Here is a 144179-nt window from a genome sequence, read left to right as displayed (position 1 = left end):
TATACGTGGAAATAACCATTCATCTGATTCATTTATAAAGAAAATCCACAAAAAATAATCTTTCTTGATATCCTTAACATAAGCAATCACATGATATTTCCATGTCATCTAAATCCAAAATTTAATGGTCTTGGTCAAAACCAGCTTTTTTCCTTCAAGATACAAAAACGAAAAGTTGTCCCCCCATACTTTTTACAAACGTTGGTGTAAAGGCTTTTAAGCTAGGTAGAGCTTTTCGCTATTGGAGCCTAGCCAAAATAGGTAACCTTTTTAGAAAAGCTGATCTATAGCTTTGAAGTTCTAAGCTTAGCCAAACACCCTCTAATTTATATTCATTCATGCACTCAAATTCCTTGATGCTATCACTTATGTACATTCACATGCTCAAATTCCATGAATTTGCATGCCTAAATGCACATAAGTTCAATGCATAAAACCATAAAATTCAGATACAAGTAGAAGTGGAAATCTAAGCAAGTGACCAAGGTGGTCAGTTTTTTTTGTAGAAGCTTGTCCTGTTAATAAGTGCATGTCACTTTCAGTTGACAATATATTTTGTTTTGAATTTGAATCATTCTATAAATGTTTTCTTTGTTCAACAAAAGGCCTAGTTTTCTAAATTTGTCATGTATTTCCTTAAGGTTGCGTATGGATAGGTTCATGACTTCATTATTTGGAATTTGAAAAATTCCAAATACATTTTTGGTTATATAATTGTTGGAAGCATTTGTATTTGGGTCCAAATCCAGGATTTGAAATGCAAGTATTTCAAAATGACAGAATCAAACATGGTCATTTGAAATTTCTCAATCCAAATGCAACATGGTCAAAATGTTTAGTGTTTATATATTCAAATAGTATTTGGATATATATATGAACCAACATTTTTCTTTCTGCTTCCTAATGCAGCAGCTAAGCATTTCATTTCATTGATTGATTGATTAACCAAAACGAATGGTATCTTTTATGGGAATGACTACTCAAAGATCAGGGCATTCAATCTTTAATCTAATTTCAAGTATTTTTATTTTACATTTTTATATACTAGTCATGGGCAAGTAATGAAATATTAAGCTATAGTTGCTGTCCATCAACAAAGAAAGGTAGTCACCAATCCTTTTTAAAATTTGAGAGCACATACATCAGTAAATATCAGATATATGCAAACAACAATTGTGAGTAATTGAGGGGATTTGGATTTGGATTGACGAACAGATTCAGGGGCTCTGTTCGTCAATCCAAATCAAAGCAGAAGCTTCGAGGCTAACCTTTTTTGAGGGCGAAGGCGAAAGCAAGCGAGGGCGAGAGCGATTGAGGGCGAGCGACAGAGACAGAGACGAAGAGGGCGAGAGCGAGCAGAGAGGGCGAGAGCGCGCGACTGAGAGTGGGCGAGCGAGAGCGAGGGCGAGGGAGAGAGAGGCAGCGACTCAGCGGCGAGAGCGAGGGCGAGTGAGCGAGCGAGAGAGACACGGCGAGGCCCGAGCGAGAGAGACACGGCGAGGCCCGAGCGAGAGAGGGTTCTAGGGTTTGCAGGGGGGGATTTTAGAAGATAAGGGGATGAGAGGAAGATTTGGGCGAGGGCGCGAGGGAGGGGTTAATTTTGGCGGTGCTATATTAAATCATATCCCCGGCGGTTTCAAAAACCCCCGGGGATAGTCAACATCACCGGCGGTTTATAAAAATTGCCGGGGATGTGTAATCATTACCGACGGTTCATAAAAACCGTCGGGGATGTTGACTATCCCCGGCGGTTTTGAAACCGCCGGGGATTTTGGTGTATTCCCGACACTTCTTTAAACCGCCGAGAAAAATTCGCCGACAATACCCCATTTTCCTGTAGTGGGAAATGTAATCTTGACATTTAATCTGATTAAAAGTAGTGGATCCTCCTTCCTCGATTAATACTTGTGTTTTGTTGTTGTAATCTATTTAAAAGTGAATTCATTGATCTCTATTGAGACTGAACATTCATTCAGCTACCAAGCAAAGGGAGTCTAGGTTTAAAAATTACTTATTTGATATATAAGTGTCTTTCATAGTTATTATATATAGAGCATAATTTCATGATTAGTTATCAAATATTATATTTAATATTACACAACACACCACGACATAACATAATATAATAGTACTTTGGATATTTCTATTGCCACTATTGTATATATATACATATACTACTGTGTATACATATATACATATACATCCTTTAGAGTGAATCCTAAACCTTCTCAAATTCCCTTCCAATAATATATATATATATATATAATTATGATTTTGTTTTTATTTATCATAGACTTAAATCAAATTTATTCTCAATTCAAACTTCCTGGAAAATTAAAATCTCTCATGATAATCTATTGTCTCTATTGATTTATGTGATTCAAAATGTTTTATCATTTTTATGATGATTATGAAATTGGTGAGCTGCTGCATTTGTTATTCTTTATATTGAATTTAAATACTATTATCATTCTGTTTATATGGTCTCTTGGGCTATTGATATTTGTGGGCTGTTGTGTTTATATGGGTTGAGCCCATATTATTCCGTGTTGCTCCTTGCGTTGCTGGCCGAGCCCATTTGTTAGTCCATGTTGGTGTTGCTATAAAAGGGCAAAACGATGCCCTAATCTCCAGAGTGTTCTACTATTTCGCTTTTGCTCTCTCTTTCTGAAACCCTAAGTTAGTGATTCTTGAAGTGAGACACATTCTGTGAATCCTTCGTTCTGATCTCTGTTTCGATCTGTTGGTTGGTTGCTTCCATGGTAAGGTCAGTCGATAAGATAGTTTATTGATTAATCTCTATGTTGTTTTAAACGCCTAAGGGGTGAGAGGTTGTTGGCTGATAGAACAGATCCTTAGCCTTGATTGTGAGATCAGTATAAAACAGATCTATCTTGATTTTGTTGTTTTAGTTTCTGTTTTTCAATTGTATTGCAATACTATTTTTACTTTCGTTTGATGATCTTGTAATCGATTGTAAACTTGAGATCTAGTGGATTGACTAGAGGCGGAGCCTTTGCCATGAGTAGGATCTATTGATCCGAACACGTATATCGCTGTGTCTTGTGTGTGTGAGTTGTGGTTTAAAGCTTTCGGTTTACTGTTTATTAGGCTTGATCTATGTTTGGCCAAGGAAATAGGTTGTGAAAAACCTACAGTCTCAATCTCCATTTAGAAACTCAATTCCTATTTCTTTTGAAATTTAAATTTTCCTAATCTACAAATGTTTTAGAGCCTTTATTTCTTTTTAGATTTTATTTTCTATAACAGCCCGCCTCCTGAAGCCCCTGCTATAGCATTGAGTGAGGATTCATGAGAGGGTCATTATTTGGATGATATAGAACAATTTCTGCCAAACATCTAAGAAGAGAAACTACACCATGTGACATTTCATAGCCATCCTTACATAGACAACCACATACATCATAAGATAACCCAGAACTGTATAACACCTATTGTTATTCTCAAAAAAAAAACTTTATCAACAGTACAAAGCAAAAACTACACCTAGGACCCTATCTTCGGGAGAGCTCTGCACATGATACTATGACTTGAAAGATAGATCCCAACACCACCAACCAAACCTGCCAACTTAGGCGTCCCTATTACCTGGAATGATGGAAAGTAAAAAGTGAGTCGCAAGACTCAGTAAGTATATTCAAGAATTGAGGCTGGTAAAGCTTAAGGAGAATCTCCCGGTACAACTCGTACATGACGTGCCCAAGACATACACATGCACAGCATGAACCACAAGACAAAGAACAACTGCATAAATAGACATGGACATAATAGTCCTTGGGGCCCACATAAAAGACACTCACACCCACATAATAGTCCTTGCGGCCCACATAAAAGACACTCGCACCCAAGTCCTTAACAAACTTGCCGCTGCCTTGAACTAAGCGTAAATACTCAATGCTCTAGCGCTAAATCCAAAGCTTCCCTTGGTCGATCCCTCCGCCCATGAATCAAGGATGCAAATCTTCATATCCAATCAGGTCTTCCCTCGAGACCTTCTCAACCTAATCTAAAGTCTTCCCTCGAGTTAATCTAAAATGCTCCAACATTGAATCCAAAAGTTTCCCTGAGTCGGATTTTAGCTGTGATTTTTTTTTTTTTTTTTTTTTTTTTTTTGCCATTTAAAACTATCGCAAAGTGATTTGCAGATTCAACCGTCACAAAGCATTTAGCGATGATTTTTAGCAACCGTTGGAGTAACCCCCACAAAGTTACATTTTTGCGGCGGTTGGTAACATTTAGTGACGGTTTTGAAACTGCTACTACTTCTAACGCGCTCACACATATGGCTTTCAACGCGCACACGACTACTTACCTCGCCGCCCTACACGCCACGTGGCAATGCTGAAATTTTATTCCAATTGCTGCCTTCCCTAGTTTTGATCTCAAGATCTCTCGTACGTGCATACATGCACTAAGCCAGTCAATCTACAAAGCCTCCTTGTTATATACCCGTGCATATTAATTATATACAAATCCAACAACTATTTTTCAGAATTACATTTTTTATTTTTTTAATATAAATTAAAAAAAATTAATTAATTGAATAAATTAAAAATATATTTTTAAAATAATAATGGAATAAATTAATTGAATTAAATGAAATAAATTAATTGATTAAAAAATAAAAAGAAGAGTTAACATTTTTTTAAAATTTCTTTTTATTAATTATCAAAGTTTTATGTATTTTTAATATAAATATTAGATTATTTTCTAAAATTTTGCGGTAGTTCTTTAAAACTGCAGGAAATGATAATTTTATTTTATTTTTTTAGTTATTAAATTATTATCTAAATTTTGAGACAATTTTTCACAAAGCCCCACATAATTTATTAATTTAATAAAGTTTGCAGCGGTTCTTCAAAATTGTCGCAAATATTATTTTTATTTTACTTTAGTTATTAAATTATTATCTAAATTTTGCTGCAATTTTTGAAAAACTGCAGTGCAAAATTTATTATTTTAAATAAATTTTGCAACCATTATGTTAATTTTATTTTATTTTTTAATTATTATATTATTTTCTAAATTTTGTAGCAATTCTTAACCGCCACAAATGTTTATTTTATTTTATTTTTTAATTATTAAATTATTTTCTAAATTTAACAACAATTTTCTAAAATCGCCACAAAATTTAATTTTAAAATTTAAATTTTTTAAATTTTTCAACAATTTTTTAATGCCCCCGTAAAATGTTGAAGAAACCATTGCAAATACCATATTTTGCGACAGTTTTAAAACTGCCGCAAAATATCAATTTTTTTGTAGTGACTCCCATCACACGACTCGACAGGGTACTCCCACCCAGCATAATAGTAACAATAGTAATAATAGCAACCGCACGTAATAGGACAATGCAATGCACAAATAGGAATGCAATGACGTAGTAAGCATAAACATAATACAAGGCCCCCATAAGCCATGCATTAGTCCATGCTTCACCCACGTAGTAAAACACACTTAATGCAGTGCTCGTGTAAGACACTCTAGACACCCTAAGATGCCCGTGCCCAAGCGCTCACAGGATATGCCCCCCTCCCATTGATGCAATTCCCAAATCCTGTCAACATAAGATTGTAATTAAATAAATATTAAATTTACATACCAAGACCCACAACTGTCACACACACACCCATCTGAAACCTAACCCAACTAGGTGCAGCATCATTCCCAAGAAATTGGGGCGATACAAATTTCCGTGTCGGTTAGCAAGAAATAACGCACAAATCTTAAAATAATTGTCACGTGTAGTTACATAATTAATGCGTGAAACCGAGTCACGGTAAGGGAGAAAATAAAATATATATAAAACGGTAGGGACTTGCATAAGGATTGAAGAGCACGAAGAGAGGGTTCGAAACTTTCCTTTAAATGGTCAATTCTAATCTTTCTCACTCCCACTACAAAGTAATACATTGATAGAAAATAATGAAACTACAACTCCAAAATAATTAAATTTAACCGTATAAAACTTATAATTTAATCGTATAGAACTCCTAACAATTTATCCCACTTACCTGGCTATTTAAACTCCAAATATACCAAATTCCTCTCCAGTTTTCCTTCAATTTCTCACCAATTTCTTGTTGTTTCTCAAGCTTCCTTCTTCCTATTTCTTCTCCTGCTTTTGCTACTTGATTTTTGCCTGAAATGGACTTTTTAAGAGGCAAAACAAAAGGTTGAGGCGCGACCACGTGGCAATCGCTGGGCTACACTCACAGCCTCCCTCAGCGTTGAACCCCAATTGGCCCCCCACACGCGCGACCACCTGTGCTACATGCCACATTCAACATATATACACACCTAATTAATTTTAAGATGATTCCTAGCCCACTCCCGGCTCACCTAGACCCCAAAATTTCTAAAACCTAGCACATGCACCCCACTTAATAATTACACTTATACCCCGATTTTATCAATTTTTTGCCCCTTCCTCAAAACAATATAAATTAATATTTTTCTTAAATCCTCAAGTATTCAATAATCACCACAAATATCAAAATTAATAATTATTATTTATCTCCCAAAATTTCAAGATGTTTCATTTTCCCTCCTACCTATCTCTTTTAAAAATTTTGGGTCATACACAAAACATCTTTAACCATAAGAAAGTGTCCATGTAAATTATAATAAAAATAACATTGTCACTTCTTTTCTTTTCTTTTTTTATTTTTACAATTTCAACAAAGGAGGTAGAATTAAGGATGGAAGAAAAGGAAAAAAAGAATTGGTGGTGTTCTTTTTTTTTATATAATTTACATACACATTATCTAGAAATATTATGGATAATGATCCATATAAAGTTAATTCATATTAAAATTAATAAAGTTTATTCTCAATTCAAACTTCCAACCAAATCAAAATCTCTCTAGAACTATGATAACTCATTATCTCAATCTCCCTTTAGAATTTAAACTCAAGTTCCTATTTCTTTGAAACTTTAAATTTTCCTAAACTACAAATGCTTTGGAGCTTTTATTTCCTTTTGGATTTTGTTTTCCCTCTTACTTGTCTCTTTTAAAAATTTGGGTGATACAAAAAGCATCTATTAGCATAAGAAATAATGTCCATATAAATTATAATAAAAAAAAACATTGTCACTTCTTTTTCTCTTTCTTTTTTTTATGAAAAGAACACCATAATTTTAGCAAGTTCAACAAAGGAAAGGGAATTATGAAAGGAAGAAAAGGAAAAAAAAAAGAATTGATGGTGTTCTTTTATGATAATTTTATGCACACTATTTAGAAATATTATGGATAATGATACTTATAAAGTTAATTCATATTAAAATTAATGAAATGGTATATTAAGATTTTTAAAATATTTTATGTCATATTATTTTAGACAATAGCATTATCATAATTTGTTCATGTCGCGCTTTGTTTCCTTTTTCTATTTCTATTTCTGTCATTTCTATTATAATTTCATTTCTATATCCACGCTATGCATACATACATACAAACATACATATGTGTGTGTGTATAGAGTTAGAAACTACTTAAACAAATTGAGATTTCTCTTTATTATATGGACACATGTAATCGAGGTGAATTAACACCCCATGCTTTCTATTCCTTTTTCTTGATGAAAAAGAAAAAGATGCATAGAATATCTTTAAAGTATCATTTTAAGGAAGGCTAATAAAAAAAATTAGATTTTTAAGGGAATTTAGAATTATAACAACAAAATTATCATGATAGCTCATGAAAATTATTAATAAAAAAAATTATCTTCTTATTACTTAATTTCAGTTTAATGGCATTTTAAATGTGGGTCTATATATTTTAATATTTAATGATAAATTGCTTTGATGGCATAGAAATAATTTTGGATTGTATAATTTTATGGTTCATACGATCGTGAAAATAAGTGTATGGGTCTAATTTTTAAGAAATTAGAAATAATGTAATAGGCCACAATTAATTAGTAATGAGTTCATGGGTTTGGCCCAAGTGGGAAATTAAGTCTAGTGGGCTTGGAATATATATATGGGGTATACGTGATTTGAGCTTAGGCCCATGGTGATAAATAATTTGAAAATAATGGAATTGGTAGTGTAATAAAAAAAAATGGAAAAAAAATAAATTAAATTAGTATTTGTCAATAGAGCCCCTAAATATTTATGTTTATAACATAAAGGGAAAGGCATTTTGGTAATCGCTAGAGTTGGCGTGCAAATTTATATGCACTCCCTTTTTTCACCAACCGCTGTGTGCAAATCTTCTATTTCAGTGCGTATCCCCTCTTTTTCTTACTGTTCCATCCCTCCTTCATTCCTCTTCGTGTTCTTCTTCTACTTCATCTTCTTCTTCTTTTCCCATTTTTTGTTAGTGACTGGAGCTTCAAAGGAAGAGTCTCAGCTATTCTTTTGTTGGGACATCTCCTCAGGCAAGTTCTCTTATACATTCTTTATATCTTATATTCTCGGGCAAGCTAGCCTATATCTTCTTTCATCTGATGCGATTACTATGTTCATTTTAGCTCATTGTGTTCAATTTATGTTTCTGTTTCTGTATCTCTTTATGAGTCTCCTTGTGGTCTCAAAATGCGGTTTGTTCTCACCCCAAGATTCCTTCAACAAATGGTATTTTATTGGCCTAGACGTAGATACAAAGCCCTTGTCCACTTTTGTATCTCCTTGAGCATAGTCATGCATCCATGGTGGAAATGTTCAACATGGATCCGAATGGCACTCACAATATTTTTTGACACCATTTGAATGTCCCCATAATTGATTCGAATAGCCCTATTTGTAAGGGCTCACTCCCGAATATTCCCGCTAGCATAGGATATTCGAAAGGAGGTCATCACATAGATGATAAAGAACAAACCACAATTAAACAAACAACTCATTTTATTCATTAGCAGCGGAAACTATGTTTAAGTTCAATTACACTTCCAATAGCTCAAGAGTTCGGGCTCAACGGCCATACAAAATAGATAAGAGACTCTAATGTTAACTAACAAAATAAGACTCATTTCATCTCAAGTCTCACCAAAATGCTAACAAGATCTTCAAGTTTGGACGCGTCCCCGTACACCACTATCCTTAGGCCTTAGTCCCACTGGACTCACCCCCAACAATAGCTTTCCCTTTACCTGGAATGGCAAAGAAGATCAAGTGAGCCACAAGGCTCAGCAAGTTCTAGGATAATAAACAATGATCGTGAACCAAGAATAAGGTGACATCAAAGAGAGTACTCCAGAACCTGACTGATGTATACAAGTATCACAATTTAAGACTTGATCAATTCCAAGTTAAATGTATCATGCCACCATGTACTATTATGCAAATGTGCATATAAATTTAATATCAGAATCAAATCTCATAGGCTCACAAGCCATAAATCAACACATGCCAAAGTGCATCACATGGACAAAACCTCACAATAAATATGGAGCCAACCTGTCGGGCTATGGCCACCTCATCCCGTGCCAGGTGCTCTAGGGTACCCTTTCTCCCTCCGTGCAAAATAATAGGAGCGCAACACATATATATATATATGTAACATGTACATGTATGCATCGTGTATGCATTTTCCAACCACATGTATTTAAATTCTTGTTCCCGCGATATTCATACTTTCAACATTACTTACCCATACCAGGTATTTTTCCATCATCAGATAAATTCAACATATCTTACTTCATAACGTTGACCACATTCAAGATGTAATTTATGACACATAAATGCTTGATATAATTTACAACACTAATACTTCTTTGAGAGATGTCATTTAATATTAAATATCGATTCACCTGATGAGTATTATAAACTTAATAACTACTTTTCCCACCATATGATTGTTGTGATTTTATTTAACTAGTGATAGTGTGCATTTACTTGCATTCGTGCTCGTAGCTCAAATTCATGATTAGTCCACATACAATCAAATGACCACACCACACGAAATTGCTGACCAAACATAAACTTGAAATTTTTCTAAGGCAATGGACCAAATAGAACATATTTTGAGAATGTCTTCATTTTGAAAAACTAATTCCCGGTAATTTGATAACTAGCATTCATTGTTGTAAAAATGATTTTTAATGAATTTTTCAAGAAACGAAAACTATATATTTCAATGGTGGTAAAATTGCAAATTCGTAGATTTGTACTAAAATCAAAATTCTAACTTTTTATTTTTATGGATTTTGATTTTTTTGATATTTTTATTGAATCCAAATAGAGGGTACTTTCTTATTTACATTTATGTATTAAAGTAAATGAAAGTAAAATATAAATTAAAGAAAATGCAAACATTCAAAGGCATATGGGACGAGCTCAGGAACAGCTCGAGGTCTTGAGGTCGCAGCTTACGGAGAGAGCTCAAGAGAGCTCGCGGGAAGGACAAGCGAACGAGCTCGAGGTCATGAGGTGAACGATCTCGCGATCAAGGGGTTGAGCAAGAGCTCGCTGAACGAGCTTCAGGTCAGGCGCGCGGCAAGAGCTCGCGGCCATGAGCTTCAGAAATGAGCTCGCTGGACGAGCTCGTGATTAAGCTTATGGTCAGGGAGCATATAGGTGTGAGCTAGCGGCAAAGAGTTGGAACGAGCTCGCGGAAAGAACCGGAACGAGCTCGCTAGAACATCAATGAAGCTGAACGTGAATATATATATATATATATATAACTGAGTTTGCATAATAGAGTAGGGGCATTCGAACAACTGTTAAGCATAAGTATATGGTGGATTAGCTAGGCAGGGCATGTTCTAATAAGCTTTACAAATCTCTGAGGGGTATCAGCTCATTACGCATGTTGTATATATGTATTTACAAGTGGGTCTCATATATAGGCGAACAGTATATATATATATATATATTCAGTTGAGGCTTTTGTTGTTACTCCAAATACCTTAATGAAATCATTTAATGGTGACTTAACATTTTACATTTAGCTATGGGTGAGAGCTTCCAAAAGTGATGCAACATGTACATATATAAATGCCTGAACAGGGAGCAACGAGCTAAACAAAACCCAGTTGTAAGTAAGAAGAAAAGCCATTCACTGAACAAATATTAGGGTGAATTAAACCCCGCTTGAGACATCAAATGGACTTCACAGCAACTAGGGACTTTATACACAAAATAGACACAGTGGAAAACACTAACAGCGAGGTGACACAATAAGCAACAGTTTGCAAATCAAGGAAGCTTGCATTGCAATATAGAGTATATCTAAGAGAGAGCTCGCACTGAAAGATAATGTGGAAGTGCAGAAGAACTTGCATTGGAGTAAAAATGGGTAAGAGAACTTGCCTGTTGAGAATGCAATCAGAGAGAAGTTCCACCCGCGCACATGAAGCAAACAACAGCAGCAAACAGAAGTGATGGAATAGGATGGAGAGGGTGAAGAAGAAGAAGAGCATGGAGATGGACTAAAGAAGCAATGGAACAGTGCATTCAAAAAGAAGCAATACACCTTGCACTGAAATAGGATATTTGTGCACAGAGGCTGCTGGGAAAAAGGAGCGCGTACAGGTCTGCACGCCAGCTCCAGAATTTATTGAAATGACCCTTTTTTCATATTACAAACAAAAATATCTAGGGGCTTGAGTGACAAATGCTACTTAATTTATTTTCTTTTTCCCATTTTCTTATTACACCATCCAGCCCATTATTTCCAAATAATTTCTCACCATGGGCCTCAGCCCAAATCACATATATCCCATATACATATATTCCAAGCCCACCAGGCTTAATTTTCTACTTGGGTTAGACATCTCATTAACTATTTAATTGAGGCCCTTTCACTTAAATTTCTAATTCCATGCACCATAAAATAAAATTATGTAATCTAAATTATTTTTGTGCCACCAAGAAAATTAACATTAAGCATAAAAAAAAATATTTTGTCCAACATTTTAATTGCGAAAACACTGATGTCAAGTATTAAAACACCTAGACCCACTTTAGGGTCGTTACACTATATATATATATATATATACACACACTACAAGTAAAACGACATTTAGCGACGAATATTTCCATCACTAAAACATCAAAATCCATCGCTAATCTTTTAGCGATGGATTTAGTGACGGGTAGCTTCCAGTCGCTAAAGATGGCGTCACTAAAATTTAGCGACAGAAATTTTCATCGCTGATTAAAAAATAAAAAATTATTTAAAAAATTAAAAAATATTTTAGCGACAGAAAATCGGAAAGTTTTCCGTCGCTAATACAAAATAAAATCAGCGACAGGCGTTTCGGTCACTGACTTTTATTTTTAAAAAATTAAAATGTTGTGGTACGTGCCAAGCGGACACGTGCGCGCGCCCCTACCTTGCGGGCAGCAGGTGGCTTCGCCTCTACGCGCCAAGCAGCTCCCCCTTAAGCCGCCACATGTAGCGCTAGGAAATTAATCCCAGCCCACTCCTTTTCTTCACCTCAGTTTCAATCCCTAGTCCTCCGTGTGCGTGTACATGATTGTCCGAGCTGCGAGCCTCCTTAATACATACACTGCACATATTAATCATATACTATATTTAGCTGCCAGCCGTTTTAATTTTATTTTAAATTAAGATTTTAAATTTTAAATCTTTTAAATTCATAAATTAATACTTAAAAAAATAAATGTTCTAAATTTTTAACTCAACTAATGTAGAACTTAAATGTTGTAATTAATTAATCTCTAAAATATTTAAGTTTTATTTGATTAAAAATTAATTTAATACATATTTTTCATTATAAATTTTACAATATCATATCAATTTCCATATTTTAGTTTGTAAATAAAATACATAAAATATGCATTTAATACTAAAGAATTTTAATTTTTTTAATTTTTTTGCGATGGGGTGCCTCCCGTCGCTAATAAATTTTAATATCTATTTAATCTTTATTTAATACATAATTAATAATTTTTTTTTAATTTATTTTCTTTAGCAACAGATTTGTACCATCGATGATTTTTTAATTTATTTTCTTTAGAAACAGATTTGTACCGTTTCTAATTATTTATTTAATTTTTTTATTATTTAGCAAAGGATTATTCCGTCGCTAAATAATTTTAATTTAATTTTTTTAATAATTTAGCCATGAAATATTCCATCGCTAAATAATCTTAATTTAATTTAAATTTTTTAATTATTTAGCGATGGAATATTCCATTACTAAATAATTATAATCTTAATTTAATTTTTTTAATTAGTTAGCGACAGAATATTCCGTCACTAATTTTTTTTTTTATTTAATTTTTTCATTATTTAGCGACAGAATATTCTATCACTAAATAATTTTAATTTAATTTTTTTAATAATTTAGCGACAGAATATTTCGTTACTAAATAATTTATTTTAATTTTAATTTTTAATTATTTAACGACAAACTATTCTGTCGCTAAATAATTTTAATTTTAATTTATTTTTTTAATTATTTAGCTACAGAATATTCCGTCGCTAAATCCGTCACTAAATTACCGATTTTTTGTAGTGACATAATTGATTCGAATAGCCCTTATATATATACCCCTTGTCTGATTCGAATAACGTTATATATATGCATGACTAATTCGAATAGCCCTTATATATACCTCTTGTCTGATTCGAATAAGCCTTTATATATACCCCTTGTCTTATTCGAATAGCCATTTATATATACCCCATGACTGATTTGAATCAGTCATATGCCTATTCAAATGCCTTTGGCCCTATTCGAATCACCCACATATATATACATATACACCATTCAAATGCCCCTGGCCCTATTCGAATCACTCACTAGATATGCATATGCCTCATTCAAATGGCCCTAACTGGTTCGAATCACACACTCATATATACAATCCTTATTCGAATTGCACTACAACAAAAACGGGTTTTAACGACGGGAAAAATCAGTCATTAAAAGTTGATTTTCAATCATTAAAAAGTTATAACGACGGGAATTTTCCTGTCGTCAGTCGTCGTTATTGCCTCCGAGGATAAAAGTCCTTAACGACGGGAATGATAAACCCGTCGTTAATTGTATTAGCGACCGTATGATTCCCGTCGTTAAAAATAATTATTAACTACCAAATTATAACCCAATAACAACAATATTTTCCGTCGTTAATAGTCTAAACAATTAACGACCGTATAATTCCTGTCGTTAAAAATAACTTTTAGTTATCAAAGCACAAACCAATAACGACAATATTTCCTCTCGTTAATAATATGAACAATTAGCGACGATATGATTCCTATCGTTAAAAAAATATTTTTTTTTTAATTTTTAAAATTTTAATTTTTTTTATTTTTTTTAATAGTATATGAAAACAATTACTAGTCATCAATGACAAAAAGATCATGTTTTGATATAAACCACCAAACCTATATATCATTATTCATATCAAATTGAAATAAAACTCATAAAATTAAACATGTCATTCAAATAACACAAAATAATCATTATCCATTACCATTTACACACCAAAAGTAGTATATATAAGTGTTAATTGCCAATAAATTACACCAAAGAATATGTTCAACTAAAAATAACACTTTGACAATTGTATATACTATTCAAAAATTTACACCAAAAAAGATATTCAATTAAAAGTAACATTTTAACAATCATATATACTATTCAAAAATGTACAACAAAACACTATATATAGTCATAAAACTGTTCATGTACTCCAAAATAGCAGTTGTTTCCTTTAGAGTCTTGTTGCCTCATTGACCTACAAAAACAAGAAATAAAGCATTAAATTAGAATCAAATAAGTGTTCATGTTTTCTTTATAAAATGTTAGAAATAGAATTAACAAATCTCAAAATGTCTCCATCACAAACTATATAACATACAATCACTAAAATGTACCAAAATATAGAAACCCTTAAATATAGAGTAGATTGAAATGTAAATTAACAAAAACACCAAACCTTAGTTCTATAGAATGGAGCCACCTATATGAATTCTAATTTGTGAATTATCTTTATCCATCACCATATCTTCTCACATCTCTTTATCTACTAAAATGTAGTCCTATGACCCAACATAAAATAATAAAAAATAAATATAATATATATTATGATACATATGTATTCAACACATATTCTGGCAAATTAAGAAAAATTATTATAGTCCTATATTCCACAATCAACAGAACCAGTGCAAAGCTTGTTCAATCCAGCAGCAATACAACACAAAATCAATTAATAAATGTGTCGTACATTGTGAGAACGGAGCACTTTATTTCATACAAACCCACCACCCTTCGAAAGACAAAATGAAAGGCAACTTATCTGTGTGTGTGTGTGTGAGAGAGAGAGAGAGAGAGATACTTTACAAATAAATAAAATTAAAGGGGGAGGCATTCCCATTTCACCATGCACGCTCCTCATTTTGCAAGAGTCATTAATTTTCACACAACTTTTTTTTTAATGCTATTTCCACAACTTGAACCAATGACTTTCTAGTAAAAAAGGAGTAACAACACCATAGCTATCGTGGCTCATTGTCTTTTTGAAATAATTTACATATGCATAAAAAGGTTCCAAACAGGATGCATCCGGCAAAGAAAAGATCAATAAAATAGGCCACAGCCAGCAAAGTAAATAAGAGCAATTTTCTTTAAAATCAAACCTAAACTTTTGTGATTGTTTTAATTTTAGATTGAATTTTTAATTTTTTTTTAACTAATAGCATCTAATTTTAATTTTGAACCATAGTTAACTAAAAATCGTTAAATACAAATAGGTCCTATTTAGAGTGCTTAATTTGGCTGCCAACTTTAATAAAAAAAAAAATGTACTTTATATAAATGAAATATATAAAAAAAAAAACAAACTCTACCACAACATGCATACCTAGAGTGTATGTATCCTTGCATATAGAAACTATAGACAAAAACAAAAGTAATTCTGAAAAGAAGGCAGTGGGGGCATTCCCACTGCCCACTGGCCACGCAATGAGAAGAGGGTTAAATTCAATGGACCTGTTGCCAAAAACAAATGGGCAATTAACGAACGCCCACCTGGTTTCAGGCTTACCCAAAACGGGCATTTCACACACGCATGTAGTGACAAAACAAAACCCAGTCCCCGACAAATCTGGTTTCAGAGAGCAAATATGATGTTTACTCCTACCAGCAATATTGAATCTTACTAAGCAAAAAATAAATCCAATCACAATCCTACAAGAAAAAAAAAATCAAATTTATTAAGAGAAGCAAATTTAATGTGTTTTTGCTTGATGCCTACTTCTACAAGCTAGAGATGACCAATAAATTTTATTATGTCAATAAACTAAGCTTATAATATAATGCATCCCCAGTTCTTGAATATGTGCTCACACTCTCTCCCATCCTCTTCTAAATTGGATTAGGGTAGAGAAATCGTAATTCTCCTTTATATTGGACTGGATCATTAATGCCCCCAATCCACAAATTCAAGATAAACTCAACAATGTCAATTTGACACATAATACACCTAGTAAACTTGGCCATGCACGTCAAAAATCACAATTTGCAATTTGAAACATATTTCATTCAATGGTTTACTACTCCAAAATAATTTGGAACATGCAATAGCAAAATCTATAGCTACCAACCTCAAAGAACACACTGTGAACAATATTATGTACTTCTTTCCCTGAACCAAATCGAGCTTATGAGCATCTAAAATTCCATGATGGTGAGCCATTCCAATATGTCTTATCGTCTTTGAATTCTACAAGTGAAGCCTTCTTCATGAAGATGGCATTTTCCTATTCTCTGTGTGAATAACTATATGTATGTCAAATGTGCAATTCTGTTGTCTTTACGCTGCTTTTGGTTTTTCTACTTTATGCATATAGTTCCCATCTACTTTATGCATATGTCAATCACTGTAAATTTGTTGAGGTGGAGAGCTCTAAAATTGGAGCATGATTAGGCTTGGGAGAATAAATAAATCATTTGGGTGATTTCATGTCTCCTAATGGACTAATAGTAACACCCCTCCCGCCCCCATAATAATGCCTACTGATAAAGTAATTACTTACACCAATTAAAATTAAAAATGTGCTTTTTAATTAAAGCATCAATTTTACAACCCTAAAAGATAACTAGGACTCCACATCCACAAATAAACCAACATTTTTTTTATTTTCTATCTATTTTTTTCTGTTTTGGATAATAAGAGTGTTTTCCTAAAAATCTCAAATTTAAGAAGAAAGAGATTAATAATATTGACATTAATTGTTTAAGGATATTCTGGAATTCATATACTAGTTGAACAATAATAAAAAGTCATAAATTGACCTTCCCTAATATAACCTAATTGGTGAGTAATGGCGCTTACTCATTTTACAAATAAATGTTTTTTTCAACATTCAAAAATATCCTTTCAAGTGACTATTTTTGTCTTACTAAAATGAAAAGTAAGGACATCTGGGTCAATTAACACTCAATACTACCATACGTGTATCTTTTACATACTACTATAAAGTAGTATGTAAAATGAGAGGCGTAATTGAAATATATACTAACAAAAATATATATATATGAAAATATATATATACTAACAAAAATGTTCATATATGAAAATATATATTCAATTTTGCCCTCTGCGAATTAGTTAAAATGTTCATATATGTTCATAAATATATATGAACAACATTTTATGTCTCTATCCTATTAAATTAAACACCCATCCACCTATAAAGCACCTTATTATTATTGTAATACATAAACAATCTACTTATGATTATGACAATCTTAACGCTTTTAAGCATTATTGTTCAATGAATTCATGTTCATTATTGATAAAAGGCTAGGCTAGGTTATATAATGACCCAAATATAAGCCCATTTTGAAGGAAACTTAATCCATAAGAAGCCCAATAAAGAGTACTCATAAAGTCTTTTTGTCAATTTTTATTTATTTGTTAAAATATAAAACTAGATATTACTTTCGATAACCATATTGTTTTTTTAACATTTTGAAAATAAAAACTGAAAATTATATTTAACAAAAAAAAAAGATAAATTAATTGTATATACCTCATGTATTTTGGTCATTTGACCAGAACACCTTTTATAATTTATTTTTTCTTTAGTTAATTCTTATATTTCACACTCAAATTATAGACACCATTCATTAATAATGACATTAATAAAACTAAAATTAAGAACAAATTAAGGTTAATTTTTGTTTAATTTAGATGCTGTGGCTTGCTTTTTTCTTCTTTTGGTTTCATAAGTACGTTGTAACAATTAACATTAGAAGCAAGTGAATCTTTTGATTTTATAACAATACATTCTTCTGTTTTTTTAACATCAGAAGCTTGCTCTAAATAGTCAAATTAGGAAGGAAAGCAGGATCGAGCATATGCAATCACTGTAATATATATACATACACACATTATACAAGATTATATAGCTTTAGAGCCACACGATCAGTCGAATCGAAGTTTCAAAGTATCAAATAAATATATATATATACACACATAATCCATAGACATACACAGAAAACATATATACATATATACACACATAATACATATACACACACAGAATATATATACACGCAGACTACATATACACACACACAATATATATATATACCTTCTTTGAGGCAGCGAAGGCGGAGGCGGATTTGGCAGCGGTGGCAACCGGAGGCGGAGGCGGAGGCAGCGGCAGCGACAGCGACAGTGGCTACGACAGGAAGCGCGGCGAATCGATCGATAGGCAGTGGGAGTACTTCACAGAGAGAGAGAGAGAGAGAGAGAGAGAGAGAGAGAGAGAGAGAAAGGGAGAGAGGGGAGTTAGGGATTTGATGATTTGGGGAAGAAGGGGAAAGGGAGAGGGAGAGAAAAGAGACGGAGAGATATACACGGCGGGAGTAATCCCGCCCACATTTTTTTCTCTTTTTTTTATTTTTAAAATATTAATTTGTTAAATAAAAATCAAATCATTTATACAAATAATATTATTAATTATTTAATTGATAAAAATAAAATAATTTATGATTATAATAACTAATAAAATAATAATTTAAATTATTGTATCAAATTAATATTTATTTAAAAATATAATTATATTATAAATCTAATAATTATAATAAATTAATTAGTTTGATATATTGTATTATTATAATAATTATAATAAATTAATTATTATAAGTAGTACTTAAATTTTAATATTTTTTTTATTTTATAGTTAGAATTAAAAAATTTAGCCAATAACAACGAGAAAATGATTGATTAACGACGACTTATTTTGCCTGTCGTTAAAAGTTATCTTATAACGACAGGATTTATATTTAGTCGTTAATAGTACTACATTAACGACCAAAACTAATGTTGTCGCTAATTTTTGGTCGTTAATGTCAGTTTTTGTTGTAGTGTTGCCTTGCTATTTCATTCGAGACCCCTTGCATATATATATACATTCAACAATTCGAATACCCCCATCCATATCCAAATATTTATATATGTATAACTGAATATATTATATCTGGATACTAATGCCCTAATTTGAATAACTCAAATTATATGTACAAAAATATATATATATATAAACACTTGGTACGTATTCAAATAAATTGTAAAGAATTCGAGCCACTCGGAATTCGATTAAAATCAATTCTTGAATAACTCACTGTATCTCGTGTGCATACTTGATATGAGTGGAACTATCTAGTATTGTGAGATGGCAAAAAATATATATGACATCAGCTTGTGAGATAAAATTTCATGATGTATATATGTATATGTGGAAGTGAATGCATGACACAGCATTAAGAATTTGACATCTTTTCACACATGCGATATGATAATATCATGATGCTTTATATTATTAATCTTTCCGCACCTATTATTTTGCGCGGAGGAAAAGGTACCCTAGAGTATTTGGCATGGGACGAGGTGGTCATAGCCCAATAAGTTGGCTCCATATTTATTTGTGAGATTTTATTCACACGATACACTTTTACATTGTTCATTAATGGCTTGCGAGCCTACGAGATTTGATACTGATATTGAATTTATATGCACATTTGCATAGTGTTACATGGTGGCATGATACATTAAAATTGAAATTAATAAAGTCATAAACTATGAATCTTGTACATCATTGTTGAGTCATTGATTACTCTTTTTAGTGTCACCATATTCTTGGATCTTATTCATTATTCATTATTTCTCGAACTTGCTGAGCCTTGTGGCTCACTTGATTTTCCTTACCATTCTAGGTAAAGAAAATGTCGTTATTAGGGGCGAGTCCAGTGGGACTAAGGATCAAGGATAGTGGTGTATAGAGACGCGTTCTAACTTAAAGATCCTTAATAGTATTTTGGTAAGGCTTGTAATGAAATGATTTTTATTTTGCTAATTCACACTCAAGCCTCTTATTTATTTTATATGGCCTTCGAGCCTAAACTCATGAGATATTGAAAATGTAACTGAATTTTAATTTAATTTTTGCTATTAGTAATAAAATGAGTTGTTTGTTTTAATATGATTTATTCTATATCATCACTGTAATAATCTCCTTTCGAATATTCTATACTAGCCGGAATATTCGAGAGTGGGCCCTTACAAAAATAATATTCATTTTCATTTTATTACATCTTCATTTATGTATTTATCATACATGGATGAAGTATTATAAATAATTTAGGCTCATTCAACATAAAATAATTTTTTTTGTTTAGTTATTTTTAGGTATATATTTTTTCATGCTGATATTTATTTTATTTTTTTTTCTTAAAAGTATTTCATTGAAACATAGGGAGTCTTACTTTAAAAATTTTAAAAGTCCTTTTATATATAAAGCACAATGTCATACTTAGTTATCAAATATTATTTTTAATACTGCACAACAACCCTACCATGACGTAAAAGTATTGCATGGCTCTCTCCCAAGCGAACACCTAGACATGGTGGGTTCTCTGAGACCATCCATGACGCATGACGTCACAATTATTTGTAATTAAACACTACTCTTTTTAACAGCACGAGAAAAATGGGTACAACAATACCCTTTTTTAGGCTTCCTAAAAAAATACTATATATTTCTATCAATATTATTTTTATAATATTATATAATAATTACAACACAACATATAAAATAATACCAATCAAATCTTTAGTAAGGTAGTCCTGAGGCCATAAGTCGAGCGGTCGGATAAGTAATATACTAGTATCAATTTAGTAGGTTGTGAATTCGATTCTCGCTCTGCGCAAAGGTCAAAGACCCAACTTGCGATTTAGCTCCCCTGACATAATCAAGGGCACAAGTATCAGGGCCGCACAAGGGTGGTTATCCCAAGTCCTTAGTAGGGTAAGGAATATATTTATTCATTATATACAGGGCTAAACAAATAGAAATCTCCATTTCTTTAAGGGTCGATTTAATTGACCATCTTTTTCATGGAAAATGATCATTTTCCACTCAAATTTTAGCTTTTGAGATATTTGATTGACCAAATTTTTCATAAAAAATATTTTCCAACTTATGGTTACGTAATGTTCTTTTCCCACGTTTACTGGAATTGATTTTCTCATGGGGGGGTTAGAATCAATTTTCCATGGAAATGGAAAACCTTCGCTAGCCTTTCCCTTCCACCACTGTCCATCAATAGAGAAGAGAAGGATCAGCCAAATCTGGTGATTTGCAATGGTGGCAACTTGTTGTGGCGACTGCCTATCAACGGAGAAGAGACGGGTTAGCCAGATCCTACAACTTGCAGCGGTGGCTTGTAGCAGTTGTGGTTGGGCAGTGGCTATCGGTGACTTGTAGCGATTGTGGTTGGGTAGCAACAGCACGCAACCATCGACGACTTGCAATGGTTGTGGCTGGGCGGCAACAATGGCTATCGACGACTTGTAGTAGCTGTGGCTGATCTTACTGTGTAAGAATTATCTTGTGGCTCACATGATAATTAAGTAAATATCTTAACAGATATTATAGTGTTTATCTGATGAGATAATCAAGTTCATTATCAGATATAATTGTATTAATCTGATAAGATAAATATAAGGATTTAATAAGATAATAGTCAATCCTAATTCTATTTAGTTTAGAAGATCAATCCTAATTCTATTTAGTTTAGAAGATGTTAATGATAACTCCTAAGAGTCTTGATGGGAGACTACTTCTACTCTTATAAATAGGAGTCTGGTCCTCTCCCTACCCAACACAATCAAAAACATTACAGTTATTTATTCCATCATTACGGTTGAGGTTAAGGGGGAGAAATCAGATTCCTGCATTTCGTCACCAGTTGGTATTTCTCATTACGGTATATTCTATTATGAATTCAGGTACGCATTTAATTACAGTTTATGTGATTTACAGAGCTTTACGATTATGAGCATTAATGATTAATTGTATATCATGTTTATTATACAATATTATAATTTAACTTACATGTGGTATCAGAGTCTCGTTTAAAAACTCATGTATTTTCCATTTAAAAATAATTTTCTATATTTACGTACATCATATTGTATGTAAAGAATTAATGAAATTATACCGATGGCGAGCCGTTTCTCTGATTGTGGGTTTCTGATCACATCACGTGAGTTTTCTCTGATTGTGAGTTAATTCTTTCTATGTTGAGTGGCTGGCAATAATGGGCTTTGTGGCTGTGGGTTTCTGTCATGACTTACAGTCATTATTTTTTTTTTGCCGTCGGTTTCCTCATCATTCAGAACGATGCATGGCCGGTGAAGAAGATCGATCGATCGCGGCCATGGGTTGTTTTGCTAACGCCGATCGATGCTTCACCATGGGCGACCTAAAGTGGGTTGTTTTCGCCATAATAGAGACTGATCAATCGATCATCGGCTATGGGATGCCTTGCTCCCTGTTCGCAAAGATCGATCGGCATTAAATGTTAATCGATCGGTCGAAGACCGCTGTTTCTTCATCATCGCAATCGATTCAAGCTTCTTGCCATAACAGCGGCCGGTAAGAAGCTTGCTGCTCGCCACAACTGTGGGCGACAAAGCTTGCTGCTCGCCATAACTGTGGGCGACAGAGCTTGCAACGCCATAGCCGCGACCATCTGCCCCATCGCCATAACAGCCATGGCCGAAAGCTTCAGTCATGTCCGTTCGTTCCTTCTTCTCGCATAACAATGGTCGCGCATGCCCATAAGGCTCTGCGCTTGCTGGAGACGCAAGATTAAATTCAAAGAAGTTCTGCCTCATTCTCCATAATTGGATTCATTCAATATAATATATATATATATATATTGGATCCATAATTCTGGGATCCATAATTCTCGTATATACATGGTGGAAGGAAGTCCATATATGTATATATATATGTATATATATATAAATATATAATTATGGTGTATATATATTAAATGAAATAAAATATTTATAATTTGAAATTTATATTAAGAAAAAATTTGTTAGTCACCAAAGTGACCAAATTTTGTAAAGTAAATAAATTTCAAATTATAAATTAATAGATCCATAATTGAATTTATTTATGTATATACAATTATGGTGTGTGTATATATATAATAAATGAAATAAATATTTATAGCTTAAATTTATATTAAGAAAAATTTGTTAGTCACCAAAGTGGCCAAATTTTGCAAAGTAAATAAATTTTGAGCTATAAATTATTTTCAATTTTTTCATAAATATTATAGTTGATGACATTAAAGTTTTGTTTGATATTTGTTTATGGGTAAATTGAAGTTTGCATTATAAGGCTATTCGGGATTAACCCAAAGGTTAATTATTTGTCCTTATAATTGTCAAACATAAATGTGATAATTATTAGGTTCTGTTAATTTTATTTTGCATATCCAAATATAGCAAATAGATTTAATTGGTGCATATTTAATTATCAATTATTGTTTTATTTTGTTCATCTTAGTATCGCCCAAAGGAGAACTATGATGTGTCTTATGATTAATATCTGAATCTGAAATTACGTAAAAAAATTTATGCATTAATGTTGAGTATTTAAATTTCTTTTGCTGTATCTGTGCCTGTTTCAATGCATTCGCAAGCATCATCTGTACCATTTTTCAACGGATTAAATTTCTCCGATTGGAGTGAACAAGTTCAATTTTACTTAGGTGTTCTGAATCTTGATTTAGCACTCAGAATCGAGAAACCCGCTGATCTCATCGATAAAAGCACCGATGAGCAGAGGGAATTCTATAAAGTATGGGAGAGATCGAACAGATTGTGCCTTATGTTTATGCGAAAGACTATTGCAAACAACATTAAGTCAGCATTTCCCAAAACTGAAAATGCTAAGGAACTTATGAAGTTCGTGGAAGGACAATCTCAGACTGCTGATAAGTCTCTGGCTGGTACATTAATGAGTTCTTTCACCATCATAAAATATGATGGTTCTCGTACCATGCATGAGCACATTCTGGAAATGACCACCTTAGCAGCGCAATTAAAAACCCTGGGAATGACCGTGGATGAGTATTTCTTGGTACAATTTATTCTCAATTCCTTGCCTCTAGAGCAATACGGGCCATTTCAAATGAACTATAATACTATAAAGGATAAGTGGAACGTCAATAAATTGACCAGTATGTTCATTCAAGAGGAGACGAGGCTAAAGAACCAAAGAGCTCATTCCGTTCATTTTCTGAAGCATCAAGAAGCTGGTAACAATTACAAGAAGAGAAGTGGCAAGAGCAAGAAGAAAGGTCCTAGTAACCTAAAAGATTCTTCAAAAGGTGCCCATAAAGAACCTATGGCTGTTAAGTGTCATTTTTTGTAAGAAAAGTGGACACGTGAAAAAAGACTATCTGAAACGTAAAGCTTCGTTCAAAAAGAAATGTAAGCGTTGTGCTTTAGTATGTTATGAATCAAACTTTACTGAAGTTCCACATAATACTTGGTGGATTGATTCTGGTTCCACTACTCATATTTCTAATACGATGCAGGGGTTCCTTACGATCCGAACCACAAGGCCAAATGAAAATTTCGTGTTCATGGGGAATAAAAATAAAGCTCCCATTGAAGGCGTTGGCACTTATCGTTTAATTCCGGATACCAGACATTATTTAGATTTATTAGAAACTCTTTATGTTCCTACATTTAGTCGAAACTTAGTTTCATTATAGAAACTTGATGTAGCTGGTTTTTCTTTAAAATTTGGTTCTAGATCCTTTAGTTTTTTCAAACATAATAGTTTTATTGGTTCCGATATATTATGTAATGGTCTCTACAAGTTTAAATTTGATAATGTGTTTGCTGAGACTCTGATAACCTTGCATCATAATGTTGGTACTAAACGTAGTTTAGTTAATGAAAATTCAGCTTACTTGTGGCATAAACATTTGGGTCATATATCTAAAGAAAGGATGGAAATATTAGTAAAGCATGAAATCCTTCCATATTTAGATTTTACTGACCTTGAAGTGTGTATTGATTGTATTAAAGACAAACAAACAAAACACACTAAGAAATGAGCCACAAGAAGCACATAGCTTCTTGAAATTATACACACTGATATTTGTGGGCCTTTTGATGCTCCATCTTTTGGTGGAGAAAAATATTTTATCATCTTTATTGATGATTTTTCACTTTATGGTTATGTTTATCTATTGCATGATAAGTCTCAATCTATCAATGCACTTGAGGTGTATATTAAAGAGGTTGAAAGGCAATTAGATAAAAAGGTGAAAATTGTAAGGTCAGATAGAGGTGGTGAATATTATGGAAAATTTGATGAATCAAGTCAATGTCCAGGACCGTTTGCAAAATTCCTTGAAAGACATGCTATTTGTGCTCAATACACAATGCCAGGTACACCACAACAAAATAGTGTTTCTGAAAGGCGTAATCGTACCCTAATGGAAATGGTTAGGAGTATGATGAGTCACTCATCTTTACCCTTATCATTGTGGATGTATGCATTAAAGACTGCTATGTATTTGCTTAATAGGGTTCCTAGTAAGGCAGTTCCAAAAACTCCTTTTGAACTGTGGACGGGTAGGAAACCCAGTTTAAGGCACTTACATGTTTGGGGTTGCCCAACAGAAGTAAGGTTTACAATCCACACAAAAAGAAATTGGACTTTAGAACTATCAATGGTCATTTCATTGGATATCCAGAAAAGTCCAAAGGGTATAGATTTTATTGTCCTAATCACAGTACTAGGATTGTTGAAACTGGAAATGCCAGGTTCATTGAAAATGGTAAAATTAGTGGGAGTGATAGAATGCATAATGTCAGCATTCAAGAAGTCAGGGTTGAAGTTCCTATGCCCAAGACTGATAAAGTTGTTGTTCATCAAATTTCAATCCAACCAAATAACAGTCAAGAACAACAAACACTCCATGATGAACCGGCAACAATTGAACCACAAGCAATGGCATTAAGGAGATCTCAAAGAGACAGAAAATCTGTTATTTCTGATGAATATGTGATTTATCTACAAGAGTCTAAATTTGACTTAGGAATTGATAACGATCCAGTTTCATTTAAGCAAGCCATAGAATGTGATGATTCTACTAAATGGTTAGATGCCATGAAAGAAGAGTTAAAATCTATGGATCAAAATCAAGTCTGAGATCTCGTTGAATTGCCTGAAGGGTATAAAAGAGTTGGATGTAAATGGGTCTTTAAGACCAAACGTGACTTTAAAGGTAATATTGAACGACATAAAGCCAGACTTGTTGCCAAAGGTTTTACTCAGAAAGGCGACATCGATTATAAAGAGACTTTCTCACCAGTCTCTAAGAAAGATTCTCTTAGAATCATCTTGGCTTTAGTGGTTCATTATGATTTAGAATTACATCAAATGGACGTAAAAACAGTCTTTCTTAATGGGGATTTAGAGGAAGATGTCTATATGGATCAACCTGAGGGTTTTTCAGTTGAAGGAAAGGAACACATGGTGTGTAAATTAAAGAAATCAATATACAGACTTAAGCAAGCCTCCCACCAATGGTATCTAAAGTTTAATAATACCATTACGTATTTTGGCTTTCAAGAAAACGCCGTTGATCGATGTATATATATGAAGGTCAGTGGGAGCAAATTTATTTTTCTAATCCTGTATATTGATGACATTCTGCTTGCTGCTAATGATCTTGGTTTATTACATGAAACCAATAAGTATCTCTTTGAGAATTTTGAAATGAAAGATATGGAAGAGGTAACTTATGTGATAGGAATAGAAATATTCCGTGATAGATCACAATGATTGTTAGGGTTGTCTCAGAAAGCATATATTAATAAAATTCTAGAAAGATTCAATATGGATAAATACTCATCAGGGGTAGTTCCAATTCAGAAGGGGGATAAATTTAACCTTATGCAATGCCCGAAAATTGAATTGGAACGAGAGCAAATGCGAAATATTCCTTATGCATCTATAGTTGGGAGCCTAATGTATGCTCAAACTTGCACCAGACCAGACATAAGCTTCATTGTCGGGGTTCTGGGAAGATATCAAAGTAATCCAGGCCTTGATCACTGGAAAGCTGCAAAGAAGATTTTCAGATACCTACAAGGAACTAAAGATCACATGTTCACTTACAGAAGATCCGATCATTTTAAGGTGATTGGCTATTCAGATTCAAATTTTGCCGGATGTGTTGATACCAGAAAATCAACATTCGGCTACTTGTTCCTATTAGCCGGAGGAGCAATCTCATGGAAAAGTGCGAAGCAGTATGTCATCATTGCATCCACTATGGAAGCTGAGTTCGTGGCTTGCTTTGAGGCCGCCGTTCATAGTTTATGGCTACAGAATTTTATTTCAGGGCTTCGGATTGTTGACAGTATTGCCAAGTCGCTGAAAATTCATTGTGATAACTCCACAGCAGTATTCTTCTCTAAAAACGACAAGTATTCTAAGGTGTTAAGCATATGGAAATCAAATACTTGGCCGTTAAAGAAAAAATTCAGAAACATACAGTGTCAATAAAGTATATTAGCACCAACCTTATGATAGCAGATCCTATGACAAAAGGACTGTCACCCAAAATATTTAATGAACATGTTGAAAGGATGGGTATTTTGAGTATTATGTAATTTGACTCTATTAAAGTTTATGCATTTGACACTTTGATTTCATATGTTTCTGATATTCTTGTTTTCTATTTGTATACATAATTGTTTAGAATAAAGTTGACATGAATAATTAAAGTTGGACCGTCATGATCATCTTCATTAAAGGTCATGTTAAGTTGGAAGTTAGTGTTATGGTACATGGAATGGACTGGGTCAGAAAGAATTAACTCACAATCGCCATGACCCGCATTAATATTTTAACTTAATAATGATATTATGGTAACCAAAATAAAGAGAATTAAAGGATGATCATTTGTGCACATTATGTTATTTCATATTAAATCATAAATGTAATATCATATGAGCCAAGTAGGAGAATGTAAGAATTATCTTGTGGCTCAAATGATAATTAAGTAAATATCTCAACAGATATTATAGTGTTTATCTGATGAGATAATCAAGTTTATTATTAGATATAATTGTATTAATCTGATAAGATAAATATAAGAATTTAATAAGATAATGGTCAATCCTAATTCTATTTGGTTTAGAAGATGTTAATGATAACTCTTAAGAGTCTTGATGGGAGACTACTTCTACTCTTATAAATAGGAGTCTAGTTCTCTCCCTACCCAACACAATCAAAAGCATTACAATTATTTATTCCATCATTACGGTTGAGGTTAAGGGGGAGAAATCAGATTCCGGCATTTCGTCACCAACTGATATTTCTCATTACGGTATATCCTATTATGGATTCAGGTACGCATTTAATTACAGTTTATGTGATTTACATGAGTTTTACGATTATGGGCATTAATGATTAATTGTATATCATGTTTATTATACAATATTATGATTTAACTTACAACTGTGGCTGATCTTGCTGTGTATATATATTTGATTTATTTTTTCAATATTTTGTGTTTGTATATTTGATTTATTTTTTGAATATTTTGTGTATGTATATTTGATTTATTTTTTGAATATGCATATATTTGATTATTTTATATAATTGATTATTGATTGTGTATTTAGTTATTGATTATCTATATGTGTATATAATTATTTTCATAAAAAATAAAAGCAATCAAACACCAAAAGTTGAAAAAATATTACAATTTTTAGATAAAAAATTAAGCTAATCAAACACCTTCAATTGACATTTTCTCTAGAATTTAATTCTAAACAATTGAATTACCTAGAAAATATTTTATTTCCATGCAAATTCAATGCTTGCAATCAAATGCACCCTAAGTAATTTATGATCATTTGTGTCTATATGCATGGAAATCGAAACAAAATGAAATGAAATGTCGTGAAAAAATAAAATAAATAAATAAAAAGAAATGTAACATGAAATGAATTGTCAATATATATGTTATTGTCTAAGATAAGATAATACGAAATATTCAAAAATATTATATTATTTTAGCATGAATTAACTTTACAAATATCATTAACTATAATATTTCTAAATAATGTTCGTAAAAATCATAATAAAAAGAACATGCCATCAATTTCTTTTTTTTTTTTTTTTTTGGAAAGAACACCATCACTTAGTCATTAGTTTTTAAACCTTTCATAGAGTTTCATTTTTTATTTAAGTAGATGCATTTTCATCTCTTTTGATTTGAATCATTTGTATAAAAATGTCTCTAGAGCTTCTTTTGATTTCATTTTTTTTTTTTCACAGGCACTTCTTCTATCAATTTAAAAATGTCTTTGGGTAAATTAGAAGCAAAAAGATTAAGTCACGAGGACTGCTAGAGATATTTTTAAATAACAAAAATTTATAAATGTCTCTGAATTAGGTGTTTAAATAAAAATCGTAAGCCATAAAGACTCCAAAAATATTTTTGAACAACAAGGAATCTCTTTATAAATGACCCACGCCATAAAGAGTCTGAGTATTTTTTTTTTTTTTTTTGAAAAGTACAAAGAAAAACTAAAAAATTTCTGAATATTTTATAAAATAATAAGAAACTTTTAGGGACTATTTTGTCCTGAAAAACAACCTTGAGGTCTCTAAAATTAAACTCAATTTAAAAACTCCTAAAATGAGTTTTCTATTTTTCCAAACTAATTTGGAGATTTGGAGAGTGTGATTATGATCCTCTAATTTGGAGAGCCCAAACCCCCACCCCCCTGACGCAGTGTGTAGCGTGTGTGTGAAAAAAACACACCAAAATAAACCCTTGAAAGAGCAAACTTCAATGGCCAAAGTTTGGCTTTCAAGAAGACGCAAAAACAAGACTGTTTTGCTAAGAAAACCTAAATAAAGTTGCTGAAATTTGATTAAGAAAAACTTGATTACAAACTCTAGATCTTAGGCATATTTATAGTATTTGACTAATCCAAATCCATCTAATATTTGTAAACAAAATCCAACTAGAATTCTAATAAAAATAAATCCTAAATAAAAATCAACTAGAATCCTAATAAAAATAAAACCCTAATCAAACATGAAGTAGAATCCTAAATCAAGTAGAAACATGAAATAGAATCCTAAATCAAGTAGAAATATAAAGTAGAATCTTAAATCAAGTAGAATTCTAAAACTTAAGAAGTATTAAAATAACATTATGGCACTACTATTTTGGTGATATTGTTCCAGTTTGGTTGGGTCGGCCTTGGGCCGAGTCTTGATTGGTGACCACATCATTCACCTTCACTTGAGAAAAAATTTGACCTCGAATTTTGATCATGTTTGGACAAACCCACATCCGATAAGTACGAAGAAAGATTAGCCACTTTGAATGTTTAGAAATACACATATGATTAGGCAAATCCACAACATAAGCATTATCATTGGTCTTCTTTGAAATCTTGTAAGGACCATACTTCTTTAGATTGAACTTGTTCTGCTTTCCTACTGGAATTCGTTCCTTCTTCAGGAATATCATGACTTCATCTCCAACCTCAAATACCATGTGCTTCCTATGCTTGTCAGTTGTCGCCTTGCACTTCTTATTTGTGCAACTTTTGTTTGACATCTTCTTGAACTACTTGAACTTTTCTGCTAAGGGAACATAAGCAAAGACATTCCTTCCCCTCTTAGCCCTATCTTCGTTGGCATGGGTCCAACCATCACCATGTTTGTTGCCCTCCGCCTCTATTGTATTATTACTATTAGATTGAGGACGTTGAACCTTCCATCTCGAGCGCTTCTCTAATCTGGTAGATCTTATCATAGGTCATTCTCCTCTCATCAGCTTTCTTGATTTTGACTCCTCAACAACTTCCAAATTCATCCATAAATTTTTATTGCCTGGAGAAGCATTCTTTTGCAACTGTTTCGAATAAAGGCTTATTCCATAACTACCAGCAGTCTCTCCATCACTTAAAATATTGATGCTTGTATCATCCTTTGGTCCAGGCACTTGATCAACTATAGTGGTAGCTCCTACAACATTCTTAGTTTCAAAATCTAATTTCAGATTAATATCGAAAGCAATTGCGCTACCCGAGTTAACTAGCTTGGGGGGATCCAACACCCCTATTCACAAAAAGACCCATGTGATCATCTTGCTTTTGTAATAGCGAAGGTGAATATGTTCCTATTGCCTTTGATTCAACCATGTCAGAGCTTGAATAAACTATAGAAGGATTTGCTACCATGACCTCTATCTCCTTTACAGTCGCAAGTTGATCAGAAGAAATGCCACCATCCTTAGGTTGCGAAGCAATGCTTGAGCCATTGGGACTGGAAAATACCCCAGTATGAGTCAATAACCTTGGAGTTTCTGTCATGTTAGCAGCATAAATCATACTTGAGTTTGCAAACGTTGAGATTGTTGGGACAACATAATCTTCAAAATCAAGCTCCAAACCCATCGAAAAGCCATTCTTTAGTTTATACTCATTGTTTCCCCAATGGTTGTATTGCTGCGCATTCCTCCTAACCCTTTTACTACTAGGGTTGGCTATCATACGACCAAGATCATCCTCATCGTCGCTATCATCCATCATTGGTCTTCTAGTATTAATGAGGATAGGATTAATGGCTGGTCTTCCCGGTTTGACATAGCCGACTTGATTCACGTCATTAGTCTGGTTCTGATTATCCTTAACTCGTTGTAAAACGCCCAATTGGTTGCGGATTCTCTCCAATTGCTGCTCCATTGTACAAGTTATTTCCCGTTATTCTTCGATTGCTCTCCAAATCGCGGGCAGCCCCCGATCACCGTTACCTTCAAGATTGACCATCTGATTGGTTGATTAACCGCTCTAATACCACCTGACACAGCGTGTAGCACGTGTGTGAAGGAAACACACCAAAATAAACTCTTGAAAGAGCAAACTTCAATGGCCAAAGCTTGGCTTTCAAGAAGACGCAAAAACAAGATTGTTTTGCTAAGAAAACTCAAATAGGTTGCTGAAATTTAATTAAGAAAAACTTGATTACAAACTCTAGATCCTAGGCATATTTATAGTATTTGGCTAATTCAAATCCATCTAATATTTGTAAATAAAATTCAACTAGAATTCTAATAGAAATAAATCCTAAATAAAAGTCAACTAGAATCCTAATAAAAATAAAACCCTAATCAAACATGAAGTAAAATCCTAAATCAAGTAGAAATATAAAGTAGAATTCTAAATCAAGTAGAATTCAAAAACTTAAAAAGTATTAAAATAACATTATAGCACTACTATTTTAGTGATACTGTTCCAATTTGGTTGGGTCGGCCTTGAGCCGAGTCTTGATTGGTGACCGCATCACCCCCCCCCCCCCAAAAAAAAAAAAAACTCTCTTTCGAACATATATTTTAATTTTTAAAATTAAAATTAATTTTCCTTACTTCTAAATTTTTCTATAATTAAACAACCCCAAAAGTTTTTCGAAACATTTTTTAGAGGTTAGAAAAGAGTTTCCTTGCCTAAAATAGGAACAAAAAGGCATCGTGATTGGTGGTATATATAGGGCCATACACCAATTAAAGTGAAGGAAATAAAATAGAGTAAGATAATTACTCTTTGCTAACATTACTGTAATACTCGGGAATGATTTGAGGCTATAAATAGTATTTGATGAACGGTAGAAGTGGAATTTTCGAAAGAAAGAGGCTGTAGAGTACACTATCGTAGTTTTAAGAGGCCAAATTATCGGAAGGAGTACCCCAGACCCTAGATGATTAAGGAAAATGGTATATCAAGGACAAGTGATTCGAGATATGATTTTAGGTGATAAAAGAAATGGGATCGGGAATAATTTTCGGTACAACTGTCGATCAGGCTGAGAAAATCGAATCAACGTAGGGATCATCCAAAAAGTCAATAGAGTATGTTAACGACTAATATTTTATGTGTAGAACAACCCTTAAGTGATATCGGGTTGAAACTAATGGATTTAAGGTCAAATCGAACAATTAGGCCTAAGTACAATTTTCTAATTTTGCCCAAGGGAGGTCAAAATGATAGATTTTTGAAAGTTTTGAGGGTGAAATGAAGAGTACAAGACTTTTGGGCCTTAATGGTGGTATTGGAAAGATCAGGGGTGATATGCAAAGGGCATAAATGACATTGGAATAATCTAAGGGGTGAAAATGCAATTAAGCAAAAATGGGTAGTGTAAAGGCGAAGGAAGACGGCCGCCACAATCCATCGCACTTGGAGGCCGATCTCAGCGATGGGACAATCGGGGAGGAGCTGGGGGAGGTCATATACGACGTGGGCTAACTTGAGGGCCAAGGAATGGCCGGTGATTGGCTGAGATGTGGCAGGATTTTGCTATAAAAGAAGGCAAGGGTTTGGCCGAAACTTTACTCACAAATTGCTCGCAATTTTGGATGTTTTTGAGAGAGTGGATAGAGGGCTTTTAATCCTTGCATCAAGAGGAAGAGATCTGGAGCATTTGGTGCATTTTCGTGTGCGATTTGAAGCTGTTCGAGGTGTGACTGGAAAACCCAAAGCGGTCTGCCTCTGCCGCCTGCAACTGGACTTCCGGTGGATTTTTCGATGGCTCTTCGACCTGGGAGTTGTTCCATCGTGATCGAATTTGAGTGGGCTTCAAGGGGGTATCCTTTTCGTGGCCATCAGAGCCGTCATCGACGATCGAAAAATCAGAGAAAAAGGTGGCGCGTGAGCTACACGCGTCACACATCACTTGTACCCACGCTCTAGGTGCGTGAGGGCACATGAGAAGGGATTTTCTACTATTTCTTCTTTCAGTATTTTTCTTGATTTATTTTAAGATTTATCATGTTGAAATATTTGAAAAAATGGTTGAGAAAATAATTATTTTAGAATTATTGGAGTGAAAATTGGGAGAAAAATATGGAAAATTTGAGGAAAATGGATTTTGATGTTTCCTTAATTAAATATGATGTTTAGGGTGTATCTTGGCTTGAGGTTGAGAATAAGTGCAAGTATTTGTGATTTGGCACGCAAATCAAGGCAGTGCACAAGGATCGAGGCGATCCGAATACATTCGAGGTGAGTTGTTCGCTATCAAAACTTGATTTACTGTGTGTGTTTCTACCCTAAAAACTTGGTATTCATTCTATCTAAACGTGTTGAGAATTCATGCAAATGGTTTTGTTGCATGCAAACGGTAACCGGTAACGATTGGTTTTATAAGGGAGGTTCGTCCTTAAATGTTTCGAACTTGTGCATTACATTTTATAAATTGTTGTTTATTTGATGCATGGAACTGTGAAATGTGGCATTGTCTTGCATTTTGTGTGTTCATATGGAATGTCAGCCTAAGATGTTGTCTGGATAGTATAGCCATAATTCTCCAAGGGCGTGACAGAATAATAGGGGTATCTGATGTTGTTGTGCATGTCAGGATAGCCGCCTTGGTTTTCATGCCGGACCATTTGGTCAGGGAAGTTGCACTAGCTAGGATGACTAGGTGGTCCATATTTTATTGTTCATGTGGGATGTCAGCCTAGGATGTTGTCTAAATAGTGTAGCCATAATTCTCCAAGGGCGTGACGGAATATTAGGGGTATCTTGTGCTAGTGATTATGTTGGGATTACCGCCTTAGTTTCCGTGCCAGACCATTTGGCCAGGGAAGTTACACTAGGATGACTAGGTGGTCCATGTGAAATTTTGGAGTTGGGATTATATGGTGCTTCCTGGATGCTTAGAGTAGGAACGTAATCTCCGACGTAAATGTGGTGAGCCGGGTTCCTGCGTTGATGTGACCCTCCTAGGCCGAGAGTTGATAACGATTGTTCCCGAGATGTTGGAGAGATGCGTTGGCTTGCCTCTCTTAAGCTAGAATTGCGTCGTGTTGATGTGTCGGTATGGTAGCATAGCTTTTAGAGAGATTGCTCTTTTCTCGTGGTAGGGTTAAGCGCTTGAGATTCTCTTGGACTAGGGCTTACCGGGTGTGTTGGTATTTCATATCTTACATTCATTCATGAAAAATGTGTTTTTGAATTCTCATTTAGATGATTCATCATCTAATTTGGACTATGTCCTTGGAATATTCAAATGTTCCAAGTGAAGGTAGCGGTGCGAAGGGAAAGAGAATTGCTGAGGAGTGACGGCGATTAGAGGATGTTTGTATATTATGTCATTTTGGTTATGTTGTTTATTTTGAGGACGTCATGTAAACGTTGGTTCGACTTTATATTATGAATAAAGTGGTTTCAATTGTGTCTATTGAGATTCCGATCTAGTTTCCGCAATTGAGATGATGTACACGTTTTAGTTTATTGATGGTTCATAGTTGATATACTGAGAAGGTGTAACGGTATCTTCGGGGATCGGTTTTGTGTTGAGATTTCGTTGATTGAAAAAAAATATCCCCAGAATCTTACGTTACGTATCACCCCGGGAAGACAGGGTGTTACAATTACATGCAATGTACAAACATGTATATACGTGTGTGTAACAGTGTAAAAGATACATACAACAAGAACACAAAACAAAAAAGAAAACATATGTTATATGACATCCCACCCTTTAATTGAAACTACAAAAACTCCTCTGCTGCCACTAACTCGACAACATATTTAACAAAATGGTGAGTTTGAGGCTTAAACTCAGCCTTTCTCTAGTTAGTTTCCTGCATGCTTAAGCTATTGGAAAAAATTGATCTTGCGCCAAACACATAAATTACTAAGTTCAGCTCTAAACTCTCCCCGACTTGACTTAAGACACAAAGCAGCTAACTAGGACCCATGAAGGATGAATTGCTACTCATTACACCCAAATCTCTAGCGCTAAACAATAACGCAACCACCCTCTAAACCAACACTCGGCCACAAGAAGCATATATAAACAGAGCAGAAACTGTTGAACTGATGATCATAATTAAACTCAGGCTGTTGGAACCAAATAGTTAATAACTTGATGTAATTTTTCCCCAAGTAAACTTCATTGGAGAAGCAAAAATCAAACTTAGATCCAGGTTTTGAAAAGGCACGCGGATCCACAAAAACTACTTGTTTTTTGACTTTCATTGCGAACAAAATCACTTTATGTTCATCCATCCCCAAAATTATTGCTTGCACCAGCCCTTCTTTCTTCCTTCCTCAATTCCCTTTCTTTCGTTGAATTTGCTGAAGAAGGCTAGCAGCCAACTGCAATGCAGCTTGCAAGAGTGTGTGAGGATCATTCTCTTGAGCTCCAGAAGTTTGAGGCACAATAGATCCCTGCTGTTGCTGCACTTGATCAAACTGAAACGACGACGAAAGCCCGGAATTTAACTGGTAATCATTCTGCAGATCATAGATCTGAGGGTGTGCCAATTGAGCGAGCTGTTCAGATTGAAGGGCTGCCGCTGCACCCGGCATGGATGAAGAAGGCCCTGCAACAGATGCTACATTCTGAAAAGAGTAGGTCGGCAGAACAGCAGGGTTTTGTTGACTGAGCATCATATAATCCTGCATGTTCTCATTGGTGGTCTCGGCGGCCGTGCTTGCAACAGCATGAGCGGAGCCTGGAATTGGTGCCGGTGGAGGTGCTGCAGACAAGTTTCCTGGGAAAGAAAAATCCACCAGAAAATTTCCCGACGATGATATTGGTGGTGGATATGGGATATTGCCACGGGGATGGGGAAGAGAAGAGGGCCCGGCATCGGTGCCTCGGTGCCCGAACCTTATAATCACACCAGAAATCCTAGAGGTTCCTGGAACTTTCAGGACTTTCTCTGAGAATTCTGAAGGGGGTACAAGAAACAAGGCGGTTTCTTCATCCAGTTCAGCCACTGCTGCTCGCTGCTTCCCCTCAAGACCATGAATAAAATCATTGTAAAGTCCAATATCCGCCTCACTTTCTGGAGCAAAGAATACCACCCAGGCACCAGCAGCTTGGTAGTACTGCTCTGCAACCGTCTCCAAGCCAGTCCTTGCCACAATATTTAAGACTTCCGGCCTGCAGCATAAATTAAAATAGATCGGCAAACTTCACTATCCAAGATCAAAAAACTTCTTTCTTTCATGTCCGACTATAAATTCAGATATCCGTGAACTCTTATGTAACTTAAAATATCACCCTAGCCAGTGATAACGGAATGGATTTTAGTTGCTTATCATGTTTGCAAGGATTAGTTTGAACTTACAACTTGATGTCCGTCACAATCCCCACGGGAAAACAGCAAGCTCGACAGATGGGAATGCCTTTCTTTGCTATTGTTCCTTCCCATCTCCACTCTCTACTCAAAGGAGGAGGCTGATGTGATGGACCACTCAAAGAGTGTTCTGGATGCTCATCATCTGAGGACAAAAAGAAAGTTTTCTGCTTCTTAGTTTGATGAGAGATGAGCAGGTCGTCGTCGTCATGCTCAGGCAATTCCCAGAAATCATCATAAACTGATGGTGCATTTGTGAAATCATCAAACAACTGTGCAGTAACATCTCCCGGTGTCATTTTGATCCAGCTTTCTGGACCCTGATACACATTCCATAGGAACAACTGAAGTTCACGACTACTGAATTTTTAGTAGTGTTGTGAAACATTTTCTAGTGTCCTAATTAAGCCAATCAAGATATAATAATATTTACACCAAAAACTTACAACATTTTCAGAGCCTTGGTTGTTTCCATAACCAAAATTTGCTCCTGGGGCTCCTGAAAGATTTCCCTCAACGTATCCTGATCTGCAAGGAAGAAAAAGAGAAGAAATAGAGAAAATGTTAGAAATGAAGAGATTTACATGTAATCCAAGCTACAAATTAAGAAGACGGATTAATTTCTTACTCATTCAAAGTAGATGATGCTTGACCAATAGATGTTGTTGTTGCTTGTGAGATCCGTCTAACTGAAAGAGCTAACCACCTTCAGCATGAATGATCGAGCAGGTTCCACAACAAAATTTATATACTGAATAGATATTGTTTCTCTTTTCCTTCTCTTTTTTTTATCAAGTAAAAGTTTCAAAAATCGAATTTGTTAACTGAGGCAACCATTTAATCCTATAAGTGCTACGAGCAATGCCATCACCAGCACAAGAACCCTGTGGACCAACTCTGGGTCAATTTCTAGGTAGCCAAAACCAGGCTAGGGCCATCTCCCAGGGACTAGCAATATTAAACCCAACAATCCCCCCCTCCCCCAGAATTGTGTCAACGTAGACTCAAACCCGTGACCTGCTCTGATACCAATAGAACCCCAAGACCCAAGCACTTTCCACTCGAGCTAAAAGCTATAACTATTAACCAAGGTAGTCACTTAATCCTATAAGCGTTATGGGCAGCGCCATCACTAGCACACGAGCCCCGTGGACCAATTCTGGGTCAATTTCCGGGTAGCCAAACCAAGCCAAGGCCATCTTCCAAGGACTGCCAATATTAAACCCAACACTAACTTCTTTCTTGGTATCAAAATCACTTCTATAAATAGAGATAAAGCAGGCAAAAGAGTAGCAATGAAAAAGCAATCATGAATCTTTATTTTCAAAGTGTAAAGCAATGGGATTGAGAGAAAAAGAGAGCTATGAGTGCTAAGTGCTCAAGGTTAATTGAGCTTGTATTCAGTGAGTTATTGGAGAGATTGTGAGGCTTTTTTGTGTGATTGTACTCTGTAATTCTCCCTATTGTTTTAGTGGATTGGCTAGGGAAAGATATTCTATCACAAGTAGGATTCATTTAAGAATTCGAACATGTAATCGCTTGTGTTCTTCTTATGTGAGTGTGTCGTTTGTTGTTCTGTGTTTTTCTTTTCTTTTCTTCTTTGTATATCTTGCATCTGTTCATGGAGCCATCACTCAATAGATCCCTAACTACAAGTCAACAGCAACTCAACAATTGGCATCAGAGCCTTTAAGAACCAAAGATTCAAAGTTGTTTCTGCAAAGGTTCAAACTAAAGACCAAAAGAACAAAAAGGAGATGGGATCAACAAGAATGGAGATAGAGAAATTCGATGGCTGTGGTGACTTCAATATGTGACGCAAGAAGATGAGAGCCATACTTGTCCAACAAAAATGTGCCAAATCCCTTACCCCTCAAGAAAAATAAGATACACTCGAGATAGCCTACAACTTGTTGATTTTGAATTTGACCGACAATGTTCTTCGCCAAATTGATAAAGAAGACACTACTGCTAAGGTTTGGCTCAAATTGAATCTCTTTATATAACTAAGACATTGTCAAACAAGATCTACTTAAAAGAACTGTTATTTGGATTCAAAATGGACCCCTCAAAATCACCAGAAGACGACCTAGATGACTTTAAGGTTATCACGATAAGTTTGGCTAATATAGATGAGATGATCTCTGATGAAAACCAAGCCATTCTTCTCATAAACCCTCTGCTAGAATCACATAAATATTTAAAAACTGCTATTAAGTATGGCAAGGAGTCCCTTACCCTAGAGAATGTCCTAATAGCCTTAAGATCAAGAGATTTTGAGATTAAGAAATATAAGAAGGCAACCCCAGCAGAAGGTCTTCAAGTTCAGGGGAAGCTTGAAATGAGATCTCAGTTTAGAGGTAAGAGTACTTCAAGATCTCAATCTAGAAGTAGGGGAAATTCAAGAACCTTAACATGCTAGTTCTATAAGAAAAAAGGTCACCTAAGAAAGAACTACCTACAAGAAAGAAGGGATATGAGAACTGAATGGATAAGCTAGATATAGTAAACATCTCTGATGGCTATGAGAGTGGAGAAGGTTTAACCATCTTAGAACAAAGTTCTGGAGATGAATGGATAATGGATTCTGGTTGTACCTTTTACATGACACCTAGGCGAGATTGGCTATTGAATTTTAAACAAATTGAGGGAGGAAAAGTTTTAATGGGAAATGACCAATCCTGCAGCATAGTTGGTATAGGATCAGTTAGGTTTAAAATATGGGATGGCACTTACAGAATACTAGAAAATGTGAGACTTGTACGTACCTGATTTAAGAAGAAATCTAATTTCCTCAAGAATGCTAAATCTAAATGGAGGGTCTTGTAAATCAGAAAATGGTATCCTAAGGGTAATTAAAGGGTCTATGGTAGTCTTAAAAGGAATCCTAAAGCAAGGATTATATATCCTACAAGGGGAGGTCATCTCTAGTGATGCTATAGTCTCATCCTTTGTAAAGGATGAGACTGAAATTTGGCATAAGAGATTGGACCATATTGGTATGAAAAGGCTACAAGAGCTTGGTAAGCAGGGTATATTAGATTCTAAAAGCATCAGTAACTTATTTTTGTGAGACTTGTGTTATGGGAAAGTCACACAGGTTATAGTTTGATCTCCCTCAATGCATAAGACCAAAGATATACTAGAGTATATTCGCTCTAACCTATGGGGCTCTCCTTAAGTACCTTTTTCCCTCTCTGGTGCTCAATACTTCATTTCTTTTGTTGATGATTTCTCTCGAAAGGTTTGGGTTTATTTTTGTAAATAGAAAAGTGAAGCTTTTGGAAAATTTAAGGAATGAAAGACCTCAATAGAGTATCAAACAAGAAAGAAAAATAAAATTTAAGAACAGACATGGCCTAGAGTTTCATAACTATGAGTTCTCAAATTTCTGTAATCAAATAGGCATTGCTAGGCATAGGACTTGTAGTGAAACCCCTCAACAAAACGGTATTGCTAAAAGAATGAATAGAACTATCATAGATAAAGTAAGGTGTATGTTAAAAGATTCAAGTTTGTCTAAAAGATTCTAGGCTAAACCACCCAAGTTAGATCATCCATTCAAATTAAACCACCCAAGTTAGATCATCTAAAAACCTTTTGGGTCTGTAGGGTATGTCCATAAGAAATAAGGGAAACTAGATCCCACAACCAAGAAAGGTATATTTTTAGGATGCCCTAAAGGAGTTAAGGGCTATAAACTTTGGTTAATTGAGGATAAGAAAGTGGTCATTAGTAGAGATGTAGTATTTAATGAATTTGAATACTCTAAACCTAATCTATTGGAAATAGATAAGCACAAGCAAACTAATCATTTTCATTTTGAGGTGGAAATAAAAAAGAATAATTTCCCTTAAGGTGGAAATTTAAAAGGTCCAAACTGCCAAAATTATCACTATAATGGTGGTCTTGAGCCTACTAGAACCTCAACTAAGAATACTGGAAATTCTAATGACCACACCATTTTAGCTGATAGTTCTAATACTCTCCCTAATACTGAAATGCATATAAAGGACCAGGAGCTAAAGGATTATGTGTTATCTAGGGATAAGGTCATGAGAGAAATTAGACCCCCAGCAAAGTATGCTCATGCTAATATTATAGCCTATGCCCTAAACATAGAAGACTCAATTGAGTTAAATCAACATGTTAGTTACTATGATGATTGTGAAAGCAAGGATATGACTCATTGGTTTAATGAAATGCAACAAGAGATGGACTCTTTTAATAAGAATAAGACTTGGACCCGTGTTAAAAGAACTATTGATCAAAAGGTAATAGGCTGCAAGTTGATTTTTAAAAGAAAATGAAGTATACCAAGGGTAGAACCAGCTAGATTTAAAGCAAGGGTAGTTGCCAAAGGTTACTTTCAAATTAAGGGAACTAATTACCATGAGGTATTCCTCCCCATGGTAAAACATACCTCAATTAGATTAGTCTTGGTTATGGTAGCTCTATATGATTTAGAGCTGGAACAATTAGATGTTAAGACTGTTTTCTTTCATGGCAACTTAGAAGAGAAAATCTATATGAGGCTTGATGAATTCATGCTTAGTCATTATATGGCCTTAAACAATCCCTAAGACAATAGTATAAGAGGCTTGATGAATTCATGCTTAGGAAAAGTTACAGAAGATGTAATTTTGATCATTGTGTGTGCTTCAAATAGCTAAGGAGAAATCAATATATATATATATATATCTCCTAATCTATGTAGGTGATATTCTTATTGCAATAAGGATAAAGGAGAAATAAATAAACTGACTATTGCCCTTAAATCTAAATTTGAAATGAAAAACCTAAGGGCAACCAGGTGAATTCTTGGGATTGATATCTTAAGAGATAGAAAGAAAGGTATTTCAACTTTGTCTCAATCTGGTTACCTTAAGAATGTTGTGGAATTATTTGAAATTGTAAGCATGTTTCCACTCCTATACCTCCTCATTTTAAGTTATGTGCTATTAAAGGAGACTTACCTAAGGATAGGCATACATGAAAAAGGTTCCCTACTCAAATGCTAGAGGAAGCCTCATGTATGCAGTGATAGAAACAAGACCAGACATTGCATATGGAGTTAGTTTGGTTAGTAGGTTTATGAGTAAGCCTTCTAAGAAGCATTGGAATATTGTCAAATGGTTGCTAAGGTATCTCAAAGGATCAATGAACAAGGGATTGGTTTATAGTTCAAATACAAAAGGTATAAGCTACATAGAGGGATTTTGTGACTCAAATTATACAGCAGATCTCAATAAGAGATCATTAACAGGATATGCTTTCACTATAGATGAAAATCTAGTAAGCTTGAAATCAAATCTCCAGCATATTGTAGCTCTTTCCACAATTGAGGCAGAGTATGTGGCTCTTACTAAAGTCATTAAGGAAGTCATTTAGTTGCAAGGGAGCACTCATGAACTGGGAATGGTAGAGTAGGTTCCCAAAGTGTATTGGGACTCACAAAGTGTTATTTATTTCTTTAAAAATGGTGCATTTCATGAGAGAACTAAACATATAGATGTTAAACTTCACTTTGTGAGGGATATTATTGCTCAAGAGCAAGTTAGAGTTGAGAAAATCTCAACTTAAGTTAACCCTACATACATTCTTACTAAATCTATTCAGTAGCTAAATTTGAGCAGGCTTTGGCCTTGCTCAACATTCTCCCTATATAGCTTATGAGTGATGAAAGTCCTCTAGTCATATCCAATATTCATTTTTTATTTAAGGTGGAATTTGTTAGTTGGTGACTCAAAATTGAGTTTTTCATTTAAATAAATTAGTTTTGGCAATTGGAGACTGCAACTCCAACAACTAGTCCCTAACTGTAACTAACTTCTTTCTTGGTATCATCGATTGTCTCTATAAATAGAGACAGAGATTGCAAAAGAGTAGCAATGAAAAAGTAATTGTGAATCTTTATTCTCAAAGTGTAAAGCATTAGGATTGAGAGTAAAAGAGAGCTATGAGTGATGGGACCTCGAGGCTAATTGAGCTTTACTCAGTGAGTTCTTGGAGAGATTGTGAGGCTTTTTCATGTGATTATACTCTGTAATTCTCCCTATTGTTCTAGTGGATTGACTAGGCGAAGATCCTCTGTCGTGAGTAGGATTCATTTAAGAATCCGAACACGTAATCGCTTATGTTCTTCGTGTGTGAGTGTGTCGTTTGTTGTTCTATGTTTTTCTTTTCTTTTCTTCTTTGTATATCTTGCATCTGTTCTTGGAGATCAACATATTCCTATCTACAAGTCGATAGAAACTCAACAGTGGGATCACATGAAATGGTAACATATATCGTAGCCTAGCTCATTTGCATCTGCAGCCCATTCATCAACACAAATCCACAAGCACACAACAAGCGGACTAGGTAGTCATTTCCATTTTCGTTCAGTTGTATTGGTTAATTTATCTATATTATTTAACTTTATGTGAACATACCCCAAACCCACAAGAAAGAAACAATGCAATGAAATTAACATTATATCAATGAATAACCGATGCAGAGTAATTAACCAAATTAAATCAAAGAATTCAAAATCCTCCTATTCGCAAAGAAGGTCTAAGAAAAACACTACCATTGCTAGCCAACTTCTCAAGTCTCTTTATTTTTCCCAACCTTGTATTCTGCAACAAGCCAATGAAATTAATGAAGAAAGAATAGACCACCAGTTTTCCTTTACTTTGAACTCCTAAACATATAATCTAGATAGAAAAAAGAATTTAATTTCCTCAAATACCTGAAGATGACTTTTTACTTGCTGCCGAGTCAATCCTTCTATTTTCATCACCTTCAGTATGTTTTTTGGAGTAGCACCTGCAATTATAACCAAAAATATTGTTCCAAAATTTGCCACAAAGATATCATTTTCTAATAAGTAATTTTATGTAGTCTTATAACATCTTGGCCTACAACAAAAAAAATTGTATTTAATTAATATGTAGTATGGAGCTAAAACATGTTTTTAAGGAGGAGAGTTTTGTTGGGCTGGGTTTCCTCCTTTGTGGAGATGGCCCGTTAGTTTCTATTTAATCATTAATTGAGTAAAGTAAGGTCCATATGATTTAAGCTTGTATGGAAGACTTAAGGGCATTTTTGTCTTAAAAAGTATCTAGTATTAAAGGGTTTTAATCCTTTCTAATGTAGCAACTGTACACACTAAGAAAAAAATTAGAAGAAAAGTGCAAAATTTGAGAAAATATGTGTAGTCCAGTTTCAATCTATGGTCTGATTTAGCTAAAATTTGATCGGCGTGTTCATAACACACTGCTCTACATTTTGAACAAGAGAACTCACTCCCCCCCCCCCTCCCCCCAAACAATGCTAATTGTAAAGCTAGATGTTTTTACTAGTTTTGTAATCCCAACAGGTACAGCCCATCACACCAAGTCCTTTCCCATCTTAATAACCTAGTGGTTGCCAATCTTACTCCTATTATAGCAGCCATGGTCTATGCCTTTGAGAGTGTTGGAAAAAATGGGTCGTAGATGGATCGCAACTAAAGTTGAAGTGAGAAAAATTAAAGATGAAATGAACACAAAAATTTTATGTGGCTCACCCAATATAGGTTACATTCACGAGCAAGTGAAAGAATGGTCTCACTATAAACAATAAGGAAATTACAACTACTCTCAGATTATAATTAGGAGAGAACAATTATTGCTCTTTCTAACAATAGTAGTAAAACACCTCTCACAATTTAATGAGGATACTGGAAGAATGAGATTTAAGAATGGATAAATGGGATGCTTAAATCTTATGGAGAATGGGGCATTTATACTTAAAGCTCACCCCTTTTCTTCTTCTATTTTTCTTTAAAATATTCACCATTTTCAAACGGTGCCTTACTTTTATTGTCAAAAGTTGAAACAACTTTTGACTTTCTATTGTCAAAATTACAATCTAATTTCGACTACAATCTCCCACTTAAAGATTTGATTGAGGATCAATCAATCTTCACACCATTATTTCTTCCTTGATTGTATTGATTATCTTAGTCAACATATCTACTAGGTTTTCTTTGGTGTATATCTTTAGCATGCCTACACATACATCCTCCACTACTTCTCGAACGAAATGATACTAAACTCCAATGTGCTTTGCTCTTGAATGAAAGGCTAGATTCCTTGCGATATGCAAGGCGCTTTGATGGTCACAAAATAAGGAAATTTTCTCTTGTTTGTGCCCAAGCTCCTCCAATAACCTTTGAATCCAAATTGCTTCCTTTCAAGCTTGTATAGCTACCATGTATTCTCCCTCTATTGTAGATAATGCCATAACTATTTGTAGTTTCAAAACCCAACTTACAACTCCTCCTGCAAGTGTAAACACATAGCCTGTAGTGAATTTTCTTTTATCAAGATCACCAGCAAAATCTAAATCCATATAACCTCTAACAATAAACTCTAATCCTAACATAATACACCATCTAAGGTTCCTTTGATGTATCTCAGAATCCTCTTCACAGCATTCCAATGTTCTTTTCTAGGATTCGCCATATACCGGCTAACCGATCCCACTGCTTGTACAATATCTAGTCTTGTGCAGATCATAGCGAATATCAGGCTTCCCACTATTGATGCATACGATACTCGAGATATTTCCTTCCTTTCTGCTTCATTCCTATAACACATACTTGAGGATAACTTGAAATTAACAGGAAGTAGGGTAGAAATTAGCTTACAATTTTGCATGTTAAAGCCCACCAAGATTTTCCTTAGGTAGTTTTTTTTTTGAGAAATCCAAATCTTCCTACTATTTCTATCTCAGTGAATTTGCATCCCTAGAATATTGTTTATTGGTCCCAAGTCCTTCATGTCAAATTCCCTAGCTAACTGTGCCTTTAACTCTTGGACTTGATCTTTGTTGGGGCCTACAACCATCATGTCGTCCACGTACAATAGCAAAACGATGAAATCTTCATCACCAAACCTCTTGAAATAAGCACAAGGGTCTAAATTGAGTCTGTTGTACTCAAGGCTCATAATATAGGAATCAAATCTCTTGTACCAACATCTCAATGCCTATTTAAGACTACATAGAGATTTGTTCAACCTGCAAACCAAGTTCTTTTTTCTTTTTTCTTCAAAACCTTCTGGCTGGAGCATATAAATTTCTTCTTCAATCTCTCCATGAAGAAATGCAGTTTTCACATCTAGTTTTTCTGGATGTAGGTCAAATGTAGCATGCATTGTCAAGACTACTCTGACTGTTGTAAGTCATAACACTGGAGAAAATATTTCATTGAAGCCAATATCTTCTTTCTGGGCATATCCTTTTACCACCAGTCCTGCATAATACTGTTCCACTTGTCATTTCCATCACGCTTGATCTTGTAAACCCATTTATTTTTTATGGCTTTTCTTCCTTATTGTAGTGGAACAAGATCCCATGTCTTGTTCTTATGTAGGGGTTCTATCTCTGCTTGCATTATTGTCATCTATAGGGATACATCTGAGCTCTTGGTAGCCTCATGGAAAGTTGATGGCTCTCCATCCTCTGTTAAAAGACAGTATGCAATGTTTATCTCAGTAACATATTTTGAATGCAAGTCAGGGGCCTTCACTCACGAGTTAACTTTTGAACCTTAAAAGCCTCAGGTTGAATTAGTTCTTGAACATCGTGTTCTTGTATTACTTCAGAAAAATCTGCATCTTCTTTCTCTTATCTATTTTCTATTTGAACTATAGTAGTCTCTGATTTCTCCTTTGTAGTGCTATCATTTTCTTTTCCTTGTAGTTTATCTTTTGCAAATATCACATCTCCACTTATGACAACTTTGTGGGCACTGGGATCCAACATGCGATACCCCTTAACTCCATCAACATATCCTATGAAGATACACTTTCTGGATTTTGAATCTTCCTTCATTGTTTCTTGGGCATTGTACATCACGCACACAAGACGTCCAAATGTATGGTGGTGAGAATAGTCAACTGGCTTACTAGTCCACATTTCTATCGGTGTTTTCAGATCAATCGCAATTGATGGAGATTGATTGATCACATAATAGGTAGTTTTAACTGCTTATGCCCAAAACGACTTAACTAGATTTACAATCTTCAACATTACTCATGTTCTCTCCAACAAGGTTCTATTCATCCGCTCTGCCACTCCATTTTCTTGTGGAGTGTATGTTGTAGTGAATTTTCTCTTGATGCCTTCCTTTTGATAGAATTCATTAAACTCATCTCTAGTAAATTCTCCTCCATTGTCAGTCCTCAGGTACTTAATCTTCTTTCCCGATTCAAGTTCTACTCGCGCTTTGAAAACTGGGAATACATCCACCTTCCTTTTGATTGGGTACACCTAATATCTCCTGGAGTAATCATCAAAGAAAGATACGAAGTATCTTGCACCTCCTAGGGATAAAATCGGTGCTCGCCAAACATCGAAATGGACTAGTTCCAATATAACTTTACTTCCAGTAATGGAACTGCTGAATTTTAATCTATGATACTTACTCATGACACAATGCTCACAAAAGGGTAATGATACCTTATTGAGCCCTATGAGAAGCTTTTGTTCTGAGATTTTTCAAACCTCGTTCTGACATGTGGCCGAGTTTGCGGTGCCACATCATCGTTGATTCTTCTACAAAACTTGCTAAAGAAACATTCATTTCTCCTTCTTGTAGTGTATCCCCTTTAAGCATGTATAGATTTGTAGCTATATTTTCCACTTTCATCACCCCAAGCACGCCTTTGACTATCCTTATGGTCTCATTCTCAATGCGGGTTTTACACTAAACATCATCCAGTTGTCATAAAGAAAATAGATTTTTCTTCAGGCCTTTAACATGTTGTACTTCTTGGAAAGAACGAACCATACCATTATGCATCTTTATTTTGATAGTACCAATACCAGCGATCTCCAAGGCATGATTGTTTCCCATAAACACAGATCCTCCCAAGATAGGTTCATATTTATGGAACCATTCTTTTTGAAGAGTCATATGCCAAAAAATTTCTAAATGCACTATCCAAACATTAGTGAGTTTCTTTCTGCCTTCAGTAATCGTTGTTGCCTAGTTGTATAGAACTTCACCATCATCTAAAGTACTTGCTACATTCCCCTAAGCATTTGGTGACTCAGGACCTTTTCCACCCTTCTAAAGATAACAACACTCCTTGATGTGCCATTTCTTGCCACAATGGTGGCATTTATATTTTTCTTACTTCTTGACTTCAATCTACCATGATTATGGCTCCCACTAGGACCACGTTCTATTAACCTCCCTCTCATCATTGATAATGCCTATGTTTGTTGTAAACTTGCCAACCTTACCTCTTTACTTTTGTACCTTTGTTCCTCTTCCAAAACTATAGCTGCAAAGTCCTCAAAGACTAAATAGTCAATGAGAATATTATTGGTCAGGTTGATGATGAGTTGGTCATATGAATCTAACAGACTTTGAAGTAGAAGTTCTGCACGCTCATTAATTTACATCTATTTTGTAACCCAACTTTGAGAGTTTAGAAAATAGTGTATTGACAATGTTGATATGATATGTTACTGAAATAGATTCCAACATCTAAAGAATGTAAAGTCTTCTTTTTAAGAAGATTTTGTTGTATAGTGACTTGGCCTCTCGTACAACTTTGTGAGAGTATCCCAAATCTCCTTTGTAGTTTTCTTCTCTTTTAGACTTGACAAGACTTCATCGACTAGACTCAAGTGTAGATTGGCGACAGTAGTGTCATTCATTTTCTTCCACTTGCTATCGTCGGTGATCTCCGCCAGTCTTTCTCCAATCCCCTCTATGCAATCTCCTTTTGTTAAGATTGCTTATATCTTCATTTTCCATAACAAGAAATTATTTCCGTTAAATTTATCTATTTCAAACTTTGTTGCCATTTTGTTACCTTGATTTGACAACACAACTATTTCACTATGAGCTATGAAAAGTACCGTATATGTGAACAGTGCGTATACGTAATATGTACCCAATACCCTAAAAAGAGCAAATAATAATTTAACTTATTTTCTAATGTGGAGGATCCACCTTTTAGGGGCAACCACAAAGCATACAAGAAGTAGATATCAACACCCAAGTTAGGCTCTAACACCACTTGTTGGAAAAAAATGGGTCGTAGATGGATCGCAACTAAAATTGAAATGAGAAAAATTTAAGATAAAATGAACACAAAGATTTTACGTGGTTCACCCAATATAAGCTACATCTACGGGCAAGTGAAAGAAGGATCTCACTAGAAAGAATAAGGAAATTACAACTACTCTCAAATTATAATTAAGAGATAACAATTATCACTCTGTCTAACAATAGGAGTAAAACACCTCTCACAATTTAATGAGGATACTGGACGAATGAGATTTGAGAATGGGATGCTTAAACCTTATGGAGAGGGGGGTATCTATAATTGAAGCTCCCCCCCCCCCCCCCCCTCTCTCTGCTTCTATTTTTCTCTAAAATATTCTTTATTATCAAAAGTTGCAACAATTTTTTACTTTTTATTATCAAAAGTTGCAATCTAATTTCGGCTATAGACAGTGCAATGAATTTTTTAGTCATCATCTTCACCCTTATTTTGGGAGTTAATAGCTAATTTACATAACCCTATTCACAAACTATTGTTCTGGTCATTGAATTACAAATAGCATTGCAGATTCAAACACATGGAGTTTTCTTATTAAGATAATATTGTCTTCACTTTTGGTTGGTTGCATTTGGAGCTTCCCTACATATGGTTGGACTATTAAGGTGTTCATTTCCATGGTTGAGTCAATTCCACACCCTTTAGATCCTTTGGTTTATAGTCTCAAGAATTTTGTTTTTGTAAAGTCACTGGCGAGCTACCTGATTTAATGTTTTTTACTCATAAAAAAAGGTTAAAAACGAGGCTAACTTAGCTATGAATATATACTAAAAGGAAGGTGTACATGGAAGTTTTCACATGTATAAACAAACAGAGAAAACATTTAAAAGTTAGAAAGGAAATTATACATAATCCATCAAGAAAATATTGGTTGTCTATTAACTGAACATGCTCAATAAAAAAGCAGTCATAAACTATAATTAACGAAAAAGAGAAAAAACAGAGTGAAATATATTTGATGGTAGGGAACATTTCGTTAGATATCCTCAAAAGTTAACGAGTAAATTCCCACAATGTAGTTGAATTAGATGCATGAGTACATGAATTAGTTAAAACACAACAATTTAGATATCTCAAAAGCTTTTCCTAAATTCTTGGGATAAGGAATCTAACAAACATTTCCTAAATACAAAACAAAGAATTTCTAATATGATATTTCCCATCAAGAGGAATGCAATCAAGAGGATGAATTGCTATTGTTTCTTTATGATATTTCCCATCAAGTTAGGTTATGACCTACTGTGTTTGATGATATATGAGTATGGTTGATGATTTATTCCTTGTTCCTTTGGAGCAAAATTCTAATGTCTTGGATTCAATTTTGAAAAGGTCACTAAAGTTCTTGGATCTAGTTGCATGCTTGACAAAAGAGAATCAAACTCAAGCTAAAGCGACATCCTTTATATATCTTCTACAAGATGAGAGCTTCTCTAGCTATAATTGCCTCTATTTCTTTTTGTTTTTTCTTGGTGTCGAAATCAAGCAACTAATTTGCCACAAATAAGGCTGTGCACTAAACATGCACTTAGGTGAAGGCTCCAAAAGAGGCATAAATTATGAGACAGCTCACCACATATTGGAAAACAAAGTTTGGCAACCTAAGATCCTAATACTATCATAAAACATCAAATTGACAAGAAGGAACTAGTAAGAAATCTATATACATGTTACCAAACCCAAAGCTAACATAAAGATGTAGGATCGAAGCTGAGAAAATTCATCAAAGCACACTTGGAGGTGACTACATCGAAGCCAAAAATCAACTACAACAATCACAGACAAGTGGCCTTTTTATAGGAAAACATCTGCTTCACACTTGGCCATATGTGTAAAATCTGACAAAACCAACAAGAAGGTTAATGACCAAACTCAACAAGAAGGAAAGAAGGAAAAATCAGCAAATGTGGGGACTCATGGGAAGGTTAGAGCCAGGGAAAGTAAGAGGGTATGACAATTTTGGGTCTAGAAGAAAAAACAAAGCAACAAAGATGAGGTGTTAGACAGTTGATTATTTCAAAAGCGATTAGAGGTAGAAGGGAGGTAAGATTGAAGGGAAATAGAGACTCATAATTATAATAAGAGTAAGGGTTGAAGGAAGTAGGGGATGATCATCAAGATGGAAGAGGCGGGAAAAATGCTAACCAAGGTGGTCGATAAGGCTCTATTGAGGAGTAGTAAGATTTCAAGCACCAGGGTTTCTCTCACTAGAATAATTGGCTATGTTATTTATCTTTTTGATATAGGTGATTGCCCATAGATCTCCACCTTCCTACATTGATTTCACTAGATCCCTTTTTTTTAGGGAGGCAGTTATATATGGTGGTTGATAATTTGCAATTTTGGAGGTCTTTGTTACCCTCTACAGCTACTAGAAAAATGTCCTTCCATCAATCTTATATTAATTTTCTAGTAAGGGGTGAACTTCACATTCCTCTTAGAACCCCAACTATCTAGTTAATTAGGTAGTTGATCAAGCTAAGCAAAGTAGTCAACATCCTTACAATTTGTCAAACCATTGGCCATATAGTTTCCTTTTTTGGCATTGTGTTGAATTGGACCTTTTGAAATATTTTCCAACTTCCAAGCACTAACTTCCAAAGCCCGTTTCATCAATGGTGAACAAAATGATAATGTTTGCATAGTCAAATTCTACCATCATATTACAAGCACAAACCTTAGGATTTTTTAAGCTAATCTCTAGGGTTTTTTAAACAAGCTAAAACCTCTACTACACTTCTTAATCATGCACTCCATTGGATATGAGAAAATACATTAATGAAAACAATTAAACTATCACAATGTACTCTGCCAACTCTTATAAGTCCTATCATATGTTCAAGAGTCAACATTTCAATTCCTAGTGTCAACAGATATTCTTGTGTCGACATGATGGGTTTAACCAAGCCATACTATTTATGTTGTGTCTTGTCGTCACTCCAACTCCCCAAATGGATTGTCTTAGATTGACCATAGTCTTGGGCAAGCCTTCCTTTCTAAATTTTTAAAAAAAATTAATGTATTGTTGCGTATATATGACAATTCTAAATGCCCAAATTCTTTATATATTGCAAGGGCAATGGATATAGGGGGTTGGGTTAGGCCTCAAAGCCCTTAGCACAACACAATCCACATGGTGGCAAGTTGCGTTATGTGTGACCCGGTCAAAGATGTCACTTTTTATACCTTCCACACGAGTCCTTACTCAAACCCTGCTTGAATCAAAGCTAGTAATTTTCTCCAATCAATTTGGGTTTACGATCAGGTTTGACAAAAATCAAAGTACAAAGAGGTGGCTTGGGTAAAGTGAGAATAGTACTTCTCATCCCAAACCCATGATTGAGTTTATAAAGGATCAAAAGAAATTGAAAATGTACTATTTTGACTTAAAATTTTAATATCTGCAATTTTTTTTTTTTGTCATATGTTTTAATATTAATTTTAGATATCTTAATTTAAATGTTGCATTTTTTTCTTATTTTAATATGATATTTTAATTTTTATCATATAATTGGATGAGATTTGGGGAAGGATAAAGGCTAAGTTTGAATTTGTTCAATATGATTTAGGTAGGTGATTCGAAGAATAGATTTCGAACGAGGATCCCCAAATCCCATGAGAACAAGATTGGGATATATAGTTTTCCCTTTCTAAATGAGTTTCGATTCAAGTGTGGGTTCGAAGACGAGGATGGCGCTCCCCTACTTGAACTCGCACATTGCCATTTCCAGGTCCAATTCACATCTTTAGCTATAAGAGAGTTTAACTTCCCTGATCTTATTCCTAGAGATGTTCTGAAGAAGAGAGCTGATTTGACCATGTTAACCACCTGCTTTATATTATTAAATGAAGTGAAGAAGTATAGCCTATACAACCTAGCCCTACATATAACACTATTATATACAAGAAGATATATTAAAAAGAGAATAAAGAGTTAAATGTAAAAATTAAATATAGGGAACAAACCAAAAAGGAAAAAAGTGTAAGCCAAAAATTATTTTCCAAGAAAGCAAAGAATGGGGAACTAAGAACATAATAAAAAAATGAGGAACTAACAATTTGGTCCACCAAGTTGATCAACGGCATCAAGAAAGCTTGCATGTAACTGAGGTGTCCAAAGAAGTCGCGGTTTAGGCACTTCATGATGATGATGATGATGACGACACTGATGACTCGGGAATTGTTGAATGACCCTTTCTTGCTCGTTGGATTGGCCAGCCATGTCACTTCCTTGATAATGAATTTCAATTAGAATTGTAAACAGCAAGACCACAACTTGAAAGCTAATCAAAGATCAAACTGATGAGATAGCTAGAAAGAGGAAATCTCATGAAACATTGAATTGAAATTGCAAAAACTTGAGATGTCAATAAAGAGAAGAGCCAAAGGTGAACAAATAATAGCATGGTAATTATAGAAAAGTAAATTTAAGATAACAAATTACTAACCCAAAAGTGAATTATTGATAAATGGAAGGGGAAAAGTTATAGCACATATATTTGAGTTGCTTAAATAATATTTAATACGCCTTTAAATTATGCAAAAAAATAAGCTAGTTTTGGGTAATAATACAAATTTGGTTAATAACATTTGACATAATATATGAGTAGTCAGTGTAATAAAATTTGAGCCCCAATCTCTTTACTTTTCTAATGACGGGTCAATGTGATACACCTCAATTAATTAGGCTAGAACACATCATTGATATGTATTGAACATACATTTATTAAATTTATATATTTCAATTATATATCCTCATCTGATTGGTCAAAATGTATTAATTAAAATATATTTAAAACATATCATTAGGTGTTTAAAGCAAAATATTAGAGAAACACTTAAAAATATGCAAATAAGTAAGTTGAAAATGTCATACTATTAGAAGTATAATTTTAAGATGACCCACTCATGGGTATTTTGCAAATAAAGAAGGCAGATTTTAGGAAATAAATAAATAAAAATTTGATGGCATCTAATAATCATAAATCATTATATCAATGTAATGCAGCCTTAACAACCCAACCCCTTGCCATTTTCAGGGATGATATTTCCAACAAAAGCACTGCACGAATGCAATTGAAAGTAACAATTTTATGACCAAAAGCAACAATTTTCTTTTGCAAATAAGGAATGTATGTTTTAGGAAATAAATAAAACATTAACTCATAGCATCTAATATGAAATCATATCAATGTAATATTACAAACCCAACCCCTTGTGATATTTCTAACAAAGACATTGCAAGGAGAATGCCAAATTACAAGAACAATTTTACGGCCTGTTGGTGGATCTTAATTTTATCTGGGGATCTTCCTTAAGACCATCTTCATTTTAGGTACATTCCCAAGACAAGCCCCCCGAAAACATCTCCCCACACAAGTTTGCGAAGTTAATTTGTCTAGACAAGAAGACAGTAAATGGAGGGAAGAGGAACACTCCCTATGTACACATATATACAGATATAATATATATATATATATACCCCACGATGAGTTACAAAAAAAAAAAAAAGTTGAAACCAGCATAAATGGACTTACAAAGGAATCAGCTTCTGGGATAATTATCCAATTGCCCTAATGAAAGAAGATAGAAAATGGTTAGAATCTGATGAAAAAGATCAAAGAAAAAGTGAGAAAACGGATCCTTGTAGTTGATTCGACCGCCTAATCAAAATGGTAATGATCATACAAGTGATTGAGGGCATAAATAATTACAGATACCAAGTTTGATGCTATATGTTTAAGCAAAAAATTAATTGATGATATATTATATCCAGTACTAAGATGAACTTACCCCAGTAATTAAGGATCGATGGAAAAAAATTTCAAGCCAAAAAGGATGGAGGGATCCCACCGCAAAAGTTTTATCGACTATCTACTCTTTAAACAAATTCCTTTTCGTACTCTGGCCTCTTACTCTGATTTGTCTCTCGAGGTATCAAAAAGAAGTTGAAATCTCTCTCTCTCTCTCTCTCTCTCTCTCTCTCTCTCTCTCTCTCTCCCTGCTACTCCAATCTATCTCTCTCGCACTATAAATCTCTTTCTTCACCGCTCCCTCTCTCTCTATATCACTAGATCTCCATTTCTCTCTCTCCTCTCCTCTCCTTTCCTCTCCTCTCCTCTATTTATCTCCTCCTCTCTCTCTAGACAGCTGATTCATGGACAAAAAATAAGGATATTTCATCGATATATGGAATGAAATTCCAAAATATGGCCCACACATAGTAAAAAGGTGCAAACATGCCCATATCTTGTTGTTTGGTGAAGGTAAGTTGTTAAGTTTTTAACATAATAATAATAATAATAATAATAATAATAATAATAATAATAATAATATAGGGATGAGCTTGTGATTGTTTAGCGTCGCCTTGTGGATTTCCTTAATGATACTCTTCTTAGGCTCCAAAAGCAAGAAGTGAGTAGGATATGTTGAGGCCTGTTCCCAAGAAGCGAACTTTTATCGGGTAAGGGCTCACATAAGATGGGTTGCTAAGAGGAATTGTTGTATGCATTTCTTCTTCTAGACTATGAAGGTTCATCAAAATTAACCTTCATAACATTCAGAGCCTCAAGCGTGTAGATGGATTGTTCACTGAGACCAAGGAAGAGCAATCAAATTTGATTGTCTAATATTATCAGCAGTTTTTAAGGCCCAAGCAACATATTATTCCCTTGATTATGGAAAAGGTAGAGATGTATGTAAATCGATCTATCTCTTATGATCTGTAACGACCCATTATCGAGGTTCGAGATTTTACAGTATTTAAGTATATTTGGTTTATGTTTGTAGGGTGTAAGAAGGAGATGTGGTTGTAAGCAGCAATTGTCGACAGATTGCCGAAAACTATTGACCGATTGAGGAAGTTGTCAACAGATTGAATTGAATCTATCAATCGATTGAAGAAACTATCGACAGATTGCTTAAGATTATCGACTAATTGTTATCGGGATCAGCTTTTGAGGCCACTTTCAGGTCGGTTAGGTAATGGTAGAGCTCGGTGGGTGCCTTTTAGAGAGAAAAGAAAAAGAAGGAATAATCAGTCAAGAGGAAACAGAAGAGAATGAAGGAAAAGAAGAGGGAAAGGAAGAAGAAGCTTGCATCCGGGCATTTCTTACCCCTCTCCTTCACTTACAGGTTTCTTAAGGCAAGTTCCTTTTCCTTCTTGTCTTTTCTATAGTTTGAATTCTCTATTTTCAAGTCTCTTTAGGTCTCTTGAGTTGTGAGCTCCTTAAAGGGGAAATCTTGTTGTATTTCTTCCAAGAGCTTGAATAAGGCTTGGCTCTCCCTATAATTCTTCATGGAATGATGCCTAACCATGTTGGGGTAGGCTCTAGTTGGGTGTATGCATGCCAGTTTGTGTGATTTTGGTCATTTGTTTTGTTGGTCGGGTTGCTAGATGCATGGGTTGTCAACCAATTAGGCAAGGTTGTCGACTGTTTGATGTTGTGGGAGGAAATTGTCGACTGACTCAAGAAAGTTGTTGATCATTTTTCCCTAAAACACAAACTATCGATCGATGCTCGGGACTCTATCGATCGATGCTCGAGGAATTGTTAATGTGATGTTAGGGTTCGAATTTGCATCACATGGGGGACATGAACTATGAATGCTTGGGCACAAGCATGTTAGAATGACTAGGGTTGTGCATGAGCATTGTATTGCATGTGTATTACTATGTGGGCGAAGCATGACTTGATGTTTGGTTTTATGGGGGCCTTATATCATCTTTATGCTTACTACGCCATTGCATTTCTTATATGTTGTGTTACATGGTTACTGATGTGCATGGCGGATTTATTCGCAATATGTACATCCACGAGCTCAGGTGACGGGAGGACTGTCCCGAGGGAGCTTCGGCTTAATATATTGGTGTGGGAGCTTGGACTCGGTTTGTTGTTGGGGGAGCTTTGGCTTGGTTTGTTGGTATGAGGATTGGAGCACTTGGTGTGGATTTTGGAGTAACAGTGCATGTTGATTTACTTTCCAATTCATGGCAGCGACAAGTTTGGATTTAGGGACTTGGGTGTCGATGTGTCTTATATGGGCCCCAATGACCATTATGTGCATGTTTATTTATGTGTATACTACATAGTTTGAGAATTCATGGTGTGGATGTGTATATGTATGTGCACATGATGTGCAGGTGGTTTGGGTTATTCCCTCAACTTTATTACCTTTTTGTTCTTTATGCTTGCTGAGTCTTGTGACTCACTCGTATTTTACATCATTCCAGGTAAAGGGATGTCTAAGATCGAGGACAAGGATAGCAGTATTTGAGTTATCAAGTAGCAGGGTGTACAAAGTGGTCCCAGCCATTGAGTCTTGGGGGGAGTCTTGCAACTTTTGCATGTCTAAAGGGTGTATGTTACCCCTTGGTGTTGTGTCGTATATATATCCTTGTGTTATGTTGAGGGTTATGTTGTGATGTTAACACCTCCACGTCTCTTTAGCTATGTATATATCATGTTTCTGTTGTGCTAGGTTGTTATCCTAAGAATGTGCATGGTAGAATTATGCTTCTTTTTTATTCCCTCGAGGGACTTCCTTCCGGTTTCCTGTGTTGAAGGGATATCTAGTTGGGGTCTCTTACATTATTAGTAGAAGGGTCTTCTTACTTTGGTCATAGAGATTAAGAAGGCTCTATTCAGTATGGGGGATGATAAGGCCTCGGGGTCTGATGGATTTATGGTTAAATTCTTTAGGTAATCATGAGATATTGTGGCTTCTAATGTTATTTCTACTCATAGCTTTTTTAGAATTGGTGAGCTCTTGGGGCAGTCAACACCACCATTATCAATCTCATCCCTAAGGTGGCCCACTTGGAGACGATTAACCAATATCATCTAATCTTGTGTCAGTTACAAGGTTATCTCTAAGGTTAATTAGCCAACAAACTTAAGACCATTCTCCCAATCCTAGTAAATGCTTCGCAAACAGCTTTTGTCCTGAGTTGTTTTATAGGGGATAATATTCTTCTAGTCCAAGAACTTGTTCATGGCTATCATCTTCACAAAGGCCCTCTTAGATGAGCCTTAAAAGTTGACCTAGCAAATACCTATGATTCGATTGATTAGGACTTTCTAATGCTTGTTCTCCATTATATAAATATATATCCCCCTTCCCCCCCCCCCCCTAGTTTTGTGCATGGACTAGGGCTTATATCACCTCTCCAAATTAAATATTCAATTAAGATTAATGGTGATCTCCATGGTTTCTTTGCTGGTGGTAAGGACCTTTGCTAGGGAGACCCTTTGTCGCCTTATCTGTTTGTTTTAGTGATACAAGTATTGCAGGGGATCGTGATGTATCATGCTCAGGTAGATGATTTTCAATTTCACTAGCATTATGAGATGACCCAAACCGTCATGTTGATGATTATTGATGACTTCTTACTCTTCACTCGTGGGGTCAAGGCTTCTATGTGCACCTTGAAATCCTATTTGGACATGTTCTTGCATCTTTCTAGCCTTGTGGCCAACTCAGACAAAAGTAATTGCTTTGTCTATTGCCCAGATGAGACCTTGAGGGCAGAGTTATACTCAGAGGTGGGTTTCCGATGTGGTTCACTTCCCATCCAATATTTGGGCATTTTACTTCTAATAACAAAGTTATCCTACAATGATTGTCAGCCTATCCTTGACAAAGTTAATAAGCTTGTGCATGGAGAAGTAGGTTGTTTTACTTCGATGGGCTCCTCCAACTAGTCAAGTTTGGTCTCTCAAACCATTCATGTTTATTAGGTATCTTTCTTTATTTTACTTAAGCAGGTGATCAAAGAGATGGAGCAGATGATTCGAACTTTCCTATGGAGTAGAGCTAAGCTTAATTCGTACAAAGCTAAAGTGGCCTAGAAGGACATATGTTGCCCCAAGGAGCATGACTCTTAAGCCCATCTATATTTGGAATTAGGCTTTGGTGGCCAAGCTTATTTAATTAGCGAGTGCTTCAAGATACTCAGGAATCCCTCTAAATTCGGTGGGTACATTCTTACCGACTTAGGGGGAAGTGTTTTTGGCTTTTCCATCTTGTGTCCTTGGTATTGGAGAAAACTAATTTCATTACGCAATATGGCTCAAAGACATTTCAAATGGAAAATCCACAATAGGTAGAGGGTTTTCCTATGGCATGATTATTAGCATCCATTGGGCATTCTGGTGGACAAGTTTTCGCATTATAACTTCCTCAGCAAGTGGCGATGACAACTAAAGCTCGGGTATCTGTGATTATTGATAATGGAAGTTGGAGCTAGTCATTTATTATCAATGCCTCCTTAGATGCTATTCAAGACTCCATGCTTGTGTTGTCTTTGGTCGATTAGCCTGATCACCTTCAATGGCTTCCTGCTAAAAATAGTATATTTTCAATCCTAAAGGCTTTTAAGGCCTTGTCTCCTAAGAGGGACAAGGTACCTTGGTGCATTCTTATCTGGCATAGCTCAGGGATCCTAACCTTTGCCTTTATTCTTTAAATGGCTATTAAGAAAGCAATTGTTAACTCTTAATCGCCTCAATATGTACCTATCTTTTCCAAACTGGTATTTTTTATGTCACGCAGCTGTAGAAATGCATAGTCACTTGTTCTTTGAGTGCCTTTATTCAAAGCAGATTGTCATCTTCTTCCGACAACGAGCTAAATTTGGATGGCCCTAGTATCGATGGGATTGAGGGGTGTGTTAGGCCTCTAGAAGATGGAGTGGTAGGCATCCTTGATAGGTGGGAAAATTGCTTGTTCTTTAAGGGATGGTCTACTGTATATGGCATGAGCACAACAACTATTGTTTTTGTGGCCAGGACCATTAGACTGACTAGTTGGCTCATCTAATCCGGAACACTGTTTGGATACTCCTATCTATTCCTCATTTTCCTCAATCTCTGCTAGGGTTAGCCTTTGTCCACTTATGGCACCTCCCATGGAGTTATCTTAGATAGTATGTAGCTTTCTTAGGGCTCTACCCTTAGAATCCTTGTATTCTCCATTAGTGCTATTAGATTTTCCTGTACTTTTGTTTTTGCTAGGGGTATGCCCTAGAGATGTTTGTGTATAATTTCTCTTTTATGTTTTATAAATTTCTCAAAAAATAATAATAATAATAATTGGGTTGTCCACACTAAAGAAGCAACTATTAATCTATTATTTCTTGAAATTAAAAAATGCTTCTAATATAGGGTTAAGGGATCATCCCTATTTTTTACCAAAGTATTCCATATTATAATTTATTCGTATAAGGTTTAGGATTTATGTAGCCAACTCTACTATCCCTATCAATAATAGGGGCTTATGAATATGATTGTTGTTGTTTGCTACACATTGTACATTGTCCCTTTCATTTGTTAATATTTTGAGGTATTAATTATTAAGTATATAATATTATTTTAATATATTATATTGAGATACCATTTTAAAATTTTAAATTAGAAAAAAGATAATTATTATCATCTTCCAACCCTGAAAAGCCAACCCACGAGGGCACACAACCCCAAAAATATGACGTGTCTTTAATCTGGTCGACTATCTAGAACGCTTCAGTGGAATTGATTCATTAGCTAGCTCTCTCTCTCTCTCTCTCTCTCTCTCTCTCATGAATACAAATCAAATAGATGTCCCATTTATACTAAAACTTTTTTTTTTTTAGTGAAGATAAGTAAAAATTGAAGTTGTCCATCATCATGTCTTTCTTTTTCTTTTCTTTTCTTTTTTTTTATTATTTCTTGAGAAATGCTTCTATTTATACTCCTAGATTACGTTCTCTTTGTCATTTTCAAGTCATTTTTAGTTTTTTATTTTCTAAATTAATGAAAACGTGTTCCCTTTGTTATTTTTAAAAATATATTTTTTAAAAAAAATTAAAATAAAACTCAAAACAATAAAAAGTTATTTTGAGTGTTTTCATACAAAACAAACTCCCATCTCAAAACACAAAAAATAGGGTGCATTTTTCGTGTTTTGATATTCTCTTCCCCTTTTCCCCTCTTTCTCTCTTCTTTCTCTTCACGCCAACACCGCTGGCCACCGTTTCCTCCCTTCTCTTCCTCTCTTCAAGCTAGATTTGCCATTACAGCCTGCCACTGCTTCCTTTTCTTGAAGCCAATGAGGACCAACCCCTCTCAGCCACGACTCTATCCGTGGGCGTCAACCCACTAGCTTCTCTGCTTGCCTCTCTGTCGCCGGATTCAAGTCACAAGAGATATGAAGGCCAAGAAAGGAAGAAGAGAAGAAGTGGGTGGGTTTCTTGGGGGAGGGACTGGGTCTCTCAGGCAAAAAGAAGATTACAGATAGGAGAGAAATGTGGGGGGTTGGGGGAGGAACGGATTAATAATAATACATATAATAAATAATTTAATAAATAATAATAATAATAGGTATATATGTGTATATATATTAAATAATATGTTTATTTTATTATTTTAATTTTCAAACTATGTTTATTTTTAATATTTGTATTGAGGATTGTAATCGTATCTCACTTGTTATTAAATTGTTTGATGCATTCTTATCATTTATAATCACATTATATAATATCAGTTTACATTTTTTATTTTTATTTTAATGTTTCTTATTTATAATTACATTATGATCCCACTTGTTATTTTTTTCTAAGTCAATTTATTTATTTATTTAAATCTAAATAGTTTTAATTTTTTTGAATAATTAAATTTATTTAATAAAATATCATTTTTAAATTATTTTTAAAATTTCAAAGACAACGCATTTTCTAGTTTTAATTAGTTTACTTTTTAATTTTTTGAAAACAAACTACTAAAACAAAAAAATAAAAATGAATTCAAAATTCAAAACTAAAAAATAAAAAGTAAAGAGAACACAGCTTAGATTTTTAAAATAATTCAAAATATGTTACCCAAAATGATTTTTAAAATATCATGTCTTTCAATCGTGCCCAATGATTTTCTTGAAATTTGGTCACAAGTCTGCCCTAGTTAGACTCATCTAATTTCCCTGCTAATTAATATATAAAATTGGTTATTTATTAGTAGTATTTATGGAAATAATAATAATGATTAATGCTGCTGCAACAACTTTTATAGTCAGAATAAGAATCTTTAATAACACAAAATATAGAGAAATCTTATTAGAATCTTATATTAAACAGTCTTTGTTTTTCTATTATCGTCATTGGGGTACCCGATAAGGTAATAAATTTTTATATTTACTCCACTTTATTCTCAAGATTTCGACAATCACCATTAATTGCTTTATCACCAACAACAAAAGTGTTAAGGTCCTAAAAATAAGATTTGAAAAACATATTTTGCTTGAAAATAAGGCATATTATAACACCTTGTGCCCTTACAAATAATGTAAGGGCACAAGTTGTTCTAATACACCTTGAGGCTTTTACAAATAATGGGCAACTTTCCTACCAGAATTATAGCGTACATTATATTACTTGTGACCATTTATTTGTCAACATTATTTTAAAAAGATAAAAATGTTCAGAAGTATTACTTAGTATATAACATTATTTTTGTATATTTTCAGTATATATTATTTCAAAATTTTAGATTTAAAAGCATCTCTACTGTCCATAATAATATATTAGGTGGTATTATCTTTTTTGTTTTAGTTTTCAATTTTGAGTTTTGAATTTATTTTTAATTTTAACTTTTTGAATTCATTTTTAATTTTGTGTTTTGAGTATCTGTTTTGGAATTACTAAAAACGCGTTCTTTTTATCATTATGAAAAAGTGTTTCTCAAAATCGAAAACTGAAAAATGCGTTCACTTTGAAATTTTGAGAAAAATTATTTTATGATATTTAATTTAATAAATTTGATTATTCATTAAATTGAAACATTTTAATGGTAGTATATTATTAAATAATATATACATTTTAAAGTTGATGAATTTGCAATATTTTTTTTCTATTAGAAAAAACTAACGAGAAATAAATTAACTTTGGCCAAAAAAAATAGAAAATATAAAAATAAAAAATAAATATTAGCTCAATGAGGGAGAGACCTAGTCGGATCTGGAAGAGAAAATGAGTCAGATGGCGGTGACAGGCTCGGTCCACGATAGCGAGCAACGCTGATGGGTGTGGCAGGCGTGTCGCCTATCAATAAGGAAGAGACCTGTCGGATCTGGAAGAGAGAAGGAAGAGAGAAAGTCATATGGTGGTGACAAGTATAGTCCACGACAGCGAGCGACAGTGATGGCTATGGCAAGCACGTCGCTAGCCAACAAGGAAGAAACCCAGCCAAATTTGGAAGAGAGGAAGTTTGATGGCGGTGACAGGCGCAATCCACAATGGCGAGTGGCGGTGATGGCCGTGGCAGACACATCACCGGCCAACAAGGAAAAGACCTAGTCGATCTGGAAGAGAAAAGAAAAAAGGGGAGACCAGAGCCGGTCTAATGAAGCTGGAGGCCTTAAGCGAAAAGATTTGTTTAGGCTTTCGAGTATTATTTTTTTTATAAAAAAAATAAATAATACATTTTTTTACACAAATATTTCATCATTTTATTAAAAAAAAGTAAAAAAAATTAAAATTCAATTAAGTACAAAATATAATAACTTCTTAAGGATAATAAATTTTTAATTAAAATATAATGTCTCAGAGATTAAAAAAAAAAGTCAAATAATTTACTACAATAAATAAAAAAAACAGAATTAATTTTTCTTAAAACTCTAAGAAGGTCTGTGCAATGATGAAAAATTGAAAAATGGTGAAGGGAAATTAAAAAATTTATAATGTTTTGTATTTAATTTTTTAATAAAATATTTATTATTAAAAAATAAAAAATATATACATTACAAATTTTTAAAATTTGAGGCCTTCCAATTTTGGGGGCCTTATGCCATGGCATATATGACTTTATAGTTGGGTCGGCCCTAAGGGAGACTCAGATTTGGGAGAGAAAAGAGACAGTAGTGAGTGTTTTGCACGTTTTGATTTTTGGGTCATGTTTTGACTAAAAACAGTCAAAATAATTTTTTATTGTTTTGGATTGTCTTTACAAAAAAAAAAAAATTGTTATCAAAAATGCGTTTTTGAAAATAACAAAGAGAACACATTTTCACTATTTTGAAAATTAAAAACTGAAAACAGCAAAAAGAACAAATTCCTAGTTTTTCAGTAAAATCTTCATGTTGGAAACCAAAATTAATTGTTTTGTGGTTCTAAAAACAAACAAACAAACGTAACAAAACAAAACAAAAACGAAAAGGAAAAGCGCCGTAACAAACCAAGTTCAAAATATTCATTTATTTTGTTGTTTATAAACAAGAAAGAAAAAACAGGGATTTAAAAAGAACATTTTTTAATTCTGACTGTTATTGCATACCTGGAAAGGGTATCATTGTGAGTGGGCATCCACTTGCCAAAAGTTTCTTTATTCTTTTCTTTAGTTTGTTAATGTGTGCTTTGGCCACATCTACTGGGACTAAGGCTAGTGATTGCTTATCATTCTGTGTGCTTTGGAAGCTTAAATTGTATGTATGAGTTCATCTGAGAACAAAAGTTTAACATTGTTGATCTAAAACTGTGTTGAAAATTACATTTAAAGCAATAATATCCTCCATAGTCAATTATTCCTGAAACTAATTAGATGCAAGTTTGTGTTAATATGTCCATGATCACCACTTGTGACAGTTGTAATGTAAGAATGTGCAATTGGCAGTACTCTATAAAGAAAGTTTCTTTAAGATTAATCAAATTCAGCAAATTTATACACCAAAATGCCACCCCTCTTCACAAAAGAGCTACAAAATTATCAACAATTCCTTTTTATGACAGCATAGATGGTTAAAACTTATAGATTAATCACTAGGCAATTCCAGCAACTAAGTGGTGGCAATTCCAGCCATTAGGGCTTTTACCTTCAAACATGTAAAGCTCACACGCCAAATAAAACCAGAAGCATGACTAATGATTGTGGTACAAAGTGCAACTACTAGATATCAATTAATGGAAGAAATACTTACTATCAGAAAGAAAAATTATATTCAAATAACGGAAGAAGAGAAATAATGTTGTTGTGTTAGAACTTAGTTGCGGATGCACTTTCTATGTCTTTTACCTTCATTTCCTTCCGGATATCATTTGCAAGAGCACTATTATCTCCACGTAAAACCTACAACAAAAAAAAATTGAACAGGTAAGTAGAACTCCATGGATTAAAGATTTGAACCAGCTCATCCATGATGCACACGATGAATATGAGGATAGGGCTCAAGTTTTATGTTACATGCTAGATTAGGAAGTGGAAGTTTAGTATCTATGTTAAGAAATGGTTTTATGTCTTGCTTTGTTATCATTCTCATGGATACTCATGATATTATATACTAAGTAATTTTTATTATTTTGTATGATATAACAGATTAGTGAATTTGTTCACTTGATGAATGGATGAATACCTCGCCATATTGTTGCTGAGGCAATCATTGTATCCATTGATCCGACCAAATCTCTAGGGGGAGTAGAGCTAGGTAATGAATTTGTTGAAATTAGTATTCAGAAAGTGCTGAAACCTTTATATCCATTGCCTCGACAATTTTCTGGGATGCGTGTCTTGAGGGATGCTAATAACAGTAAAACTACAATACCATGGAGGGTCTCAGATGTAAGTGTTTTTGTATATAGTTATGCAATTTTGAACATGTTTTATGTAATTTCATAGTTAATGCACATACTTATAGATCTATTGTTTTTCAATGCAGATCGAAAAAATATAATATGCAATTTTGGTTGGAGCAATATGGTGGTGTAGTCAAGGGTTATTTGAGGTCACTCGGACATGTTTTAGTTTAAGGGTTGATTTGTATGTACAAAAATGGTATTGTGTAATGAGATGTGACAAGATTGATCTTTTAAAATTGTAATGGTATTTAAATAGATTTATTATACAATTGTTATACTAGTTGTGTGTAGTGGGTGAATTTTTTAAAATTGTTGGTGATTTTTTGTTATACAGGATTGCATTTGATTAATGTTATATAGGCACACAGGTTGTAAAAAAATTTTTTTTTGGTATTGTTGGTGCGTTTTTGTTTTTCGCCGTGAATACCTTTGCCGACGGTTTTGAACCGTCGGCAAATTTTTTTTAAATAGCCGGCTTTTACCGGCGGTTCTAAACCGCCGGTATAAAACCTTTGCCAGCGGTTTTAAACCGCCAGTAATTATGTTTTACCGGCGGTTCTAAACCGCCGGTATAAAACCTTTGCCGACGGTTTTAAACCGCCGGTAATGATGTTTTACCGGCGGTTTTAAACCGCCGGTAAAGAAAAAACTTTGCCGGCAAATTTTAGTAACTGTCGGGAATTCTTATTTTTACCGACGGTTTGAAGAAACCGTCGGTAATTTTTTTTTCCCGGCGGTTGAAAACCGCCGGTAATATTTTCCGACGGACGTATTTCCGACAGATGAAATTACCGCCGGTAAAAATTTTTACCGGCGGTTTTTTACTTTTTCCGGCAGTTTTTTAACTGCCGAAAAAAATCAAACCTCTTGTAGTGCCCCTATTACACATGGAAAAATATTATATTATATTAATTATTAAGTATATAATATACATTTAAAAATATTATAAATAATTTAAACACTATTTGTTTCAACGTAAAATAATTTTATTGTTGAGTTATTATTAGAATTTTTTTTTTTTCATTCGATATAAAAACATGGAGTCTTAGTTTAAAATACTTAGTTCAATATATTCGTGTCATTTTTAATATTTTACGTACCTACACTAACAAAAGTTATAAACATTTTGAGCTTTGAGATATGTCTTATCATAGAGTTATAGGCGTTTTTAGTTTTTGTTCTATGAAATACTTATAGAAAAAGCATTTATAATTAAGTAAAACATAACACTTAGTTATTAAACACTATTTTTATCAACTTTACTTTTATAACACAATATAGCACAATAATACCAAACATAAACTTATCTTATCTTTAAAAAAAAATTAAGCACTTGTAAAGTAATTCCAATTAATAATGAAAGATAATTTTAGAAAAAAAAACACCCAACAGACCAAAAAAGAATTGAGAGAGCAAAAGCCTTCACGAGCATAATTTAACGATAAAGCATGTGAAGTTTCACAGAAATTATCAGGGATCAAATTCTTGTGGTGGTATTTGTCTCATGTCGAAGTGTGAACTAAATGCCATGCTTTATGTGTGTATAGATTGTGACTATATCTAAGTTTACCTAATAGACGAATTAGGGGAAATGTCGTCCATCCTCAAGGCTAGTCAGGGCGAAACTCGAAACATGAGTTATCAAAAAAGAAAAAAAAAGGAAAAAAAAAAGAACGAGGGAGCAAAAATGCAGGCACTCTCATCTGTCTGCAGCCACGGCGGAGTCCATCAAAACGGATAATAAAGAATTCATATGCTAAAACTAGGGGAAGATCTGATGGCTTCAAGAAGGTGAGGGGGGGGGGGGGGGGGGGGGGATGTGAATGGTTGCCAATTAACTCCATTTACATATAAATTTTTTAATAAAGTCAAACCTATACTTCATTTTTATATTCATTTTACTTGCAAACGAGAATAATTGAGATTCATTGAAAAGCCACTTACATCCCTAAAATGCTTATAGCGAGATCTTTTATCTTTACTGTTGCTAACAACTCCTTTTATGACGACTCCTGTGAGTCTCCGTCAAAACAGTATAACAAAATATAATGTTTGATTGTGTGTCACATCAATACAAATTAAGTTGTAAAGAGATTGCATGGAGAAAAGCTGACCCTGTAATCTTAACATATAGAAATTGCATCGCAACTGAAAAATGAAACATGTGATCACTTGGAGAGATTAGAAATAAGGCCAAATATACCCATATGGTAACCAACAACATGCGAAAGAACAGCAGGAAGGAATGAAAGAAAGACTTTGGTCGGTCTATTCTAGCGACAGCAATCTCTAAAACCAAATGGGAAACTTGGTGCTTCAGATTAAGATAAAAAATAGGTCACTAAAACAAAGCAAATTAAGTTTTATAAGTGTATTTAAGGACCCTTTGAAAACATTTTATGATTGCAACAAGTTAATAAGTTCAATTAATGAATTGTAAAATTTAAAAATTCTTGTAACAACAAACCTAAAAGTTCAGTTCGTGACAAATTAAAAAAATTAAAAATTCATTTTAAAATTGTAACAAATGTAAATGCTCATTTCTTTTGTAATTTACCCCAAGAAATTATATTATTATAGACACTTAAAAAAGTTTAACCGCACGATAAGTAAACATGACCATTACATATCTGGTAGTTTTCATTAAACTTCAAATGTGACCATTAATGAAAATAATAATGTTTTTATCTCCCTTAAAAAGAGTTTTTTTTTAAGTTAACATGTGACCATTATTTCGTGAAGAAAATTCAGAAAGTATATTTTTCGTGTTAAAGTATAAAGTTAGAAAATTGGGTTGTTTAGTTGTAAAAGTAATCTTAATTTTTTTGAAAAGCTTTCCTTGGGTTTCAAGGTAAATGTAAAAATAAACATTTTCCTCCTCCCCTATCATTTGCAACCACCAGTACCAGCAGTTCATTCCTGTCTTAATTAACAATCACGGAGTATACAGAATACATCATTCAGTTGTGCGTCAAGTCAATAGAAATTAAGCTGTAAAGAGATGGCTTCACAGACATGACAATATATATAGCCAGATATGGTAATGAAGAACATGCAAGAGAACAGCAGGAAGGAAGGAAGGAAGGAAGGACTTGCGTCTCTGTTCTATAAACAGCGATCTCTAAATCCAAATGGTAAAACTTGGTGTTTCAGATAACAGGTCACTAAAATAAAACAAACCAAGTTACATTTCATAATCATATTTCATCACCTTTCTAGCTTTTCCTTAATTCCCTTTCCCCTGTTGGATTTGCTGAAGCAGAGCCGCGGCCAGCTGTAGCGTTGCCTGCAGGCGTTTCTGGGGATCCGCCTCGTCATCTTGCGCGCCAGAGCTTTGAAGCTGCGTGTTCCCCTGAGGAGCTGTCTGAAACTCTCTTTGAGGCACATTATTAGATCCCGGCTGCTGCAGCTGCACTTGACCAAACTGAGGTGACGGAGGCTCAGAATGCACCTGGTTATTCGGGAAACCATAGTTCTGAGCAGCAGCCCTGTAAGAGCTTTCAGAATGATTCGTGGTGCTCGGTGGCCTAAAATCTTTCCCTGTCTGCGCCGCGTGCCCAAGAAGCGACGATGCCAATTGTGCAAGCTGTTCCGATTGAAGGGCTGAGACAGGCATAGATGAAGGACCTGGAGGCTTGGGCTCCTGATGGGGTAACTTGCTGCTCCCAGCTAACGGGAAACCTGATACTCCAGTACTGTAGCTACTCGTTTCATGCAGAGTCCTAGGCATGCCCGCGTTATATCCCTCCACCACAGCAGGATCAGCGGCTGCATTGGACGCTTGTAGTGCCATATTTCTAGCACCGGAATTTGAGTTCTGCAGATGCTGAGGAATCCAGTTTGGTGCAACACCCTGGTTTCGCTGATTAAGCATATAATCGAACCTGTTCTCATTGCTGGTCTCAGGCATGCCTGCAGAAGCATGAGCAGAGCCTGAAAGGGATGCAGGTGATGCCGCTGCCAAATTTCCTTGATAAGATAAATTCACCGCAGACTTTCCCAGATTGGGGAAAGACGGCACTGAGGGATAAGGTCCCGAAGGTGAAGCTGGTTTTGGATATGACGTATCGCCGTGATAGGGCATGACCTTAGTATCGTTTATGTCGTGGGGATGGGGAAAAGAAGAATCCACATTGGCACCAGGATTATCTAACCTTAGAATGACACCGGAAATGCTCAACTTCCCTGGAACCTTAAGTACTTTCTCTGAGAATTCTGAAGGGGGTACAAGAAACAAGGTAGTTCTTTCATCCAACTTAGCGACTGCTGCTCGCTGCTTTTCCTCCAGATAATGCATAAATTCATTGTAAAATGCCATGTCAGCATCACTTTCTGGAACAAAGAACACCACCCAGGCACCAGAAGCTTGATAGTAATGCTTCGCAAGCATGTCTAAACCAGTCCTCGCAGTGCAATCTATGAATTCAGGCCTGCAGCACAAAAGTAGATCTGTAAGTTTCAATATCCAAGATGAACAAAATTCTTTCACATGTGAATGAAATCAGATATTCAATGATATTTTACTTCTCATGTTTTCTAGACATTTCAAAAAGGCCTGAAGTGAATTTCTGTTTGAAGTTTTATTTCGTACCCTCATATGCCAAAAAGTGAATGTAATTGTAGTGGGTTGGTATTAGCATACGATGATTTACGCTAAGTGCCCCTATGATGAGAGAGATTATATTTTAATAGGCAAAAATAAATTATAAATCAACATAGCCATGGGAAGATTTTAAGGTTAATCTAATATGTAGGTCCCACGGATAGACAGAAGCAGGTTAATCTAATATCACTCATGTAATTAGCTTTTATGTTAAATCTTGAAGGGGACACATAGCACTAATCCTGTCCTTCCTGAAGGTCACATTTAAAGATGAGTTTTAAACTTACAACAACATGTCGATTACTTTGCCCACAGGAAAACAGCGAGCTCGACAGATGGGAGTGCCTCCCTTTGCTATTGTCCCTTCCCATTTCCACTCTTTACTTAAAGAAGGCTGTTGTGATTCGGGAGTTAATCTTTTCCAATCAACAGGATTTGGAGGCAATGAACCAGTTGATCCGGCCTGGAAGCTATCATGAGATGCATTCCATTGTTCACTCCGTTCCCTATATGGTTGGATTAAATTCATTGCATGATCAGGAATTTGTTTGTACCCATAAGGTCCAGACTCAAAACTTTTATCAGGAGCCTCAGACTGAGGAAAATCAGAGAACATCCTAGGGAAAACATGTTTTCCTTGATCTGGACCAGACAAAGGATATTCTGGAAGTTCATCATCAGGGGGTAAGGAGCCAGTTTTTAGCTTCTTAGCTCCATGAAAGAGCAAGGCTTCTTCTGGCAAATCCCAAGAATCATCATAAAATGGTCCTTTTCGGGGGAACTGCTGAGGAGAGAAATCACGGAAGTGAGCACTTCTGTCTCTTGTAGGACTACTGCAACGTTCATACATATGGTCAGGTAGCCCTAGCTCAGGCTCAAGATCCTGGAACCTCCTCTGTTCAAATGCACCACCCACACTTGTCCTCAAACTGCCCTTCCGGCCAAAATTCACATCAGGATCCCCAGACTCCATATCAGATATAAAATGAGACTTCATGGCTGGTTCTCCAGCAAAGCTCCCATAATCTCGCTCCTGCCGTAAGTTCTCAGATGATCGAGCATGGCCATATGACTTGTAACGTGGGGAGGAAGGGGCATTCAGTGAGTTTCTTCCACTGTTGGATGAGCCAGAATCACTCTTTGCAAAACAAATATGTACTCGAGGATTACCAAATAATTTCCCTTGGAGGGTTTCTTTTGCCCTGCAGGCTGCCCCCAAATTTTTGAAGCGAACAAATGCATAACTACGACCCGGGAAGGAAGTAATCTTCTCAATATCACCAAATGGTGAAAAGGCCTTCCTTAAAATTACTTCATCTACCTTCAACAATGCTGGAAACCCAACCCATAAGACCTCACTTGGCCGTTCTGCATTTTTGTCACTCATCTTGGAATTTTCAGGATAATAAGGGTCCGGACTAGGTTGACGCATTCTAGGATCTCTATGTGAGAAAGGAGATCCTCTTACCGCAGAACGCTCATCCCGGTGATGCAAGTAATCATCATCACGTGAAGGTGTTGATGACTTTTCCTGTGATATAAAATCAGATTGAAATACAACAATTTATCAGCTTTGGTGAAAGAGGAAAAAATATTCTTCCAAGGTTGCAAGTTTTGATTCCTCAATAATATAAAACACAATTGAACCTCAACCAAAGAAAATAAGCTTGATTGTCAACAAAAGATTAAGGCGACCATCCCAGACAGGAAGTAGAAGAGTATGATATGATTACATTCAGAATGGAGAAAGAAACAGAAGCAACATGAAAATTTCTCACAGAAGCCATCATTTTAACATTATACTCATCAACAAGAGAAGTTACCAGACCATTAGAAAAGGCCCCACGAGAAGGTGAAAGGGGGAAGAACACATGACTTAGGTTAAATTCATGAATTTCACTAAAAGTCAAAAAAAATTCCCTTAAATTGTTTTCTACCCTAAATTTATGCCAATTTCCATTGTTGGGAAAAGCTCGGGTGGGAATATCTCTAGTAAAGCTAGATTTCACTAAAAGTCAAAAAAAAATTCCCTTAAATTGTTTTCTACCCTAAATTTATGCCAATTTCCATTGTTGGGAAAAGCTCGGGTGGGAATATCTCTAGTAAAGCTAGAAAAAAACCTACCATTTACCAAACAATATCTGGTAGCTACTCCAAAACTCATAACAAGGTGTGTGTACACAATCTCAGACAAGACTAAGTTTTAGCGCTTAGCTCCTCTTTTGTACAGGGTATCCGGTCTTAAGGCATCTCTCTTTTATAAATCACTTTCTCATGGACAAACAACAACAACAATCCCAAACCTTAATCCCACTAGGTGGGATTGATGACGTGGCTTGAGAAAAACAAAGCAAAAAATAAAAAATAATAATAAGAGAGAAAGAAACTGGATCTCAAATGTCACAAAAGCCAGTAACCAGCAGTATGCACAAACTTGACTTCATTCATCGCTCTCTGTTCAGCCCCCCCCCCCTCCTCTTTTTCTTCCCTTTCTTCTGGGAAACAGCAAAGCTAAAATCTTTCTGCTATTAAGAATTATGGCACATATCAACAAAATACAACAAACAGTAAGAGCGTACAAGTCCAATTGAATTCTGAGAAAAAGTCAAACAGGGATCAAAGAGATAAAATGGATCACCTGTTGAATGCAACGGCCAAAAATGCTTTCATCAGTTCAAAAAGGAACTATTTCCATATAGTAATCTGCCTTCATTTCTAAAAGAGGGCCACCAAATTGCCTTTATTATATTTCTCAAACATATTCTCGAAGTATTGTTGTTGAAGAACATGAGCGGAAGCCACACAACTCTCAGATCACTGATCTGACGCCAAACTTCCCTCCGATCAGTATGATCAGATAGAATTTAGTAAGGGAATTGAGAGAACAGAGAGAGAGCAAGATGAGAGAGAGAATTGAGGGACAAATTCAGATTGAATTAGGATTCAATTTCTTGATGCCTCAAGCAGATGGGATTGGGTCCCCTTATATATTGGATCCCGCACTTTCATCCCGCCAAAACTGAGATCACAATTTACATATGGTCCCCTTCTAGAATCAGCTAACCACTTCTATAACTACTTGCACATGTGGGCTAACCACTTGCACATGTAGGCCTCCCCCCCTAAGTATTTAGAGCGTGACAAATTTCCCCCCGCTTGAAAATTTTCTTGTCCTCGAGAAATGTTGAGTAGGTGGCCACTTGAGGAAATTGTCTGAGTAAATTAGGCAAATACTCTCAAGTATTATTGTCATGGCAAAGGTCAGACCATTTTACCAATACTTGTATGATAGGGGCTCCATGTTTGTATATATGACTCTCCGGTCTAATACAACACTTGGCTCCGCAGTGACATCAACTTCCTTAGAGAGTTGTGATAACATAGAATTCACTGGTTGTGCTCCCACTGATCTCTTGAGCAAAGAGACATGGAAGACAGGGTGAATTCACGAATCTTCTAGCAACGATAGTTTATACGCCACATTCCCAATTTTAGTCACTATAGGATATGGCCCGTAATACCTTGGACCCAACTTGGTCACTAGATGAGTTAGTCTGAGCTTCAGGTACACTTCCTCCCCTACATTGAAATCTATTTCGCTTCTCCTTCTATCCGCAAATTGTTTCATGCGATTTTGAGCCATTGCCAGCTCTTCCTTAAGTTGTTGTAGGACCCCTTGCCTCTTTTCCAAGTTAGCCTCCTGCTCCCCCACTACAGGAAGTAGTGGGGTTTGTAGCCAAACAAAGTCTCTAACAGGGACCTTTTGAGCGAGCTATGGTGACTGGAATTGTACCACCACTGTGCAAGTGATATCCACTTGTGCTAGCCTTTTGGGTGTAGGAAGCATAGGTAGCATAGGTAACTCTCCAAACACTGATTCACTCTCTCGGTTTGGCCATTTGTTTGAAGATGGTAGGTCGTAGACATTTTGACTGTATTAACTCCTACCAAAACAAACTGGTAAATATTTTATCCTTGTCTAAGATTATTGATTTGGGAACCCTATGCAATTTCACCACTTAATCCAAAAAATTTCTTGACACTTCCTGCGTGGTATAGAGGTGAGTAAGGCCTAAAAAATATGCAAACTTTGTGAACCGATCCACCACCACCACAATGCAGTCTTTTCCTTCAGATTTAGGCAACCCCTCTATAAAGTCCATTGTCACACTCTCCCACGCCTATGCAAGTATAGGCAAAGGTTGTAACAAGCCTGGTTGAGCCACTATCTCATACTTGCATCTTTTGCACGTGTCACAAGCCATCACAAATTCTATTACAAACCTCTTGAGCTAGGGCTAATAGAAAAGTTGTTTCACCTTATAATGTTTTGGATTCCCAAGTGTCCCCCAAAGGGGGATTCATGGAGTGAGTGTAGTATCTCCTTCTTGAGTGCCTCACAGTTCTCGATCATCAACCTCCCATTATATCGGATCACCCCTCGATTAAGTGAATACCCGAGCTTCCCATTGGAGTCCAACACTAGTTGCTCCAATAACTCTTTAATCTTCTCATCTCATTCATAGCTGGCTACTACCTCCTGATACCAATTAGGAGTTATGACTGTAATAGCAATTGAGAACCCCTCCTCATGGCACCTAGGCAATGCATTAGCCGCTACATTCTTTTTTCCCTTCCTATATTGTATGACGTAATCTAAACCCATTAGTTTAACCATTCATTTCCTTTGGAGGTGCATATGGAGTCTTTGTTATAGAAAGAACTTTAGGCTCTCCTGATCTGTCCTAATTATGAATTGACTCCCTTCCAAGTAGTGTCTCCATTTCTCTACCACCATCAAAACTGCCAATAACTCTTTTTCATAGATACTTAACCCCAAATGTCTAGGGGACAAGGCTTGGTTGAGATATGCCAAGGGCCTCCTTTCTTGCATCAACAATACTCCTACCCAAGTGTTGCAAGCATCGATTTCCAATACGAAGGGTTTACCAAAATCTGGTAATCCCATTACTAGTGCCCTGCTCATAGCCTCCTTCAGCTATACAAAAGCCTTCTCTGCTTCTGAACCCCACTTAAACTCCTCTTTCTTCAACAATTCTATCAGAGGCCTACTTATGATCCCATAATATTTCACAAACCTTCTGTAGTACTCGGTCAACTCCAAAAAACCTCTCAAGGCCTTAATGTTAGTAGGCCTCGACCATGCCCCCATGGCTGCCACCTTCCTTGGGTCGATACTCACCCCTGCATTAGAAATTACATGCCCAAGATATTCCACTGGTCTTTGACCGAAAGCACATTTTGACCTCTTAACATACAATTGATTAGACCTAAGAATCTCAAATGCAGTCCTTAGCTGGTCTAGAGGCTGGCTAAAAGTTTGGTTGTATGCCAATATGTCATCAAAGAAAACCACAATGAATTGGCGTAGGAAGGGTTCAAAGACTTAGTTCATTAGGGATTGAAAGGTGGCTGGGGCATTAGTGAGCTTGAATAGCATCACCAAGAACTCATAGTGGCCATGATGGGTTTTGAAAGTTGTTTTGGGAATATCATAAGGTTTCATGCAAATTTGATGATACCCTAAACATAGGTCTAGTTTAGAAAAGATTGTGGCATTCATCTAGCAAATCTTCAATGATAGGTACAGGAAACTTGTCCTTAACAGTCAGGGCATTGAGTTGACGATAATCAACACAAAAACGCCATGATCCATCCTTTTTCTTGACAAGTAGGATAGGGGATGCATAAGGGCTTTGGCTTGATTAAGAATTTGTGCAACATCTTCTTAACCATCTTTTCAATCTCTGTTTTCTGGCTTAAGGGGTATCTATAGGATCTAACATTGATGGGTTCTAAGTTGGGTTTGAGATTGATGGAATGATCAAAGGATTGCTTAGGTGGTAGGCAATTAGTATCTACAAAGAGATCCTCAAATTCAGCCAAAAGCATATTAAGTAGGTGTAAGTGATGTACCTCCAATTTACTCTGATCTAGGGTGTTGATGGCTAGTTTGGATGGAAAATAGCTGGGCAACTAGGGCCCATTTTCTGTTGAACATCTTGTGAAGCTTCTTCCCCATAATCATCTTACAAGTCCCTGTTTCCTTACTACCTGTAAGCATCAACTTCTTACCCTCCTTCTCCAAAGTCACTTCCATTCAATTGAAATCAAAGCTTATGGGGCTCCCCTTTTTCATCTAATTCACCCTTAGCGCCACATCATAGCCCCCCAACTTAAGAAGCCTTAGGTCGGCCTCAAACAATTCCCCTTGCATCTCCCAGCAAAACCCTGCACAAGTTGATTTACTCAACACTTTATTGCCATTGGCAATAGTGACTATCAATGGCTGGGTCCCCGTGAGTCTACAATTGAGCTTCTTAGCCGTATTTTCATCCAAGAAACTATGGATACTTCCACTATCAATTAAAATCATAATGCTACACTCATGCACCTTACACTCAACTTTTATAATCTTATTATTGGCTAGCCCCTTGAGGGCATGTAATGAGATCTCCCTATTGTCCTCTCCCTCCAATTCCACCGGTTCCTCCGTTACCTCCTCTTCTACCATAATTCCATCCTCCCTTTCGAGCAAGAGCAGTTGCCTCTAGCATTGGTGTCCCGGAAAATACTAGCCACCACATTTGAAGCACAATCCTACCCTCCTCCTTTGCTCAATCATTCTCCCACCCTATACTGTTGTAGAGTTAGCAGAGGCAGGAATCATCACCCCTTTTGGTCCTTGGTTCACCCTAACCAATTCCTTGCCATACCCCTTACTCGCTTGTGACATAGTTCCAGTGACAATTCCCCTCGATTGCTACGTTTATTTCTTCATTATGGCTTCCACCATTATCTCCTATAGCCTAGCACTCTCAACTGCTTGTTCCACCATTCCCGGGTGTAACATCTTCACCATAGGTCTAAGCTCCTCACTCAACCCACTCATGAAGCTTGAAACAAAGTATGCTTCAGAGAGGTGTGGGTTGAGATTGAGCATGAGGGACTTCAATTCTTCAAACTGAGCCTGGTATGACTGCACTCCTCCTTCTTGCTTAAGTTTGTTGAACTCTTCTACCACATCCATTCTAATTCTATCACCGAACCTCTCACATAACTTGTCCGCAAATTCTTCCATGGACACTTCCCACTTACCTTCGACCACCCTTGATACCAAGCATCCCCAACATCATTGAGATAGGCAACTACCAAAGCCACCTTGTGCCCCTCCGATACATTATACCAGTTGAACATCCGTTCACATCTCCTCATCCACCAACGTGGGTTAACCCCATCAAACAGAGGTATCTCCAATTTAAGCATCGGGAACCCCAGCTAGTTTAGAACAAACGATCCCTTTCACCGTCGCTCCATCACAGTCTCCTCTACCTCTGTTGGAGCCACCTGAATTTCTTAGGGCCCTACATTCATATTTCCTACTATCGATTAGGACCAGTTCCATCCTTTCTCTAGGAGGAAAATCGATGGAGATTCTTACCTGATTCTACCGGGTAAACATCACCATGAAACTTTGAAGCTGATCTCATATATGAGTTCCCACTTCCTCTCTAATCTGTGAGATCGCTCCATCCAACTACCTCTCCAGTCCTCCCATAGAATTATCCATCTTCCTATCCATTGCCATGATCGCTTCATGGTTCCTAGTTGATCCAATCTCCAACAATTCCACCCAGGCTTGCAGATCAAAAACAATCGAATTGAATTGTTATAATTGTGACTCCAAATTCTTCATATGCGTCCCCTCTGCCATCCAAACTCCTCCAAATTATCACCAACCCAATCGTACTCCAATACCAAATTGTCAAATCACTAATATGACGCCAAACTTCCCTTTGATCAATATGATCAAAAAGAATTCAGTAAGGGAATTGAGAGAACAGAGAAAGAGAGAGATGAAAGAATTGAGAGAGAAAGAATGAGGGAGAAATTCATATTGAATTTGGATTCAATTTCTCGATGCCTCAAGCGGATGGGATTGGGTCCTTATATATTGGATCCTACACCTTCATCCCACTAAAATTGAGATCACAATTTACATATGGCCCCCTTTAAGAATCAACTAACCACTTCTATAAGACTATAACTACTTGCACATGTAGGATAACCACTTGCACATGTAGGCCACCCCCCCCCCCCCCCAAGTATTTAGAGCATGACAACAACCTCCAGGTTAAGGATCCCTTCCATGGTAGACCCAATAAAAGAAAGAGGGCCGAGAGAGAGAGAGAGAGTACATACTATGGTTCCAATGATGCTTATTTTTACCATAACAACAAATGGTAAAATAGAATAGGCATGGACAAGAAAATAAGCCCAGATAAGCATTTTACTTTTTGTGCTTTGCAAAGCTCTTTGAACCAATGCACACACAAAACAACAATGCACTATCATATGGTTTTTAAGTAATGGTAGTAATAAGGTAAGGCCAAAAGATTGTATAGAGAGTATAAAATAAATTTTGTAAAATTGATATTAGACTAACCAGTTTAAACAAATCCCATGAACATTTACTCTATTAGAGTGTGTTTCCATCCAACAGGGACTAGTATGTTTCCTGATTAAACGTTTTGCCATATCCCAAACTAGGTGTTTTACAAAAGAAAATTTCTGATCTAACATTGCTGACACAGGCTAAACAACAACAGCACTAAAGATACTATTATCAACAGAATGTAGGTTCACTTGAGCAAATTCCCTTGTCGATTGTACATGCTTCTGTTGATCAGCCTGACCCACATCAACGCAACAAACTAGATGTACTTGCAAATATGAAGAGATTTGTTAAAATAGTTCTCAAGAAACTAATGCCTGATCTCACAGCCACCATAGGAGATTTATCTTCATGATTCCAAGAAGCTGAAAGCACAAGCATCTAATGGTCAAAACACCGAACTTTCAAAGAATTCCAATGCGATGCAGATATTAAAAAGATTTCACAGCATGTGGATTCAGGAAATGGGATCACCGTCTCTGTGATTTAACAAGATAAACAGCTTTGGACAGACACAACAGAACTCAAATAACACCAGCAACACAGATCTGGCAGAAAAACATGTGTGAACTTCAACACAAACAGGGCAGACTATTGTTTTTAACTTGTCTAAAACTTAAGTGAACTCATGAAATCAAAACTCTAATAGTTGGATGTTTGACATAGAACACAACTTCATACTTCCAATGATCAGTTTTACATGAATATGTTGGATACATTTTCTATCTGCACGAAAGCGATTTGCGATATCACATATTACAATATTTCCAACAATCCTCTCTTTCTAAATTAATGTGTATTTAAAGGAAGAAATATATATATTATACACACACACACACACAAAAAGGCAAGCAGATTCCTGAACAGGTATACTGCTATCTATAAACAGTGTTTAGAAATCTCAAATTAAAAATTAGAACAACTTACTAATGCAAAATAAAAAACTAGAAAGGAGGGGGATTGTATAGCATCCCATGATGATCCCACTTCTACTAAGGAAATCACGTGCATGATTTCAATACAAAAAAGCAAGCAATTACTAATGGACTACTTTAAAATAAAACAAAGAGGCATCATTCATTTGTACTGGTTTGGTCAACTTTCCATAGAAAGTTTCACATTCAATATTAGCTTTTGCCTTACCTACAATTCCAATAGATCAACAGCCCGCAATTAGATTAATGGTTAGTGGATTAAGATGCCAAAAAACATCACGTGGAAGAAAGACATCTGATTTCAAAGGTCACTTCCAGCCATCTATAACTCCATCTAAACCCAAAAGATGTCCATGAGACCTAGAAGACTATCACTTCACCAAGTGTATTCAACTCACCCTAACATCAACAGAACAGTAGCACATGAACATGGACATCCCTGCATTTTTTCCCCCAGCCCCACAACACACCACCCCAAAAAAAGAAAAAAAATAACAAAGATACACTGAAATCAATAAAACAATTCCAATTATCTTCAAAAAGATGAAGGTCAAAATAAGAGAATTGACAGGGAATGCCCCAATTAGTTTCAACCAATCACAACTTAGTCAGGAAATGAAGTGAACATAAGACAAACTTCCTGTTCTGTTCTCCATGAGTGTCAAAAGTTATGCACTTTATATTGATTGATTTCTGCACTTAAGGCCTTTACTTTAATTGAATTTAAGAACCAGATTGCTAAATGAGATAACACGAAAATGAAACCCCTGTTTGGAAAAAATGAATTCCACAAATTTTTGTAGAGTTCATTACCAATTCCAACTTTTTATGCTTGGAATGAAACCCTGTCATGACCCAAGGATCCATAAAAGGGCAATATAGTAATAGGTTGATAATAGTTGTTAGAAAATATTTTAGCATTTGGTTAGAAGCATATAGGTGTTGTTATGCAGTTAGTTAGGAGCAAATATGCCTATATAAGGCTATGTAAACAAATGGGATTTTCATACTTGAATTAATGAAATGATATTTTCAATTTCTCTCTCTACAATTCTCCCCATTCTCCCTCTCGTTTCTTCTCTGCATCTCACCCTCATTTCTCTCTAAATTACTCCCCCATTTTTGTCCAATTTCCCCCTAATTCCTTCTGTTCTTGATTCTATTCAATCGGATCTTTCTGATTGCCAATTGTACCCTAGGCTAAACCCTAGCTACATGACAAACCCCTGTTTGGAAAAAATGGATTCCACAAAACTTTTGTGGAACTCATTACCAATTCCATGGAATTCAACCATACCAACCCATATTCCACCAAAATAGGTGGAATTTGGAAACGAATTCCACAACTTGAGGATAAAATTTGTTTGTGGACAAAAATACCCTCCCTCTCTCTGCCACTTTGAGTTGTCACCGCCAATCTCCGACAATGTTGCCAGTCCTCACCACTCCCACATCACTGTCGAAGATTGCAAGCCACTCCCTCCCTCCCTCTACCACTTCAAACTCCTCCCACCAATCTCCCTCTTCATAACTGACCCTCAGCACTCGGACGTCACCACCAGAGATTGCAAGCCACTCCCTCCCCCCTTCCTCTGCCACTTCAAACTGCAACCACCAATCTCCGTCTTCATTGCCATCCCCGTCATTGGCCCTCACCACTCCGGCATCACTGCTGGGGCTTGCAAGCCAAAGCCTTTTGGGTATAATTTTATTCAACTCTTTATTTTATTTCTATTTAGTTTTATTTAAATTATTGAATATAATATATTTAGTTAATTCCTAATTACAGAATTAATTTTGAAATTTAATATATATGTGTACATTGTAGAATATAAAAATATGTATATATGTTTTTTTCCTTTTTTATAACAATTATTTTTTTTCTTTACTTTAACAATATCATTATATTAAGGGTATCTCAGGAAGTAAGAGCAAATGAATTCAATTCTAGATTCATTCCAAACATAAATTTGTGAAATTCAATTGAATTCAATATTTTAATTTGTCATTCTAAACATAAGAATTCATTTACATATAAATTCTATGTACTAAATTTCAAGTTCATTCATTGCAAATGGAGCATTGCAGCCTAAAAGTACTTTCCTGTAGAAAGTACTAAGGTGGCTGGCATCCATTTAAGTTAGGAGATGTGAGAGCAGATATTTTTGAACACTAAAGCCAAGTTGCATGATCTAGCTCGACAGTTAAAAAGAGTTGCATGATGACACATTGAGGCCATTTGAAAGATTAACACTCAATAAAGTAGGGTAATATGCTTTCTAGCATCAGGATACTTTTTAGAAAGGGGACAAAGAAACAAAAATAGATAGAAGCTGGGTTATGCTCCAATTATTCCTTACAAAGAGCATATGGAAATGATAAACATATAAAAACTAAATCATCATCAATTGCACCTTCTCCTAACGATTTAGGTTTGGTGGCATGGCATTCTCAATGTCAATTGACTTATAAAAGTCACATTGATAATACAAATCCATGCAAAAGTCATTGTGGCAAAATCTTATGCCAGATGCCCTTCCTAGTGCAACCCTCTAGCAAGGGAATATAGAAAGCCAACATCAGTAGGTTTTTGATTGCTAAAACTTTTGCCAAATTCATAACAATGGTTTCTGAATGATGCAGCACAGGAAGGGCAACAACAAAAGAAACAGTTACTAGTCCTTCAGGCTCAAAAGAGCAGATGATAAGAGGTTAGAACCGAATGAAGTTCCAAAAACTTAAACAGACATAATTAGGCTCTGCAATCTGGATTTCAGAGAATATAAATAGATCTCAACACGGTTTTTCAAGGAGTTTTTGCACTTAGTGATGGAGGATATGGAAATAAATATTTTGGCAAATATAAATCTAGGCATAAAATTAGGAATTAGTATCATTTATTTCCTAGTTTTTATCTCTCTCCTTATTTATTTTGTTTATCTATTAGTTAAACTTAATTCTTTAGTTATTAGGTTTCACTAGAATACTAGTTAGAGTGGGATTAGTTGCCTATATATATCTGTTTCCGATAAAATTGAAGGCAGCCCTGACTATTAATTTAGATATTGAGTTGACCTTTTGATTGAGTTTTTGGTTTGTTCTTGTTTTCTTTTGGGTATCTGCATGAATTGGTATCAAGGTCTTTATGATACACGGCCTTAGTCAGTCCTGACCAACATTCTGCCAATTTTTTTAATCAGTTTCACAGTAACAACTAGCACAAGTCACCACCATCATCCTTCAAAACTATTCACAACCTTCATCCACAACAAAAGAAATAAAATATATAATGCTACTTCCTATTTTAACACCTAGAGTAATATTTGCCAAAATATTTGTTTCACGACCCCATGGATCCCCGAGACTATAATTGTCATTATAATAGTAGTTAGTTTACATGCATTACTATATTGTACTCTAAGTTGCTGAGAATAATTGTACTTCTCAGTTAGATAGGTTGGAACAGCAAGGTAGTTAGAGAATGTATGTTTTTGAATTGATAATTGAATTTCAGACTTTCCCTCTCATCAAGTCTCTCAAATTCCCTCTCGTTTCCCTCTGATTTCTCTCTCATCTCTCCTTTTCTCTGTTCTGTCTGCAACTCTTCCTCATTTCTGTCTATTATCTCCCCCTTTCTGTCCAATTCTCCCTCCAATCTTTCTGTTCTTGGTCCTAATTCCCTTGGATTCTTCTGATTTCCAATCCAAACCCTGGTCTATTATCTTCCCCCTTTTTGTACATAACAATTTGTTCCCAAAAGGAGTTTCTAACCAAAATAACTTAATTTTAGAAAAATGTCCCAAGCTAGATGGATTTGTCCCTGTTACTATTCTCTCCATTCCTCAGTCACACAGCAGAATGTGATCTCTCAACATTTCTCCTTCTCTCCCCCTCACCATATATACACACATACCTGTGTGTGTGGAATTAGGTTCTCTCTTCCACAAAAATGTAAAAGAATGCAACTTTAATTGAATTAAGACAGAAATACAACCACAAGGCAGCATTGATCAATGGAAAATTTTAATTTACATATGTAAATAAGACTCTTGTTAGGTTCTATAACAATGTCTATGAGCACACTGATATTAACATGATTATCCACACAGTAATGCTAACACAAGCCAAATCTTTTTCATAATCCATTTATTAAAAGCAAAAATCTGATCAGATAAACTCATTATTGCAAAAACATTACTACCATATCATTTCATTGACATTTTATGCATAAAAGTACTATAATAGTATATCTTTCTATATCTACAAGATTGTCCTATTCTAAAGAGGTAACTGGGTAACAGAAAAAATCCTCCACAGACCATGATGGCTGCATTTTAAATTGTATGAAAATTGAGGCAGGCAGAAGAAGATGACTTAAGAAACAATTTAAGAAGACTATTAAGTTAATATGTTTAACTCATCAATTGGCAAGCTAAATCAGCAAGCTCCACATCATGCTCTTTACATGAGAGAGAGAGAGAGAAGAATATGTAAGGAAAAATGAATGAACAATCACTCCACCGAGAACTAGCTGCACTCTGATATAAGCTTAAAGCATAGGAGAAAAAATTAACAGTCAACGGTCTCTTCTAAAAAAAAAATATGTGTTAAGGTTCAACAATGTTGCACAATGAATGGGTATGATTATTAATGCAAATTTAAATAAGATAGCGGAGGCAAACTAAAAGAAAACTTCACCGTGATGGGTGGAATCACTATGTTCTTACTATGATATCAAACTCTGCCAGTTATTACCCATGGATGTCAGCATGGATTTAACAATTTCTGTATCGCAGTTTGATAAAACGTATTACTGTGCGGAGACATCATGCTTTACCATAGAAGATATTACCCGTTTAAGTAATTAATAATAGCAAACGGAAAATGTGTCATCATAGAAAATAAAACATGCAAAGGTCCTCTGTTTAACCCAATAGGAACAGATTTAGGAGAAATTATTGTATTTGCCCCTTCATCTTGTGCTCTTATTTTCCCAGGCATATGCTACTTGTGTATGACTCATTCATTCTGTTTGTCAAAAGAATCCCATTGAGATGATTGAAATGAAGCAACTTTCTCTGCTCCAAATAGAATTGAATTCACAGTTTGTTTACCAAGAAAGTATAGGTTATTGGCCAAAGTTCTGATAAGGAAACAGAGACTGACAGAGGATATAGGAACAATATTCAGAAGCAAGCTCGAGAGAGGTGGTTCATACATTTCCAGAAGCATGCGGACCACACAAGTTAGATTGAAAGAGAATTAGGTAGCATTAACAAATTCATAAACTTCCTGGCTTTGTGATGGGAATGGAATGGAATGAGTATAATTCAGGAATAACATTGTATGGGTAGAGATTGCTTCAAGAAACAGTTATCTTCCCAGTAGCTGTAATTAAGTGGCGGTTCAGAGAAATCCACTGCAAAGAAGTCAACCATCATTTTTGAAAGACTTATCTAGGCAGTTGCATTCCACTAATTCAAAGTTCAGATCTTGATGGCTACTGGTAGAGACCTGAAAATGTTTTCCAGCATGGCCTCTCTCTGGTGCAGACAACAGCTTGGCTGAAGCCAACTACAGCAGAACTCAAGCATCCTAAAAATTACTTCCAAGGTTTGTATGTGCAAGAGAGCAGAAGAAACAGACAAATCGCCTCTACTCCATTGTTTTTTTAGTTAATTTTTTTAGTCAAAAAGTATCCTCCACCATGTTGTCTGCAATGGCTCAAAATCTTTGGAATATCCCTCTTCAAGATTTTAAGGATGCATACAGGAAATATGAGATGCCCCAGCCCTCATGATTGCCCTAATGGTATGAGGTTACAACAAGCTCCTCTGTTAGCAGGGACCAAACTTCTTTGGGCAAGCCCCCGCACAAAAATTCCATGTGATGCACCATTTACTTTATTTGCATGTACTCCAGATTTTGCTCTCACTAATGGAATTCTTTCCTAATAGATTTTGCTTGATGAGAAACAGAAACACATATTTTCCAGTGGAACACTTCCCTAACAAAAATGAAACACATGCGGGAAAATTATAGTGTGGGGAAGAGAGAGAAAACATGGAAAAAGTGAATCCATGGTCATGTTTCACGAAGAGCCATACTCCAAACTAGCTGACAGCTAGTCCCATAAAATGTTTCATAAAGCGCCTGATCAGGAATTAGGACTATTAAATTTTAATGTTCAATATCAGAATTTAGGTTTGATTTGAATTTTGGCCTTAGATTAAGATTTAGATTTTATCTTTTATTTCTTTTCTTGAGATATCATAGTTAGGTTAATTATGTTTAATTTAAAATTGGATTTTAGCCTATAAATGGGCTTAAAATCTATTCAGAAGTTTACACTTTTGATCGATATTGAACTGATATGATGATTTCCTTGCCTAGATATCTCCCTCACTCTCTGCCTTTGCTTCTTCTGCTCTTCTTTTCTCTTTAATTTCTTTCTGATGTTCCGCATCAGTGCCTTAGTCATTCCTATGAGAAGGTGGAGGACAATGGAACTGGAATTGAATGAATTTGAACCTTTCAAAGAGCAAAGTTCTGCTTACTTGATCAGTTACCACTAGACCTAGAACATGAAATTTTGCTATCATTACTGCCCAGCTTGTTGCCCTCTTAGTGAGATAAAGGCTTTGTATATGTTGTTGTTTAAAGACAAAATGATCTGCAGAAGAGAGAATGTTCCAAATAATTTTTGATTTCATCTTCCTGATATTAATCCTGTTCTAGCATATACATGTTTCACTTGATGATCCATCCAATTCATTAATTGAAGAACCTCCCAGCTACCCAACATCTGACACAAAATTAGCCACCTTGCTCTTACAGCTCATACACACGCATGTGAGGCTAAGGACTTGTTTCTGTATGGAGTTCGTAACAGTATTGACAATGGTATCTCAAGTACCATACACTAGGGCTCTAGCTATCCAAAAATAATGAAGAGATCTAGTTCTAATACTTATATCAACATGACATATTTTAGCTACCAAGCAGTGCTAAGGATTTGCTTCACTCTAGAACTTATCGGGCCTTAATCCCACTGTGTGGAGTCAGCTTGATATGTTGTCTCAGGTTGTTTGATCTGACAAGTTTTACGCTAATTGCCAGCTATCTAATGCAACTGTCCTCTGCAAATAGAAATCCACAGGCAGCTTTAAGGATTTGTTTGACTTTTATGCACATAAACAGAAAAGATAAAAGTGGGCTAGTTAATTCGTCAACTTAGTTTCATGTGAAAGAAGAAAAGGAAGAACACATTGATGGGAGAACAGCTAATCTCTAAATTCTCCATTTAAAAATGGGTTACATGCTTCACACAGATATTTTATAACAGTTCACTCATTGCTCAGAGCTCTAGCAAGAGACATCAAACAATTTCATTTTCTGAATGAGAGTAATTACATTCTAGCTGTGGTTGGGAATTCACATTTTTCCCATCTCCCTATTACTTTGGAGAACTATTAATTCTTTCTATGGCATATTAACTATGTAATCAAGATTAATCAATCACTAATGGTCTCTCTGAAAAACAATAGAACATAATATATCACTCGGAAAATTATGACTTTTAGAAGTCAATTGACATAATAAATATCGTGCACCGTCCCTAACTTGATTAAGAAAAGGTGCAGTCGATGTATGTATACGATGATGTACTGTCGCAAGTCACAATCAATATGGATTTATCTGTAGACAACTAAGTAGGTGTTATTAATCAAATTCCACAAGTTGATGGCACTCAAAGTGCTTAAATTATATTTCTTTAGATGAAAAACCACATGCTAAAAATTTCCAGACTTCTTGTCAGAATCAGTTGGCAATTATCTTTGACAAGCTGGTGTTAATTGAGTTCAAAGATCTGTGAAAGTGGATATATGGAAAAATCACTTAATTTTTTGATAAGTTCTTTGCTTTTTCACAAGGCATATTTTCCATAACACACCGACTTTGGTTTGCTCAGTGCCAAGACAAACTTTCATGAAGCATCAACACCAAGATTGAATTGCTGAGCACTCAGGAGACATGAACACCAGAAACTAACCACTAAAATATTCTCCGTCAGTTTTGAACCAATACCTAGTGGATATGTTTGCTTTTAAAAACCAGAGCTCATTGCCTACATAAGTGGGATGGGATGGTTGACATAGTGAGACCATGGTAACTTTTTATGCTTCTGAGCTTGGCATGAGACGGTTCTCACATTAGACAAGTTTTATATGTTCCAAATTGTTTGCTGCTGGAAATGCAGAATCACTGGTTCAACAGAGAATGTATAATTCAGAATTTCAAATAAGCCATATAATGCCCAAAAAAGAAAAGATATTATGCCTTTATGCTTATCCTGCATTTTATGCAGCAATCAAACATTTTGCTAAAAAGCCAAGCTACAAATAGGAAGATAAAAGACTAAAAAAGTCCTGACCATGCATCAAATTGTCCAAAAATCTAGCTAACATAAGCCACCTGAAACTTTATTTCGTATCAACTCAGAATATAAAAAATAGAAATATATTCCTCCATAGAAACAATAAACTGACCACGTTTTGCTTCTTTTCTTCATTCTGGAAACAAAGACCACTAAACTCTCATGTAAATCATGGTTCTAGAAAAATATTAATTACAATACATCTTTCATAAGTAAAAACCAAACAATATGAAAAATGTCTGTAGGACCTAAAGAAATTTATATCCAATAAACATCCTAAGAAGAGTCTCTTTAAAACTCCTGATACCACAGCTTTCCAGTATGTGTCACACAAGACAAGGATCTAGGAAAATAAGAAGTGACAAGGCCACAATGACAATGACAACAATGACACCAACAAAATTTGATGATAGCAAAATGATCTCCTCCCTCCCCCGGTGGCAACATAAGGTTGCAACCACAATTATCAATAACAAGATTCAAAATAAACAAAAATTCAAGTATATTATAGGTTTTGGTTTGGTTTGAGCTTTGATTACGGATGATTTAATACCAGAACAACAAAATAAAGTTGGCATCCTACTGATAAAGAGATCCTTTGAAATATGAAACCTTGCTCCACAATTCCTTGACTCAATAAAATTTTGCGGAGAATAGAAGTGGTTGAAGCTGAAAAGTGATGCCCGTTTTTCATTCCATTTAGATACATTAAAACTGTTCCCGCATGAAACGAGTGAACTTTATTTCTAGGACCAAGAAGATGATTTATACTTCTCTCTCATGACAAAGGCAGTCGGCCACTGAGATGCAAGTATATTGACTAGTCAATATATGACTGTCAAGTCATTGCATAGAAGAAGAAGAAGAAGAAGAGAGCTTAGAGAGTGGCCCCCCCAATAATAATTATGGAAACAAATAATAGACAGCCTTAGAAAATGATGACCTGCAGTTGCATAAATTATAGAGTTGTCGAGTGCATATTTCTCATTTATTGCCTAAAGGTTTTTTTATTCAAATACTCAGTGTCTCTTGTTTATTATGCATTTATTTATTTTCATATAAGTATTCTGTCTTGTTGATTTGATCTCTAGCTGATTTTCTATTTGGTCTCTACTTGATTTGTTTATTCTGTTGAAGAACTCAATTTCTGAATTGAGCTACATAGGGTTTGTATTTACGCATTTGTATAAAAAGAATCCAAGCTTCTATCCAAGATGAGAGAACATACTTAGAGTTGAGTAAATAGAACAAAGGCATCTAAAAAAGGAAAGAGATGTCTATTCCATAAATTACACTTCTTTTTTTTTTTTTAGAACACATAAATTACACTGTTTAAAAGCCATTGTTGTGCATATCATCCCCTTTTCTGATACTAACAAACAACATAACAGAGACCATATATAAATTCTAGTTTAATACTAGCAAACAACATAACAGAGAGGCCATCTAGAATTCTAATTTACATGTGCTTTTATATGTAAAATTCTTAGTGCCATTAAGTCCGAAGAAAGTTTCCAAGACAACCAAGATCTAGATCCTGTAAGTATTTGGGCAAATGAGAGGGCCTGCTGAGTGAACATGAAATATGAATGTCTACACTTCAAATATCAGATTATTGACAATTTCCCTTCTATTGATGGTGATGGTAAGCACAATATTCAAGAGAAGAACAGAGTACAAAGTACTCTTTTAACTGTAGGATAATCAACTTCTTGCGCTGTAAGCATTGGTCTAAATTGAAAGTCATCAGTTTCACTAGCTAAGAAAAAGTTGGATGCATTCCATGGAAATTGGAAGAAAAGAGCTATCCTCCAATCACACCGTATGTTCTTCATTCCTTGATTGTCTTGTTAAGCAGAACAGATAAGCAACTTAAGAGAGTTGCAAATAGGACAGCCCACTACCTTGTTTATGGACCTTGTTTCTAATTATTTGTCGCATTCAATTGGTAATGCCAGCCTGTATCCTCCAGTTGTTGGAGTGCTAAGCAGCAGGCCAGCAGAATGGGGAGAATGAAGTTGGATGTTATGCTTACGCCCTTATATTTCATCTGATGCTTCTGGAAGGAGAAGAATTGGTGCAAATTTGAAGATTGCCAGTGGTGCAAAAGTAGAAGATTTGCTTATTTACAGCTTCCATTTTCTATGAAGAAAAATCATGTGAAAAAATGCTTTATCGTTGCAGATTTAGGTGAGCTCAACCTCCAGAATGAGCTTTCCTGATCCTGTGTAGTTCTTGTACCAAAGGGTCTATAGATTAAGTTCTTATGGGCAATGAGGGACTTATTTGAGTATATAGTTACAAATTTATTTGGGTTGCAGAAATTCTGCCAAACTTGGTTGTCAACTCACCTGCTAGGTAGAACACATACTAAAGCTTGCAAATGGAAAATGGAAAAGACCTGAATAACTGTTCTTTGCATCAGAAGTTAAGTTCCCCGTGAATGATAGTTACACTTGTAAGGGCTAAGAACTTTCTCCCATGATAGTTATTCAGACTAAATGTTTCTTCTTTTTTGCTGCTTTAAAGTGCTTTATAGCTGGTATTGCATTCAAATAAGAAACCTCATAATTAATGGGCAATATACAAACAGAATAAACAAATGCAAGACTGCTACATATTAAAAACAGACAAAGGTGGACAAAACTAACCGCCTTTGCAAACTCAATTCTAAGTGGATTCCCAGAGATGGCAAAACCTTGAAGTTCTCTCATTGCTGCAAAAGCCCCTTCCTCATTTTTAAAATTAATGAAGGCATAGCTGCGGCCTGGTTGACAAGCAAGGCTCTCAAGCTCCCCAAATTGTGAGAAGTGATCTTCTAATGTGCTCTCAGATATACTGTGAGGCAGATTTCCAACCCAAATATGCCTTGAAGGGGGAGCATTGTTTCGCCCATGGCGGCTCTTCTCTTCAGATCTTGAAGGGTAATCTCGGCGATATCTGTCCCTTGAATCCCTTGACTCCCTTGACTCCCTTCCTCCTCTGCCAGACTACAAAACATACCAGTCCGAAGCAATAAATGCAAATGTAATTAACTACGTCTAACATTGAAAACAGGCACCGAAAGCAGGTATCAGAAGAAACACACTAGGATGAATGGACAAATAAAGGGAAACTCAGTGTAAGAGAATCCCACCAATGTGGAGTATGGGACAGGTCATACGTTTACAACCCCCTCTCCAATCTCCAGTATGCTGGGTGCGAATATCAGATGGAAAGGATAAATAACTTATTTGATTTAACAAAGTCTGAACAGGGAGGGATGGTTAGAACACGCAAAATGCCCCTCTTCTGACTTCTAATTGGACTAGGCATTAGCTAAAGGAGGAGCCATATCCAATCACTTCAAAGCCTAAATAGAGATATCCATATGAGATTATAACCACACGCGTAACAAACAGAAAATCTCACACAAAATTTATGTGGATAAACACCGAGGAAGAAGCACATCAACACCACGATAATGGACTGAGGGCATCTAAACAAGAAAAGAAGGAAGAACAAAATTCTTAACTGTAAACCTTAGCAAATGATGAAACACGAATAGTAATCATCATAAATAGAGTAAATTTGCAACTTCGTGAAGAACCGAAAAGGATCGAAGTGGGAAGATGACGAACCATTGTCGTTTGCCTTGAGTTGAACCGTATCCCAAGAACTCACACTTCACCGAAAGAAAAACAAGCTATGCTGTATCTGCTACTGTCGATAACACAGATGTGTCCATCAATTCGTTCAACGAAAGATCGATGAAGAAAGATCGAGCGACAGAGAGAGAGAGAGAGAGAGAGATTGGCGTTAGGGTTTTGAGGCTTTGAGCAGTGTAGAAGTTAACGGCACCAGAGAAAGCAAGATAGATGGCGATTATGTGCTTACATGGCAACTTATACTGCCACGTTTGCACACGTAAGTTTCCATCAACGATGCACGGAAATGTCTAGAGGGAAAAAGTCGAAATATAAAAAATTATTTTTAAACCTTTTTAATAATTTAAGACCATTTTATAATATTAAAAAAAATCAAAAACCGTCTAAGAATTAATCAAGTTTATTTTTAGATTGGATAATTATTTTAATAATATTTTATATTAAAATTTTTATTTAAAAAAATTTATTTTTTATTTATGTATTTTTCCTTATTTTCATTTTCTACTTTTTTTTAGAATATTATTTCTCTTTTTTCATATTTTTTTATTTCTATTTATATGCAACTTAAGTTTTCATATTTCTTACTTTTTATAAATAATTTTCTATATTTATTTCTCTTAAAGTTTTTCACTTAGTAGCAAGGCAGAGATGTTAAAATGATTTTTTTAATTTGATATTAATTTTTTTAATTTATAATTGATATAAATCAATTATTCATAATTTTTGATTTTATTAATCATCTATACTATTATATAAACAACAAAGAATTCTAGTGTTACAAAATTATATTAATAAAATGAATTCTCAAAATACTCTTTATATTTTTTTACTTTAAAAAATAAAGATAAAACTTAATTATTGAGATTTAATCTTATAACCTTACAAGTATAAAGTATTTTATTTTATCACTTTATTAACTTTAATTTTAGTTTAAATTTTACCTTTAAAAAACATAAAAATTAGACCACAACTATTAATTGTCATTTAATAAATTTTTATTTAAAATATTTTATTTTTTATTTACACGAGCCATCCTTCCAGTATATTTAGTGAACTCTTGATCGATTTAGAATATATTTGTACCATCAAAACAAAATTAGATAAAGAGTTATTGCTCTTTTGTGAATTTTAAATTATTTTTTTATTAAGCTTTGGGTAATATAATTTTACTTAACAAGAAAAATTACACAATGAGTTATTAAATTATATCTTTTTAACCTTTTTTTGAATTTTTATAAGAAAAATAAATATTATTATAAGCAAAATAAAAAAACACATTTTGTAGCTATAACAAATTAATATAGAAGCCTTCGGGGCAAAGGCCACGTGGCAAAGGGCATGCTTGTAGGATGCTTGCCGGCTTGTCTAGTGTCACCCGAGTTTGATTCCTAACCACGCGGAGCACATCTCGCGATTTATATTCTTAGCGATGCACTAGGGGCAAGGCAGCTAGAGCTCTCATGATGGAACATTATAAAAATAAATAAATTAATATAGAAATTTGTGTTTTATGTAATAATCTTGATTTTAGACAAATGGACAAATCATTGAGACATAAAATAATAGACAAATTAGAAAGTTAATCCCATATTATCTAGGCTTAATATGTTATTACATATAATAAATCAATCATAATGGGTTGTTCGGAATTTGGGATTCACGTCAAATTATATTTAATTTGAAATTCAAATTAGATAAGGTTAGAAAAGTTAGAGATACTCGAAAGTCTAGCTCAAAACTACCTAAACAAATATTATAAGGAGGGTCCAAGCTGAAACTCCGTGCTCATAACTGGCTTATCTAATCTATTTAGAGGATTAATTTTAACCATCCACGTGACCTCATTTTGGTCCCTATTAATCTTTCAGTCTGCCTATAAAGGCACGATATATTGGGATCCAAATACGTCATTTATTTCGCATTTAATGTATCACTATTAAATTATTTCTAAACATAATAATTGTTGAGCCAACTTGTTCATATTAGTTAAATTTTGATAATTAATAAAAATATTTTTATGATATAAATATTTTCTCTTACTCATGCAAAAAGTAAATTTATTTTGAATTAAAAAATATATTTTTAAACATATTTTTTTGTTTTAATTATTTATGTTTAAAAAACTTATATTTGAATTTTTAAATTTTGAATTAAAAAATAATTATTTTTAGACATATTTTCTCTTACTCATACAAAAAGTAATTTATTTTAAATTAAAAAAGATTATTTTTAAACATATTTTATTATTTTAATCATTTATGTCTCAAAAGCTTATATTTGAATTTTTAAATCTTGATTTCTCACGTAAAAAATAAATTTATTTTGAATTAAATGTGAGACAAGTTTTCTTATATTGTTTGAGAAAGCTTAAACATTTTTTTTTAAATTTCAGATTTCAATTAACCCTTTCTTTAATGACTAGTGTGTTTGGAAGATGTATATATAAGGTAAGTATAGAAGCTCAAGGAAGAACAAACTTGATAAAGTATTCAAACAAGAGTCAGAAGGTTCGAAGTGCTAGAAGTGTGCTGACTGGTGGAATTCTCAACCGTTGATGACTTGTTTGCAATTGTCTCTGGTTGTAAATTTGTTATTTTTATTCACTTGTGCGAGGGGATTATATTTGCTAGTAGTATGCTAGTGATTTTTACTTAAGCAATGGATTATATGTTGATTCCAACTCCAATTAAAAGTTAGTATTGAGTTTTTAGAGCCTCAAGCTAAGTCTTGAGAGAGAGAATTAGACTCTTTAGAGTCGAACCTCTATAAATTTTTCTTGTTCCTTATGGTTATGTGATTTTATTGTTATTAATTCTACTGGAATCACCACATATTAAAATCATAAATTTAAAAGTTTTTAAAAGAGTTAAAATTATTAATTAATTTTTAAAAATTCAATTCACCCAATTCTTAGATATTTTTCTAAACAATAATAACTAACTCGAGTGTCAAATAAAGATTCATTAAGGAATTAGACCCTGCCCTCATTTTTCACAAGAATAGCCCGTTTAGACAAGTTTTGGTTTGAGAATTATTTTGAGCAAGTCTAACTTGAAATTAAAATTAACCCGAATAAAATAAATGGCAATAACCTGTTATCCTCATCAACTATGTTATAAATTTTAAGCGATGGTTTAAAAGACAATTCGATCTGATATCTATTATGTCAACAATAGAATGTATTTTAGGCTTACTAGAAAGATTTATTGATGAACAATATATATATGTGTGAGTAAAAGACATTTTAGGTTGAAAAAATCATATGAGATTAAGTTTTTTTAAGTAAGTCTTTATGGGGTTTTTCAGAAAAGAACAAATGTAATTTTTTGTGTGTATGTCACACAAAAAATATGAATGACATATAGTAAAAAAAAATTATTTATAAAAAAAAAAGATATACGGTAAAATGTGTGATACTGCAACTTTTTTCAATTATAATCTCTTCTATTAAATTTATAAATATTAGATTTTGTATGTAAAGTGCTATCAAACTTTATTTATTCTTAAAATTGTTTAATATTTTTTGTTTTAAAAAATAAATCTAACTCTATTAACAAGATTCCAATTCATAATCTTTAATTTAAAATATTTTTTTTATCAATACACTAAATCTTATTTATATCTAAAGTTTGCCTAAAGATCGAAAAACTAAATTACAAGTTAAGTTGCACGCAACTTTAATAAGGTGGCAAATGATGCATTCAAGTTTAGCATCTTAGTCTATGTAACTTAATTAATAGATTCTAACATCTTCTCATGTTCTCAAGTGAGTCACCTCCCCGAGCCCAAGGTGGTGATTCAATCCTAAACTCTACTATTTAGGTACTCATGTAGTCTCAGATGTCGAGCTAGAAAACATCAAGTGCCACCATATTGGAATTGTGTCATATATCATATCATTTTCTATTTTTGATATTAGAGTAATTATAAATTTTATATAAAGATAATATTTTTTTTAACATAAGAATCAAAGAACCTTGATACATAAGCCTTCAGCAGAGACTGATCATTTCCCTTATAACCTACGGATAACTTACTAAATTGGGCAATCCAGTCGGGCCAAGGAAATTTAGGTCGAAGACCTGTGCTTATGACCCAATGCAGCAGTAAAATGTCGCACTCCTAGGGATCAAACACATAATCTGGCAGTACCCAACACCTAGACGAATGCTCAAATTACCCCGAGAGATTAAGATAATATTGAACTCCATAATTCCTACAACTTCCTAAAATTATATTTAAGTGGAGAGTACAAAGATCAAGAAGATAGGACAAAAGAAGAAGAGAGGTTAATTTCCTACTTTGAATAAGAGTTTCACAATAAATTGGAAGGGGAATTTTTCATGAAAGGAAAGGAAAATATTTACTAATACATTTTTAATATTTTTTCTAGGTTACCCTAATTATTAAATTTAATATTTTAGACTTCTTTATTTATTTTGAAAGTAAATAGTATTATTGTAACTTTATTATTTTTTTTATCATTCTTTCTCCTTTTATTTTTCATCCAAACAAAATAAAAATATATTACATTGATTTATCTTTCATTCTTCCCGAATAATTGAAGAGTATTAAATTTTATATTGCTTCATTTACTCTTATGATGTCATGTTTCATTATATATCATCTCGTTGTTTACTTCACTTATTTCTCAAATAGATAAGTGAAGAAACCCTAGAGATGATGTTAGGAAAAATAGATGAATTCACGTTAACAGGAATGTCGGTCAAAAGTATATATCTAATTAACTTTCAATTTAACCTTGAGTAGATAGCAATCTATGACAAACAACCATAAGAGGTAGGACTTTGGAAGAAACACATTTTCAAGCAATTCAAAATATGCAAAACAAGGAAACCAAATGGAAATAGAAGATGAAGTCCTAAAGATACTCCAAGAAGGATAAGTGCAAATATTATTTGCTCAATACTACAATTACATTCTAAACCAGAGAAGTCCTTGAAGACCAATTTGCTCAGCCTTTAACTCAAGGCAATTTGTATCATTTAAGGATAAATAAATCCAATCATAGCTGAAAGAATTAGGGAATTGACATCTCAAAACTCTATTAATGTCACGTGCCCTAATCTCCACCACCCTAGGATAAGATCAATAACATCGACTCAAGCAAACATAGTTCAACTCAATGTTGAACTCGTGAAATAAGGGAGAATTAATTAATCTTTTACAATATAGACAAGGTTGATCATCCTCATCACAAAACTCATTCTAAAAACTATAAAAAAAAAAAATTTCATCGGGTAAACTAAAAGCATGACATTCATTGTAGTTCTCATTATTCTCAATTCTTAGAATTTCCTTCTAACTTCAACATCAAAATGGTATCATCTTAGCTATATTATTTTAGGATTCCAATCCCTCTCATTTGCTCATGTGGTCAAAGTCTTACTCAAATCATGTACAAATTTAATTGATAGTTGATTCTTGCATCATCACCTAGAGAGAGAAAGAGAGTGACTCTCAATGAGGTCAAAATAATAATTTATATTATTTATAAATGATGTTATCTTAATAAACGAGACAAAATAATATATGAATTCTAAATTCATTATGAGACCAAAGATTACTTTTTATAGACTTAATATAAAGATTTTAAATTGAACAAGCCTAAACTCAACTATATAGAAAGTAAGTTTGGTGAAAATATAAGGGTTAATTATGAAAATAATTCTATTCTTTTTGCAAATTTAGAATTTTATCCAATTAGTTCAAATTTGGTAATTAGATTCAAATTGATTCAATTTGGTGTAATTTTATCCAATATATAAAATCAATTTAGAAGAAGTGAGTTCATATTGATTTGACATATCATGCGTAATATAATAATAATATTTATGGGACCCATGTATAAATAAGAAAAAAAATATAAGTTGTAAAAAGAAAAAATAATCATATTATTAGCAACAATTTTTTTTTTTTACTTATGTATATATGTGAGTCTTTTAAATATTATTATTATATGACATCTAGCATATCAAGTTAGTATGAATATATTTTCTTTAAATCAATTAATAAAATTGTACCTAATTAAGTAAATTTGGACATAATTGTTAAAATTGAAAGAATTGAATAAAATTATAAATTCAAAAAAAATATTGAATTATTTTAGTTCAAAATATAAATATAAATAGTTTTCATAGTAAGGCTCAAAATCAAAATATTTCCCCCAAAAAGCCCTATTCAAATATCTATCCTTCAACTCAATTTAAAAAAAAAAAAGAAAAGAAAATCATCGATAATGATTTACACCTAATTAAAGTAAAAAAGTGTTCTTAATTTTTCATAATTATAAAATTCTTTTAAGACTACAAGGAGAGTTTTATCATATTATTACAAAATAAACTTTAGCATGTGATATGGAACATATTGACAATTAGATACAAACATCTACTAATTAATATAAGTTTAATTTAGAGTCCAAGACAAATTAAGATATCTTAGCCTATGGATTTAAATTTAATTTCTTATTTGGTAACCACAGATTATCAAACCCATACTTTTGTCCTGAACTTAATTTAAGGAATTCAACATTTATAGAGTACAAAAATACAAAATCAAATAGCAAAGACATGTATATGTACAGATCTTTGAAGCCCAAACTCATATTTTTATTTTTGTATTTTTATATTTTTTTATGATTATTTAAATTTTTTATTATTTCGATTATATTCTTGTACTTATATTTTTTTTAATCAATTTAACCCATATATTTTGATATTTTTTCGTAATAATTCAAATTTTTTGTTATTTTGATTACACCTTTGTATCTGTATTTTTTAATTAATTTAATTATTGTACTTTGACATATAAAAAATAAAGAGAAGTAGAGTTAAAAGTGTTGACTCATATCACTTTCTTTTTTTTATACATCAAAATACATAGGTTAAATTGATTCAAAAATATAGATACAAAGAATGTAACAGAAAAATTTAAATTATCGAACGAAAAAATATTAAAGTATAATAATTAAATTAATTAAAAAATATAAATATAAGAATAAAATTGAACCAATAAAAATTCGAGTGATTATAAAAAAAAAAGAAAAGAAAAAAGAAAGTAGGAACTCGAAGACCTACTACATCCACATGTCAACATCCGCCTCCGCTGCTTGTGGTCGCTGTCGACGCCGCTGCCCCAGCCGCTGCCGCTGCCGCCCCCGACGTCCCCGGCGCCCGGCCACGACGGCCCTTTGTGGGTGATTCTTCAAAGCAGATACCACAAGACAAGATGACCATAGACATGATTGATGCGGATAAGACGATCAAGCAAAGATAAAACGTAAGACCCGGCTCAACCCCATCGTCGGAGCTAGACACAATATCAAAGTACCTTGCCATGACTGAGTAACCCTTGTATGATATGATCCATATCCGAAGCTGCCGTTAGGATTTATACCGTGGATTGCTTTGTCATTACTGTGGATTGTTTTGATAGTGATCTTCCTGCAAAATTTCCTGGAAACTTCCCTTTCCCTTACTTTCAAGGGTACTTAGTTAAATTTCTAATCCTTATCTTCAACAAGCAAATGCTGTCGCTTATTTGACACGCCTTCTCATTAGTCTTTGTTAGGCGTGACTTACGCTTAATTTGGCTACGTGTTTTTTCGGTAGCTGAAAAATTAGGTAGTATTTAAGTTGTGTAATATCATTTAAATTGATAACGTGTTTGGATAATTATATTTTTAAATTATTAGTAAAAAATTATGTATTTGGTTTATAAGTTGTTATAACTTGACAAAATGACTAAAATACACACGATATTAAATAATATAAATAAAATTTAAAAAATATAATTTTTAAGCTTTATGCATAAATTTAGATTTAATTCATAAAAATTTAAATATATATTATATTAGATTCTTAAAAATATATTTTATTAAAATTAATATATATTATATGTTATATATAAAATTATTATATATATTATATATAATATAACATATATATTATTCTATGTATGTTATATGCAAACTAAATATATATTATTACATATTATATATATATACATACACAGTGAAGAAGAAGAAGGCCGGCAATGGAGAAGGAGATGGGCGACCGCGCAAGTGGGGATGGTGATGGCGCAGGAGGCGATCGCAAGAGGAGGCTATGAGATGGTGCTGGTCGAATTGCGGCCGCAGATCTGGAAGCAGAGGCGACAATGACGGTAGCGGGATTGAGGCAACTTGCGACGGTCGATTTGGGCGACAACGACTAGAAAGAGCTAGAGGCGACGGTGGGAGCGATGGCTAGGTGGATGGCGACGGACGATAGTGGCAGTGTGGAAAATTGGTTGGTGAAAGTTGAAGAAGGAGGACATGGGTTGAAAATTGATGTTTTGGTTGAGGATGGATTGGTAATTTTTATGGTCAACACAACTTTTTCTCCACTAACAATTTGCAAAAGCTGAGGGGAATGAGCTTTTGAAAAAGCTATTCAAATAGCATTTAAGTTATAAAACGTTTAAGCTATTTGGGTTTATCAAACACTTAATTTAAAAAATTGGATAGCTGAAAAGTTACACTAATAGCTTATAAGCGGTCAAATCGCTTTGTCAAACGGACCCTTATAGTGGAGCTTAACTTAGAATACTGTATAATTCTAAGTTTAAAGTCGACTACGTAAAAAGTTGTGTTTTAAAAAACATAGAAGGTAGAAGTCTAATCAGGGTGGCTGACGGGTGGGTGGGGACTAGCCAATAATTAATTTAGTAGTCTTATAAAAAATAATAAAATTTTATTTTTCTTATATAAAATCAGAAAATAAATATTTTTTAATTAATAATATAAACATGAGAAAAAGATCTCAAAACATACAAATTAGTAAAAAATATGAGGAGTTTACAGTCAAGTCTTTAAATTAAAAATTTATTAATTTATTTTTATTATTTTTTTCTAATGTCTAGATCAGTACAGATTTCCCTACAAAAGTTTCATCATTCAAATAATTATTTTATTAAATTATCCTTCTAAAATAATACCACTTCTTGCTTCTTTTTTTTTGTTATGTCATTAGTTTACACCACATTATTCATTATATAACACTAAAAAATGATATATAAACTTAGAAAGTTGGGGCTCTCTTTATCTAAACGACACCTCATTATATATTATCTAATATTAAAAAATAATCCATAGACTTGAAGAGTTAAGAGATCTTCTCGTTTAAATGAAATAATAAAATAAACAAAGTATGAATTTAAAGAAAATCATTATAAAATAAAATAAGTAATTTTACATATCAAAATATAAAAAAAATAAATTTTAATTAATTATTAATTTGGGGCCGCATAGGCTTTAGTGGCCTATGCCTTCAGCCGCTGTAAGTCTAGTAAAAAATATCATTGAAAACTAAAAAAAAATCATACCAAACAAAGCCTTAATTTGTTCGAACCTATACAATAGATAATTGTTATTGTTGTCAGTATTCATCAAGAGAATGATCTTCCTAATTCCAAGAATTAAGATTCCTAGTCTTAATTATTGATTCTCCTATTGTTAGAATAATCGTGTATTGATTCTCCTATATGAATAACTCACACTCAACTAAGAGTTCACATTGGGGAAGGCTTGACAAAACGACATACACCATTTTGGTCATGCCGATGTCAACCGGTCGTGTTAAATTTAAAAAGCAAACGACACCGTTTTGCGTTTTACCAGAACTTGAAACACAGTACTGCAATGAGCACTACTTAACAGTGTAGGGAAAATGATAAAAGCTTCCATCTCAATTTGCCAATATCCACATATATATATATCACCTATTCTGCAGTTTGATGAAAGCTTCTGTATCTTTTGCAAGAAGAGAACTGTAATTGACACTGATCCTATCGTTAATACTAATCTAATATGAACGCTAGAGAGTATGTACAATCATCATCTTTGTTCAGGCCAATAAACCAAACGACAGCTGCGTATAAAAGAGAAAAATGAAGCACTGGCAGTGACACTTTTCAAGTCAATAGGGCATCAGCATGGATCTATTTTTTGACTTTGTGCAGTGACATACCAGGAGCTTTTGAGCTTGAGCTTTAGCAGATCAACTTCATGAATTCTTCATGCTGCCAATTCAACTAGTTCACTGAGTGATCAACTTCCTGTGCGCTTTAGTCATTTAAGTTTAGGCTCATCCACTGAAAGGTAGACATTTCCAGTGTGTCAACTTTCAAACATTAAGCGTAAGAGAAATGGTAGAAGATCATCAGACAAAAATATGCATATGAATGAGAACAGTTAACTTCAGAACTTGTAGACCATTAAGGAAAAACAGGTTTTCAGTACATGATCAGATATTCTTTATTTGGCACCATCCAAATTCTTATGTTCATGACTATGAAGTGGCACCCGGTAAATTTATGCAGGCAGGAGGTGATGACATTCAAACGCCATAGAATGCAACTTACAAGACTATATCTCTATGTGGCATCACAAGTGCTCCTCCCTATCTAACAGGAAACTGAATTGCTGATAAAAACAAAAATGTTCAGCACAAATACCAGAGCTCCCATTGCGGGTCTTATCTCTAAGATATACCCTGCTATTACTATAAACATTCAGAAAATTTCAACAAACTTGAGAAGGAAATATGTAAACACAAGCAATCAGAAGTGTGCGCACACACAGAGGCAAAGGCCAAAGTTAAAAAAGTAAATCCAACATTCACCCTCTCACTTGTTCACTGGATGGGGAAAAGGGATGGTAACTCACATGTTGATTCAGGATCTACGTGTACGAAGAAGCTTGCAGAAACTATCAAATAGCAGAGGAGGAGCATTAGTCCCTTAAAGTAATTAGAAGTCCCTTCCTGCAAATACAGTGCACAATTGCTAATTGAATAAACCACAAGAAAGAAGAGATGTCCAAATGCTTTAGAAAAACTGATTGTAGGAAGTGTTCTTCAGGTTCATATTATTTAAAGCAGAAATAGGAACTAGTTCTTAATTAACGTATATAATAGCAACAACAATGTCCTAAGCATTTAACTGCTACCAGCTAGAACCATCTGAGCAGCTACGTCTTGCTGGGTACACCGCACTTATGTGTGAGGATGGAGAGCGACCGGGCCAGAGTCAAAAAGAACAATAAACAGAGGAAAGGAAAATAAGAAAAATACTACTTCCTTAATATATAGACAAACCTGCAGCATGAAGGTCACGACTAGAACCGTCATGAAAAGAGTGGCTGTTTCAAAAAGTTGGAAGTTTAAGTCCATAGGTATACCTAAGACCCATCCGTAAACCACACAAAAAGGAATCTGTTTCCACAGCAACAAAAAAGAGGTGTTTAGCCAAAAAAGGAAGAAGTGGTATTTAGGGGAAAATCACCCAAAGTACAAAAACCATAAACAGTGTCATTATATGAACTTAATATGCATGTACGTGTGCTTGTGTTTCTGTTGATATATTACTGAAAATATTCCATCAGACATGCAATCTATATGGTATTACATAGCGGATTTTTTTGGATTTAAGAAATCAATGATGTTTCAATCGTGAATACTAGTCTATCAGAAATGTGATTCGCTAGAAGCTATAATTCTCAATAACTATGACAATTAATCAAAATAAACAACAGTATTTCAAATTAATAAAATTAGGTTAAAAATTAAAATTACAGCAACCCTCAAATGTCAAAATTTAACCTTTGTTGCATTGCAAAAATACCAATCATCCAAAATGTAACTACGTCCTTTACTTGGCAAAAAGTTGAGATATAGGTAGTAGTTAGCCTGATCATCTTTTTATTGGTAGGAATTAAGTAATATTCACACCAAGAGAACTGTTCTAATGTCTAAAAGATACAGCTAGAAGCTGCTGGCATAACCAGGCTCAAAGAGCACACACATAGGTATGCGCCTTCAAATAAGAGCAAGAGGCTGGTATGGAGATATAAAATGTATAATTCCTACCCCAAACATGGAAATCTGTGTTGCTGATCCTATTGCCACTCCCAAAGATATGTCCTGCATACAGATTCAGCACAACTAAGTACAATTTCTAACTGTACTTAGAGTTATAAGAAGCTCAACAGAAGAAACTTACAAGCTTGTCTTTCATAGCAAACATTATAGCACTTGCATGCTCTGCTGCATTCCCAACAATTGGGAGCAAGACAACACTGATAAATGCGACCGGAATATTCAGTGCAACAGACGCCATCTAAAAACAAAACCATGCTTGGTATAAAGAATGCTGACTGCAATGAAAATACACATAATAGATCCTCTTTATCATGCAGAAATGTGTGCTGTTTCAACACACAGAAGAGATTCATACAAGGGAAGGAAGGATGCAAGTTGGACACATAAAATCTATTGCTCAAATATACAGCCACCCTTAATGCGAACAAGGCAAAATTTAGAATGTAGACTATACAAGAAAGATTTCAACCAAGCAAGGAGTGAACTATGCATCTCTTCTGAGAGGATTACCTTCAAAATATTCCTGAAAATGTTAAAAATAGGCATACGAAAAAATGGGAACATAAAAAGGATAGACTCGGATTAAAAAACAACAAATTATACCTCTATGGCATTAACCAAGTATTCTGACAGGTACGAGATCCATGCAGTCAAGATAGAGAGCCATATCATTGATTCCCACTTGGAGATGTCAGGGGCTGCTTGATCATCCAAGCTCACGTCAGTCTGACTCTCTTCCTGATTTTAAGCCCTTTATCAGACTAAATTATCTATGAAATGACACGGGAAGATATTTCCTTATGTTACACAATATACACCATTCATTTTCTGATGAGCAGATATCCATAGATAAAGAAATGAATAAGGTAAAAGTAGGGTCTAGAAGTATCAATAAAGTCAGGTCACTAAGAAGCACAATGACGAAATGGGAAGTAGGATGAAAGGTCTCAAATAATGGGGCAAACTTTGGAAGGCAAAAGCAACTAAAAGAAGCAACCTTTTGCTAACACTATAGTGAGGAAAATTTCCTGCCTCTACACCTTAAGAAACATTCTCAATAATCTTCATAAAAAAAACATGTATCCTGTGGTTGCAACATTTAATTATTGATATACAACCAAAATCATGACTATACATGATGCCATGGAGTATTATTAGATGTCTCGAGAACAAGCATTGTGTTTCGGCAAACCATAAAGGTGTACAACCTCACTAACAGGGAGATAGAGATTTGTCTGGCCCTTTAGCTGAAGAAATATATAGATAGCATATGCCAAAATCATAAGGCAGCTGCTGAATCTTGAAAGGGCCAACACAGACTTTCCAAAATGCAACTCAGAGTGTGTAACTTGGAGCACTGCAGGGAACAACAGGCCCATAACGGCCATCAAGAGCAATCCCAAATTCATCTCTGCATTTGCCTGCCAAAGAGGATTTGAAAAGATTCTACTATTTGGTCAATCATATAAGAGTTGCAAGAGAGAATGCACATTAATCTATATACAAGCCCCCTTGAAAAAGCAGACAAAACAGGAATGGGAACTAACCTACCTTGCTAAACACTTGTTCCTTATCAGAATGGGCAATACCACCACTGAAAAAAGCAGATCCAAGCACCAGCAGCATGTTGGACAGAATTGAGCCCAATAATGACTGCTGAACAACATGTATCATTCCACTTCTCATCGCATGAATTGATATAATAAGCTCTGTGGCATTTCCAAAAGTAGCATTTAGAAGGCCTCCAACTGTAAGTTCAAATCAATGCCATTAGATATTGCCCCAGAAGTAACAATAACCAAGATCCTAAATTATGAAATGAACAAACTGAATCCTGGTCGTCCCACAGTTTTGAACTTCTAAAAACTAAATTATATGCTTCTACCATAGATGAACACATAAATAATACAATTCAAGACCTTAAGAGGCTTCCATAAGATATTAAAACCTCCTCAAGTCCACTGAATCACATTACAATGAGGCACTGGAAAATTTTAATCATCCAAAGGACAAAAGAACTAACAATTTTTAAGTCCAATCAAGCATATCAACGGAACCATAGGATGTAGTGTAACTTGTTGCCATTGTAAGACAATTATATGGTGTCGATTCATATTATTGAGATACAAAAACATATTTCAAATCAGATGAAGCGATAGCATACTTCACGCAGAAACTTCTTAGTTGGATGCCTTCGTCATTTTGCTTTCACATTTGCAAGAGTGCATAATTTAAGAGTGCTTAACAGAGAGAACATACAACAAATGAATAATAATCAAAATTAAGGGGGGAAAAAGAAAGCAAATACCAGTAGGTCCAGTGAAGAAAGCAAGCTGCCTGTATCAAGAAGCAAATTTTGTCAGATCACATCAACCTCCATTATTACAGGAGTTATAAAAGTCCATCTCACCAATTTAATGTTGTCCAACGTGGGTCAGTACTAAGTGATTTATCCATGTGATCTCATGTAGCTGTACACAAGGATGTACATTTTACTAGTTCATAAAGATTCCACTTATCCTTTAAAAGTATACAAATCAAATGAGAAGGATGCCAGGAACTCTCTATCAAGGAATGCTCTTCCCTTTTTAGGCAAACTAGGTAATCATATCTAAGAAAGTAGAAAAATTAGATATGTTCCTTGATATTCAATCCATGTTTTTATGTGCAACATAGGTATAGATGAAATGCATACTCTGTAACCCAACCCAACCGCTCTGCCAAAGGAATGGTGCCCAACAAGCTTAGCAAGAAGACTGAACCCTGAAATCAATTTAAGGACATGGAAGAGAACAATAAGGATATAATTATGTAGGGATCATGTAAAAATTTCACTGCAAAAAGGTGAAACTCACCTGATGACCAGTCAAGAAATCGACCATTACTGCTAAAGGCCCACAAGGCACCAGCAAATTTATTTTGCTTGAGAAGAATACAACCTTGGTTCTGCTCAACACCATATTCCATATATCTTTCCATCCACAGTCCTCCAAACATAAATCAACAGTGTCATATCTGTAACGAGCTGCTCCAAGATATTGCGACCTCCTATCAGTAGACCCATGATTGATCAAGCATTCATCATCAATATCAATCACTGAGGATTCCTCTAGTGATTCCATCTGTGAAACCAATGTCATTATCACCAAAAGCCTATGCATTTTTGGCTGAAAACCATGTGGCAGGCTCAGAAGTGAAATTCAATTGAAATTTTGAATCTAACATTATTTTCCATTGCAAATACACAGCTTGAATTCTGTACTCCCAAACACTCACCAGTTAAAACTGATACAGGTGATTCACAAAACCAAGCTTAGCTTCGAAAAACAGCATCAATTATATCCTCAATACATCTACCAGAAATGAGTACCGTGCATTAATGCGTATGATACAGAGGAAATTAACTCACTTCAATATGAGATTTGATTCCCGCCATTTGTGAATTGCCATTACCCATCCGATGCGGCGGCAAATAGATGAAAGTAGCAAAACGATGAAATTAATCCTCGAAGCGGGGAGAGATCCATCTCACCAGAAACAGCGAATTGCAGAAAATTCACGGGAAACCAAGAAGCAGAATCGGGCAACAAGAAGAAGAAACCTTTAGTTGCGAACCCGATATTTTCTATGGAAAATCGAGCAAGGAAACGGCGAAAAATCAAGCAATCGCAATATTAACAAGCCAGTAGCAAAGTGTAGATGATGAGTATGCGTGAATTGATGTTAACGATAGCCACAGAAACGGTTTCTTGCCCATCGCTTTCGGCGGTGGCAGTTGGTCTGCTTCTGATTTTCATTTTGCCCAGACACAGACTTAAGCCCTGTTTGGCACAGTGTCTTTGCTTCGGTTTTACAAGTTCAAAAGATTGGAAACAAAAATGCATTTTTTCTAAATTCTAACACACCTCTTGATGACATCTAGATCTAGAAAAAAAAATACCAACCAATCTACTTGAATGTTCTTTAATACTTAATTCAATATCTCATTAAAAAAAATAGTTATTACAGTCTGAACATGACACAACAATAAAGCATAAAAAAATAATAAAGGCATTAGATATTCAAATCCTTGTAACACCTTAAAAAATAGAATTATTACTATAAAACAACATTAGTCAAAAGACAATAGTAAGGTTGAAAGACGAATCGTTCACATAGAGGTAGGGTCATGGTGCACCTTGTCGCCCTCTGCATAATGTAAATGTGGAGTCTACGAGAAAGGTAACTATTTTCTGAATGTCTACTTCAAGTGTATATATCTTATGATCGTATTTGGATTTATTTGGAGAGTGAAAATGCCACTATTCCTAAAATTATTAAGACGAAACTCAAACACTTAAATCATAAAAAAAAAAAAAATTATTATATACAAAAAATTGTTAAGATTATTCAATTACAATTGTTCATATATTATTTATAAGCTTATCACGAGATACTATTTTGGGCATAGATTATAATTCTTAGATTACATTGTCCATGACGTGGACATATCACTTCTTTTATTTTATTTAAGTCATTATTATTAATGAAAACATTGATACAATTATTGGTTATAGTAATTTTTTTATTATTAAAAATACTTAATTTTTTTATTTATTATTAAAAGAATCGAAATTATGAGAAGTGTTTTAGGAGAAACACCTTTAATTGATAGTAATCTCGTCTTTTAAAATTTTATTTTTTGTTTTGAGAAATTTAAAAGTATATTTTAATTTATTAAAATAAATGTTAATTATTTATTTAAAAATAAAAAAGTATATATTTCAAAGATATAAATATAAAGTATAAATAAAGGAGATCGCCATGTCTAGCCTCCTCCAGTTTCCTTTCCCCGGAGCATTTAAAAACCCTAAATTTCGAAATTCAAATCAGTTTCCTTTCGCATCTGAAGGGAATTGAAGTCACAGAGTCGGGCGTTCGCTGAGATGAGAAGAAAAAGCGCCAGCGGAGGAAGGCGGAGGCCCTCAAAGCGCTCCAAGCTTTCTCTCCGATCTTCCACCAATAATTCGAGCTCTGTTGGCCAGGTGTGTACATGGATACATGTCTATGTGTGGCGTGAAAGGCCGTTTCGGTTTTGATTTTGTTTCTTGTTCTTGTTTCTTGAATTCATGTGTTTCTGTAGCTGTATTATGAAATTATTGGAGCGAAGTTTGGCTTTAGTTGTTTGGTTTGTCAGCTTTCAGCCCCTAAAGGGAACATTTTTCTTTTTTCGGTGGGGGGAGGGTTAGAGAAAATGAAGGAAGAATGATAACAAAAGAAAATGGAGGAATTGTGGCTAGATTCTGAATAGTGGATAGTTTTGATAAAGAATAATTTTTTTGGGTATGGTTATCCATGAAAATGGTCATGTCCTTTTGAGATGTTTTATTTTTGTATCATTGCGAGAGGACTAGTTTCCAGATGTAGCTTAAAGAAATACTACGGATTTGTGTCTTTAGACTCAGTGGAAGTTCCATTTTAGAATAGGAAACCGTTTTATTTGAACTTTGATGTGTTTTGTCGATGGGGCATGGAACAGCTTTGCCAATCCCATATAAGTGCTACTGAAATGCCCATGTCCAAGCGTGACTGGTAAAATTCATTGTGCTTCTGCATGTTCATGTGCGTGTGCACTTTTTGTGCATATTTGTTATTATTTGTGTAAGATAAGTTGATAAACTCATAAATCTTCATCCTGCATTTTTTAACAGGACTGTGGTGTTGAACCTAACAATGATGGTGAAGTACTTGTAACTTCTAGGCCATATGATAACTTGGCCGATCCCTGTAGAAATGGTGAGCCTGTTGCTGTCACTGAGGAGGCTTGTGGATTGGAGCCTCAGGATGTATCTGGGCCAGAAGATATTTTGGAAAAGGATTGGACAGAGAAGGAAGTTTGTATAAAATGTAACAGAAGTGGTAAGGTATTGGCTTGTAGTGATAATTTCTGCCCATTAGTTATTCATGAAGAGTGTATGAGGTGTTCAGCTCGGTTTGATAGTATGGGGAAATTCTACTGCCCTTATTGTTTATATAAGCAAGCTTCATTGGACACCCGTAAAGCAAGACAAAAGGCTATGATGGCAAAGAAAGATTTGTCAGTTTTCCTGGATAAAAGAATGTTGGATGGTGAACCACAGAGCTGTAAGGCAGTGGAAGTTGGGCAAACAAACTCAAATCCATCAGCAGCTGTAAGGGACATAGAACATGACAATATGAAGATTAGGCTGAATGGAAATGAACCCGACAAACATTCTGTTCAAATGGAAAAGGGTCAACAAGAAGAAAGATTCAACTCCCAGTGCACTACAGGCACTTTACCTTCTGGAGGTGCTAAAGCATTAGGGACAAGTGTGCTAAATGATATTGTGCCTGGCAGGTCTAGGGACCATGCAAAACCTGAGGATGGTAGTCAGCGTAAGATAGCTATTGGAAAAAAGATGCATTCAAGGCCTACAATTGGTTATGGTGATGGTGATAGTGGTGCTTGCTATAGGGAAGAAGGCATAGGATGCCAATCTGAATTAGAGGTTGGCGAAGGCGCTCAAGTAGGGCATTCAGGACTAGTTGGCAACGACCAAAATGAAAGAATTGTACAGGATGGGCAAGCGGGGCCTCTGGAAGTTTCTTCCACTGTGAAAGAGACAGCTGCATATGGTGTACTTCACATATCAGCCAGAGGAGAATTAAGCAACTCAGAGATTGTGAAGGAGGACAAAATCAGGAAACCAGAAGCAGAAGAAGAGATGCAGGAACAAGGACAAGGAAATGCTGTATCTTCTTGTGAAAGAGACTCCATTCAGCATGATCATGGACGAGAAAATGATTCATCACGTGGAGACGATGTGGCTGTTTCACCACAGAGGAGGTCCCGTAAAAGGAAAAATATAAATGTTGTGCAGTCTCCAATTGTTGATCGCCCACGGCGATTTGGAAACAAATTATCTATTCAACCATATAACAATGTGGCTCCCAAAGAGAAAACTGAGGTGACCAGAAAATCTAAAGAAAAGCTGTGAGTGACATATATTCTACAATTTGTTTAGGTCTTTCTTTTAAGGATTCATGATGAAAACTAAAATTATATGACCAGATAGTGACTAATGCATTTCTCTATCTAAATTCTTATCTGCAGCAAAAGCCCCCCCATGCTTCTTTACATGAAGCGCAAAAGAGTGCCATGGACAGCTGAAGAGGAAGAAATGTTAAAGGTAAAAGGATACTGTACCCTTCTTCTCCTTACTAAAACAAGTGGAAGGTTGAAGAACTCATTCTATTTTGAGTTGAAGTAATTTAAAGAAGAAGAAAGTTCAGCTAATTCTTATGAAAGTGCTTTTTGTGAAAGCTTGTGTTTCCACCAATAATATCTATGAAGTTTCTTACTGCACTTTTGCCTTTGACATGCTTTCATATGACTGATTGATGTATCACCTTATCATTGTTGAAGATGAATTTTGGGAGATTTAATTGAAAGAACACCAATCAAGCAGAAAGTGAATCAGATCTAACCTAATCACTGCCAAATGAAGTTGGCATCCAAATATCTTCTCCACCATCTTTGGCAGTTCTATGTTATAAAGGACTGATCAATGTTTTTATTTCCAACACAAACCAAAAGCAAATGCTTGGCATGAGTTTGGAAAACTTTTTCCCTTTACTAACTCTGCTTTTGAGAATTGAGGACCATAGCACAAGTTAACCGTGAATTTGAAAAATCATGACCAGATCAGTTGAGCTTGCCTTCTCATCTGTTGGCCCAAGTCATTAGTGGAAGATCATTCAGAAATTTAAATTAATGGAATACACAAGATCTACACACTCAAGTTATAAAAGAAAATGCTAAACATGTTTTCACAAATTAGGCTGTCCAACCAAATATAAGAAAAGAAAATTGCCAAAACATTTATAATGGATTTCATGAAAAGTTAAACTCACAAGGAATAAGATTTTGTGGAGTATCTGAACTACAATTCTAGTGTTGCAGTTCTGAAGTTCTCTAATCCAACAGGAATTGATTCTAAAGGAAACAGAACATGATGGAGTCACATTTTGAGGATATGTAATGAGCTGGCAAAGGCAAATTGATTTCTAAAACAAAGTATACTTTGGGCAGTTGTCATCAAACGTGTGTAACTCTCTATCTTCATCTAAAAGTTTCTCCCATCTTTGTGTTTACCTGCTGCAGTGCTAATTTGTTGGTTTGTATGCTTTTTCTTTGTTAAGATATGTAATGTTGAAACGTATCAAAATAGATATGTTCCTTCTTTTAATTGCTTGTTTTCTTTTCCTTGCCTCTTCTTGAGAAATGTTATGCCTCACAGGCTGTGCAGTTTATCATTAGCATATCACCTTCTAAAGAACCTATTGGAAGCACTGGAAGTGTTTGAAATGTCAGTGCTTTTGTTTTTCTCTTGATTCACACTTCCCAGCCTTCTGACTTAAGGGAATGGTATGCTGCAGGAAGGAGTGCTGAAATTCTCAACCACGGTCAACAAAAATCTGCCATGGAGGAAAATTTTGGAATTTGGTCGTCATGTTTTTGAAAGGACTCGAACCCCAGTTGACCTCAAGGATAAATGGAGGAAAATTTTAGCAAAGAATCCTCAGCAAAGTGATTAGAAGTTATTTTAGTTATGACTGACTCAAAAAGCAGGAGGTAACTTTATGATTATGTAAAAGATTCAAATGTCTTGTTGGTCCTTTGTTCTTCTCAGGGCTTCTTTCAGTGCAATGAAGTATTTGGAATGATGGAGAGGATGTGTGACTGGGATAGATAGTTTTGTCTCCTAATATAATTTTCATCAAGTTTTAACTGATCAAATTGTGATAATGAGAGTAGATATGTTTTGGAAATATTAGCAAATAGTTTCACTTATAACCCCTGAAATATGACCTGAAAACAAGTTCACTTTGTCAATATAAAATTCTAGAATTAATTTTTGATGTAATCTATCTTGTGATTTTTTATGAAGGATGACCTGGAAAGTAATTTTTGATGCTTTGTTATGATGTAATATAAAGGATGAAGAAATAGACATGAACATGTAAATTATTTATTATCTATTAATTTGTTGTTTAATATATCACTCCCTTATCTTGTCCGAACATTTTTTGTAATTGTTAATATTATGTCATTTTTTGTGCCTTTGTAGCCTGTAGGAACAGAGCTGTCTGTTCTTTGTTTCTAACTAATGCCTGATTGGTTGCTATTAAGTTCATGGTGAACTAATAATATTTAGTATTTGATATGCAAGGTGCAGAATTTTTGCATCATTGCCTTTCCAAATCTGTCGTCGTTCGGGCACGTTTCAATTTCATGATTTGATCAATAATGGTAGCTCACTCTCTCGTAAATTAGCTTTTCTAACAATAACGATCCTTGTATCTTTGTCCTCGTTCGAACAAGATTTTGCAAGAAAAATAGGTTGAATGTTGCCAGACTGGTTTGAGAAGTATAAGTTGGAGTCCTGTTTACAGCCAGTCTCAAATTCCGAAAAAGAAATAAGGTTGCGTTAGATGGTCCATAACCAACATAAAACTCATCAAACCAGACATGGGTTGTAGACAAACATTGATTACTGAACTAGAATTCATGGGTTTAATCTACATTGCCCGAGGGGCTTACCGAATGGGGTTAAAAAGACCAAAATGCCCACATCCAAAATCCAAATTTGCAATCGCTGCCACTGCCTTCGTTTCTCTCCTCTCTCCCTTTCCATGGCCACGATGCAACTATCAAGCGCTGCCGCCTTTGCCTTGCCGCCATCGCCTTGCCAACCAATTGACAAAGAGGAAAGATGCAGCAATGGTCTGTGAGATGAGGCGAGGCAAAGGCAGTGGTGAGGCGGCGGTTGCATCGGCGGCCATGGGGAGGGAGAGGAGAGAGCAGGGCGGTGGCCCACTTTGCAAATTTGCAAAGTGGGCGTGGACATTTTGGTCTTTTTACCCCCATTTGGTAACCCTCTTTGTCAATCTATCTATCGCTATGGAAGAACTCAAGGAACTGGTCTTGCATAATAGGATTAGGACTTGATATCCTATAGGTTTCTCTCTCTCTCTCTCTCTCTCTCTCTCGCTGGCTGTTAACATCTCTTATCTGTTTGACTCTTGAATGCAGGAAGTCCAGACCAGACCAGCATTTAGCCCTCCGAAGTGCAACAATGCAAGGACGAGAAGATCTAAAGAGAAGGACGCCTCCACACTGATAAGCAAGCATACATTACATGCAACTGATTAAGAGCAGAAGCATTTCTGATGTTGTAGCACTGTGAAATGGTCAATGCGTTTTGCCTTCTGTTTCTGGTTCCCATTAAATGATGAGAAACTGAAGGAAAAAAAAAAAATGAAATGTTGTATCATATGAAAGTGGGCTGGTTGAGGCTTCAATTACCTTACCTCCACCTTCTGCTGCTGGAATGCTGGTTCTCATGTTAGTGATAAATTTTCACAACTTTAATGATCATTTCTTGTCTCAAAATTGTTACATTATTGCTGTGCATAGGAGGGGAAACTTATTTAACGTTTAGAAGGTACCACGTTAGAACATCATTATAAGGTATACTAACAGCAATTTAATCAATGATGATTATGTAAAACCTGACATGTTATAATTCTTGCACAATTATTAATTTATTTTAACAGGAGTGATGGTAAGTGGTAACGATGTCAGAAAAAAAAGGCATTTGAGATGGAAATTTTATTGAAAGGACCTTACAGGATGGCTCATAAAGAAGAAATCCTCTCTGCTGCTGCTGCTACCAAAAGTACATCAAGACTGAGAGCCGATATTATATTATTTATATATATGGTGCTACACAAACAAACTCAGAATGTTAAAGGGCTTTTTGTTGTTTCTCTGGTGGAGCCAACACAACTGGTAGAGGACGAAGATATAAAGACGTTTTAGATGACCGTTCCACCTGGAATCAAGGCATCTTTGATTACTGTGACGATCCCGCTCTTTATGAAGTAGCCATCTGTTTCCCTTGCCGCTTCTTGGACATTGTCTGGGTTTATGATCTGCAGTAGTAACCGAGTTGTTAACGCATCATCAATTGATTTTGCACTAGGTTGGTCATGTGAGAAAAAGACCTCTAAATACAGATTTTTGAGACGAAAATGGATAAGAGTATGGAACAAAACAGGTAAAATAGGGCAAAAAAGATCTGGATGCAAGACATTAAGGTGTGATATGTGCGCTATAAGGCCCCTTACAGAAGATGAAACTATAATAGAAAGAATTCATGCAAGCGACTTGTGTAGTAAAGGCTTGATATGTAGTCGAATGTCATCTCAAAGTCTACGATACCCATGTTTATAATACTTATGCCTTTTGTTTTGTTGTAAGGGGACTCCTACGCGTCAGTTCATAGACTTGAATCTCGAGTGATTTTATCAAAGCAATTACCAATTCAAATTACTTTATGCAAGATTGTGAGCGGTGAATAAGAACTAGGAGTGAAAAGATTAGCATCACAACCTTCACGTCATCTCCAATGCGAGCGTTCTTGTCGATGATTGCTCTTTTGATGTGAGAGTTCTTCCCAATACCAATCGGAACGCTGCCTTTCGCGGCCAGGAATCTTCTCTCAGCATCTGTCTGCGAGATGATAAAATCAACGCTTAGAATGGAACCAAACCAACCTTGATAAGTTACATGAACAAGACTTTAAGAACAGCAACGGATTGCAATAAGAAGTTGGTTTTTAGTACCTCATAATAATCAGCTCCCATCAACAATGTGTCTTCTATAACTGCACCCTCAGATATGCAAGATCGAAGGCCAATCACAGAATGCTGAATTTTACAGTTCTGCATAGGGAATGAGAAAAGAAAATGTCACCTTAATCTAACACTAAGGCTCCATTAAGGACTTATTCCTCCCCTCCCTGTCTTTCAACAGGAGTAACAACAATTTAAGCATCCGATACGTGGGATTGCAGGTCACTTGTGACCCTAAAAAGGCAACTGAAACTTATGGACAAACACGAGTTGCTTACCTTAATTACACAACCTTCACCAATGACACTATCAGTAACATCAGCATCAAGCATCTTGGAAGGAGGCAAATATCTGGGTTGGGTGTAGATGGGAGCTGAACGATCATAGAAACTGTAGCACAAGTTCAAGACTGTCAACATTTTGTATTAAGAAAAGAGCTACAAGGATTGCAACACATTAAAAGGTGAAGAAATATGCTTATTCTAATGGTTGAGGATACCTAAAATCTGGCACTGGCTTCTTAGTGATTCCCAAATTGGCATTGTAGAAAGCCTCAATAGTACCAATGTCTTCCCAATACCCATCATACAAGTAAGCTTGCACCTATAGGCATGTTATTGGAAATAGATTTTAAGGATTATAAACCTGATTTAGTAAAATGCAGAGATAAGACAATTCAAGGATTGCAGGCATGAAGAAGTAAAATGAAGAGAGGTCTTCAAAAGGACTTGAATTCCAGTGAATTTTTAATAACATTAAAACTACTCACAAAACAAATTCCCAAGTAAAATTCTCAATAAATTATTTCCAAAAATAAAACTTTTCCCACATGTCACCCCTCACCTGTCACATCACACAAGGCAAAGAAGTCAGAGGAAAATAACTGGCTAAGCCATCGGTTCTCATTGGAACCACAAAATAGGAACTGCTCATTGTTGGGAACTGCTGGCCCAGTTAGCTCAGCTAGCAGTCTCTCTTGGCTCCTGTGATATGTCCCTTGGCTTCTCTAAGCTGTATCCCATCATGTGTGGGGTGTTCTATTTTGGGAAATAGTTTAGGGGGAGTTATATTTTAGGATTTTTTTAATGAAATTTTTTAAGTTTTGTAAAAAAACTCTAATTCCAGTACTTTAAAGAGCAGAATCCCAAGAAAATTGGCAATCTAGCATTTAAACCTCCATCTGCAAGTTCAATAGCTTTTAAACTGCGGATGTTCATGGGTGTCCAGAAGCAGTAACTTACAATATATCTAAAATCATAGAGTATCTACACCATAGTTGTTAAAATCCCGATTTTACGCGTACGATTTTACGATTTTACGATTTGAAGACCCCTAAACGATTCAAATCCCATGTAAAATCCAATTTAGGATAAAATCCTATAAAATCTCGATTTTACATATACGATTTTACGATTTTATGCTTTAGAGATTCCCAAACGATTTTACGATTCAAAGACCTTCATTGATTTAAGTTGCAATTTAGAGGATGTTTCCAACGTCTCAATGTCACATAGCATCTGACATTGGAACTTATGCAATGAATTGTTATATTTTGCCTCTAAATTGAAACTTGATTTAACATTGATTGTATAAGTTCCAATGTCACATAGCATCTAACATTAATTGCATAAGTTTCAATTTACTTGATTTAAATTATAATTTTTACTTGATTTAACATTGATTGCATAAGTAAATCAAGACAAATAAGTAATTAATTAATGGACCACCAAACCCCAAATTGGGATTTTACTTGATTTAATCAATGTTAAATCAAGAAAAAAATGCAACATAAATCTAATGGAAGACGTTGAAAGAATCCTCTAAAAGAATTTTAAGCTATATTTTACCTCTAAATTACCTATATTTTGCCTCTAAATTGCCTATACCAACCTGCTAGTTTTTGAACTATATTTTGGAAGTATCATCTTTTGAACTATAATAAGGAATAATCAGGTTATTAAAAGATATTAATTTATTTTCTGCAAAATTATGTTATTATAAACATATATTTACAAAAATTGAAGGGTATTTTTAATTATCTCTAAAATCTTACGATTTTACGATTCGATTTTACGATCCGATTTTATGGACACTTTTTCGATCCCACTTAAAATCCCGATTTTAACAACCTTGATCTACACATTACACAAGCTGCATGACATAAAATACTTCTACCAGGTTCCAGATCATGCATTAAAAGAGATCCAAACCATTGATTCCCTTTCCTTGTCATTATGGATGGCATAATATTGCGGCAAGTGGTCTAAACATGGGCAATCTACCACTTCATATAGGTCCAGATATAGGCCAAGCTTATGACCCCAGTAAATTCAGTAAACATAAGAATGAGCATTGCCTACGAAGAGAAACAGGTTAAAGAAAGAAAAACATACTCTCATGCCAATGGAAGTTGCACCAGGAATGACTTCACTTCCAAAATCATTGGCTCCAGGAAACTGCTCCCTAAGCAGACTTAACATGACATCTTTGCTCACCACATATATACCCATACTTGCAATGTAAGGCATCTCTTTAGCTCTCTCATCATCAAGACCTAAAATAGTAGTGTCAACCTAACACAACACATGAGAAGCAACAATTTTTTAATGGCTTGTAAAAAAAAAATCACACCAATTTAAACAACCAATGATGAAGAATATATACAGAAAGTTCTAAGAAAAGTGAAAGAAAAAACCTTCATAGCCTTCAATTGCTCTCCTTTTGGTTTCTCGGCAAATTCAACGATGCGTCCTTCTTCATTAATCTTCATCAGACCAAATGCAGTGGCACGTTTTTCATCCATTGGAAGTGCAGCTACAGTAATATCAGCATCAGTCTCTCTATGGGCTTGGATAAACCTTTCATAGTCCATACGGTACAAATGGTCCCCAGCAAGAACCAAAAATTCTAAGACATTGTGTTCCTCAAACAGCCACAAGTACTGTCTCACAGCATCAGCTGTACCCTAAGAACAATAAAATAGAATTTAATATAAGATATAAGCAAACACACATAATAGGAAGGATAAGACATTAAGTGAAAGATCTGAGTTCCTGCACTCTTTTTTTTTTAGTAGGGGGACTATTCTGCTTCAGAGTACATAAACTTCAGATTGAAAAGAAACCAAAATGAGATTATGATGAGATACATCCTATTAGATATTTGTGCTAGGCAGATGATAATTTAAATAGAAACGTTCAAGTTTGAAGGATGCTGTTTCAAATAAAAGGCATGCAGGTGACAAGGAAAATTCCATGGCGATGCTCAAAATTTAAAAACAGAGTTAACTAGAAACTACAATTAACTCTGGCACTACTGGGTTTAAAATAAGTTTGCCCAGGATGATGCTGGCAAAATAATACTCAAATGCACCCGTCAAGGTGGAGTAATTAATGCTCAACAGAATCACATGCAGAAAAACCAACATCAACATCTAACAATTGGTACAGTCTAGAATGAAATGAGACATACTATGGCATACACTGCATGCAGTTCATGGCTGTCTAGAGTTCAATGTAGCACTAGCAGGCAATTAAGAAAAAAAATGCCAGTGAAATAGGAGTTAATGGTGAAAGGAGTAAGAGCTATATGCGCAAACAGAAGTATATCTCACAGAAATCAGGGAAGCTACTGATTCAATCAACCACTGGAAACTTGGTCAATAATGTCAAATAGCAGCTGCAGAAATGTATCATCATTATATTTGTGTCGCATCAGAAAAAATAAAGTCATTGAGAGGATGGCAAGGTTGATGAGTACCATACAACTGATTGATTCAATTCTGACTTCACATTGCCAGCAAAATCACTAAAAAAAAACCGATAAACACACACAAAAGAAAGGGGGAAAAAAACCCAGCAAACTTATTCATATGTGCCATAGATACAAAGGCATTGAAACATTTTTTCCTTCTTGGGAGGGGGGTAAAATCCAATAAGAACATTGATAAATACAGTAATAAGAAGAATAAGATCCATATCTAACACTGATTTTTGAACATTAATGATGCGCAGATAACTTTCCCTATATCATTTTAGTTCTAGGTATTCACATTTATCCAACATAAATAAGAATCATCCTCTATGAATGCTTCCTTTTTTGGCATGAGTATAAACCATCCTCTGCGACATTGTTTTAATGCTGATTATCAAATACTTTAGTCAATTTTTAAAACAAAGGTAGAAAAGGATATGTAGTAAAGAGTCTAGAAGAATGGTAACTTTTCTAACATATACTGATAGCCACTACTTGCATCAAGACACCACTGTACAACAAAATTCATTAGATAACTGGAATCATGTTCTCTCTTTTTTTTTTTTCCTTCTTTTATGTAAGTAACACAACTTTAAAACAAAGGAAATGCTAGAAACACAAGCACATTTTAGTAAAGAAAGAGCATTAAGAAAAGAAATGTTTTAACAGGGCCAATAGTACTAGTGAACTCTTTAGTGTTACTTGCAGGTATTATAAGCAGGAACATTTTAAAATTTCAGGGTGATTGGATCTTGGTAATTGTCAAGTTTATTAAAGAGGACAAAAACAATCAGCAATTGAGAGAGAAATGGTCCTCTTTCTAAACTTTCATCCTGATGAACGTGTTAAACTGATCAATCAAATGCATGGTAAAAATTTCGGCAGAAAATGGAACCTAAAGAAATTCGACTTTGAGTAGTATCTCATAGAAGTGAGAAGATTGGAATGCAGAGTTGAAACCAAATTACCTGGAACCAGTTAGGGTTCTCTGGACTTTGCTGAGCTGCAAGAACTTCAACAAACCCTTCATTCTTGTAGCCACCCATGTTACTTGCATATGCTCGTGAAAGGTGCCGGTTTAGCGATGCAGAATTGAACTGGGTAAGAACATAGATCTTTGATATGTTGCTGTTCAAGCAATTGCTGACAGGGATGTCAATCAGACGGTAGTTTGCTCCTAAGGGAACCGCTGGTTTTGCTCTCTTCTTTGTAAGAGGGTAAAGCCGAGTTCCAGCTCCACCTCCAAGTATAATTCCCAGGACACTCTGTAAAGATTTTCTTAAAATACTCAATCATTCCCTTCCGTAGTCACTTGTCTCCAAGGATCAGTTTTTCCAAAAATGCACGAGCATAAAATTCCATATTTTTTTGAAGAATTTATATATTAAAGGCAACAGGGCCCATGTAAACTGATTTTACTTTAACACAAATTTAAACTGATTTTACTTAACACGACGACATATAGTCCTTTTCATCATAATGACTGCCATGGAATATTATAAAGTACCAGAAATAAGGAGCCCCCACAAAACATGCCAAAATCAGCACAGATACTAGAAATACAAGCATTCAGTAACTAATTAGAAGCCCTCCTTGTTAATCTCCTTTACATCATTAAAACTGCAACAAATTTACAAGAAAAAAAGCAATTGTGGGAAAAGATTTTACATAATCCTAAGTGCTACTTTTTTCTCCCATGATCTGCTATCCATGAAATGGGGTAAGGCATCTGACAGCTAAAAGTTCATAGGAAAAGGAAGAAGACACACAATAGCTTTAGAAGCAGAGTTTCACCCAGTCCTTGTATGGCTTCTGCATCGCCTTCCTAGCAAGCGAAGGGAGAATAAATAAAGTTAATTCAATACGAAAAACCAAAAGCAATAAGCCAAGAACCAAAACTGACTATCTCTCCAGGACAAGTTATAATGTAACCACGCTGAGGCTTATGGTCCCGTCTGCATGAAGATACTGTGGTGCTGTTCAATTAACAGTAGAAGACTGAAGCTTTATTGGATATTCGATACGATGAATAACAAAGAAAATCCGGATCTCCACTTCTAAACGGTAATCAACGTAATTATTTTATAAAAGAGTAAGCAGGTACTGAATCTGTAACTACACAGTCAAGTCAGTTCCAATTTCAACAATATTATACTCGACTGGATCTGAGATAAGGAATCAAAATGTCGTTAAATTATTACTTCCTTGCGTGGACAGGTGAGAGATGAATGGAAGCACATAGCTCTAGGATCGCGCGCATACGACCATGACCAAATCCAACAACATAGATATATCTATAGTGCAGGCATTATTTATTAATCAGTAACAAGAGCAGGAGCTTACTCTGCTGGCATCAGGATCAAGACAAGTCTGCGAATTCTGCGAATCTGACACAGCCTTCGGCGAGACAATGGCCGGAGTCCTACCGCACTCGGAACGGCGCCGCAGAGAATACAACTGCGGCGAGATTTTCTCGCCGCACAGATACGACGACGCAAACGATAGCCGCCGAGACGCCGCCGTCGCCGCACGGCTATCCCGGGAGAGGCTCGCGCTGCTGTACGGTGCCTTCAACCCTCCGATGGCCGCCATGATGGTCCACTACCTCCACCTCCGCTCCCTCCTTCCACAGAGAGAGAGAGATCAGGTTTTGGAGTGAGAGAGTGTGCTGCTGGCCTCCATTTTATGTCAACAACGAAATCAGATATTCATTTTGCGGACCCGTATTTGCCCCTCCCTTTTAACGAAATTACATCCGCAACCTATTTTAAGCCCCGAATAGCCAACTCCCATCTCATCCCTCGTCCCTCGATAGAAGGTGACGTGCTGTGGAGGGTATTTCCGGGTTTTAAAGACAACCAGGGAGATTGAGATCTTTATTCACTGAACAGAAACGGAATCGAATAGAAAATATATCTGCGTGGGGACGCTTTGAAACCTTACGGGCGAGTAGATATCGTTTCACGAGCGAGGATTGATAGCCTCACATGCGACTCGTGCAAAGGATTGTGACAGACGTCTCTCGCACCGTTCCTCTTTGAGAATGGGTGCGCGCGCGGACACGCACACGTATATGCTTCCAAAAATAAAAATATTTTAAAAATTCATTTTACTAACCTGGCTTTATAAAATTATTAATTTTATATTAAATATTAAAAATTTTCATAAAATTTAAATCTTATTTATATAAATCTTTTTTATATTTTATCTTGTTAGGCGAATCCCTTGGGCCAACTCAGAGTTCAATTATAACTCATAAACGACAACGGACACCCCCATAATTCTCTAGAACAGTGGCATCAAAGAATTCTCCAAGTATTACCCAACCAGGGGCCGGAGACAAAATTTTTAGGTAGGTAGATAAAAATTAAATAATATAAGAAATTAAAATAATATAATATTAAAAAATATATCAATAAATTATATAATTGACACATTTTTATATTTTAATAACATCACATAATAATATTATTAATTTTATTAAATATTTATTTTTTAATATACACAGTTAAATTGTCGTTTAATCATTAATTTCCTATTCGATTTTGTAGCCGAGTCTTAATAAATTTTATAACAGACTCTCGTTCAATCATTAATATGCAATTCAATTGCATAGTCAAATCTTGACAAGTTTCATGACAAAAAATATATTTTCTGTCATAGTTTTAAATATATAAATAGAAAATAGAAAAAATTAATTTCTTTAATTAAAACATAGTTAAAGAAACTGATAAAAGAGTTTAACATATATAAAATAAAAGTAAGCCAGATTTTCATATATCTTATTTTTACCAATACTGAAAAACGCACTAGCAATCGTCACCAGCCATCGTGATGGTTTTCAGCGATTAGAGACAACACCCAACACTTTTATTCCCATTAACCAACGTACTCAAAAACTAATAAAATTTAACAGTCAAATTTCATAAATCTAAACTTAAATTTCCAACCAAACCCAATATATATAAATGTACTAGCAGTCGCCACCGGCCACCGGGACTAATGATTTCCAATAATCAAAGTCAACCACTTGATACCCTTATCCTTATCGAACAACATACTTAAAATTTAAATTTTTTTAAAAATCCAAGATAGGCATTTTAAAAAAATAAAAAAATATTAAATGATTACATATAATAAAACTGCTGATGAACCCATTTTGTTATTTTTATTTTTCATAAAAAAATATAAATAACTTGAGATTATCATTTTTACATAATCTCCCATCCCTCGTACCCTCAATTTCAATAAAAATAAATCACAAATAAATCTTTAACTAAATATTGAAATCTTGACCTATTAATAACCCTAACGTACTATTTATTTGTTACATGAGAGGCCAAATAACTTAATATCTATGCATGACAGAACAAGTAAGAAGAATTATATCAATTATTGTGACGACTGATGCAAAAACAAAATGGTTGAAGTGACCTTTGGGCTCATAGTCGCCCAACACTTGATCGACACTTGATGACCATCATATCAATGAAAGTTTCACCGGAAGTGTCAATTCAAGGTGGCAATATCATGTCATGTCACTTGTCCAACTCTTTTTGAAAGCGTAATAATTAAAAAATGTAGGTAAACCAGTGGCGTCTGAATACGAAAGCATATGCCTTGTATGATGAGCTGCCCCTAGCAACACAATTTCCCGCACAGGAGATGATGGACAAACCAAGCAAAGATAGCAGAGACAGATCTCAAACACAAAACGAAGCTTCTACACAAAGATAAATCAAATACTTTATAGTTCTGGAAACTGAAAGTTAAAAAAAGAGAGAGAAAGGGAGAGAGAGTAGCTGCCAAATTTACACAAATCATGAAAAGAATTAAGGGGAGAAACACATGGGGATATATATATCTATTTTTTTTGTTTTTAAATTACTGCTGATATTTTCACACATTTGATTGCTCTGGATCGTCGAATGAACATCGAAACCTATAAATGCTCCACTGGACGGGCAAATCGCAGATTATGTGAAGTTCAAATTTTCAACCGCAACAGGCCCCCCCAGGAGCAGCGGAGGCATCTCTACCGCCCGATGGCCCTGGAATGCCGCCATACCCGACTTTTATGCCATAAGACTGCAAACAGTGACAAAAAGCCAGAGTTTTAGTACTCCAAGTTGTACTGTAAATCCAACATGTTTAGTTGATGCCGTGAGAAAAATTTTTAGCAGTCCGGGTTCTACTCCATATAACATGTTTTTGTTGATGCAAAGAAGCATTTTATGATAATGCTAAATAACAACAGATCAAGGGAAAAGTTGCATCCGGGATCCTTCTGAAAACAAGGCGGATGACAAGTGGTTATATAACTAAATATGTGAAAACCTCAACCGTATGTCTTGACATAACATTGTTGTCCGTCTCCTATTTCTTATTGAAATGAAAACATTATATAGCTTCTTCAACCTAAACTTTCAGAATAATATGCTGAAACCCACAAAGATTAATTGAAAAACGGGCACTAAGTTCCTAAAAATTTACTGAAGAAAACATGAGACTGGAAATACCTCATTTGATACATCAAAAACTCCATCCTGAATCTTCTTATATATGGTTGAAGCTGTGCGTATAAATGCCTGTATGGAACAACTCCATCAGTAAGGCAAGAAGAAATGCCCAGAAACAATTTGTTTTGATTTTAAATTCAATGCAGTACATCTCGTGATAAAAGATTCTAAAATATCATATTTGCTGAGGTGTGTACCAAAAAAAAAAATAATAATAATTACCTCCTCGACATTCTGAGCAGTTTTTGCTGAAGCTTCCATGAAGATCAAGCCATGTTCCTTGGCAAACTGCTCGCCTTCCTCTGTGCTAACAGCCCTTCTGTGAGCAAGATCACACTTGTTCCCAATAAGCATGATTGTCATGTTCGCATTTGCATGCTGCCTAGCGTCCTCCAACCAGCTTGCAAGATGATTGAAAGTTTCCCTCCTGAATGGTAAAACAATGAAAATCATCCTTTATCACTGCCAGTTAGCAGAGCCATGTTGACACCACATTATGCCAGCAATGGCTGAACAGATCAATCAGTCAAATTGATTGTCATCCCACATGACACTATAAGAGTTACCACAGATCAACCCAAAAGCTGAACCAAATGAGTTGTTCGACTACCAAGCACTATAATAATAAGCTTGTTCTGTTTTCCTCTTGACAAGAAAGCATGTCATAACTGAAGATCTTGCAACAGATAGATAATTATATTTCTACTAAAAGGGACGTTATATTAGAAGGCCCATCTTTGTTGTATGGTTTAAGATGGCAAGTTATTAAATACCAACATTGCAAAATACGAGCATAATATACTACCTTTCCCACTAAAACCATATTTATTGAGAAGGTTAGAGTGACACTTATCAAAAATAAGATGCAAAAGATTCCTCTTGGATTATCAAAAAAATGGTAGGGTATAATTAAAATGGCTTAGATATGTGAAAAGAAAAGTAATAGACACACCCATGGAACAATTGGATGGAAGACAAGAAGTTTTTAACAAAGTAGGGGCCAAAGAAACTCCTACACATAACATGAGATATAACATTCTTAATGGAAGATATGATCATGGGTAGAGTTGATGGGGGAGCTAGAATTCATGTATTGGACCTTACCAAAACCGACCTAGTGGGATTAATGTTTGTGATGTTGATGGTGACTCACCTACTCTTTCCACTATCAATCAAAACAAATGGTACTTGTTATATAACTACAAAGTTTCATTAATTTATTATCCTTATTTGGAAATCTTTTGCATTAAGAAATGGCCAATACATGAAGAAAAACATAACAAAAGACCACAAAATTATTTTTGTTTTAAGGGTGTTTCCCACTAAGTTTCTTAAAATAAGTGTTCAAAAAGAAGAAGAGATTATGAAAAATATTACTCAGTCATGATAGTTAAGAGGAAAACTGCATCTTGCATTTTATGTGATCATACAATCCTTTTTAAAACAAAAAGGAAAATTTTATTGCATGGCTACATGACTGCTTTATTTGACTTAAAATGTTCGGCAATTAAGTACCAATATGTGCAAAATATGAATATAGCTTAAATGAAAATGTTATGGTAGATGTGCGGTCATACAAAAAAAAGAAAAAGACAGGTGGAAAGCCCCTTAAGCATGAGATGGAATATAATAAAATTACAAAGGATATGGTCATGGATAAAGATGGTAAAAGATCTAAATTCTGTGTAGTCAACAATCCCTATTAGGATAAAGGCTTACAATTATTATTCATTTTCTTGGAATGCAAAAAGATTTCCATGCAGATTCGATTGCCAGATAAATTATTGAATAAGGGGATCTAACATAACTGGGTACCAACACAGCACTAAGACTTTCAAAATCTTTCCTGCTAAAGACCCAGACTCATCCCATGGTCCAGAAATAACAGATAAGGGTACTGATCCAAAAAGTAAGGGGTTGTTCTCTTCGTGTTTCAGTTTTAAGTTTTGAGTTTTGAATTTATTTTCAATCTTATGTTTTGATATTACTAAAAATGCATTCTTTTTGTCTGCAGTATTTTCTGCGTTTTGCAAATTTTGAGTGTGTTTGTGAAAAAAAAACCAAAATGACTTTTTGCTATTTTGAATTTTTTTTACAAAATTTTTCTTTGTTTTTTAAAATGTGTTTTTGAAAATATGAACGTAAACACATTTTTACTATTTTAGAAAACTAAAAATTGAAAACGGTATGAAAACAACAAAGAGAACGGGACCTAAGTTATCTAAACCAATTTCACAATTTGGTTTAGATTTCACGCATTTTTGTTTAATATGTTGGCGTCCCCAGATAAATGGTTGTCAAAGTTCTATCTGGTGGTCATTATCCAATAACTAAAATATTTGTAAGCAGGAGTCATCCTTAGGTTGTCGAATATCAATTCTATGGAAACAATGACATTGACAATCCATATAATTTCTAAACCTCCCCCCACCCACCACCCTCTTTCCAATATACAATAGTGAATATGTCAGGCCTCTAGTCCTAACTAATGCTTCCTTAGAAGATAGAACTGGAAATTGAGGGAGAAATAGTAAGAATTTAGGGGAAATGAACAGAATATTAGGGAGAACTAACAGAAATGAGGGGGAAATTAGAGAGAATAATAGGGAAAAAACAGACAGAATTGAGGGAGAACATAGACTTCAATAAATTCTTGAAAACTCATAACATTGGTAATCCAGTCATGAGGGTTATGGCTGTATATATAAGCAACCCACAATTCTATAGAGCAGCTACCACTTCACTACTAGTAGCAACCTCTTAATTACTCCACCCACTACTCCATAACTAAGAATAATCAAATAACAAAAGCAATAACTAACTATTTCAGCAAAATAAGTAAAAATAGAAATAAAATAACAAGTTGGTCGTGACATTCCCTCCACCTTAAAAGATTTCTTGTCCCCAAGAGATCATGGTCATTAGTTACACCTTTTTCAACTAATCCTTGCTTTTACTATCTCATTCATCCTTCTTAGACTGTAGGGTGCAGGATCCTTGATGGTGCCTAAACAATCAACCAAGTCTGTTACCATTCGAGGATGAATGTTAACTTCTTTTTCCTCCTCCTTGCTGGCTCTATCCAGTTAATCCTCCATTGCTAGCTTTGCTTTGACCTCAGGTAATGGAGTACCCATTCTATCAAGAATAGCAGGCCTAAAATCTTCAAGATCCAGAGTAGATGTAATCGTAGCCTTCTCCAACGGCAAAACATCTTTTACTGCCTGCTTGCTGGTGTACCCCCAAGGGTCCATCTTCAACCAATATCTCTTCCAATGGTGTTGCAATGATTTTTCCTACAACTGTCATTCCTTTCTTGTCATTCAATTATGGATGTTCCTCAACTTCTTGTAAGTCAAAAATCTGATGAAGGACCCTAGTGTTTGCTTGAATCGATTCTATAGTAGAACTTGAAAGAAATTCTACTGGTAGACTGACTTGAAACCTCTTTGAAATCATAATCATTAAGTTGCCCAATTTTTTATTTAACTCTTCCTTGAATACTTTCTCCAGCGACTGAATTCTCTCAAGGGTTCCTTCAGTTCCCTGCATAGTCCAAATTCTTCAAAATCTATTGCTTATCACTGTTGCAATAACCACCTTGTTCTGATCGAAAATCAACTAGTAGGAACCCTAAATCACAGCTAAGAAACCACTACTCTGATACCAAATGTCAGGACCCTAGTCCTAACTGATGCTTCTTTAGAAGATAGAACTGGAAATTGAGGGAGAAACATCAAGAATTGAGGGGCTAACAAACAGAATATTAGGGAGAATGGATTGAAATTAGGAAGAACTGACAGAAATGAGGGAGAAATTAGAGAGAATTGAGGGAGAACATAGAGACTTCAATAAATTCTTAATAACTCATAACATTGGTAATCCGGCCATGAGGGTTATGGATGTATATATAAGCAGCCCACAATTCTATAGAATAGTTACCACTCCTCCACTACTAGAAACTGCCCCTTAATTACTCCAACCACTACCTCCCAACTACTCCATAACTAAGAATAATCAGATAATAAAAGCAATAACTAACTACTTCAGCAAAATAAGTAAAAATAGAAATAAAATAACAAGCTGGTCATGACAGAATATTGCAGCCAAACAATTTCCAAATTTATCCCAAATGAGGTGCAACACACAATAGTAAGAGTTTCAAACTAGAACTGTTTCCTGAGGCAGGTTGCTCAAAACTGTTTTACAACTGCATGATACAGACTACCATCAGATGGAATTAAGTATATCTTTTCCCTTGAAAATCAAACAACTGAGAAACCAATGCGGCTGCCAGACAAAAATCTCAATTTGTTCCCTTTTTTCCAGGAATGAAGAGGAATAATTAGCATGAGTCATTAACATTTACCCTATGCAAACAAATCATGGACAACTTTCAAAATTGATATCCAAAAGAGAACTTTCAAATATATGGAAGCTAGACGATGCTTCTCTCTCAAAGAATGCAACCTGAATAAGCATACTAAAGATAAAGGCGTGCATATGCATGTAATGCAGGATAAGTTGAGTTCTCGGTTTCATGAATTCATAAAAAACTAAACCAACAGTGTTTTTTCAAGAATAACAGGCTAGTTGGTGGTTTCTTCTGTGAATTAAGAAGGCTCAAACAAAAGTCATACCTTGTGATATCATACACTAGTAGTGCACCAGCTGCCCCTCTGTAATATGACCTTGTAATGGATCTGAATGATTCTTGACCGGCCTGATAAGAATAATGTAAAGTTACAGATTTAATCATTAGCGTAAGCATATATTTAGATATACGAACAACAACAAATATTTTCCACTGATACTAAACTACGAGTTCAAACAAGGGGTGGAAGTTAAGGTTCTCCATGATACATATATTGACATCTTTCATAAAGCATCCAAGGAAGAAACCAAGACACGTCAATAGGAGTCGTAGAATATTTGTAAGCAGTAGAAAAGGACAAAACATAGGAACAAACCGTGTCCCAAATCTGCAGCTTTATTGGTTTGTTATCAATCGTCACCATTCTGGCCCCAAATTCAACACCAATGGTCAGGTCATGCACAGGCTGAAACCTCTTGTCGGTAAACTGAAGGAGAAGACATGATTTTCCAACCCCTGTAGAACAATAAATCAACCAATCAGTTGCACTGTCGAATACTCAATCAATTCTCATAACAAATAGAACAATTAGAACAATCCCACACTCCACCATAAGAATTCATAACTTCTAAAAGATTAACACGAATTGGACTTTTTTAATTTTTGGCAATAAGCAAAATGTCTATAGCCTTTAAGAAAAAATTTACCAACTTATAGAGGACAAGAGGCTCTACTTCCACAAATTGCCTTTAAATTCAAATTGAGTGATGGGCATGCCTCTATCTGGCCCAAGTTTGCTTTACACTCCTGAATAAGTGCTCTTGCTACAAACAGCCCTTTCTGCTCTTGTCTATTATTTTCCATTATCCCCTTTACTTAAATTATATGGTTCCCAAAGTTAAACAACAGATGGCATATTTCCTGCATGTATATAGACACGATCAACCACATAGAAAAGGCAAGTTGACAACGAACTCCACCAATTCTATTCATTAATTCATAAGCCGACATACAACAAGGCCGATCATAACGGCAGAAAAAGAAATCCGCGAAAATTGGCAAATCGCTAAAACCAATCAATCGAGCATTGCAAGACACCGTAGCACCAAAAATTGAAAAACAAAAAATCAAAACAAGCGCATCAAACTTCCAGATCCGTTCACCAATAAACATAACGATACAATTATTAAACAAAACATCCTATTGTCAGCCAAAAACAAAAAAAAAAACAAAAAACACAAGGAAGAGCAAGCGACAGAAAGTATTTACCGGTATCTCCGATGATTATGTACTTGAAGAGGTAAGCGTACGACATGATTTGATACTCGGATCTCTCCGGTTCCGCTCCGAAACCGTCCAAATCGATTCAACTTACGTGTAGGAATAGTGTCCGGCACCAGATCTCGCCGGAGAAACAACCGATGGATTTGGACCGATGAAGATTCGGAATCGGAATCGGATCGGATACACGTAATCTGCACGTATACGTATATGTATTACCAAGGATTGAACAGGAAGAGATCGGGGAGAGGGAGAGGGGGAGAGAGAGAGAGAGAGAGAGAGAACCGCTTGACAAAAACGTTGGCAACGCTTCCCCTTTCGCTCTTTATTCCTATTCCAGCTTGTTTCTAATAAGCAACAATCTTCTTCTTATTAAGTAATAACAACTAGATGTCCACCCGTCCGAAGTAAGCTTTGTATTCTGACTTTTAAATAATTTTCATTTATTATTTATTAGAATAAATAAAGTAATAATTATAAGAACATTACAAAAATTAATTAAAATTCATAAATTTACATAAAAATAAACTTATTGATAAAATAAAAAATAGAAAATTCAAACAAAAAAATTTTAAGAAGTGGAGTAATTATGATATGAGGATAAAAAAAAATATCCATCCTGTTTAAATAAAAAGATTTAAAAGTATCTCAGAAGATCAAGAGAACTGAGAGACCTTAAATTGAGGGGACGAGTGACTTCTTCCAGAAGTCTTTCATAAGTCGCTTGGCAACAAGTAAATTTATATTTGAAAGACTCTTACAGGCTATCTGAACTTGGAAACTTCTCTCCAAACAGTGCAAGAGACCCTTTCGAGAGATTATAAATCTTGAAAGACCTGATTTTCATATATTATTTACAGAAAACTATGAAAAACAAATCAAACCTACCTCCAATGTGCATCTAGAAGCACATTATATATGTTTACTAAAATGTATGATTTTTCCAGTATCATCGTCTTTATAAATAGAAGAACCCTATTTCACTTGAACTATGTTTAAAACTTTACACTAATCACAGTTCTACTTACTTTGTATTTTATACTCGAATTAAAAATATTGATTTAAGCATTAAAGGGTTGTCCGAAAGGTCACCCACGTCCTTAACTGATTTTCATCTTAACAGGTCACTCACAGACTCAGATTAAGATGTTCCCTTATTGCAAACAAATTTATTGTTGTATATAAGTAACAACAATAGAACTTAAATAAAATATTAAAAATTTACTCAATGATTAATACATATAAACTATTAAAATTAATGTCAATTTTAAAGTTAGAAGGTAAATAAAATTCACTCCTTAACTCTAACTATTTTTTTTTAGAGTTCTTCACGATTCTAAACGGTGATTAGAGTACTTGTTTTTATAATTGATGCGACTGAAGATTTTGCATCAATAGAATTTGTTAAGTTTGGGTTATAACTAGTTTTGGTTTCTTCACTTTAACTGTAAGGCCCACTTCCGAATACTCGAAAGAAGGTCATTACAGAGATGATATAGAACAAAACTGAACTCAACTCATTTCATTTCTAGCAGCGGAAGTTTAAATAAGATTTAATTACATTCTCAACATCTCATAACTCTAGGCTCAAATACCATACAAAATAATAAGAGGCTCAAATGCCCATAACATAACAAATTCTCATTGTTACAAACCTCATCAAATCACTAACTAGGATCTTTAAAGTTAGGACGTGTCTCCGTACACCACTATCCCTTGGCTGTAGTCCTATTGGACTCGCCCCCAATAACCGCCTTTCCTTTACCTGGAATGGCAAAGAAGATCAAGTGAGCCACAAGGCTCACCAAGTTCGAGGAACAAGGAACAATATATAGGATCCAAGAACACGATGACACCAAAAAGAGTAATCAAGAACTCCACAATTATATACAAGATTCATAATTCGTGAATTTATCAATTCAACTTAATATATCATGTCACCATGTATCACTATGCAATTGTGTATAAAATTCCAATATCATTATCAATTCTCACAGGCTCGCAAGCCATCATTCAATTCATGCAAGAGTACATAATTTCATTACCAATATCAATTTTCCTGGCCCTCAAGCCATAAATCAATGCATGCGAAAGTGCATAAGTTTCATAAAACCTCACAAATAAATATGGAGCCAACCTACCGGGCTATGGCCACCTCGTCCCGCGCCAGGTGCTCTAGGGTACCCTTTCCCTCCGCGCAAAATAATAGGTGCGCAAAGTTAAGTAATACGAAACATCATAACATGAACATACTAAGTATGTACAAACGTGACATGCATTCATTCCCATGTAAATATCATGAAATTTTAACTCACAACTATTGCTATACTTATATATATTTTTCTGTCTATCTCACACTACTTGATAGTTTCCCACTCACATCAATTATGCACACGAGACACAATGATTTACCCAAGGATTTATTTAATCAATTTCCAAGAAGCTCATAAATTCTTTACAATTTATTTAAATGAGCCCAAGTTTTATATATATATATATACTTGATATATGATTTACGTTATTTATGGAATAATAATAACAAAAGGTATGATTTACGTTATTTATGGAATAATAATAACAAAAGGGATAATATATATATATATATAATTATAAGTGGGTTTGTGGAGCTGGTGCGTGAATGGGTATACATATATATATATATATTTTTATTTCCTTGGATTTTAATGCCCTCACTTTCTCTCTCTACTGGTGCGCATATATACATATATATATATATATATAGACAAGTGGTTTGGACAGAGAGAGGGAAGGCTTCCAGTAAACACCTGATACACAGCTGCACTTTCAGCGTATAAGATTATATATATGTATGGGTAAAGGCAGAGGGAGAGCTCCCATTCAACTGGATGCTCTGATGCATATAACTATATAAGTATATATATGTGGGTGTGGGTAGGCTAGAACAAGGGAGCATTTAGATTTGCTTATGTATATATGTATATATGAATATGTGGGTGGCCGAATAGGAGCAGGGCATTGGAATGGCAAGTGTAACAAAGTGTATACATGTGTATATATATATAAATGGGTCAAGTGGTTGATTGAAACAAGGGGCATTTTAGTGGAGGTGTGCATGTACGTATACAAATGGTGATCCGCATGAAGCATATATCTATACGGCTATATATCCAAGTAAGAGGCTACTCATTTGGTGTGAATATACATATATGTATATGGGTGTATATATACATGTAGCCAATTTTTTTTTGATATAGAGATGAACAAGGCTGCTGTATCGACTGAAACAAAGGTAGCCATTCGCAGAAAGTAAACAGTAAGTGATGCTATATAGCAAGAGGAGGAAGGAGGAGAAGTTAGTAGGGATATAGAATTTTACATTCATCTAGGCAACCGACAATAACCCAAGAAGAGATCAAATACACAGAATTTACATAATATAACTGAGAAGGTAGGAAGAACTTGCAACAAGGCATCAACAGAGAGATTAGAGAGAAACTTGCCTGAAGAAGATGCTAGCGAGAGAACTCCACCAATGTAATGAAGAGCAGCGCACAATGAATTGAACAGAAACACAAGGAGGAGGTGAAGTATAAGATGATGCTGAGGGGATGAGGAAAGAAATGGAAAAGTGAAGAAAAGAGAGAGATGATATGCACTAAAATTAGAAGATTTGTACACAGAGAAGGCTGCAAATTTCTGTGTACAGATTGCATGCCAATATTGAGGAAATTTTACCAAAATGACATTTTTATCATATAATAGGCAAAAATTGTTAGGGATTTTATTGACAATTGCTAATTTAATTTATTTTCTTCTTTTCTTCTTTTTTTTTTCTTTTATTTATTTATATATATATATATATTTTTACATAACACAATTTAAATCCCCTCTACCATTGGGCCCAAGTCCAAGCCCAAACCCAACAATTTATTTAACCTACTTGATAAACCCATGAACTCATTTAACTATTCAAATGGAGTCCAAAACATTTATTTCCCAAATTTTAAAAATAGGCCCATACCCTTAAATTCATGATCACATGAATCAAGAAAATTTCATATTAATCCATAATCATGTTATGCCATCAAAACAATACATCATAAATTGTTAAAATACTTCGACCCACGTTTAGAATGCCCTTGAGCTAAAATTAAATATTAAAAAAAACACCTAAACCCAATTTAGGGTCATTACATTAACCGTCTTGGATTATGAATTATTGTGTGTGCTAAGTGACTTATAATCATAAAATAAAATAAAATAAACTGTACAGGATATTTTTAGATTGACCCTTTGATATTTAATTCAGTTATGATATTAATAGAATTGTGTATATAAGAGCGAGGAATATAAAATTATTTTAAAAAGAATATTTTAAAATTACAATCAAATATTTAATATTGTATTAACTTTTTACTTTAATTTGGTTGGTAAAGGTGATATAGTCAAATTATTTATTTAATTCCATTTTTATTTTGATTTCAAACATAAAAATTAAAATTTATTATTTTTATAGAATCTTCTCAAAAGAATAAAAGTTTTAACAAGTAACAAAGGTGTAATTTTATTTTCCTATAGTGCAACAGCCCATCATACCATGGTTCGATTGTGACCACGGTCCAATCTGGCTTCCCCCATGGTGGGAGCTAGACTCGGCCCAATAAAACATTAAAAATTTGATTAAAAAGAGTAATTTAAATTTTATAATATTTTAAATCATTACAAAGTACAAATGAAAATAGAAATTGAGTACTTTACTCCAGTCTAGCTCAGGCACTATACGTGTTTCCTTGACAATTAAGGTTGTAAATAGTTCAAGCTATTTGCTAGTTGCTCGATGTTTGACTAGATAATAATTCATAAATATAATTGATTAAAAATTTATAAATAATTTGTGAACAATTTTATTTATAAATATATTAATATATTTATTTATAATTTTATAAATATATTATTTAATATAAAGTTATCAAACTTTAAATTATCATTATAATAATATAATTAATTTAAATATATTTAAAATTATTATATATTAATTTAATTATTTAACATGACATAATATTTGTATATATAATAAAATAAAATAAAATAACAAATTAGATTTATGTAAAATAACATATTTTGGCAAGTCTAAACCTGCTAGAAAACTTGGGCTGGGGCTTGTCAATAGGCGCTCGAGCTTCTGTCAAACTCGAGTCCAACTCGAGTCGAGCTCAAATTTAAAGGTTGAGCTCAAGTTTAAAAATTGACTCAACTTGATTACAATCTTATTGACAATTAAGATTTAAATATCACTAAAAACGAGTTTTATCCACAAATTTTTGACACCTAACTACTAGTAATACCATTTATCCTTTTTTATAAGGGTAAATTATATGAAATTTCCTTGCACTTAAGGTCATGTACAACTTATCGCCTTGTGCTTTGCACTTTCAAAATATTACAATTAGTCATAATTTGTTGTTATTTTATATAATTTTGTATTAATCAACCAATAGATTGCATAAAATTTGTAAAATAACAATAAATTATGATTGATTGCAATATTTTGAAAGTGTAAAAGGGTTTTTTGATGCAATCGAAAGCACATAGGGGTAAATTGTACATGACCCTAAGTGCAGGGTTTCATATAATTTACCCTTTTTATAATTGTGTGTGTAATATTTATATTAAAGTAAATTGTATATTTCCCGATAAACCATAAGGTTATATGTTGATTTAGATCTAACCTGACGAAGCCCAAGCATAGTCCAGTAATTTTGGATTTAACACTGGGCCGTTCTCGGCCCAAGCCTTTCCTTACAAGCCCAGCTTGCATGCATGTCCTTGGGTTGGCCCAGTTTTGTGCAGGTGGGCTTCTAGTGGTTAGGGGTGATCATTTTTATCCAATTATACTCATTTAGTAATTTAACTAATTTGTTATGGTATTAGATTTAAAATGTGGTTTAATGGAGCAGATATAGATAAAATAAATAAATAAAATTAGGCAAGGCTAACATCTAATGCACATAAACATTGAAATGATATTGTTTAGGCGTTTTCGAAATATTTCCTACTTTAAAATGCCAAGGAGTACTAAAAAACGGTTTTGGATTATTTTCATAATTTTAAAAATATTTTAAGGTAATTTTTATTATAAAAATTATTAAAAATATATTTTTAATTTAAAAATATATTTTTGTTTCACGAGCACAATAGAGACAGAATTGATCGCATTGGAGACAAACCATGTTTATATTTGTTGAATAGATAATGAAATTTATATTTATATTTGATAGACTTTTTTTTTTATAATTTTTATATTAGAAAAGGTCCTTATATTTTTTTTATTTACAAATTTTTTCACGTTTCTATGTCTTATTTTTTTAAAAAAATATTATTTTTTTATTTTTATTTCGTATTGTAATGATTTTTCATTTTCGTACAACTTAAAGCTGACTAATGTTTACGGACATCGTTGTGTGCTATTATTTGTGTTCTAATATACATATTCTAATTATTTTTTTATTATATACGAATGTTATTACTTGGGTAGCATTTATTATGGGATAAATTATACTCTTAGTCTCTTAAATTTATATTCTGTAACAAATTAGTCACTATATTTTAATTTTTGTCACTGCTACCAGCAAATTTTGCTTAATAATCTCCAAAATCATTTGATTTTAGGATTTTGATTAATGTTGACTATAAGAATTTTAGGGTTTATATTAATCAAATTTTGATCTCTTACATAACGTTACTTAGTCTATACTAAACAATATTGATATGACAACTTAAGTATAATTATTATGTAGGGCTCACCTCCATTATTGTTAAAATCCCGATTTTACGCGTACGATTTTACGATTTTACGATTCGAAGACCCCCAAATGATTCAAATCCCATGTAAAATCCAATTTGGGATAAAATCCTATAAAATCTCGATTTTACATGTACGATTTTACGATTTTACGCTTCAGAGATCCCCAAACGATTTTACGATTCAAAGACCTCTATTGATTTAAGTTGTAATTTAGAGGATGCTTCCAACGTCTCAATGTCACATAACATCTGACATTGAAACTTATGCAATGAATTGTTATATTTTGCCTCTAAATTGGAACTTGATTTAACATTGATTACATAAATTCTAATGTCACATAGCATCTAACATTAATTGCATAAGTTCCAATTTACTTGATTTAAATTATAATTTTTACTTGATTTAACATTGATTGCATAAGTAAATCAAGACAAACAAGTAATTAATTAATGGACCACCCAACCCCAAATTGGGATATTACTTGATTTAATCAATGTTAAATCAAGAAAAAATTGCAATCTAAATCTAATGGAAGACATTGGAAACATCCTCTAAAGAATTTTAAGCTATATTTTACCTCTAAATTACCTATATTTTGCCTCTAAATTGCCTATACCAACCTGTTAGTTTTTGAGTTATATTTGGGAAGTATCATTTTTTGAATTATAATAAGGAATAATCAAGTTATTAAATAATATTAATTCATTTTCTACAAAATTATATTATTATAAACATATATTTATAAAAATTAAAAGGTATTTTTAATTATCTCTAAAATCTTACGATTTTACGATTCGATTTTACAATCCGATTTTATGGACCCTTTGTCGATCCCACTTAAAATCCCGATTTTAACAACCTTGCTCACCTCATATGATAACTTATTTTATTACGTGGGGTTCAATTCAAATATAATTATTATTTGAATTATCACACTAGTATTATTTAGTATAAATTAAGTAAGATTATTGAAGAGATCAAAATTCTATTAATATATATTATGTTAGTTTTGTTAATAGAATTTGATAAGAAAATAAAAAAATAACTAAATTTTAACAAAAATCAAAATTTAGTATTCGTGACTCCATTTAACTCAAACTAGGGAGGACAAGGACCAATTGTGTACAAGTTAGATATAAGGGTGTGCAAAGGGTTGATTGGGTTATTGAATTGAGCAAAATTCACTGACCGATTAAATTGAATTGAGGAGCAAAATCAAACTAAATTGATCAGTTAATCCGAAAAATTGAATTAACTGATAATCGAAAAAACTGAATCGAACTGATTAAACTAAAAAAATACAAAAAAATTGAAGAAAACCAAAATAATCGATAGAAAATACACAAAAATGAAGAAAACACACTACAAAAAAATTGGCATTTAACAACGGTTCTTAATCGCTGCTAAGTAATTTAGCGGCGGTTTTAAAAACTGTGGCTAAATTAGCCGTCGTGAAGCATTTAGGCATGATTTTCAGCAACTTCTGGAGTAACCTTCACTAAGTCATATTTTTGAAGCACCTGCGTGCCCTGCTGCATGCATGTGGCCGCATGTCTGCACGCCACATGGCGTTGCTGTCATAAATTAATCCAGCATCCTTCCCCTTCCCCAATTTCAAACTGGGGACCTCCCCTATGCACATATGCACGCGGAACCACCTAATCTGCGAAGCCATGTTGTTATATACTCATCCATATAAATTATATACTAATACAACAATTATTTTTTAGATTTATATTTTATATTTTTAAATATAAATTAAAAAACATAAATTAATTGATTATATTTTAAAAGAATAATGGAATAAATTAAAAAAATAAAATAAAATAATTGATTAAAAAATAAACAGAAGATTTTATATATTTTTTAAAATTTTATTTTCAAAATTATTAAAATTTTGTTATTTTTTTATTTTTTAAATTAAAATTTTTAATAAATTTTGTTGTGATTTTTTTAAAATTGTCACAAAATTAAATTTTTTAATAAATTTTACGGCGATTTCGAAAAATCGACCCAAATGTTAAATTATTTTTATTTTTTAATTATTTAATTATTTTATAAATTTAGCGGCAGTATCTCAAAAATTAACGTAAAATTTAATTTTAATTTTTATTTATTTTTTAAATCTAGCAACTGTTTCTTAAAAATTGTCACAAAATTTAATTTTAATTTTTAATTATTAAATTATTTTCTAAATTTAGTGACATTCTTTTGAAAATTGTCATAAAATTAAATTTTTTAATAAATTTTACAACGATTTTAAAAAACCGCCACAAAAAGTATATTTTGCGGTGGCAAAAAAATCACTGCAAAAAATCAATTTCTTTGAAATAATGATATTATTTTATAAAATAATATATATAAAATAATATCGTTTTAATATTTAGTTTGTTAGGTTAGTTTGATTCTTCCAATCAAAAAATAAAAAATAAAAAATTAAACTTTTAAAAAAAATTAATCGACGCATGCCGATGCAAAAAAAAAAAATTTAATCAAATCAACAAATTTAATCGATTTAGTCCAATTAGTTTGAGAAAATTAACTTTTTCTCTCCCTTATTATATATATATATATATATATATTATACCATTACAAAGTCAATTCCAATTGCTAAAAGACAAGTTTGGTTTGTCAAGTAAAGGGATCAAGCCAAGGGCCCTGTCTCTTAAAGATTATGGCAATCACTTTTAAGTGGGGTGATGGTTATAAAGCCGACAAGAAAACCAAATTATATTCAATTAGGTGGAAACATGTATCCCTTTCACATTTGATTGAAATGTGAACAAACTTATTAAAATCTATTTACCCCTTTTGGCGGGGGATTTGATTAGAGGAAAAATGGGATTTTTGTACTCCAATTCCATGAATACTAGGAGATAACGATATTATGTTTGATGTGACTTGTCAAGGCCACATTTTTTTTTTACTTTTATATTTTTTTTAGTCACTTAATTTTTTTTTATATTTTGATTATATTTTGAATCTAATTTTTAAATCAATTTAAATCATGTATTTTGATATTTTTTGTGTATAATAATTCAAACTTTTCGTTATTTCAATTATATACTTGAACCTGTATTTTTGAGTCAATTTAACTTATATACTTTTATGTGTAAAAAAAAAAAAAAAGATGATAAAATATACGTCACAATCTGTTCACGTCAAAGTATATGAATTAAATTGAGAAAAAAAAATATAGATTTAGAAGTGTAGTCGAAATAAAGAAAAATTTCAATTGTCATATAAAAAAAAGTTCAAAATATATGAATTAAATTAATTTTAAAATAAAAATTTAATGGTATAATCAAAATAATAAAAAATAAATACATGAAAAATATAAAAATACAAAGATAAAAATAAATTATATTAATAAAATAAAATAAATTTGATAAATAATTCTTTTGTCTCTTAAATGATGCACTTAGATCATGTTCTTTGGTGCCTTTATTTTCTTTGCCATGGCACAAGCCCTAACTTTGTCCCTTAATATATGCATGCAAGAGGCATGGTTGGAGTTGTCTCCCTTTTAGTGCAAGCATAATTAAAATTTTCAAATATCACTTTTACTAATTCTTATGATTTATAATTTTGTCAAAAAGTGACAAAATCCTAACAAATAATTTAAGACTTAAATACATATTGTGCTCCTTTAATAATTAAAAATATGACATTTAATTTTTGATGTGAAAAACGTTAAAATTCGATATCTCAACTATTATAAATTATTATTTTAAATTCTTACCGTAATGAAACATTAACGCATGTATAAACATGCTCATGGATGACCAATTGATAGTATTTGAATATGTCGATTGATTTGTTGTGCTTTGTTAATAATTAAAAATATAGTATTTGATCTCTACTGTACAAAAACGTTAAGATTTTATATTTCAACTATTAAAAATTATTATTTTAAATTTGTTCCTTGAGTAATTAGAGTAAATAAAGTTGTTATTTACGTTACGTAGAACATACACGTAAAAAAAAGAAAGTGTCATGTCATAAAAAAATCACGTCAACGAAACATATTAAATTAAAATTTACCTTGACGGGAAAAAGACTAAATTATTCATAACTTAAAAAAATCCTAAATCTCAAATATTTAAATCTCTAAATCACTAACCTAAAAAACAATACTTTATTCTATTATCAATCACAAAATATAATAAAACTAATTTTCATCATTTCTTTTTATTGAACTCGATTCCACCGCTCTCTCACTTTCTTATTTATATTCTCTTTTGTGTCTCCAAATAAAGATTTAAAATAAAAGTTTTTAATAGTTAAAATAAGAATTTAACATTTTACACATTAAAAATCAAATATTATATTTTTTAATTATTAAAAAAGAGTACAATAAATCAGTCAATCTATTTAAATATTGCTAATCAATAATTCAATGTGTCATTTATAAAAACAGACACGTTTATACATGTCTTAATATTTTATCACAATAAAAATTTAAAAAACTAATCTTTAACAATTAAGAAATTAAAATTTGACACTTTATACATTAAAGACTAAATATAATATTTTTTAATTATTAAAAAAATACCGTTTTTATTAAGCCATAACTTAACTCACAAGCAATGAATAATCCAATATTTAAATTAAATTCTTCTTTTTCAATAAAAAAAATTGTGGAGAGAGAGAGAGAGAGAGAAGTTGAAAAGAGAGAGCGGGGTTGAAGCGCAGCCTCTCCTTTAAGGCGCACGGGCGGGCAGGCCTTTTGTTTGGAAGCAGGCGTGCCTTTGTCCCCACCACCAAACGCCTTTTATGATGAATGATTCCTGCTCTCTGGACCACATGGCTGCACGTGCACTCGGATAAACTTTTATCTTTATTATGTTTTTTGGGTAGCAATTAATCCTTTTTGAGAGCAACATACAACTCTACTGTCCTTTGTACAACGCTTTTGATCATGATGCCTTCTGCCACTGAAACCAAGTTATGTAGTTGACGATACATAGATAGATAGATAGATAGATATGCCATGCAATCCCAATATTATCATGGAAATATGCTCAATCCCCGCTTCGCTCCAAGCAGAAACGGCCCATTTCCGTCATGTCATCCTGCAAGTACTCATATATTCATATATATATATATATAATATGTATTAAAAAATTTAATAAAAAAACGAAGATATTTTTAGAATTATCACCCTTGAAACGGTTCATTCTCACTTGTGTCTTTGATTTTGATTGAAAAAATAAATTACAAGTAGAGATTTTATCTCACTATGCATAACAAGAAATCGAATTCACGACCTATTAGTGTGAATTTTAATTTATTATGATCCAACTACTTGATCTATACTCTGAAAATAAGACACAAAGACATTTTTAATATTTGAGTAATGAGATAGAGTGTTTTCATAATTTTATAATTTTAATTATATTTTTCTCTTACCATTATTCTATATAGATGCTAAAATGTTAATATGAAGTGCTAGGAGTGTGTAAATGGTTAATTCGATTATCGAATTGGTCGAAATTCACTAATTAATTAAATCGAATTGGATTGACTGATTAACTCAAAAAATCAAACTAATTGATAATCAAAAAAATTAAATTTAAACTGTATAAATTGAACATAATTGATTAAATTAAATAAATATAAAAAAATAAAAAAAATCGAAGTAATCGATAGAAAACACGTAAAATCAAAAAAAATAACATCATTTTATAAATATCAAAACAACATCATTTTAAACTCCAGTCGGTTTAATTAAATCGGTTCTTCTAATAAAAAAATGAAGTCAAAAATTTAAAATTAAACTTTTGAGAAAAATTAACCAAATTGAATTGAACTGATGTAAAAAAATATACTACAAAAATTAATCGAGTAAAATTTATTCTTAGCAAGTATTTATCGGTTGGATTCAATTTTTGAAAAAAAAAAATTCAGTACATTCAATTTGAGCATTTCAACCAGCTCTGCAATGCTCACCGCCCCCTACCTACCTTTCAGTGGGCTGCTCTTCGCTGAGATTTCTGCTTTCATTTTCTCTGCTGTGTCAACTGACCAAAAACAAAAAAACAAACAGAAAGGAGTTTAAATGGCAATATGGGAACAGAAGGGCTTGTTTTTTTTTTTTTTTTAATAATTCAGGTGTCTTGAGTTTTATTTGTCTAATTTTAAAAAAAATTAATTTTTTTTTAATTTAATCTTCAAATAAATCGAATGCGATCGCAAACGTATACACTCAGCCAGTAGGGTTTTGGTCCATTAAAAATTGATCCTCCACCACCTCTAATTTTTTTTTTTTTTTAATTTCATCACTTGCGCCACCTGAGCGCAACAGAAGGGCTTGTTTAAAGGGCATAGGACA

General features: G+C 34.3%; 6 protein-coding genes and 2 long non-coding RNA genes across 11 annotated transcripts; 1 reads left to right on the top strand and 7 right to left on the bottom strand.

Annotated features, from left to right (window-relative positions):
• Window positions 1–36433: 36433 nt before the first annotated feature.
• LOC127791726 (uncharacterized) lies at window positions 36434–37769 on the bottom strand. The gene is made up of 2 exons (XM_052321702.1): window positions 37462–37769; window positions 36434–37274 (listed from the first exon to the last, which is right to left on the bottom strand). Exons 1-2 carry the CDS (start codon window positions 37767–37769, stop codon window positions 36434–36436), a joined length of 1149 nt encoding a protein of 382 aa, XP_052177662.1.
• A 168-nt stretch (window positions 37770–37937) lies between these two features.
• Window positions 37938–44093, bottom strand: LOC127791940 (uncharacterized). The gene is made up of 3 exons (XR_008021032.1): window positions 44042–44093; window positions 38099–38159; window positions 37938–37998 (listed from the first exon to the last, which is right to left on the bottom strand). It is a non-coding gene; the product is annotated as an uncharacterized LOC127791940 (long non-coding RNA).
• A 25109-nt stretch (window positions 44094–69202) lies between these two features.
• On the bottom strand, window positions 69203–92472 carry LOC127792068 (flowering time control protein FPA-like). The gene is made up of 4 exons (XM_052322395.1): window positions 92246–92472; window positions 91277–91615; window positions 71065–72308; window positions 69203–70604 (listed from the first exon to the last, which is right to left on the bottom strand). Exons 1-4 carry the CDS (start codon window positions 92246–92248, stop codon window positions 69401–69403), a joined length of 2790 nt encoding a protein of 929 aa, XP_052178355.1. The 5' UTR covers window positions 92249–92472; the 3' UTR covers window positions 69203–69400.
• Window positions 92473–97136: 4664 nt separating this feature from the next.
• LOC127791481 (uncharacterized) lies at window positions 97137–99821 on the bottom strand. The gene is made up of 2 exons (XR_008020950.1): window positions 99370–99821; window positions 97137–97729 (listed from the first exon to the last, which is right to left on the bottom strand). It is a non-coding gene; the product is annotated as an uncharacterized LOC127791481 (long non-coding RNA).
• A 2180-nt stretch (window positions 99822–102001) lies between these two features.
• On the bottom strand, window positions 102002–108044 carry LOC127791463 (vacuolar cation/proton exchanger 3-like). 3 transcript variants are annotated; one of them, XM_052321359.1, is made up of 12 exons: window positions 107621–108044; window positions 107067–107333; window positions 106907–106974; window positions 106520–106548; window positions 105763–105959; window positions 105420–105632; window positions 104815–104949; window positions 104333–104449; window positions 104200–104253; window positions 103429–103545; window positions 102999–103095; window positions 102002–102424 (listed from the first exon to the last, which is right to left on the bottom strand). In XM_052321359.1, the coding sequence occupies exons 1-12, from the start codon at window positions 107666–107668 to the stop codon at window positions 102402–102404; spliced, it is 1365 nt and encodes a 454-aa protein (XP_052177319.1). In that variant the 5' UTR covers window positions 107669–108044; the 3' UTR covers window positions 102002–102401. The 3 variants fall into 3 exon arrangements, 2 of the variants coding, with proteins under 2 accessions (XP_052177319.1, XP_052177320.1); XM_052321360.1 differs by lacking the exon at window positions 107621–108044 and adding an exon at window positions 107488–107612; XR_008020947.1 differs by lacking the exons at window positions 102002–102424; window positions 102999–103095 and having other exon boundaries at window positions 103455–103545; window positions 104333–104486.
• Window positions 108045–109018: 974 nt separating this feature from the next.
• LOC127791831 (uncharacterized) lies at window positions 109019–114927 on the top strand. Its single transcript, XM_052321956.1, has 5 exons — window positions 109019–109235; window positions 109902–111205; window positions 111326–111401; window positions 112651–112846; window positions 114308–114927. Exons 1-4 carry the CDS (start codon window positions 109137–109139, stop codon window positions 112807–112809), a joined length of 1638 nt encoding a protein of 545 aa, XP_052177916.1. The 5' UTR covers window positions 109019–109136; the 3' UTR covers window positions 112810–112846; window positions 114308–114927.
• Window positions 114856–122337, bottom strand: LOC127791832 (glucose-1-phosphate adenylyltransferase small subunit 2, chloroplastic). Its single transcript, XM_052321957.1, has 9 exons — window positions 122008–122337; window positions 120633–120929; window positions 118607–118876; window positions 118305–118484; window positions 116411–116514; window positions 116190–116301; window positions 115903–116001; window positions 115670–115789; window positions 114856–115209 (listed from the first exon to the last, which is right to left on the bottom strand). Exons 1-9 carry the CDS (start codon window positions 122254–122256, stop codon window positions 115093–115095), a joined length of 1548 nt encoding a protein of 515 aa, XP_052177917.1. The 5' UTR covers window positions 122257–122337; the 3' UTR covers window positions 114856–115092.
• Window positions 122338–124385: 2048 nt separating this feature from the next.
• Window positions 124386–131455, bottom strand: LOC127792508 (ras-related protein RABB1c). 2 transcript variants are annotated; one of them, XM_052323016.1, is made up of 7 exons: window positions 131344–131455; window positions 131047–131252; window positions 130154–130293; window positions 129824–129906; window positions 125406–125610; window positions 125184–125252; window positions 124386–124752 (listed from the first exon to the last, which is right to left on the bottom strand). In XM_052323016.1, exons 2-7 carry the CDS (start codon window positions 131090–131092, stop codon window positions 124660–124662), a joined length of 636 nt encoding a protein of 211 aa, XP_052178976.1. In that variant the 5' UTR covers window positions 131093–131252; window positions 131344–131455; the 3' UTR covers window positions 124386–124659. The 2 variants fall into 2 exon arrangements, with proteins under 2 accessions (XP_052178976.1, XP_052178977.1); XM_052323017.1 differs by lacking the exons at window positions 131047–131252; window positions 131344–131455 and adding an exon at window positions 130485–130640.
• Window positions 131456–144179: the final 12724 nt, after the last annotated feature.

The sequence above is a fragment of the Diospyros lotus genome, chromosome 15 (assembly GCF_014633365.1).
Source record: "Diospyros lotus cultivar Yz01 chromosome 15, ASM1463336v1, whole genome shotgun sequence".
NCBI lineage: Eukaryota > Viridiplantae > Streptophyta > Magnoliopsida > Ericales > Ebenaceae > Diospyros > Diospyros lotus.
This window is presented reverse-complemented; position numbering and strand designations above follow the sequence as displayed.

Excerpts from the sequence above, each read along its gene's own strand:
- LOC127791832 (XM_052321957.1), bottom strand. The coding sequence starts at position 122,256 with ATGGCGGCCATCGGAGGGTTGAAGGCACCGTACAGCAGCGCGAGCCTC. Across the intron at positions 118,877-120,632 it reads AGAACCCTAACTGGTTCCAG|GGTACAGCTGATGCTGTGAG; the intron begins GTAATTTGGTTT and ends TATTGTTCTTAG. Across the intron at positions 115,210-115,669 it reads GCATTGGAGATGACGTGAAG|ATCATAAACCCAGACAATGT; the intron begins GTTGTGATGCTA and ends TTACTACTGCAG.
- LOC127791463 (XM_052321359.1), bottom strand. The coding sequence starts at position 107,668 with ATGGGTAATGGCAATTCACAAATGGCGGGAATCAAATCTCATATTGAA. Across the intron at positions 104,254-104,332 it reads TTGCTATGAAAGACAAGCTT|GACATATCTTTGGGAGTGGC; the intron begins GTAAGTTTCTTC and ends ATCTGTATGCAG. Across the intron at positions 102,425-102,998 it reads CGTAGATCCTGAATCAACAT|TGGATGAGCCTAAACTTAAA; the intron begins GTGAGTTACCAT and ends TCTACCTTTCAG.
- LOC127791726 (XM_052321702.1), bottom strand. The coding sequence starts at position 37,769 with ATGACACCGGGAGATGTTACTGCACAGTTGTTTGATGATTTCACAAAT. Across the intron at positions 37,275-37,461 it reads ATTGTGACGGACATCAAGTT|GCCGGAAGTCTTAAATATTG; the intron begins GTAAGTTCAAAC and ends TTTATGCTGCAG.
- LOC127792068 (XM_052322395.1), bottom strand. Across the intron at positions 72,309-91,276 it reads GAATTGAGTTTGCAAAGGCG|GAAAAGTCATCAACACCTTC; the intron begins GTTAGTTTTGTC and ends TTTATATCACAG. Across the intron at positions 70,605-71,064 it reads AAAGTAATCGACATGTTGTT|GCCTGAATTCATAGATTGCA; the intron begins GTAAGTTTAAAA and ends TTTGTGCTGCAG.
- LOC127792508 (XM_052323016.1), bottom strand. The coding sequence starts at position 131,092 with ATGTCGTACGCTTACCTCTTCAAGTACATAATCATCGGAGATACCG. Across the intron at positions 129,907-130,153 it reads AGCTGCAGATTTGGGACACG|GCCGGTCAAGAATCATTCAG; the intron begins GTTTGTTCCTAT and ends TATTCTTATCAG. Across the intron at positions 125,611-129,823 it reads CTAGTGTATGATATCACAAG|GAGGGAAACTTTCAATCATC; the intron begins GTATGACTTTTG and ends TTTACCATTCAG.
- LOC127791831 (XM_052321956.1), top strand. The coding sequence starts at position 109,137 with ATGAGAAGAAAAAGCGCCAGCGGAGGAAGGCGGAGGCCCTCAAAGCGC. Across the intron at positions 109,236-109,901 it reads ATTCGAGCTCTGTTGGCCAG|GACTGTGGTGTTGAACCTAA; the intron begins GTGTGTACATGG and ends ATTTTTTAACAG. Across the intron at positions 111,206-111,325 it reads AGAAAATCTAAAGAAAAGCT|CAAAAGCCCCCCCATGCTTC; the intron begins GTGAGTGACATA and ends TCTTATCTGCAG.